Genomic DNA, 144,179 nt, shown 5'->3' on the forward strand with positions numbered 1-144,179 from the left:
GTTAATAGAAAATTATACATTTTTTAAATTAGTTTCTAATCAGAAGTTAACAATATCTTATTAAACACCGTTTGTTCCTTATAAAATCAATACAGTTTAAGATCTTTATCATATCTATCTTGCATTTATAAATGTGTGGAATATGATAGATTGATACCCTGACTTTAAACATTTAACATTTAAACATTTCTTGTTTAGATTTTAAATTCCCTTCAGAGTTTAGAATATCTCTGTATGTCCAGATTTTTTTCAAAGGTCACTAAATTTGGGTGTACAAATGCTTCCGTTATTGACAACCACCCTGGAATTTTAAATTTATATTTTACATTTTATTTTTCCCATGTTGTTAATAATGCACTTCTTATATAATGATTTTGGAAATATTTATGGACTTTTATTTTTCCTGTACCATAAAAAAGTGTGCCACCCCAATTGTAAATCATGCCCCTCCAGATGCAGTAAGAACATTCTTTGTTGTGCCTTTTTAATGATGGTTCTAATGTTAGATGTCCATTTCAGGCCCTGGGAGATTATAGAACCCAGAAACCTGAAGATCTCTACTGTTGATATTGTGTTGTCTAATATTGTAAAAAGAGTAGAATAGGAGGGTTTCTCCTAAAATCAACTACAGTTTTAAGAGTGTTCAGCTTGACTGTTCCAGCTGCACCAAAAGGCAGGTTGTTCTACATCCCTCTGTATGCAGACTCATCATCACCTCAGATGAGACCAATAACTGTTGTGTCATCTACAAACTTCAGTACCTTAACAGAGGAATCCTTTGAAATTGAGTCATCAGTACAGAGAGAAAAGAATAATGGAGAGAGTATACAGCCCTGGGAGGGGGCTCTCATGCTAATTGAACAGATATTCAACATGATTCTACCTAGCTTCACCTGGTGCTTCCTATATGCCAGAAAGTTTATAATTCATCTGCAAGTGTGTTCAGGCACAGCTAGTTGACTCAGTTTGGAGAGAAGGATTTCTGGAATGACAGTGTTGAACACCGAGCTGAAGTTTTCAAAAAGGACCCTTGCATAGGTCTTTGGGGATTCAAGATGTTGTAAGATGTAGTGCAGTGCCATTTTGACAGCATCATCTGCTGATCTATTTGCACAGTAGGGAAATTGCAAGGGGTCTAGCAGCAGATCTGTGATGGCTTTCAGGTGGGCCAGCACTAACCTTTAGAAGGCTTTCATAACTATGGATGTCAGAGCAATCGGTCTATAGTCATTCATCTCTGTGATGGAAGTCTTGGTAGAGCATTTGAAGCAAGAAGTGACAAAACACATCTCCAGTGATTTATTAAAGATATGGGGAAGATGGGGGTCAATTGATCAGCACAGATTTTCAAGCAAGAAGGATTTACTCTATGTGGGCCTGGTGCTTTTCCAGACTTTGTCTGTGAAATAGACCTTGAACGTATTTTATGTGATCACCAGAGGTGGGGGATCAGAGATGGAATCAGGTGTAGGAGACTTGGCTGTTGTTGGTGTATCTGAGATGAAGAGGGTAATGATAGTTTCCTCTCAAACCTACAGTAGAAGACATTCAGGTCATCTGCCAATTGCCGATTCCCTTCAGTAAGGGAGGGAGGTTTGCTCAAGCCAGTGATATTTTTCAGCCTTTTCCATACATTTGCTGAGTTCATTTGTTGACCTCTGATTCCTCAGCTTTTCAGAGTAGCTTCTCTTTGCTGCCATTATCTCCCTTGGCCTGATTGTATAGCATTTTATATCCTTTCCTGTGGACTTCCTCTTTGACACGACGTAGTTCTTTAAGCTTAGCTGTGAACCAGGGTTTATTATTACTGTAGATGAATAAGGTTTTGATTGGCACACATACATCTTCATGACAGCTAACATATCATGTCACAGTGTCAGTGAGTTCATCCAAGCCCGATGAGGCAACTTCAAAAATGCTCCAGTCTGTGCAGTCGAGGCAAGCCTGGAGCTTTAACTTTGCCTTTTCAGTCCAAGACTCACTGTCTTAACTATTGGTTTTATGATTTTGAGCCTTTGTGTATAAACAGGTACCAGGTGAATCATACAGTGATCAGAGTGTCCCATAGCTGCTCTTGGTAGAGAGCAATAGGCATCTATTAGTGTTCGGTAGCAGTGGTCTAAAATATTCTTGTCTCTAGTGAGACAGCTGACATGCTGAGTGCATCTTGGCAGCTCTTGGCTTAGGTTAAAGGTAAAGGTAAAGGTTCCCCCGCACATGCGTGCTAGTCATTTCCGACTCTAGGGGCCGGTGCTCATCTCCGTTTCAAAGCCGAAGAGCCAGTGCTTGTCCGAGGACGTCTCCGTGGTCATGTGGCCAGCATGACTGGACGCCAAAGGTGCACGGAACGCTGTTACCTTCCCACCGTAGTGGTCCCTATTTTTCTACTTGCATTTTTACGTGCTTTCGAACTGCTAGGTTGGCAGAAGCTGGGACCAGTAACAGGCGCTCACTCTGCTATGCGGCATGCGGGATTCGACCCGCCAAACTGCCGACCTCCTGATCAACAAGCTCAGCGTCCTAACCCACTGAGCCACCGCGTCCCTTGGCTTAGGTTAGTACTGTTAAAATCTTCTAGTACAATGAGTAGGGAGTCTGGATATCTCTGTTCAGCTCACAGGATTTGGTCAGCTAAGGTTTGCAATACCTTGTTTATGCAAGGTTGAGGTGGAATATATACTGCAGCTAATATGAATGATGAGAACCCTCATGGGGAGTAAAAGTAAAAATTAATGAATAATGCCCCTAAGTTCCCATCACAAAATTTATTTAGTGTAGTGACATTTTTACACCATTAGTTGTTAATATAAATACAAATACCCCCTCCCATCTTTTTACTTGATATTTCTGCAATTCTGCCTGCCCTTTTAATCTGAATAAATGAACAGAACTCACAGGGGGAATAGAAGGTTATGTAATTAATGCATAGCATCTCTAAGTCCACATCACAGAATTTCTTTAGTATAGTGGCCTTTTTACACCTTCAATTGTTAATATAAAAGCAGATACCTCCTCCCTTCTTTTTACTTGACATTTCTGAAATGAGCTTATTTTTGATTAATTAATTTATTTATTTAAAATATTCATGAGCTGATATATCCAATATCTGATAGAATTATGGGACTTGGAGGATACGGGTATTCTGTAAGTTGAACTTTGTGCACCTCAGAGTTGCCAAGGTTGAGGAACAGCCTCTTGGCTACTAGATTGCAAAAATACACATAGAGTAGCTCTGTAAGGAATGGTGAAATGGTCACATGCATTCTTCTTGGCCATAGATATTCAGTTGTAATATTTACACAATTTCATTGCTTTTTGTTGGAATTTCATAATTGGGATCATAACTAAGATATACATGCTGAAGGTTATCATGAGTTTATCTAAGAACTGAATTCTGTGTGTTCTTTAATAGGTGTATAACTGTTGTTTGATGAGTAATTATATTTTTTCATTTCCCCCTTTGAACATATAGTTTTCTTGATTATGATTTATGACTTACCAAATGTTTAATGTTCCTAAAGATTTACTCAGTATTTACTAATAGAAGCTGACAAACACAAGCCTTTCACATTCCCCTATGCTAATAGAATGGTGAAACTGAAAAGTGCCTATAAATACCTGCAATGTCAACATTCTCTTATCTTTTTTTGATAAGGCTGCAGTGATATACTTATATACTGTATATAAATACCCAGCTAGAGCTTAAATAGGACCTGTGTCTGTGATAGCTAGAAGCTATTTCAGTGGAAGAACTCTGGTGTGACTGATCCTCTCCTACCAAGATGAAGGTGGCTTTTTGCCTGTTCTTCACCCTGGCACTCTTCTTTTTGCACTCAGGTAAGACAAGCACCAGCTTGCAAAAGATCCTTTTCAGCTAGATGGCATTTTGAGACTTAGATCCACACTATCAAGTCATTCTCATAAAAGTGGGCATTTTAAAGGCTCCTTCACATGAATGTCATGTTTATGCAGGATTTCCAAGCCCAAATTACAACTGGTATTATATAGAAATAATATAAATCTTTAGAAAATAAAACCTCAGTGCTGCAGAGTCCTGACACTAACAAATATCAAAGTTTAAAGACTATGTAACTTTCAAATGTTAAAGCCACAGAAAGCATTTCTGATGTGAATCAAAACCTGGAAGCCTGACTTCAATCAACTACTAAACCCTACTTACCCATTATTCTTAACCCAAGATTATAGTCCAACGAAAGGATTATAAATTTAGATCCACAAAGTTGTTTTTGCTTGCTTACGTTTGTTTTTATGTTGTCAGCCGTTTAAAGAAAATGATATTTAATTTGATCATATTTAGTCCAACTGTTATTCAGTGATAGTTGCATTAAGTTGAATATATTTACATTTGGAACAGAAAGAAATGTGTAAGATCAAATACTCTTTTTTTCAGTAAAGAATTACTTAGTTGGCCCTTATTCAAGCTATGGATTTTCTTCATATTGTTTATGGATTTGATCACTTATTTTTAGTTGCACTTTATAATGGTTGTTCTCTGTCATTTTTTGTATATAACTCTTTCAATCACCTCAGGTCGTATAACCTATGCGCAAGAAAGCAAGTGAATACCTTATTTGTTATCCGGCTGGAGGCTAACTGTTTGCCAGGCAGATAAGGAAGTTGTTATTGAAATTTGATGCAGAAGGTCTATATTTCTATAGCTAAATATTAATCTGAAAAAGTTTTATCATCACAGTATTTGCATATACCGGTACATTCCCTACATAAAGCACAGACATAGAAGAGTTATTAGATCCCTACTCTGGTGGTGGAATCTGTGAATTAGAAAGTGCTAGTAGGAACCTAAGAAAGATAAAACAAGGCAATCATGAAGACAGCAGAGGTTCTGCTCCTCACCCTGATGCTATTCTTTTATACGGGTGAGTCCCACATCATAATTGCTAAAATCCCTTTCCAAAGAAGCCTTGCTCTTAGAAACAGGTATATCCATCATGTATTCCTCAGAAAGAGAGACATTCTCCTGCAAGCTTTCTAAACGTTTCTGCAACCAGAAATGATCCTTTAAGTTAAGGATACATTGGAAGGGCTGTAATGGATTCCAAAGTCTACCATGTGGAATTGATCCTCTTACATGAAGAAATCACACAATGCTAGTTGGTGAGACAGGAAAATCCCCATGTAACGAGGTAAAATCTATAGGTAAAAAGCTTCCATATCACAGTAAGTGCTTATGATGTACACTTTATTCATGGCTGACATTAAGATGCAGAAATTTCACAAAGTTTCAAAACTTGCATCCAGTTTCAGATATCTATGGAAGGAAACTTGAGGATCATAAGATAATTGGTTCATTTATTGTATATTTATTTTATTTATGTTGTCAATAATGTCCACATATTGGTATATAGATATAGATTTCTTTTGAGATAATAAAGGAGAATGTGTAATAAAACACATTCATGTTTACATAATCCAAGAAATGTTCTGTAGTCAACCATTTTTCAATATCAGCATTTATATTACTGTTGTTTGGTTCTAGATTTTGTTACCGAAGCAAATGAAGAACCAGTAAGTGCAATTCTGTCTTTTAATACATTATTACTTCCATATCATTATAGTTGAAAATTAAGATCAGTACTTTTTACGGAGCAAAGAAAAATCAAAATCAAATCTAAGCATGAAAATAAATTGCAATGTTCTTTTTGACAGATTTACATGGTGCAGATGTAAACTCTAATTCTAATTGTGTTCAGTTTCTAAACTAAGAAGTGGGTTGGCTACTAAAATAATGCACGGTTAAAAAAACATGGTTCAATATCTAAATTATTATTATTCTGTCAGAGGCATGTAGAAAAGATAATCACTACTGCTGAGAATAGTCACCTACATTCTTCAATTTGTTTATAATTAATTTGTTCCATGAGAGATCAAAATTCACCTAAGATAACAAACTGATGAGAATAATAGAATTGAAAAGGGATTGCAAAAAACCTCAAGATCTTTCCAAAGTGAGTGAATTGGTGTCAAAATGGCAAACACGGTTCAGTGTAAGCAAAGACAGATAAATGTACACATACACACAGTGGCGGGATTCAAATATGTGAACAACTGGTTCTCTGTGTAGATGCCTTTTCTGGAAGTCCGTTCTGGGCCTGGGAAACAAAAAATTAGCTACTGGTTCTGTTAAACTGGTGCAAACCAGCTGAATCCCACCACTGCACACACACACACATATACATTAGTACAAAACCCTAATCTTCACAGATGTATTTATGGAATCTGAATTGGTGTTGCCCTTCATGGCATGGGTCCGGATTACCTATGGCAACACCTGCGACCGGCGTCAACTTCCCTCCGTCCAGTGCGCTCCCACAGAGAGGGCCTCCTCAGGGTGCCGCCGATCAAAGAATGCCGATTGGTGACCCCCAGGGGGAGAGCGTTCTCTGTGGGCGCGCCAGACCTCTGGAACCGCTTACCGGTTGAGCTCCGGACGGCCCCCGACCTTCGCTCCTTCCGGTGCGATCTTAAAACATTCTTTTTCGAACAAGCTGGCCTGGTCTGACGGGATGGGGTTGGGTTTTTAAAATTTAGTTTTTAACTTAATATGTATTGATTTTATGGGCATGATGTTTAATGGTTTTTTAATTTTTGTATTTGATCTTTATTGTGTATTGCCCTGTTCACCGCCCTGAGTCCTTCGGGAGAAGGGCGGTATAGAAATCAAATTATTAAATTAAATTAAATTAAATTAGTTAAGAAGAGAATCAGCCCAATCTGCAGTTTCCATGCTTGAAGCATTAGAAAGGGAATGAAAATAAATCAGCCAAAAAGCAACATGTTTATATGAACCTATGGCTTCAGGTGGCTGCATTATCTCCACTTTTAACACACACATACACTTGCACACCCCCAACTCCAACTTCAGTATTTTTAGGCCTTTACCATGTGTTTGCTTCGAATGTTCCGAGATCAGGATTTCAGTGTTTCCAATCTGAAAAGGCTTTCATGATTAGTGAAAGGTGATAGCTGCAATAATAAAACTGTATAAATCTAGCTAATATAGACTAAAGATCTACATAAAGTTCTTTAATCTGTTACAGCTTCATTGGAGCAGATAAATATGGTTCCATTTACTCTAGTTTTGTGCCAGCTTCACTGGAATAAATTAATGGATTGAGGCAATCAGAAACCTTGTCTTGTCTCAGATGAATCTAAGACATGATTATAGAATCATAATCTGGCTATGTCTTAAATCCTGCTCTATGTTCTTCCTGTGGAAACTGTCTATACAAGGACAGGAACTTAAAGTCTTCTTAATCAGTGCCCCCCAATCTTTTGGGCAGCAAGGACTGGTTCCATGGAGAAATGTTTTGCACCAGAATAGAGGGGGTGTGGTTTTGTGTGCTGCTCGCATCCCACGGATGGGGCTTCGCTTATTTGCGTGAGCCGATTTCTGGCATGCCGCGGACTGATACCAGTCCATGGGCTGGGTGTTGTGAACTACTGTTTCAAATGATCCATTTAATGATATTCCATAGGAGAATTTTCTCCCCCCCCAAATTATTAAGATTTAAGCAGAAAATAAGGCCACTGTTATTACTATACGTTTTGAGATAACATTGGTTGCCCAAGAATGGGTATCTAGTTTGGGCTACCTTGCCTTGTCTTAAATATGGCTTGGATCCAGTTCAACTTAAGTTTTTTTTGCAGTTGGTAAAACAAGGCATTAATGGCTGACCTAGGTTTTGTTAGGCTTAAAGTAAGATTAATTTTGGATTCAGTTTTATATACTATTTATGTCAACAGTAATGAGTCTGAGACCTTCCAGTATTATGTTACTGGATGGACTACAATTACCAGCCATCCCAGCCAGCATAGCCTGTGGGTGAAAGAAGATGGGAGTTGTAGGTTTCTGAATTCCATCTCTGATCTAGAGTAAAACCAGCTATCTTCTAATTAGCTTCTACCTAGCCATTTATGAGGGATCATTCTTGTTTGAAAGAAGGACAGCATATACAATATTCAGCCACCTAACTATTAATGAAATTCAGCTTAATAAGATACAGCCTTACCCAAGATGTCTCAAAGGTGCTTTTTCCAAAAATCCACTGGACTTTCTAGGTTTTTTCCCTTTGGAAACATTTTGCTTCTTGCCCAAGAAACCTTTTCAGGTCTTGGATGAGAGGTGAATTTTTCTCAAAGAAAAAAATCAAAATATTCCAGTTGCCTTTTGGAAAAAGAATCTTTGTGGGAATCATGACCTGGACGATTGAACATCTCCAATCTCCCTAAGATGTTACAGACCACCTTGGCAAAATGATACAGACCTTTTATCCTTATGAGGAAGTGACACACATGTCCCTCAAAAAAGGAACACTGATGGAACATGTAGGCTTAAAGTAAGATTAATTCTGGATTCAGTTTTATATACTATTTATGTCAACAGTAATGAGTCTGAGGCCTTCAAGTGTTATGTTACTGGAAGGACTACAATTACCAGCCATCCCAGCCAGCATAGCCCATGGGTGAAGGAATATGAGAGTTGTAGGTTTCTGATTTCCATCTCTGATCTAGCTATCTTCTAATTAGCTTCTATCTAGCCATTTTTGAGGGACCATTCTTGTTTGGAAGAAGGAAACCATATACAATATTCAGCCACCTAACTTAACTATTAATGAAATTCAGCTTAATAAGATACAGCCTCACCCAAGATGTCCCAAAGGTCCTTTTTCCAAAAAGCCACTGGACTTTCTAGGGTTTTTTTCCCTTTGGAAACATTTTGCTTCTTGCCCAAGAAACCTCTTCAGGTCTTGGATGAGAGGTGAATTTTTTTCAAACAAAAAAATATATCAAAATATTCCAGTTGCCTTTTGGAAAAAGCATCTTTGGGGGAATCATGACCTGGACGATTGAACATCTCCAATCTCCCTAAGATGTTACAGACCGCCTTGGCAAAATGATACAGGCCTTTTATCCTTATGAGGAAGTGACACACATGTCCCTCAAAAAAGGAACACTGATGGAACATGTAAATCCAACCACCATGTTTTTATGTGACTAATTTTATAACAAAGGTTTATTTATTATCTCAGTCCTAAGATCTGAAAAATGTATTGTTGCTTTCTGCAGATTCAGTGTGGTGACCAAGTACAAGACTTCTGTACTTTGGAGTTTATGCCACACTGTGGTTCTGATGGGGAAACCTATGCCAACCAGTGTCTGTTCTGCAATGCTGTTGTGTAAGTATAACTTTCACGTTTGGAGAATGGAAAAAAGTGATGCTCAGAGCTATTTTGTCTCATCCTGCTTCCTAAGGATTTTCTAACATAAATGAACATTAGAACTTGGAGAAAGGGTCTGTTTTGTCAAGTGAAGTGGCCATCAGAAGATGCGGAGTTCATCACCAATTTCAACAGACCTTACATTGGGAGTCAACACTTCTTGTGTTTTTTATCTTTGTATTCATTTCATAATGAGTAATTTTACATCTTCTGAATTTTCACACCCCACTTTGCTTTTCTCTTACCAGAAAGAGTCGTGGAGCACTTAAATTAAAACACCGTGGATCATGTGAGGAAATCAACTAGTAGAGATCCACTTTGCTAAAAAAAAATCAACTACCATGGGTCTCTTGCTCATCCTATCATCATAATGAATGCCATAATAAATCAATTAACAGAATGAGAGAGATAAACTATTTCACATTTGTTGATCTTTAAATGGCTTGTGCAACCGTTGGATCGAAGGATGGCTCTCTTTCAGAACATCCTGAAGTTTACAAAATTTACAAAAAATAAATGGCACAATATACAAAATTACTACTGCATTCTTAATACATATTTCTAAGCTCAAAGAACAAACCTTCACCCTCATATATTTCTAAACCTCGGAAGATTTTTTTCTCATGGAATCACTCATATTTGGCTGCAGAATTTTACAAACAATATCATTTTCCATATAATGCCAATTTTCTCACATTTCCTAATCTTCTTGTTCCCACATCCAAGGAAATCTATTAAAAATAGTTCATAATACCATTAAATGCAGAATGTATTTCATGAAGTATTATGGAAAAATGAAGATAAGCTGTATTGTTTGGAAGGGAAGAGTCAGTTCCTTTTAAAAAAATAATTCTTGCCAAACAAAAGAAAATTGTAGGTTTAGATCTCACTCTTTTACTGTACGCCAGTCTATATAAAACTGAGTGTCATTCACTGCTAAGAAGCTGGCTAGGAAATTCTGGGAGCTGAAGTCCACATGTTACCAAGTTAAGAAACACTTTTCTAAAGTAAATACGCCTTTACAACGCACTGTGTAACATATGTAGGGCTATAAACTATGTCTTGAGCACTCCTTCTGTCAGCTTTGAAGCTTACTAATTAATGGAAAACTGTTCATAACTTTATACCTGAAAAAGGACATTTGCTCTTGGCTGCACCATAACAGATAAAGTGATTGGAATCCATCCATACAGGACCAACCAGAAAACGTAACATAGAAGGACTCGTTGCAAATCAGATTTCACTTTTTATAAAGTTTAAAGGCAGAAAATTAACATTTGTGGAAATAAACAAATGGGATCCAGGGGAAGGGCCTTCTCTGTCATGGCTCAAACCCTTTGGAACATTTTACCCCGAGGTGAGATTTGGCTCCCACCTCTTCAGTCCTTCCACAGGAGCTTGAAGACCTGGCTCTGCCAAATGGCAGGGGGCCATAACATCACATTGGAGGTGTGATGTTGTCAATTTCCATCCTGCTCTCCTCCCCCCCCTTGCAACCTGTTCTTTTCCTCCCCATCCTTTAACTATATTTTATCTTGATTGGGATTTTTATTTTTATTTGTTTAAAGATATTTGTTAGGATTTTAATGTTTTAATGCTGGAAGCTGCCCACAGTCATTTGCTAGAAGATGGGCAGCAAATAAATTCAATCAATAAAAAACAAACAATCCAATTTTCTCTGTCAGAAGAATCTGCTTTCAAATAGCAGAACTGCAAGAGATATCTAGGCAACTGATCAAACCAATATATCCAGCGCAACTGCTACCATTCTAGGATATTCTGCAAATAAACAAAGAAAGTACACTACGATTTCGTATTAATAGAGAAAGCTTGTTTGGATAGATCAAGCCCATCCATTAATTTCATTCATAGTTCAGATTACAGAAAGGATCATGTGTCTATTTTCTATGGTTATATACCTAAAAAAATTAAGCCTCTTTGGGATTGAGCATGCTAATTACCCACAGTATTGTTTACCACAGCTATGGAAAGTCCTGTGCATTTTGATATGGGGGTATAGGTACTGTAAATTCTTTGAATTCCTACATTATGGTTTCACAATTAACTGGTTTTTTTTTAAAAAAAAAACCTTTGCTGATGTTTGATAAATACCAAGTCGTACTTTCCATTGGCTGTATTAAATGATGCATGTGCTTGCTCTCATCTGGATATAGAACTTGACTGAAAATGTAGCGGGGGCAAACTATATTGGAAATTACTACACTAATTCAATTCTTTAGATAAAATTGACGGCAAACCAACACAGGCTTCAGAGGAGAAAATAACACTTATAGGTCTCTACAAACTTCCCAAAATCTGCTCCTTCTAGTTGAATTAGACTCTAACCCACTGGCTGATAATACTACAAGTTGTAATCCTAGGAAGCCAAATATCTAATATTGCATTACAGCAGTTTGAGTGACTAAGTGTTGGGACAGCTTGTTTTTACAGCTGAATAATTGTTTAGTCGCTCCAATGCTGCATGATTCATAATAATAATAATAATAATAATAATAATAATAATAATAATAATAATAATAATAATAATAATGTTGGAAGGGACCTTGGAGGTCATCTAGTCCAACCCCCTGCTCAGGCAGGAAACCTTATACCATTTCAGGCAAATATCTAAGACAATAGCTTATGGCCCCACTTTCAATTTGCTGATTGGCAAAAATTCATGGCAAACAAGTTGAATAAAATTTGAAAAGCAGAAAACTAATTAGAACTAGTGTTTTCAAAAATACAGGTTGTTTTACAATACATAATTTTGAAGAAAAGTAAAAAATAGTGTTTTTAATGTACATGGGAAATGTGGCATTTGTTACCTAGGAAAAGCAAACCAAGCCACTCTCTAAAGTATCTTTTCAAGGACTTGATAAACCATAAAACCTGTTCCGCACACCAATAACAGTTGGAAGGCTAAAGAACATTGATAACGCTGGAAGATACTAGAAGCAAGCAAAGGCTCTGGTAACCAAAGTCAATGTGAAATAAAATTTATGAGTTTAAGCTCATAAAAGTAACCAACCTTGTAAATATTGTCTTTGTTTTCTCAATGTATCATTGTTTTCATACTTCTAATCACCTTACTTCATTGAATCCACCCTCTCATGATCAATCAAATATATTCTAATTTACCTAACACTATATACATGGTTTGCATCCCTACCCTAGAGGTTTTACTTCTCCTGATTGCAAGAAACAATCCATGTTTCAATGGAATTGTTAGCTAAATTTCACTTCTGATTTTCTGGCCAAACAGCTCAGTGGCAAGACAATCCACCACAACACATATCTTGGCATTTGAGTCTCTGAACGATTGTTGTATATTGGTTTCATATCTCCAAGTGTTTCTTAGATTCAAGCAAGAACATCTCACAAAAACTGAACTACTAATGACCATTAAAATCAAACATTACCTACATCCTTAAAGCTGAGTGTCTGTTACAAAATTAAAAATGACAGGATGCCAATTTTAAGAAATGCATTTATTATCATTTTTCATATTAGCATGCCTGTTCTACATTTCAGAACTATTTTGTTATCTTAATTTGAAACAGGCAACCTGCTTTTGAGCATAAGAACAGCACAGTGAGGGACTATCGGTCGATGTTTATCATACTTCCACAGTGTGGGCCAAAGCAGAACAAATTATGTGATGCTTTAGAACAATTGTTGCTGAATGTTGTCAGTGACAGCACTTGTATCCTGAAGAAGATTGATTTAGAACAGAACAGCAAGTGCTCATTTTTTAAGAAGTTATTCTTGGTTCTGTTCAGGTTTAAATCCTTTCTCTTATTCAAAACATTTTGTATAAAGAATCTTGTCATTCAGATCTGCGCATGAAGGTATATTTCCCTCTTGATCGTGCTTTCCTGCATAAAAGGAACACTTAACAAACCATTACATAATCAGACAATTTATAATTCATAAACTTAAATATCATAACATGAAATGTACTTGTTTCTCAAATTGAGAATACAAAAAAACTGGCTCCATGGTCAAGATCAGAATTTGGAATTTGATTTACAGTACAGATAGACTGAATAATTATTTTCCATCCCCCACCCCTTGAAAAACAATACAATCTTCAAACTTTTGGCAATACTACAATAGCAGTAACAAGGAGATTGTTCTACATAGCCTCAGAGATAAGGTTATCTCCGAGTTTTCTTTTCCTTTATTTTGTCAGCACTGATCTTCACGAAAGAGACCAGAACAAACCAAAAGGCCAGGTATAAGAGTCACTCAGGTGGATGAAGTCAGTGTCCAGCACTACTTTATTCTAGCTTATACAAGATCAAAAGATCTCTATCTTCTGTTTGGTTTCAGCATCACAAAATTAAAATTACTGTCCTTGTTTCTTTGAGAGGTACCTGAAAGAAATCAAAACATTTTGTATGTATAACACGAAATATAATTCCCCATGAACACGATATACATAGAGACACTGGGCATTTCAAACTGATACAACCGCTATGAGCTGATTGATGTTCCGGAAACATATATATATTGTATGTATTCATTTCAGATTGGGTACCATGTAGCCTTCACAACCATAATGGGAAGGAGAATAGCACACCACTTGTGGATAATGTTCCTTTGCAATTTCAATAAAAAGCTTGGTGTGGCTTTTCACTTGCGTCAACTACACTTCAATCTCATGTATTGCCAAGCCATAAACATAATTTTGAGAGATTCCATTTCCTCGATCCAGACCAGAAGAGATACCAGATTCCAGCAAGGTCACTGAAGACATCCTGGTGATCAGCAGATTGGCAATGGCAACTTATTTCAACCCTCCAATTATGATATTGGCCCTATTTAGACACTCAAAAGAGTATCTGTAGAGAGCTTGCAAGGTAGTGTGTGGTGAATGCATTTTTTCCCAACCTCTTGGTGCGAAGAAGGAAGGTCTGAAAAGATGTAAATATGTCTATTTCTAGGAAAGACTGAAAACTAAGTTCAACTCAGCATACCTACAACTTCCCTTCAAATTGTTCCATTCAACCAGGGAAAGAAAAGATGTGGATCTAGTTCCGGAACACGCGACTGCCTTTTTTCATTTCCCTAAACATTTGAATGTGAATTCTAAAAATCAAACATAAGTGCACTGTACATCATGGCCAAGGATGTAGCTCAGGGGTGTCAAACTCAATTTCATTGGGGGCCGCATCAGCATTGCGGTTGCCCTCAGGGGGCCAGGTGGGTGTGGCCAGGGTGGGTGTGGCCTACTGGCTGGGCATGGGTAGAGTGCGTATGGTCTAGTGGGTGGGCGTGGCCAGCTCTACATCGTTCACATCAAAGGTGCCTATGGGGACCCAGGCAGGAGTGGGACAGATCTGAGGGTCTCTGGCAGGAGGAGGGTCTCTGGGCCAGGGCCAAGGCAGTGGGGGCCGTTCCCTCACTGTTTCCAGGATGGCTTCGCGGGCCGCATAAAACCACTTCGCGGGCCGGATCTGGCCCCCGGGCCTTGTGTTTGACATGTCTGATGTAGCTACTCTAACAATTTTAAGACAACACACATCTCATGACCAATCCTAATTCACTTATATATCAAATTATATAATCTTTACCTTTCCCAGTGTTTGTGGTTCAACTCCAAAAAGTCATCTAATTTTGCTATTTCCTTGAGATACTGAGTAAGTTTTAAAAGCTCTTTATCTTTATCTCTGTTTAAATGTGCCTTCATGAAGGGTTTTATCTGTTGACCAAAAAATAAAATGGGAGTTAATTACATAAAGAGTATACTAACATGGTGGATGGTCTGTTTGCAGCCTGATCTCCTAGATCAGCATTAGCTGATCACTGACACAGTTCAGCCAATCTCCAACCTCCCACCTCAGATCATAATGATCTCTTACTCTCTCACTACGATCAACGTCCCAAGCATGCTGTGCAAAGGACCTTGGATATGCTCCTGTGTACTAGTCATATCCATGCAGCAACTCAAAGATCCAGGCACATTTTTTTCTAATACCCACACTTTAATTAGCCATGAGGCAGCAACTTGAGAGCAAGAATAATTTCCTTGTGCATGGGACTTTGGGTGAATCTTCCTAACAAAAATTGTATTTGCTGAAAAAAGGCCACTAGGCTTGGCATGTGAGGGTACAGAAGCCTGGTATTCTACGTTTGAGAGCTTACGTCAGCTACCTCCTTTGAACAACTCCCATAATATTCAAACCAGCTAAACTAGTGTAAACAATGGTCTCTATGTATTGGACAAAAAATACAATTGCATGCCAGATAAAGGAATACAAAAACAATGCTGCAGTAATCACTTACTGCAAGCTCATTCCAGAAATAAATTTATTTTTTTAACTTTACCAGCTTTCCATTCTGCATCATTCTCACAGAGAACATTGGTTACTCTGACTTGTTGCTAGAGACTGCCCTCCAGTGTACAGTCATTACATTATAGCAGAGCTACAATACATTATTTTCCTTCCAATCATAAATATATCCAAGTGCCCGTGAGAGAATGAAGAAACTGTGCAGTCTTTGGTGCTCTCTGAGCTTGGTTGTTTGTTTCAGATGTTTCATTACCTGATTAGCTGACTTCACCCATGCTAGTGAGCATGGGGGTTCCACCTTCTGAATGAAGCTCAGAGAGCACCAAAGACTCCACAGTTCAACTCTGAGCTATGTATATTCTCTTCCATTATAATGAAGAAAATAACCTCATGTCAACTTGTCTGAATTTAAATGTTATTATGATGGGAGTCATATAAACCTTTGCAGAGAAGGGGTGTTCTGTTATTTCAGAAGGCAGGCATCATAACAGAGAAGACGACACAAGATGATGCCATTTAATTGATGAGATCAAGAGCACACCCGTTCTACTTGGAACGTATTGAATAGGCACCAACAATTGGAGATTGGAAATCACTCAGCTAACCTGGCCCTGTGTTATAAGAGCACCGAAGTACCTTGAATTCACCTGGAAGCTGACTGGTATAGCTTGCAAAGCAGTGGGGTCAACATGAGCATAATGTGAGAATCCCGCCTATGCTGCCACATTCTGGAGTAGCCGTAGCTTCTGGATAATCCTCAGGGGCAGCTTGATATGGTACAGAATTGTATATTCAAAGTACTTGCTCTACCAGATTATATAAGGTTTTGGTTTCTCCATGAATCTGAGAGTCTATGACAGGGGTGTTAAACTGCCGGCCCGCGGGCCGGACGCATCATCCTAAAACCGCACCCACCCCATTGCTGGCAATGGAGAAAAAGCTTAGATACGTTGCGCGATGTTACGTGACGTCGTGAGTTTGACATGTCTGGTCTATGACTTAGGAGGGGGAAAAAAGTACACCATGCATGTTTAATTACAAAGAAGAAAAAGTAATTGGAATAGCAACTATTATTACCTTTGTTACAATAGCATCTACCAGGTTCCATGTCCTTCTAAAGAAGGTTATAAAACTTATCCCAAGCACTATTTGTCATGCTTAAGCCTTGGTGACAACAAATTAATGCTCTATGCTAATTAAAATTTGCTGCATCTAGTAAAACATCTGGTCTTGATTCTTCCAACAGAAACATTCCCATAAGCAGTCACCCACAATTTGTCTTGCTGTCAATAAAATCTGAACACTGCTTGTTTTTTTTCCCCCGGGAAGGAAACACTGATATTGTTCTGTCAGTGTTGCGCTCTGTCAAGTTTCCCTCCATATGATCAACAGATTTTAAAGCTATCTGCATTCTTTAACCATATTTTCCCAAAACTGGAGAGATTTAGGAAGGCAATACTACCTTGCATGACAGCCAAGAAAAACATCTTCCTAAAATCTTGTCAAATTTGAGGATGGGAAGAAACAGATCTGCACGTTTACCAATAATTTCAGAACAGGTATGCAAGCACATTTTTGTTCCTCTCAGAACAAATTTCTCCCAATTAAATAACTCTGACAGAAATACTTTAACACCAGCAGGAAGAAACTTTTACCAGTTATTAGCAAAAGTACCAAAATACTGCTACTGAATTATTCAGTGATATCAAACAATTGATATAATAGATATTTTACTTAAATCAGAGAATACTGTACAGCAGCTAAAGCTGCAATCCTGTATACTATACTATTTATTTACATGTTTCAACTCCTTATTTCCTGTCAACTAACAAAAAGTGTTATGTAAGCCTTTCACCTACCCATTTTTTAAATGTGCACATAATATACTAAATTAATATTCAGGATTGATTTGTACAATGATTTGAAATGCTTTATCCACTCTGAATCAGGAAAAGGCAACCCAGTCACCAAAAATTAGCAGCAAAACATGGGACAAAGTTTGATTTTTCTTGTTATTTGTATTAAATAGGTTTTAACATACCTAACATACTGTTTTGTTAAAATCCCCAAGCCTTCCTCCAAACTAGCTACTGCCCTCCAGGGGTATCTGCCATAATTTCCTTAGCTGGGAAAAAAGGCCACTTTAAAAAATTGCATCAGTGCTAGGACCAAAAGGGTTTTACCACGTTCTATACCCAAAAGTTAGTAGTAAAGTAAAAACATGGACTTACTCAGAAGTAGTTGCACAAGTTTTAAAAGAGCTGGTGAAATTATCGTTAAGTAGAAAGACAATGTGATGTCAGTGGGTGAGGTGCTAGATTAGGATTGCAGAAATCCTAGTTCACTCAAGCTTTTCTTTCCAATATTAGACTGGATATACTTAGCTGCTAAGGCTCAGAAGAGAACCAATGTCCCCATGCTGTTGTGTTAACATCATAACAGAGGGATTTGTATAGAATAGATAGTGGCATGAAAAAAATGGAAGCAGCTCTCCAAGTAGCCACTATGCTGACAGGCTCAAAGACTGGCTCCAATGAAAGCATCAAAACTGTTCACATGTAAATCTACCCAAGTTTACCTTTTTTTAAGCCAGCTGACATTTTTTTCTAAGTAAAAAAAAAATTACCTTCAGGCCATTCTGTGGGTTCATCAGAAAATTTCGACCAATGTCATCAAACATAATAGTATTTTTCTTGCTGTAAAACTCTGAAAATTTGCCCCATATAACTCCTAGAGGTTTCACCTGTAGAAGCAAAGTTAGAAGAAAATCAAGTAAAATTGCTGAGTTAAACAATTTTAGAAATCTAAGCCTGCAATCTAAGCCTACTCACTAACTTGGAATGTGTATCACTGAATTTAACAGAATTTATTCCAAAGCAATCCTTAAAATGAAATATGCGATAAGGTCTCCAATTCAGTATTTCATCACAGCATTAATCTGGGAAATTTGAGAATTAGCTGCAGCTTGTCTCACTTTTCTAAGCTGTTTGAGCATCTCCCTCCCTTTCTGCAAGAAATATCCTGCTTTCAGATGTCTCAAACACACAAAACAAATTGCAGAGTTCTTACAGTGTACATTTGTACTGAATACTTCAATTATCTAAAACAATCATTCCTTAGATTATTTTACTGTGGAGTTCCACTAGTAACTAAACTATATACTCTAACCCAGGGGTCTTCAAACTTGGTCCTTTTACGATTTGTGGACTTCAACTCCCAGAATTCTTCAGCCAGGGTGAAGAATCATCTTCAGACATACTGCTGATGGAAAAGGTTTCATTGGGAGTCACTGGGTCCTTAATCCACATTTTACAAAATAAATAAATAAATAGACTACACAAATAAATAGACTTCTAAAAATTGAGAAAACATCCCCTTTATAGAAAAGTAATTGCTCATACATCAATTAAGCCTCGCCTTGGAGTGTGCACAGTTATCATGGCGGCACTATCCAACATGAAGGTTATCTTGTAGTTTGCGTTAGTGCTTACTCCCAGCTCCTGCAATGCAAAAAGAACAATGAAATTTCGTGCACTAGCTACCTCTCTGCTGTAATTTACAAAGCAGAAACAACTTGCCCAAATAAAAGAGATAAAAAAAACACTACCTAAAACTTGTCAAAATAAATGCCTACTCCTCTCTCCAAGGAGACTCTGAAGGGTGAGGGTTTGGAATGCAGGCCTTGTTTGTTTGTTTATAAAGTTTATAGACTGCCCATCTTACCTCAAGGTAACACTGGGTGGAGTCGTACCTACAAATTGTGGCACTGCAGTCAACGAAAGCGACAGCATTGGCTGCTTTACTAATTTATCACAGTCAATAGAAGGCATTCCTCATTTTATTTTTATTTATCAGGTTATTTAATGCTGCGGACACATTTTAAAATGTTCAGAAATGTAAAAAGATTACTCTACAAAAAGGCATTTTAATGTTCAAAGAAGCAGGCGCTTTTAACAGGCCAATTAGCTAATTTCTTTTTTTAAAATCAACGTGTTTAAGCACTTGGCATCTTTTTTGTGTGACAAACTATTTCCAAGAGACAATGCAACTCTCCCTATACAAACACGGCAGCTTTATTTTTGTATCTGGTTGGAATGACTACTATTGTTTCAAATCGCGGCCTGGGTTTTGATGGGAAATGCTGGAAAATGTGCTTAGCTTCAGGAACGGGAGGCCAAAAAACACCTAGCAGTCCTTTGGGCCTGGTTATACACTGTATATATATAAAAGTGCCATGCATGCATACATAGAAGACTAAACTGTGGCCCGTGCACTCAAAAGCTAAGAATGCTCAACTATATCATGCAAAAGCACAAATCCTATGAACAAGTTTACTAACCGAGTATTACACAATGGTTTTAAATAATGGATTTAAAGTAAGATAAACTGCTTAATGGTAGCTTTTGATTCTTCTGTGACTACTATTATCACCTAAACTAATTGTCATATTTAAGAATTGCCCATCTCTTTCACAGAGAGATTCTACAGTAGTGGACTGATCTAACTTAAGTAAAGTGCCTTCTAATGTTCCTGATTATACATTCACAAACTGAAATAGTTAAGATTAAAAATAGGACACATTTTCCATCACGGCTATACGCGGCTATCCCGGTACCATTTGCGAAAGTGACTAAGATATTTCAAATCTCCCATTTCTGTTGGTAGTGTGTAAAGCTGGCCAGACATCCTATCTGCAGAACTTCCAATCCACCAACCCAGAGCCATACGCTGTGGTCTGCACACACAGCTGCATTATTCCTGTAGTTCCAAACAGGCTGCAAGAATAGAAATAGGATTATGCTTTTTTACATATAGTCTGTGAGGAGCTGGGTAAGAGACAAACTGGGGGGTGATTTAGCATAGCTTTCCTATGCTTAGGAACTCTTGAAAAAATTATGTGGTGGATTACATGAAGTCCTGCCAAATACATGATCTAACATAATGAGTGAGAAGACAGCTAAGCTGAAAAAAGGGCACAGCAAAGAAAAGGACATTCTTGTTCTTATTTTTTTCCATTCTTCAGATGTATATATGGGAATGTGCCTCTGGGGACTATGTCTACAGGTTAGACTTGAGGGATCTACTAGAAATTATCTGGTCCAGAGGAAAAAATATGGGATGATTTCAGGATCTGGTGGTGGGCAGTTATTAGATTCCTACAGATTTAACTCAAGACTCTGCTGCTATTTTGGCACTTGACCATAGGCCAAGATAGGAGAGTACATCTGCTGCTAATGTCTACAAGGGAACAAATGAGACATCACAATCCCGTGAACTCTCCTAAGAAAAGTTCCCCAATGACCTGGATTCAGATTTAACTCTTCAGAAAGAAGAAGTTCCTTTTTATTCAGGAAAATAATCTGATTGAACTGTGGCTCTTGGGGTTAAAAAGAGGGTTGGTTTTAGTCAATTCTTTGCTCCTCAACAGCTCACAGGACCATCTTCCAAACAGTTCCAACAACAAGGATATTTCTAAGGCATAAAAGGAGAATTGGTGGAAAAGGAACTCCTTGTCCATTTATTTGCAGGAGCTTCCTGTGGGCAGAATTAAAACACTTCATTCGTGAAAACACAACGATCCAAGCCAGTGGAATCCTGTATTCTAATTTAAAGTGGATTTATAATTTTGCGAATAGATCATTTTAAAAAACCCAAATTCTAAACAATCTAAACAGATCGTTAGAAACAGAAAGATACATAGAAAACTTACTTTCATTTTAGCTTCAATCCATTTCATATTAGTTGCAGCTGAAGTAGAAAAACAGATTATAAAATGAAAAGTTGTTCTGTTTTTAAGATAAGGGTAATCATTTTGATATTTTTAGTTTAGCTTTCACTCCCTTATTTATAATTAAGAAATCATCCTACCTATTCAAGTCCAATGGACCTGCCCATCAGCTCCTTATTAAGAAGGAGCTATAAAGGTAAAGGTAAAGGTTCCCCCGCACATGCATGCTAGTCGTTTCCAACTCTAGGGGCCGGTGCTCATCTCCGTTTCAAAGCCAAAGAGCCAGCGATTGTCCGAGGACATCTCCATGGTCATGTGGCCGGCATGACTAGATGCCAAAGGTGCACAGAACGCTGTTACCTTCCCACCGTAGTGGTCCCTATTTTTCTACTTGCATTTTTACGTGCTTTAGAACTGCTAGGTTGGCAGAAGCTGGAATGAGTAACAGGCGCTCACTCTCTTACACGGCACTCAGGATTCGACCCGCCAAACTGCTGACCTTCTGATCGACAAGCTCAGCGTCCTAACCCACTGAGCCACCGCGTCCCTAAGAAGGAGCTATACGTTCTACTTATTTAATGATTCTAGATACTTCGAAGAAAGCTTTCCCCAACCTGGTACTACTCAGATGTATTGGAAGAAGTATCAGAACTCCTAGCTGGAAGACATGTGATTGTAGTTAGAGATATAAACCACATAATGCTACCATATATGAATAAATAAAGGCAGAAACAATTCAAGGGTATATGTGAAGTATAGACTTATTCTATCCTGCATTCACTTTAACGGGAACCTATAAGAGCAGGAGGAATCATTAAGATATCATTTTATAAAATATGAACATCGAAAGAATAATAGACAAATGACTCAATAACTAGTGCTAAGAGTGTTTGATACCTCATGATATAGATTCATAGAACCATTTAAAAACTGCACAACTTTAGAAAAAAATTGGAGTCATATTGCCACTTTTTTCTTCCTCTTTGACCTGGGCAATTGTGCTCCTTGGAGATCAGGAAAAGCTGTCAAATCAGCTTGCAATAAGAAATGATAAGGCACAGGGAACATGCCACTTAATGTATCATTCCCAAATTGTTGGGCAAAGTGCAATAGTTACTTTTCAAAACGATTTCTAATCTATTTTTGCCCAAGAAAAGCTGTATTTTTCATCAACATAGTTTGCACAACTGTCCAAAGTTAAAGAGGATTAAATGTAACAGAAAGACTGAACACCAAAATATATGCTTCAATATCTATCATCAGATTCATGCATTGCAAATAAAAATGGCAAGTAATCAGATCATTTGTTTGTAAAGTAAATGACTTACACCAAATTACAATATCATAATCTTCATAAGCAGATGTCAGAAACTCATGAAGGTAGGGCCTCATCAGCTCAATTCCTGTTTCTGCGCATGACCTGTGATCTAAGAAGAAAGGCATCTGATTCATTTGATTCAGTTCAAATTTCCTTTGAACATCATCCCCATGGAGTAACACTCTGACCTCAACTAGTTGCAAACAGTCCAGTGCTGTTGACCTGTGGTTTTTGTTTTTTTGTTTTTAAAAAGCCTAAAATACTACAAATCAGAACTTTCCAGAGAAGGGAAAGCAGGAAAAAATCCACTCTCTCATCTCCATACCAGCTGATAGGTACAGTGAGGGAAAACGAATTGTATGTTTACCCACTGACAAAGAAATCATCAGTCTATAATTTTAATGGTAGGTTTATTTTAGTTTAATAGTGAGAAACAGAATAACAACCAAAAAAAAAATCCAGAAAAACGCATTTTAAAAAAGTTATAAATTGATTTGTATTTTAATGAGTGAGATAAGTATTAGATCCCCTATCAATCAGCAAGATTTCTGGCTCCCAGGTGTCTTTTATACAGGTAACGAGCTGAGATTAGGAGGAGTCTCTTAAAAATCTCAGCTTGTTATACGTATAAAAGACACCTGTCCACAGAAGCAGTCAACCAATCAGATCCCAAACTCTCCAGCATGGCCAAGACCAAAGAGCTGTCCAAGGATGTCAGGGACAAGATTGTAGACCTACACAAGGATGAAATGGGCTACAAGACTATCACCAAGCGGCTTATTGAGAAGGTGACAACAGTTGGTGCGATTATTACAAAATAACTGTCAATCTCCCTTAATAGCCTTAGAATAAGCAGAGTCTTCTCCTGCAGTACTAGCCTAAAGTAGTTTAAGGCAAAACACCACCTCCTCACTTTAACTTCAATTTAGAGTGAAACTAAATTGCTCTATACAAGCCTAATAATGATTTGTTTTTATATATGATAACTGCAGTGAGACTACTATAAGCTTAAAAGTGGAAAAGTTCAATACCTACAATGGAGGAACGGTTGATGAAGATATTGGAACTGGTCTGGCAATTAATGCATCAGACTACAATGCAGACCAGGGTTAGAGTGCGAATTCTAGCCCTAACCAAGGCTGAAAGCCAGCTGGGTGATTTTGGACCAGTCACACACACTTGGCCTAACTCGCCTCTCAGGGTTGTAGTAGTAAGGATAATAGAAGGAAGGAAGGAAGGAATATTAGGTATCTTCACCAACTTTGTGTCATTTATAAAAATAATAAAGGCAGAACAAAAAATCTAAAAAATAACCCTTACAGAGATGGCTAAATTAACTTCACAGCTTAGAGAGAAAACATATTTAGGACTAAGTGGAATCCCTTAGAGATTTGCTGCATAAAATGGAAAAAAAATGAACTTGTGGTTTGCCTGAGTAGAAAAAAATTGGAGAATGGAAAAGAATGAGCTTTTTGTGTACAGTAAGAGATTATTTGATAGTTTTACTTATATTTGCTGCAAAGGAACCTGGAAGATTTTTCTTTCTATTTTGTTTTCATTCTTCCTACATTTTTTCTTTCTCTGTTTAATGTTCTTTGTAAAAAATTTAATTAAAAAATAAGATGATTCCACAATATACAATTCAACAAATACAATCGTCACCTTGAAGACATGACACTACCAAATTGCTAAATCAGATTTCAATAACCTGGGGATCAACATTAGGCCTACCTAAGTGATAAGTTGTTTTTCAGCTTGCTTTTTTTTTACATATACTACCATCAGCACAGATTCTTCTTAGCTTAAGTTCTATTTGTTACATCTAAAACAGGGAATTAAACTTTACCTGAAACCACAATCTGTATACATTGTTCCAACCGACCTACTGATTTCACATTTTTGTTTACATCTGAATTTAAATATAACTTAATCAAAGCTATCTCATAGAGAATTATAATGCTTACCGTGCTATGTTTTATGTTAAATTACTGTTATGTGTTTTTCCCGTAAGTTATAAAGAGTAAGCGTACATTGAAAAACATGACTGCAACTGATTGACTGCCTGCTTGTTTTCATGTTCAACATTTTATCTTTAAAGCCTTGACCCATAAATTTACCAAAGAACTGACCATACAATTAGCCTTAGAGAACATATTTTACAGCTGGGGATTAAGAGTCTTTGGATTAGCAGGTAACAGAAAATGAAATATTTTCATAATCAACTTGACGTATTGAACTTGTTTCACTTAAATATGTTTACATTCCCCTCACTGGTGGTTTTTCAAAAGATGCTGAAAATGTTTTGTCTCATGTTGCTTACTGTCTTATGGTTTTACACTGTCATCATGATCTGCCTGCTACTATTCAAACTATTATTATTTGAGATATAATTATTGTTGTAAAGCATGCCTTAAGAGCTATAAAGAATATAATAAAAGTAATAGAGAGTCAGGATATACAATATTAAACAGCGAGGAACAGTTTCAACCTAAGGTTAATGACTTACCAAACAATGTGTAATCAACATCGAGAACCAACAATTTCTTCCCTTCTCTTGGAGGATTCAGTATTTCTATTTTGTAGTCCTTAACTCTGCGGGAGATTTTCAGCAGATTCTCCTCCCTAAACACAAACAATATAAGCATCATGTAGTTGTAGTTTCTTTAGCTAGTCATTCACTTATTACTCTACACAGTGACTCACCGATTTTCTACTTCAACAACTTCCTCTTCAATATCAAAATCATTCACTACATCTTCATTATCAGGAGGTGGCCCAAGGACATCTTCCTATAATGAAGGTAATTTTTTAAACAAATTAGCACAGAGATAGTCACATGTTTGCCTAATTTGGTGGATTAGCCAAAGCCCAGAACAATGACTGCTAGATAGCTATTCATACTATAGAAATGAACAGAGAGTAAATATGGTTGGAAAAGGGACGCGATGGCTCAGTGGGTTAGGACGCTGAGCTTGTCAATCAGATGGTCGGCAGTTTGGCGGGTCAAATCCCGAGTGCCGCGTAGCGGAGTGAGCGCCTGTTACTCGTCCCAGCTTCTGCCACCTAGCAGTTCGAAAGCACGTAAAAATGCAAGTAGAAAAATAGGGACCACTACGGTGGGAAGGTAACAGCGTTCCGTGCGCCTTTGGCATCTAGTCATGCCGGCCACATGACCACGGAGACGTCCTCGGACAAGCGCTGGCTCTTTGGCTTTGAAACAGAGATGAGCACCAGCCCTTAGAGTTGGAAACGACTAGCACGCATGTGCGGGGGAACCTTTACCTTTTAAATATGGTTGAATGAATTGATAGACACTATGCTCACAGGACATCGGCAGCTGCCATTTAATTAAAGGCTACTGCCAACAACAATAGAACATGGAAATAAAATGGAAAGCAAATGGAACTGTATTCCATAAGTTCACATGATACATACGAATCCTGCATTTGAAATAATACATTTGGTCCATTAATATGTATTGTGCAAAAGCAAATACTTGCACAAAGGGCCACCCGGAAAGTTTTCACAAAAGCAGGCTCCTTACATCATTTTAACATGATTTTCGATGATTACATTTTAGTGAGTTTTATAGCCATTAGAAATTGGTTTCTGTGTTTTAACAGAGCAATAAGATATTTTACCAAACTTTCCTCACGAGTCCCCATCATCATGATTTTCGTATTTGGTTTCAATTTCAATGATCCAAGCTTCACATCATTTTCTGCTGGCTTGCCTGCAATATAAACAGATTAGACTTCCTAAGTAACATTGTGCAATTTCCTCGTTTATTCTGCATGACATTTTTGAATCACTGAAACATTAAGCTCAATGAAGGATAATAATAATAATAATAATAATAATAATAATAATAATAATAATAATAATACCACCACCGGTAATAATAATAATAATAATAATAATAATAATAATGTTGGAAGGGACCTTGAGGTCATCTAGTCCAACCCCCTGCTCAGGCAGGAAACCCTACACCATTTCAGGCAAATGGCTGTCCAGTCTCTTCTTAAAAACTTCCAGTGTTGGAGCATTCACAGCTTCTGGAGGCAGGTTGTTCTACTGGTTAATTGTTCTAACTGTCAGGAAGTTTCTCCTTAGTTCTAGGTTGCTTCTCTCCTTGAATAGTTTCCATCCACTGCTTCTTGTCCTGCCTTTGGGCGCTTTGGAGAATAGCTTGACTCCCTCTTCTTTGTGGAGCCCCTGAGATATCCCTTTAACCATATAAAACAAATCAGTGTTGACCAAATTCTCACTATATAACTTTTTCTATGACTGAAAGATGCCCAGAGTTACCCTGAGGAAAGATTAGTAGCTTATCTCTATCTATCTATCTATCTATCTATCTATCTATCTATCTATCTATCTATCTACTTTTCTGCTATGCAAGCTGGAAAGGCTTCAATAAATCAGCAAGAATTCTCTTAGCTGCTTCAGCTTGGTATTTATTTTATTTCATTCAGACAAGAAACATTTCTTTTTCTTTTCAAATAAGAACAACATGTCTAAAGAACTGCTAGGGCTTACACCCTGAGCAGTTTCCACTTGTTTTTCCTAGGTAGCTGAAATCCCTGTTAGCTTATACTTTAGTCCTTTGTGTAATGATATTAAAACTATTGCAGTCACAACTAATACAAACATTGTAGAAAATTAAGAACTGTACAATAAAATACAATATATTTTTCAGTTTTTTTCTACTAATGCAGGTAACTAATTGTGTGTTTGTGGTTTTGAACTCCAATCCCGACCATTACAGCTAAACTGCAATGGTGGTTGTTTTACACATTTTGGTTTCTTTGAATGCTGAAAGCAATTTATTCATTAACTGGAATGACTCCCCAACTCACAAGCATGACCATGGAGTGGAGGCAAAGTAGCTAAGATGAATACTCATGTCCCAACACTGGCTTAGCATTTTTCACTTATGACCATTGCAGCATTCCCATGGTTGTGTGATTCACATTAGGATGCTTGACAACTGGTTCATATTTATGACATTTGCATTGTCCCAAGTTCATGTGATAACCTTTTGTGACCTTCTGACAAAGTCAATGGGAAAGCCATATTCACTTATCAACCATGTTTCTAACTCAACTTCAGTGATTCACTTAACAAATGTGGCAAGAAAAGTCATAAAATGGGACAAAACTCACTTAACAAATTTCTCACTAAGCAACATAAATTTTGGGCTCAATTGTGGTCGTTAGTCGAGGACTACCTGTACATCACATGACATACAAACAGAGCACATACATAAAATTAGTTGAATATTCAACATCTATGCATTAATACATCACTAGAATGTTCTGTTAAAGAGGATGGACAATTGTTGACTGCACAAGCCTGATATCAGTCTGCTTCTTGTACAGGGTGCTAGGGATAAACCTTAGACACTAGGGTCTATGTTGTATTTTTTAAGAAGTGCTTTCACATTTAGTCATTTAAACAACCAGCACTATCACAACTACTTCACTTAAGAAAGAGACAAAGAGAAGATTACCTTTTACTTTAAGTCCCAGAAGTTTTTGGCGTTCTGGTAGCACTCCTGTAAGTCCTTTGAGTGATTGCTTGAGATCCAACACTGTGTCCTCTTCTGATAAGGTGGTTATTAAAAATTCTTGCCCACCCCATTTTATAATGAGAGACACGGCCATGTTTGTAACATATATTTAAAACAATCCTGTAAAAAAGCAAAAGAAATATAGAAAAAAAAAGATCAGACAATTCCAGATATCTAAACTTTTTTAGATATAATAGGAAAAACAACCTAAATATTTAAACTTGAGTGTCATCCTCAACACACTTAATGGGACTCGCTTCTCAATACATGCCGTATATATCTGATGGCACTGTAACAAATCTAGGACAATATTTTTTCAATACCTTACAAACTTCTATATTCTTTTTTACACAATACTTTTCTAATAACTTTAATAAAATAGACTCCTAGGAAAGTATGCATAATAGGTATTTAGAAATTGAAGGGGGAAAAGTGTTAAGAGAAAACAGCACAACCACACTGCTTGTATACAGATCAACAGATCAGCAAAGCATGCAATGCATTCAAATCTCTAGAAGAGAGCTTTATATATACCTATAAAATCAGCACCATACGGAAAAAATTACTCTCAATTTAATTGTTGGGGGCAATTAAGCTGACTTTGTAATAATGCCGCTTGGGGTGTGTGTGAGAGCCCTAATAAGCAGGCATATACATAGAATGAAGGCTACTGCTAAGCTTGTAAGCCGCCCTGAGTCTTCGGAGAAGGGCGGGATATAAATGGAATTAAAATAAAATAAAATAAAATAAATAAGAATAATATATTTCACAGACAGACCAGCCCACCCCTTGCCTAAATAACTACTGGAATCTGATTCAAGCAAACGAAGGCTCAACAATTTACGAGAGAGAAAAAAGCATCTGCTTTTATCTATTTTCATACTTCTCTCTGTTTAATCCTACTGCCAACTTGAACAAATTATCAACGGGGTGGTTTTTATAGAAAGATGCTTCCCGTATCAGTCTGCTTATGCACGGAATAACAGCGTCAAGAGCCGGTAGCCCTTAAGCCTATCCCGCGCTAGATTTGTCCCTTTTCTCGGCAAGCGGAAAGCGCACCCCGCGGCGTAGAAGTTTACAAGACAGATCCCCATCAGCCGAGTCAGGGCGCGTTAACTCAGCCAGACACCAGAACTGCAGCGAGCCTAATTTCCGAAGACTACCTGGCAGCTTCAGACGCCCCTCGGGATCTGCGCGGAGGAAGCAAATCCACCTGCAGATCGGGAGCATGCAGGATGCAGAGCGCTCCCTGCCCGCAAAGGTTACCCTTCCTGCCCTTTCCTGAATGCGGGGTGGGGTGGGGTGGGCGGTTCTTGCCCTTCAGGAATGGCTGATTACCGGAGGCAGCTCCATCGGGCACCCGCGCAAGCAAAGAAAGGACCAGAACCGGCGGCTACCCTACCTCGCTTCTAAGCGACCGCCCCGACAACCAGACCCCGGCAGCCAGGGCCCTCACGAACCGGAAGTACTTGCAGAAGCAGGAGGCTGGAAACGCAGAGACAGGAAAAGAAGAGGGAGCCCTCGGAGACTTGGACGTGGGACTTCCGAGTTTCAGTTTAGGGACCCTCTTTTCCTTCGAAGAAGCGACCGCGGCTCAGAGAAGTTAGGAGAGAAATTTGTTGGTGAAGAAAAAGAGTGGAGCTCTCAGTTGATTTTCATTATGTGTGAAGCATTTTATTTTTTTATTATATGGATATGTTTATTTTAACGTGCGTTTATTATACTGGAGCTCTCTCTCTCCCACAGAGAGAGAGAGAGAGAGAGAGAGGGGGGGGGGGACGAAGGTGTAAATGTAATTATAAACAAAAGGGTATGTTGGTATGAATTTTAAATTGTTGAAGGGGGTATGAAGGTAGGTAGAGATGATTTGCATAAAGGCGTGATAGAAGAATTGGAGCCGCTTTGCAGAAGAAGGCATCAACATGGTGAATGAATGAGATCCAGAAGTAAAATCTTGTTTAGATGAAGAAAGTGGCCATGTCCTGATATGAAAAGGTCAGGAATACTTAGTGTTTTCCTGAGTTTCTTGGGGAGGAAATGTGGTTTGATTTTCTTTGAGACTTGAGATTACACTAAGCCTATTTTAGATCTGCAGAACAATGGTTCCCATCTACAATGGCCGGGAAATCATGATATAAAACAGATTTTTCTTCAGGTTATTAATATTTAGTGCTTTCCCAAATAAGTATGAAAGCCAGGTTTGCCCCACAAGAACAGATATGAAATTGCTTTTTGGTCAGTATTGGTGAGATTAACTGGACAGGCAATGATTTCTAAATAATCTTCAAAAGCAACTTTATGGTTCTTGACAGTAGTAAGGGATGAAAGATTGTTACCTTAGAGAATATTCAGCTGGTATACCATACCTAGTTGGAAAATACAATGAACAGTTTGTTCATCTACAGCAAGATCAACAGATTTTTCAGCTTGTCTTTTTTGTTTGTACTGGACTTTTGCACCAAGAAAGAGAATCCTGGTTCTCTGAAATTCCAAAATTCAAAAGTATAACTTTCAATCTATACCAACTTATACAACAATGCATAAACTTAAACCTAGCACTGAAGGTTTGAGGAAACAAAAGGTTTCGCCTTTGGCTCCTTGTATGCAGTCACCTTGAAAGAATTTCAGCATGAATGGGAGATCTTAAAACATTTTATGAACTAAAAACTGTATACAAGACATACATTCTGTGTAGGAATAATTGTGAATTCAGTCTTGTGCATGAATATGCCAGTAGTGAAAGGTGCAGAGGCATTGGCATGATCAAAGACTCATCAAAATGGGAACAGCAGGGTTGTGCCTTCATGACATCTTTTGTATGTGCACCACAGTGCTTTTGTTACTTCCCACCTCCAATTATTTTTCAAAGTAAATACAAGCGAATATGGGCCTTTTCAATGAATGAAATATTAATTTTTAGAGTAGCAAGTGTTTTTTTTTTCTTTGCTTGGCAATGAATGAGACAATATTGAAGATTTCAAGTACTTTTTTTTGAAATGTTAATCAAGGATGTCATGAATAAGTAAACTAGCAAATAGATTACTGGGATTCCTATGTATATTATGCTAACAAATTGGTTGATACTTTTTCGTATGGTTGTTTCATTTCTAACAAAATTAAAGGCTGTCTTAATTGGTCAAATAGCTCGTTATAGTATGATGTTTGTAGCAAGTTGAAAGCATGCATTCTGAGATTAGCTTTGCTGAGTTTGAGATGACGAAACAATCAGTTGCAAATTTATTTGCAATATTGGTGTATTCGTCTGAATTTGCTTCCCATATTCTATGCTGAAGTTCTGAAACCTATTAGGGTGGGGTTGTTTTTTTAAAAATAAATAGTAGAAATGTTATATTCCTTCAGGCTGGACTTACTCTGTAAGTGGTTGGCACCAAAAGGATGTGACTTGGCTAAAATTAGCCAGCTGGCTTTTCTGGTTAAGGTAAGTAGAATTCAGGTTTTACTACTAGTAGTTCAGCTCCTTCACCACTAGGCCACACTGACTTTCGTAAATACTATAAAAATCTTATATAAGTACATATTTGTTTTGTGGATATGATTATGGTATCTCCTTGGGGACACAGGGGTACAGGCAATTTTTGGGGGGAATTCCTGTACAAAAGTGCCATAGAAACATAGAAAACTGATGGCAGAAAAAGACTAGTGGTCCTTGAATCTGCACTTTTGAGATTTTTTTGTTTTTTAAAATTTATATATTTTTATTTTTTATTTATTTTATCTTTGATTTTTTATGGATGGACATGTTTAAACTGGAAGTTGGTTCCAAGCTTCCATTATTCTTTCTGTGAAGTAATACTTTCTAATATTACTTTTGAACTTCCCTCCTGTCAGTTTGACATTATGTCTCCATGTTCTTGATTTTTGCTTACTATTTTGCTGGAATTGGGTATGTGTAGTTTAACGAAGAGAAGGGTGAAGGGTGACATGATAGCAGTGTTCCAATATCTCAGGGGCTGCCACAAAGAAGAGGGAGTCAAGCTATTCTCCAAAGCGCCTGAAGGCAGGACAAGAAGCAATGGATGGAAACTAGTCAAGGAGAGAAGCAAACTAGAACTAAGGAGAAACTTCCTGACAGTTAGAACAACTAACCAGTGGAACAACCTGCCTCCAGAAGCTGTGAATGCTCCAACACTGGAAGTTTTCAAGAAGAGACTGGACAGCCATTTGCCTGAAATGGTATAGGGTTTCCTGCCTGAGCAGGGGGTTGGACTAGATGACCTCCAAGGTCCCTTCCAACTTATTATTAATACTATCTTTTGAACCTTATTTACACCTTTAATATATTTAAAGGATTCAGTCATGTTACTCTTTTCCCTTGTGTTCTGCAGGCTAAACATATTCAGTTCCTCCTGATACATTCTGTCCCTCAGACCTTGCACCATTTTTGCCCATCTCTGGACTTGCTCAAACTTATCAATATCTTTTTTTAAAGTAGGGTCTCCATAATTGGACACAGTATTCCAAATGGGGTCTGACTAAATCCTATATAAGCAGAACTTGGACCTCCTTTTCTCTGTTGGTGATCCCTCTAATGATGCATCCCAGAATTTTGTTTGTCATCTGTAGGAGTTCCACATACCACAAACCCCTATTATGTTCAATTAAGTTTACTGGTTTGCTACCCGAAACAAGGTTTCTTTCTAAATTTGAACATTGGAAGTTTAGTGCAAAGAAACTCACATTTTTCAAAATTTTCTCTGCTAGAATTTTTCTCAAAAAAGCGAGTGAAGCAGAAGGGATGCTTTTGTTCTGAGATTTTAACTGCAGCATCCGAAATGTGCAATTAGTGAAACTGAAAGGTTCCCATGGAGATCATGACTTTATAGCCATTGAATTGGCCCAGTCAGTGGAATAATTTAAATTAATCCTTCAGACTGTAGATTCTGTGACTAAATGAACATTTAATGCCATTTTGAAGACCTCAAGGCAGAATGTTCGTTTGACTATCGCCCCCCCCTTTACTGTATCCTATACTGAATTTTTTTTCATTGCCAGTGACCATGGAAGTAGGAATCTGAGAGAAGATTAATGCTATTAAATTAAATTTAAATCCATCAGATCATTTTAAATGCTGACATGACATTTCAGATGGGGTTACTTCACAGTAGAATGCATAGAAATAAATCCCATTTCCGTATATCTGATAAGTCAGATTTAGTTCTTAATGACTATGTATCCATGCATTAGCCACAATGCAGGAATTCTGACTCCTCGGAATTGTTTTAAAGCCTTTGGATCACTTGGTAATCTACCCTCCAAATACTAACCAAATCTGATCCTACTAAGAGTTGTGGGATCACAGAAGATTCTGCTACTTATTCACATACACATCCTTAAAAATGATGTGTCAATTATGTCTAGGCAATTGATTCCATGAAGCACTGTATAATTTGCAACAATTTCTAATTCTTCTTGGAATAACTGCTTTTCCCTCAGAAACAAAAGCTCTCAAATTTTTCAAATTTACTTGGAATGTTGAAAAGTACGTTTTCTATACAGTAAAGCTTTTTAAATTATAATTACAGATTTTGGACCATCAAATGACCCTTTGAAATGCTTGGCATGTTTTTTTAAAAAACATCTGCCTGGTTGTCCCATTGAAAGATTTATGTATTTCTGAGTCATAATGCTTTCCAGAAAGAAATTCTATCCAAATTATCTGTTTTGGGGAAAATATGAACTATCCTTGCAAAAAAAAATTTTTTTTATAATAAAGCTGTACAAATGCTATGTCAAGAAAACAGAGGTCATGGGAAATTAAACCCACAAAATTCTCTTTCCCCCATATTCAGGTACTATATATCCATATCCAAAGACAGTTTAGTTAGTGGTTAGGGTATTGGACCAGAAATGGGGAAACCATCTAGTTTTAGTTCTCCCTTAGGTATGGAAGTCATCTGGGTGACTGCGCCAGGCACACTCAGCCCTAGGAAAAAGTAGGCAATAGCAAAGAATTTCCAAAAATGTTTCTTAGAAAAGTACATGACTTGTCCCTTGTAACTGTCAGGAGAAAAGACTGTCTTAAAAGCACTAAATGGATATAGTGATTAATGTATGTATGTATATATATATATATATATATATATATATATATATATATATATATATGGGGGGGGCTAGGTAAGTGCATGGGTAAATACATACTTTCTTTTGACAGGAGGCAATAGAATTTCATTTTTAATGTGGGCCAGTGTGCTCATAGTAAAAAATGACAATAAAGGTCATCTTATCTTAAAATCCCTCTCTCTTCAGGTAATTAGAATTGTGTGTGGCTAAAACTATTAAGGTTCATCTGGCAAGATAATACTTACTGAGTGTTAAGTGGATTCATTAATTCCACAGGTAAGTGCTCATCCTGGAACAAAGTGCTTGATATCAACAACTTTATTAGAAACATCCTACAACACTGCCAGATTACTAATAATGATTAATCTTAAACAGAGCAATAGCATTTACACTTATTTATTTATTTATTTATTTATTTATTAGTTTTTATAAACTAATAAATACAAAATCCAACTGCAAGGAAATACAAAATCCAACTGCCTTTTGAAAAAGCACTTTTGGTACAACCATGACCTGGATTAACTGAGTATCTCCATAGACATTTAGGCTTGTATCCCACCCAATAGCACTTTATAGCACTATCTGGGAACCATGACCTGGATTAACTGAGTATCTCCATAGACATTTAGGCTTGTATCCCACCCAATAGCACTTTATAGCACTATCTGGGTGGTTTACAATGTAAGCATTATTTGCATATTGCCAACAATTTGGCTCCTCATTTTACCAATCTGGGAAAGATGGAAGGCTGAGTCAACCTTAAGCCCCATCAGGATCGAACCCCAGGCTGTGGGCAGAGTAAAATATAATATTTCAGATACTCAAAAATGAATCACAATAACAGCTGTGATTTGTACCTAAGGCAAAGAAAGAGAACAGTTAAAAATAAACTCCAAAATCATATTCTCAAATAGAGATTAAAAAAAACTGAGATCTGAAAGTGATTTTTTTCTGAGACAACCAAAAGATTATCTTTACAATTCTTACCCTTCTGAAATTGCAATGTTTAACATACTTTCTTGGAAGTAAGGTTCACTGAACTCACTAGATTTTCATTCTGAGTAGCCTTTATAGGACTGCATTGCCAAATTAAGTTATCTTGGAAAATTTGCTAAGTACAGGCCATATAGATTTATAGATGGAAAGGACTGAAATCAATGGGTCAATAAATCTCTAATGATAATCCAAATTTTCATCTGTGTTGTCGGATGTGCTTCTTGAAATCTGAAAGCATTCACATATGAGATAACTTAAATCAGAGCAAATTATGTGGAACCATACATACTTTAATGTGAAGTTCTGGGCACATATCATACAGCACAGTTACCATAGAAAGACTGGATTACATTAAAACAGAAATCACAGATTTGTAATATAGCACTGTAATTTGTATCATACTGAATGTCCTGGAAGATAATTATGTCTGCTAGAATGGGACATATATGCTTTGTCAGCAAATATACCCATGTCTATGAAGACACCCAATTTTACTCCAGGGCATCTACCCTTTCCAGATTATGGTTAGGCATGAGGGAAGATTCCTTTCTCCTCAGGCACAGAGTATTTTACTCCCACTTATGTTTACTTCCAAATAAACATTAACACTACTGAGGCTTTTGAACTTTGGTGCTGAAGAAAACTCCTGAGGATACCATGGGTAGCTGAGAAGGGAAACAAACGAATCAAGGAGCAAATCAATCCAGAGTTGTCACTTGAGGACAGATGACCAGACTCAGTTTTTCATACTTTGGACACGGGAGGCAAAGACCTAATGTCTGGAACAGACTTTAAGGTGCTGGGGAAAGTGGTAGGAAAGATAAGAGGACAAGCAGCGGCAAGGTGGATGGCCCCGATTAGAGCAGCGATGGGGTGCACCGTCGGAAGACCAGGTCCTGGATAGATCCTCCTGGAGAAAATCTACGAGTCATACCATCTACGCCACATATTCCACCCAAACTCATTACATTCAGAGTCACATAAATGGAGCAAGCTTTCGTAAAGCCACCCGGGCTTGGTTCCGAGCTCTGCCGTTCCGAGTTTGCTTCTTCCACACACAGTTACACCATCCACCCTTACTCGAGCGAGGGCACCATTAAATAGCGTGCTTACTTCTTAGTAAAGGGAGGCTGGAATGAAGCGCTTGGAAACCCCGGCGCGGATCAAAGAGTTATGCCTGCCCTCGTAAAGATAAGGTGACCGGATTTGCAGCTCCGAAAAAGCTTTCCCGGGAACATGGCTGCCTCAGGCAGCGCTGGGGACTGGAAGGAGAGCCGCAAATGCCGCGCTCCCCAGGAGAGGGCGGCCCTCTTACACTCGCCTCCCGCCACCGAGCAGCCAGCCACTTTGTCTCGGTGCCCCCGGAGCGCATGCGCTCTTCGCCGTTAGGGTAGGGGGCGGTGGAGGCTGCCTGATCTTGACGGTTGTTGGCTGAGCTGGAAGCGTGCAACGCAGGAGCTCGCGGGGGCCCCGGGCGCCCGTTAATGGAGAAGGAGAGCTTTTTTTCGGGTCGGCTTTGTGGCCCTTAGCGGGTAGACGGCGGCGGCGGCAGCGGCAATGCTGCCCTGGAGGCGCGATCCGTTGCAGCCACGCCAGCGCAGGCCAGGCATGGTGCCGTAGCGGCTGTTGGAGGAACTGCGCCGAGGAGGAGGAGGAGGAGGAAGAAGAAGGAAGACGGGAGCGGACGGGCAAAGCAACCGGGACCCCACTTCTCCAGCCCCGGCTGGGGTGAAGATCAATCGCACGGCCAGGTGAGAGATCCGCACGAACCAGCCGGGTCCGGATCCTCTCTCGCGGGAGATTTCTTTCTTAGGGCCCCCGTTGCTTCCGTTTTCTACCCTTCCATCTCCATCTCGGCGTTATCCTTCTTAGACCCTCGTCTTTCTCCGACCCCCCCGTCGTCGGGCTGCCTGTCAAGTTGGCTGACTTTCCCCGCTCCCGGGGCCCGCAGATCGCAAGCCTTCGGCAGCCTGGGCCTTCTCCGCCCCTTCCCCCCGCCAAACTCCCTGCTCGGCCAGTAAAAATCGGTGGTCTCTCAAAGGCCCAGGAAAATCCTTTTGCAATGTTGCAGCCTAACCCCCAATTCCACCCCTTCCCCCCTTTTAACGAGGGGAGGGAAACCTCGTAACGTCGTCTCCCACCTACCCCCCACCCCACTCACCCCGAAGGAACGCCGATTGCTATCGGGAATCCCCGTCGCTCCTTTCCTGCTGGGCAGGCGGCGTGGCCCGCCTTCAATTGGCAGCTAGCTGTGCTGGGGTTACTAGAGTTCAAACGCGATAGAGCTTTCCCCGGGACCCGAGACGAGGGGGGGCGTTCTGCAACCCATTGACAAACGTTAGGACTTTTGGCGTTGCATTCAGAGTCCGAGGCAAAGAACGGGGAAATTCCTCGATTCTGCACGGAAGTGGGGCGGCGGCGGCGGGGAAGAGACCGCGTGGGCTGGGAAGACTTCGGTTTCTAAGGAAGAGATTGGACTCGCGCGATGAGAGCCATCAATTAGGTTGATTTGAGGGCGTGGGGAGGTGTGTCTTTGACCCTGGTTGTGATTTTTTATTATGCATCGCTTGTGGTGTTCTGTTTCCTTAAATGATAAAACCACTAGTTTCTGAAATCGGAAAGTTGGTGAAGGAAAGAAATAAAAGCCATATCCAAGTCAACCAAGCTTTCCAGATCATGGGACTACCAGGACAAAAGCCTTCCATTTGTTGATGACTGGCCATAGTTGGGAGTTTTACCATCAGTAATTTCCCTTCCTTTTAAAAAACGTTCCTATTACGTGCAGAAAGTCTACAAGGAAGTGGAGAAGTTCAATTATTTTAGAAAGTGAATGCTTATGGGGAAAAATGCTTTGTTGGAGGGCCTCTGCCTGCTGCTCTTGATAGATCAATTCTGTTAAGCACTTTTTCTTCTCCAAAATTGAAACCTCTAATTGTCTTTTTTTTAAAAAAAAAATCCACTTGAGGCCATTTAGTTCAGTTCGCTGAGTTTATGTGGTGAGGCAGATAGTCACGGAAAGCTTTCCTCAAATTAGGTAGTATCTTTTTTTCCTGGCAAGAACCGAAGAATCATGTGCTAATGAGTGAGTTGAACTGGTTTAAAGGAAAATGTGATGTTCTAGTAATTCCATGAACTGTATTAGAAAACACAAAGAAGGGGTAACCAGTAGTTCAAATTTGTTTTAATTGAAGTAGACTTCAGAACAGAATTTAAAATAGTGACCCAGATATAGTTGGGCTTTTGTTTTTACTGATTATACTGTTAACATTTTCCCCATTTTCTCTTATAAATATACAACAGTTAATACGTGGTAAGTTCCCCCCTTTTAACTTTAGATATGCAAAACTGCAATCTTAGATTTACTATCTTGGAAACAACAGGATGCACTACAAAAATTTGAGCTGTAGATGATATCTTCAACTTATTTGGAAGTAACTGCTGCTGCGCAAATTTACAGAATGTGCGCAAAAGTGCAATAAGGCAAATTATCATTGAACCTTTTGCCATTTTTGTTCATTGCATTTATGTTATGGCTTTTTCTGAACTCTCTAGGCCAAAGAATGAAGGTCTTATCTAAATTTATTTCATATTAGCTACCCTGTAAAGTAGGCTGAGCTAAGAAAGAGAAAATGACTAGCCTAAAATCATTTGGTGAGCCCAGTCAGTAGTGGAGTAGAGATCTGAATCTTGGTTTCCCCTTCTCAAGGGTAATATTCTTTAACCAATTAAAACACAAATTTTATGTTTGTAACTGTGTTTGGGGGTATGACCTCTAGTTTGCTTGAGTCTCAAAAGCAAGCATCTCTGATAGTTTTACTATAGTTGTTGATTTTCTTATGGGAATGGTCGCTTGCAAAGGTCCTGTGTTATAATGAGCAGAAATTTTTTCAGCTGCAGTTCTACCTAAAATAGTGGGGAAGCTCCTTGTTTGCTACAATTCTACTTCTTTAATAGCTGTTTGGGGCACAACAGCCTTGCTGGAGAAAAGTAATATAAGGGGGAAATAGAATAAAACAACAAATATATAAAAACAGTAATTATAAAAATATAAAAAGCAGTATTAAAAATTAGAATATTAAAAGTTTGAAATGTACAAACCATACACAGAGAGTGAATATATCAACTACACTGGAGCAGTCTAAGAACATCTCTGGTTCCCTGGGACCCTGAGGTCTAGTGACATAACCAGGTCTTGGGGCAGTGCTTTTTTTGTCATAGAGTGCACCGGAACAGAGTTCCGGCACCTTTTTTTCATTGGATTTTCCATGTTTTAAAAGTAACTTTTGAAAATTTGATGTTTGGTCCATGTGGACTTGAATCTCCCTGTTGAGCGTAGCAGGTCAGCTACGGTGCTTGTGTGTTGAGTCCGATGCTTGCATACTTTGTGTTGGTTGTGATGGCGTTCGGCTTGTGGCACTGCCCGGCTTGTGATTGGTCATGTGGTCAAGCGCTGAGTGCTTACTGCAGGCAGTGACCGTTATGTTTTGTTACACAACTGACGTGTGTGTGTGTGTGTGTACAGTGATTGACTACATGCAAAAGGTAAATAATTTATTTTAAAAAATCATTGGTGAATTGAAAATCTTTTTAATTTTTAGTGTAAAATTTATGAACATTAGCCTTAAATACAATAAATTAAATTTATGTTAAGAACCGAATATATAATTTTTTAAATAAAAGATTAACAAGATGAGTTCTGACACCTTTCGTCTTATAAAAAAAAGCACTGTCTTGGGGGATGTCCAGAATGTTAACAAAGATGATTTTGGGTAGGTGCTACAAGCAGAAAAACTCACATCCAAATGTAAGCTCTAACATACTAAAATTATGTAGTAACCAACATAAGAAGGTGGTTAATTCCCCAGACCAGGCAAAAAACCCCTTTGGATAGCACCTTTCTCATGTTCATTTTCCCTCTCCTTGTACATTGACATTTTACAAATCTAACATGGGGGTTGAAATGTCCTAACCAGCTTTCTGTCACTGGACAGAGGCTGCCTAACAAATCCCTGGGGATCCAAACTGCTTCAGTTTTTTAACCAGCAAGGTGAAATGCTGCTGTAGCTTTGGAATTATCAGAATAATCTGATAAGTGATAGCATATTTTGTGGATTTCTGGTTAGGGGGTAAATTTCCCAAGTCAATTTATTTACTTAGGGTTGTTTACAAGTAGAATCCAGCATGTGGCAAAAAGGTTGGACAGAGTTAGTTGGAGCTTAAACATCAAACACCCTGTCACAATGGAGGCCCAATCACACACACACACACCCTTATATTTGCTGAAATAATTCATTTCATTCTTCTAGATCTGAACATGGTAGGGTGTGCCTTCTTTTGGAAGCACTGTAAGCAGTAGTCTAGCAAAAGAGCCTTGGTGGAGCAGTGGGCTAATGCCTCCTTAAGTAACACCAGCTGCCTGCAATTAGTGCAGGTTCGCATCCCACCAGGCTCAAGGTTGACTCAGCCTTCCATCCTTCCAAGGTAGGTAAAACGAGGACCCAGATTGTTGGGGGTAATTAAGCTGACTTTGTAATAATGCCGCTTGGGTGTGTGTGTGTGAAAGCCCTAATAAGCAGGCATATACATAGAATGAAGGCTACTGCTAAGCTTGTAAGCCGCCCTGAGTCTTCGGAGAAGGGCGGGATATAAATGGAATTTTAAAAAAAGAGTCTTGGCAAACAGTAATCCATTTTAGTTTTATTAGAAAATGATTCCTTACTGTTAAAGTATTGTGCTAAATAGCTGCCTATAAATGCTTTTTGATTATCTGTCAAGAAGTTGTACATTATTCTGTGAACTATGCAATGAGTTTGGTTTGTTTAATAATGTTTCTTTAGTAGCTAAACATTGTATTATTATATCTTCTTTCTTTTTATGTTTTGTACTGAATTCTCTTAAGCTGCCCAGAACAACCTTACTCTATTACATGTTTCTATTTTATTTCAGTCAGTTCAGTGAACCATAGTAGCTACACCTGGCAAAAGGTAGTAAATGGGGCAGAATCTTGCAGGTTTTTGAACTGTTTCAACAGGCATCTTCTTATTTGCTTTTTTGCACTGCAGAAGTTCTCCAGAATTAGCTTTTGAGTTCTATTTGTCCTGTTGAGAGAAAAAAACCTGCTCTGAAATATGTTGTGAGCCAGTTTAGTAGCACTATTATTTATGATGTTTAAAACAATTTGCACATGTCAGCCAAATAGTGCTGCGTAGTTTGGTTTTCTCAAATGGTTCCAGGTAAGAATACAAAAATCTTGTCTTGGATGCTAGAATAGCTGGCAATAAATATTAACAAACATACATTATATTTGAAGAGAATGAAGATTTATTGAAGACAGAGAAAGAAGAGAGTGAAAAGTTCCCTTTTTCTCTTAAACGTGAAGATAATTTAACAAACAATGGGCCAGGGGAGAGATGGATACAGGAACAGTGTGTTAAGTGGTCCAACACTGGAAGTTTTTAAGAAGAGACTGGACAGCCATTTGTCTGAAATGGTATAGGGTTTCCTGCCTGAGCAGGGGGTTGGACTAGATGACCTCCAAGGTCCCTTCCAACTTCAACTACTACTTCTTCTTCTCCTTCTCCCTCTTCTCTTATTATTATTATTATTATTATTATTATTATTATTATTATTATTATTATTATTATTATTATTATTCTCAACGTGATGTCCCGTTGCCTGGAAGCGGTCCGGGTTTGGATGGGGAGAAACAGGCTTTGTCTCAATCCTGCCAAGACTGAGTGGCTGTACATACCGGCATCTCGGATAAACCAGGTTGTTCCACCACTAATGATGGGGGGTGAGGTGTTACCCCCCGTCGATAGGGCTCGCAACTTGGGCGTCCTCTTGGATTCACGGCTCAATTTTGAAGACCATATAGGAGCCGTGACCAAGGGGGCTTTTGCCCAGCTTTGTCTGGTGCGCCAGTTGCGGCCCTATCTGGACCGAGATGCCCTACGCACAGTCATCCATGCGCTCGTGACCTCCCGGCTAGACTACTGCAACGCTCTCTACATGGGGCTGCCCTTGAGGACCACTCGGAGGCTTCAACTGGTGCAGAATGCAGCTGCGCGAGTTGTTATGGGAGTTTCCCGATACTCCTGTGTAACACCTCTTCTCCATGAGCTGCATTGGCTTCCGGTTGCCCTCCGGGTGAAATTCAAGGTGCTGGTAATGATCTATAAAGCTCTCAATGGCTTGGGTCCGGATTATCTAAGGGAACACCTGCTGCCAGCATATCGTCCTGTGCACTTCCACAGGGAGGGCCTTCTTAGGGTACCGCTGGTCAAGGAATGCCGGCGGGTTATCCCCAGGGGAAGGGTGTTCTCTGTGGGCGCGCCGGCCCTTTGGAACCATCTTCCCATGGAGCTTAGGACTGCCCCCGACCTTCGCTCATTTCGCAGGGATTTGAAAACTTGGCTTTTTGAGCTGTCTGGCCCAGACTGAGGGGTTTTAATTATTTATTAATGGGGTTTTAGTTTAAATTCAGGGACTTAATTTAATTTTAGTTTTAATCAATTTTAACTTTGTATTTGTGTATTTTTAATTTTTCCCTGTAAACCGCCCTGAGTCCTACGGGAATAGGGCGGTATACAAGTTTAAATAAATTATTGTTGTTGTTGTTGTTGTTATTATTATTATTATTATTATTATTATTATTATTATTATTATTATTACTATTATTATATATGGGTTTCTTGACCTAATTTCAAAAGCTTTTTGCAAACAATTCAAACTTTTGGCCAAAGTAATTCAATCCTTTCCCAACTGTGTGCTGGATGGGAGGGTGGGAGCGCTATGGAGGTGATGTCACCAAAAGGAGAAATACCTTTAAAACTACAGAGAACGTAGTGCCCACGGCTTACTTCAACGTTGGAACCACTTCTCTTGAGTGTTCCACAGAATAAAAATTAAATAAAAACCTTGGGGACTTTTTTTAGTGCTCCAACTAATGAATCAGTGAAAGGCTTTTTGCTCAGTCATTTTCTATGAGCTTAGAAGATTCCAGAATATGGGCAGCTGCCCTGTGAATTAGGGTAGATTTAAATCAGATTGGTATAAATAATGGTTTAAATCTCTAGTTTCATTTTACAGTTTAAGCACCAATTTTTCTCAAGCCAGGAAGACTCAATAAAAAGGCATTTTTGTTTGATGTAACCCAAATTTATATTCAGGATTCAGCAGTACTTGCAGATTTTGGTTTTTAGAAGGAAAATAATATAGACCAATAAATCATATTTTTTTCCAGATAAATTTAATGGACAATGTTTCTTACCCCTAATTATAACTATTCATGAAAATATGCCCCAAATAGGATCTGTTTTATGGCATGTTGTTGTGCTTAGAATTGATTGATATACCAGAAGCTTATCCCTCAAATCTTCAGGATCAGGTTGTAGGAATTCACTTTGTATTTTGTTTTCAATGTCTTTGTCCTGGCTGTGAATATACAGTATATGTTCAAAAGCCATAGTCCTTCCCAAAGTTTCCTCCATTATTCCAAAATCCCTGTATTCATTGACCTTCTTTATCATTGAACTTTTAGAAAGAGATCTGTTATCAAGCAGAATGTAAGATCTCTCCCATCCTCCCCAAGAATAGACAGAAATAGCAATATAACAGAGACAAAAATCCTGCTGAATATTCAACTTCTCCTGTTTGTGTTCCTAGAGTTCTCAGCTCTGGCTGAAACTAATTTTGGAGACTTTTCTTGGCTGAATAAATGAGCACATTTATACTCTTGTATATGCATATATCTGCAGATATATATGCCTGTTAAAAGCCACATGCTTAATAAAGATGGAGTCAGGGCAAAAGAATCAGTGTTAATTGAAGTAATAACTTGGTTAAAATTAAATGCCTGTAAACTAAGGTACCTTGTATATACATATATGAGTAATTGGTTCATATCTGTAAGTGCCAGCCATTTTATGTCACACAGAAAATGCTGAAAACTGGCAAAAAATGGCACAGATTGTGGTCATGTGACTTCAGGACGGTGCCTTCTTCCTCCCATTTTACAGTGATTTTTTTTAAAAAATTTCCATTTCAGAAAGTATTACAGAATATTTATTAAATGTTATGTTCCTGATTACATTCATTTATATGATACACAAAAGTTTTAAAATCTTATTTAAATAGAACCCCCCTTTTTAAAGATAATTGATTTTTATTCACCCCATTGTTGATATCATCACCTAGCTTCATTGTATGTACAATTGAGCAGCCTTTTACATTATAAAATAAATACATTGGGTGTTTTTTATGGCTGGTCCAAGTTATATGACATAAGTTAGCTTTGCTTCATAAGGCATGTCCTTTTGTAAGGAGGCTTCCATGTGAACTATTGCTTTTTATAGTGGAACTATTTGAAATTCGTCTTACCTGTGAATTATATTAAATTCTATTCTGCGCATGCCCAAGATGGCGGATGTGCTCGGCCAAGCTCCGCGAGGAGTTCCAGCTATTTTGGCGACCCTGGGAGTCCTACGGAGGTGTTTTTGCCTCTGTGTTGGGACCAGGACGGATGGCTGTCGACACCGCTTTTTTGTAGTGGTATAGTCCTCCATACCTGGAATGGGCCCTGTGAGTTTTGGCGACCTTCAGAAGGGCCTCGGTTGAACCTGGAAGAGCCCGGAAGAGCCGCGGCTTGCAAGGCTCCGACCAGCTGATTCTCGGAGCCTATGGAGCAGTGGCTTAGAACGGCGCTTGGAATGGCGGAAGAATGGCAGCAACGTCTGGAGCAGCTGGCGGGGAGGTGAGCTGGAGTGCCGCGGCCGTTCCGACGTGGGGACCCACGGCCTGGAGTTGGAGTGCTGGCGGTTCGTGTTGCTGACCGTCGGGCGGCACAGGTCACCTTTGTGTCGCCCGCACTCCGTGAGGCTAGCTAGACCAAGTTCGTGGCCTAGCGGAAGATTCGTGGGGATTTTAGTTTTTTCCCCCACTTGCCCTAATGTAACCATGGATGCATGGTTTGTCGGGCTGAGTGTTGGCCTGCTTAGGCTAACATTGGCCTGCCAACTGCATCTTGGAGCTATGGTTCTATGGCTCCTTTGATATGGCGGGGTGTGCTGGATTCGAGTCTGTTGGTATTCCGCCGGCCGGTGTTGGACCCACTTGTTGCCTGACCTTTTCCTGATACAGAGAAGAACTTTTGCAGCCGGGACATCTTTCTATTATGTTATTCAGCAGGCCTTTATGCCTTTGGTCAATAGCTGCCTAATTTCTCTGTCTTCCATGACGCCAAAGGACTCAGAAGGACCCGGGTGTTGAGTCACTGTGAGAGTGTGGCTCAGATGTGCCATCTGCTACCCCCCTAGAGGTGAGAGATCTATGGGGGGTATGCCTTACCCTGGATGTGTATTCCAGGCTGCTTCCCTGATCAGACCTGTGACCGTCGTGAGAGGGCGGTGGCCGACCTGTTTCAGAGGTTACTCAGCTAGAGTGGCAGTGGAGCTGGTTAGGCGGACTGGAGATCTATCTACCTTCTAGCTTTAGATCCTCCTTATCGATCATGGGACTGCCTTTGCTGGACTTGCATGGACAATTTTGGCTCGCCTATATTACACCAGCACGGACTTATTCGCTCTCAGGGGTGCCCCCCCTTCCTGGGTGTGACCCGCCTTTTTCTCTACTTCTCCTCTTGATGATGGGCCCAATTGTTGGGACCCTGAGAGATAGTTGGGCAGGGATAGGAGCCTCTGGTATAAATCTAATAAGAGGCTCCTGGTTTGCTTTTTATCAAAATATTTTAAAAGGTTAGGGAGGGGGGAGGGATTGCGGGTTTGGTTGGATTTTGGGGGGTGTCCACCAACCGCTGTTCAGTCCAGGCTCGGGACAGATCGTGGTGGGATGGGGCCTGGGTTGGGCGTCTCTGGGGCCCCGGAGTGGGGTGTGGGATTTTCTATCTCCACGACGTCTGGGAATGGCAGCAGGCGATTGTACACAGGGCTGTATCGACATCCGGGAGTGCGTCCCCATTGTCCCCAAGTGGTGATGAGCTCCAACTCTCTGGTTTCGACCCGTGGTTCTGGGAACGAGGGTGAGCAGCCACCTGAGCTTAGGCTTGTGTATTGTAACGCCAGGTCCGTAGTTAATAAGGCTCCTCTCATCCGAGATTTGGTTGAGGAGGTGTCCCTCTGACTGAACTCTGGCCTCCAGGCTTCCGGGTGCTCCACCAGCCTCGGGCACAGGGTAAGGGCAGGGGTGTGGCAGTGGTTGTGAGGGAGACCTTATGTCCGTGGGAGGCCACCGTTGTCCAGATATCCGGGTGTGAGTCACTCCTGAGATGTGGCCCTAGGGCTCAGTTGGGCTTGCTGCTGGTGTACCTTTCGCCCAGTCGCGTAGCAGCAGCCCTGCCTGAACTTCTTGATATCCTCTCGGGTTTGGTGATTGAGTTCCCTAAACTTATGATTTTGGGGGACTTTAATCTGCCATCCCTGGGGGGATCATCAGAGTTGGCTCGGGAGTTCATGGCTTCCATGACGGCCATGGACCTGATGCAAGTAATTCAGGGCCTGACTCATGGGGGGGGGTCACACGCTCGATTTTGTTTTTCTATCTGGTTAGATGATCTAGGTAGGGGTTTTCCAATTATTATGCCCCTGTCATGGACTGATCATCTTTTGCAGCTGGCCTTCCTTTTCACCACCACCCCATTGCTGGGCCACGGAACCGAAAAGATGGTTCTGCCCCAGGCGCCTAATGGACCCTGAGCAGTTTCAGGTGGTGCTTGGGGCCCCGCCTGCCGCCTTCGCTCACAGCCCAGCCGATGCCTTGGTGGAAGCCTAGGAAAGGGCAGCCACGGAGGCACTCAACCGCGTTGTACCCATGCGGCCCCTGACCTGGCACAAATCCCAGTGGGCTCCATGGTTTTCCGTTGAGCTCCGGGAGATGAAGCATCGGAGACGGGGCCTAGAGAGCTGTTGGAGATCCAGCCGGTCTGAATCTGACCGATTGCGACTAAGGTCCTCTACGAGGTCTTATCTCGTGGTGATGAGGGCGGCAAAGTCTAATTACTTTGCTGCCCTCATCGTGTCCGCAGATAACCGCCCGGCCGCCCTGTTCAGGGTGACCCGCTCCCTCCTTAATCAGGAGGTGAGGGAGGAGCCCTTGCAGGGTCGTGCCAAGGAGTTTAGCCAACATCTGGTGGACAAAATCGCTCGTATTCGGGCCGGTTTGGGCAGAGTCTGACGGAGGTGACACGAGCGTTCTTGGTGATGTTATCTGGGATGAGTTCGACCCTGTGACTCCGGAGGATGTGGACAGGATCATGGGGAAGCTGAGCTCCAACACGTGTTTATTGGACCCGTGCTGCTCCTGGCTGGTTTATGCGGCTCAGGAGGGGACATAAGGCTGGCTCCAGGCAGTGATAACTGCTTCTTTGAGTGAGGGTAGCTTTCCTGCCGCCTTGAAGGAGGCAGTGGTGAGGCCCCTCCTCAAGAAGCCTGCCCTGGACCTGGCTATTTTGAATAACTATCGTCCGGACTCCAACCTTCGCTTTCTTGCGAAGGTTGTTGAGAGCGTGGTGGCGCATCAGCTCCCTGTGTTCCTGGAGGAAGCGGATTATCTGGACCCGTACCAATCGGGCTTTAGGCCCGGGTACAGCACGGAGACGGCATTGGTCACGCTGGTGAATGATCTCTGGCGGGCTCGGGACAGGGGATGTTCCTCTGTCCTAGTCCTATTACACCTCTCAGCGGCTTTCAATACCATCGACCATGATATCTTACTGCAGCGTCTCAGGGGGTTGGGAGTGTGGGGCACTGTTCTTCAGTGGTTCTCCTCCTACCTCCTGAGACGTTAGCAGTCGGTGCTGACAGGAGGGCAGAGGTCAGCCTGGAGGCCTCTCATTTGTGGAGTTCCTCAGGGGTCGGTCCTCTCGCCTCTCCTGTTCAACATCTATATGAAGCCGCTGGGGGAGATCATTCGAGGTTTTGGAGTGGGATATCATCAGTACGCCGATGATATCCAGCTTTTCATCTCTACCCCAAACCACCCCAGTGATGCCCTCGATGTGATGTCCTGTTGCCTAGAGGTGGTTTGGGTCTGGATGGGGAGGAACAGGCTTCGGCTCAATCCCAACAAGACTGAGTGGTTGTACGTTCCGGCATCTCAGGAAATTCAGTTCATTCCATCTTTAACCATGGGGGGTGAGGTGTTACCCTCGTAGATAGGGCTCGCAACTTGGGTGTCCTCCTGGATTCACAGCTCAGTTTGGAAGACCATGTAGGAGCTGTGACCAGGGGGGCTTTTGCCCAGGTTCACCTGGTGCGCCAGGTGCGACCCTATCTGGACCGGGATGCCCTGCGTACAGTCACTCATGCGCTCGTGACCTCTCCTATAGACTACTGCAATGCTCTGTACATGGGGCTGCCCTTGAGGACCACTCGGAGGCTTCAGCTGGTGCAGAATGAGGCCGCGCGAGTTGTGATGGGGGTCTCCCGATACTCCCATGTAACGCCTCTTCTCCGCGAGCTGCATTGGCTTCCAGTTGCCCTCCGGGTGAGATTCAAGGTGCTGGTGATTACCTATAAAGCCCTAAATGGCATGGGTCCGGATTACTTACAGGAGCACCTGCTGCCGGCGTCATCTTCCTTTCGTCCTGTGTGCTCCCACAGAGAGGGCCTCCTCAGGGTGCCGTTGGTCAGAGAGTGTCGGCTTGCGGCCCCCAGGGGGATAGCATTCTTTGTGGGCACGCCAGCCCTTTGGAATCAATTAGTGGTTGAGCTCCGGATGGCTCCTGACCTTCGCTCTTTCCGCTGTGATCTGAAAACCTATTTATTTGAACAGGCCGGCCTGGTTTAAGGGGTTGGGGTATTTTTTAATTATTTATTGTTAGGGGTTAATTAATTTAATTTTATTTTAACTTTTGTATGTAATGCTTTTATTGCCCTGTACACTGCCCTGAGTCCTTCGGGAGAAGGGCGGTATAGAAAATAAAAAATAAATAAATAAATAAATAAATAAATAAATAAATAAATAAATAAATAAATAAATAAATAAATAAAAAAATAAATTCCTGGGCTCAACAAACTGCAATATGTAGATAAACATGCTAGCATTGGACTCAACTCACACTATTTGGTTTCCCTTAAATTTGCCTAACTGAAGACCCTGATGTCATGGAGCTCCTGTATTTTCTTTATTCCAGTGCCCCTCCTCCAGAAATCAATCTGAATGTGGCAGTTACAGATTAGATAAGGGAAGCAACTCTAAGCAGTGCAGAACATCATTAGCAAATTATTGGAACAGAAACTTGTGCCTTAACTAAAACAAAATGCATTTTTTAATGATTGTTAGAATGAAGACAAGGTTTAATGAGGATGCCCACAACATTCAAAGAGTTTTCAAGTGAGCTTAAGCTGTATCATGTGATAAAGACTATGATCTGCAAGCTTGCTTTTTTAATCTAAAAGATAATCATTTAATTCTTTTCATATCTTGAGGGAAACGCAGTAGTGATGAGAGGCAGTTGAATGCTTCCATTTTGTTATTTTAGTGATGTTTTTATTCTGACTATTTTCAGGGGTGCAAAGATAACTTAAAGCACACACGTCAAACTCGCGCCGTCACGTGACATCGCGTGACGTATCAGAGCTTTTTCTCCATTGCCGACGATGGGGTGGGTGCGGTTTCTTGATGATGCGTCTGGCCCGTAGGCCGGAAGTTTGACACCCATGACTTAGAATATATCTCCATCCATACTTACGGTTTTACTACAGTAGTTTTTTGTCTTCCACCGTGCTGTGACTTTACCTACTATTCATTCAAGCTGTGCTCTATTAAAATAGAAGCTCAGCTTTTCTGCTTCCTTTTGAAGACTAGCTTGACAAATTCTAGGGTTATGTGAGAATGTTCATTGGAGGTACCCAGAATTTTGAATGAATTCAAACCTGAGAATGGTGTGGAGAATATTTGGTGGTGCTTGTCAGTGACCTATGGCAAGCTCATGGTGAAGGTGGTGCATCTCTTCTGGCTCTCCTTGATATGTCAGCAGCTTTTGGTACCACTGACCATGGTAAACTTCTGGTTGTGGTGAGGGCCACTGTAATGGTTCTCCTACTAGGTTAGTGAAATGGGAGCTGTTGACTCCTAGGCCCATGTTCCTCAGGAATCTGCCTTATCTTCCTCCTTTTTAATATCTATGTAAAGCCACTGGGGGAGATCATAAATTGGTTCAGGATTCGGTGCTGATGATACCTTGCTGTATGTCTTTGTCCCCAGCTGTCCCAAGTAAAAGTGCTGAGTCCTTTCTCAGTGTCTGGAAGCTGGGAGCATCTGGATAGGGAAGAAGAGGTTGTTGTTCAACTCTGTTAAGAATGAGTGGCTATGGGTTTGGGGTTTTCTGAACTTGGAAGTTGCAGAGTTTCTAGGGTTCTGGATAGGATGACACTATCCTATTCAAACTTGGTGAACAATCTGTACTCAACTCCTACTCAAAGAGCAGATGGCAGCAGTGACCATGTGATCCTTTGCACAATTGGATCTTGTGCACCAGTGACACTCATTCCTGAACTTGGAGGCCCTGCTCATGGTCATTCACACTTTGGTCACTTCCCAATTAGACTATTAAAGCATTATAGGTAGTTATGGGATCAGCTTGTTATACCACAAAATATTGCAATCCTGTGAGCTGCACTGGCTCCTAGTCGGATTCTGGGTATGATTCAAGATACTAGTAACACTGGGCATAGGATTGGCTTACTTGAGAGATCTCCCAAGAACATTAGCGAGACTCACATGTCCCCCTGAGGGTTTTAGCATCTTATGGTATCTAGAAAGCTTCTCTGTGGTTGCCCTTGCTCTCTGAAATGATTTCCCCCCAATATATAGTTGTCCCCAACTCTCCTTGCTTGTTGGAAAGTCCTTAAGACTTGGCCCTCTCCCCAATTATTAGGGGTCGATTGAGTGGGAGCACCCCCTGCCGCAGGTTGTTTTGTTGTGTGCTTGGTTACTGTTTTACATTTTGTATTTATAAATTTGTTGCTAGATAGTTATTGTTGGTACATTGCCCAGAGTCACACAGCAAATTGGGTAGCCTGATAAATCTTAAAATAAATAGATACAGTGCTCATCAGTATTACATCTATGGCAACTGTTAAACTTACTTGCTGCTTTGGATTCTTTACAGTCAGTCCCACATCACGACCAAGAAACAGCATGGCTGCAAAGGAGAAATTGGAAGCAATGTTGAATGTGGCCTTACGGGTGCCAAGCATCATGCTTTTGGATGTCTTATACCGATGGGATGTCAGTTCCTTCTTCCAGCAGATCCAAAGAAGTAGCCTAAACAACAATCCCCTCTTCCAATACAAGTATTTGGCCTTTAATATGCATTATGTGGGTGAGTATATATCTATGTGGTCTGTGGAGAGATTATTGTTACAGACTAGTGTTTCTCAACTAGGGAACATGCTAATTGGGGAATTCTGGGAGTTGAAGTTGCTTGGATAGACAAGAAAATTGCATTCAAATAAATCAGTACCTTGTTAGAAAAAGTGTTCAGTTCATCTTGCCATGTTCCTTCATAGTGGTAACAAAAGGAAAATTGAGGCATTTGCTTTCAATTTCAGTGAACAATAATTTGTCATTAACAGATCTGCTAGGGTAAATGTGTTTATTTTTAATTATAGCTTATTGGAAGAAACCAGATTGAATCAGTCGTTTTTATTGTCTTGATTCTCCCAGGAAAGGCAATGTCAAAACTGATTCATGCAGTGGGCAGTGCATAAAAACAATATGGGGGTAGTGGGAAACAAATACAATAGTATATAATCTCGTTTTTCATGCTGGCTGTACCATGTTGTCCTAGGCTCTGTCATAGCACTAAATTATGGCTTATTGTTCATCCCTCCATGAAACTCTTCAAAGCAAAACAATTTCCTTCAGGAAGAAAAGCAATTGGAACAAGAATTAATTGCACTTCTTGTGGAAGAAGCTGTTGGTTTAAGTAGTTTCATGCTTTAAACAATACACTTGGGCCCCAAAAGTGTAAAGTTTAGGTCAAGACTATCAAGTAGAAACCCAGAGTCTATCTAAGCGCCTCTTGAATTTCACAATGCAGTCTACCCTATTCCAACCACATTAATGAGATTTATTTATTTATTGATTGATTGATGGGATTTATATCCCGCCCTATCTCCCGAAGAACTCAGGGCGGCTAACAACAAACATAATAAGTACAGAAATTAAGATAAAAATAAAATTAAAATCATCTGTGCAATAAATTAAAATTAAAAACTAAAAATAAATTAAAAATTGTAAATATAATTAATTAAAATGCCTGTCAGTCCAGGTCAGCCTGGTGGAAAAGGAGTGTTTTGAGGCCGCGGCGAAAGGATTGGAGATTTTGGGCCATCCGAAGCTCAGGGGGGAGCTGATTCCATAGGACTGGCGCTCCCACAGAGAAGGCCCTCCCCCTGGGGGTCGCCAGCCGACATTGCTTAGCTGACGGTACCCTGAGGAGGCCTTCTCTGTGTGAGCGTACTGGGCGATGGGAATAGTCCTTTAGAGATAGTCCTTTAATTCTGAAACAATTTTTAATTAAAATATTTGCAACCTGCTGTATACCTTTATAAATGGATTTCAGAGCAGAAAGAAATCAATAAAAGAGATCAATATACAATAACAGGAATGTTAAAATACCCATAAGACTTACATACTGCATATTTGTCATTGGTTTTCAATCTCTATATTATTAGCATATTTATCAGGGTGTACAAAGACTTGGCACTATTATTTGCAAACATCTGAGACTTGGAAGAATATGGTTGGGTTTATGAAAGCTTTGTGCATTGGAAACAATTTACATCACAGCTCTTACTAAGTCATAATGAAGTTGAATAGTTTGGAGATTGGTGTAATATGTGAACTTATCTTACATATAAACTGGGTTTTTGTGTCGTATTAAACCATTTTTAAATTCTGGTTTCGCAATATGTGTGATATAATATGGAAGTTTATAATAACAAGATAGCTCTTATTTGTTTTGATTTAGACATGGATTTGGGAAGATGAGCAATAGCCTATGGGAACGTCCCAAGTTGTCGACTGTGCCATAATGAACTCTTATAAAAGAAGGCTGGGGTTCCTGTCACAGTTCTCTAGATCCTGTATCATATCCATAATTTTGCTTTTTAACTCCTTATTGAAGTCGGTATGATTTTTGATTCCTTGGTCTTATACTGTAGTATGAGGCTTGAGAAGCCCTCTTTTTCTGACTGTATTCAGAGGTTTTCAGCTAATGAAAACTATTTCTGATATTCATCTGGATTAACTTTTCATTAGCGCACTTTACAGGGAGTGCAGAATTATTAGGCAAGTTGTATTTTTGAGGATTAATTTTATTATTGAACAACAACCATGTTCTCAATGAACCCAAAAAACTCATTAATATCAAAGCTGAATATTTTTGGAAGTAGTTTTTAGTTTGTTTTTAGTTATAGCTATTTTAGGGGGATATCTGTGTGTGCAGGTGACTATTACTGTGCATAATTATTAGGCAACTTAACAAAAAACAAATATATACCCATTTCAATTATTTATTTTTACCAGTGAAACCAATATAACATCTCAACATTCACAAATATACATTTCTGACATTCAAAAACATAACAAAAACAAATCAGTGACCAATATAGCCACCTTTCTTTGCAAGGACACTCAAAAGCCTGCCATCCATGGATTCTGTCAGTGTTTTGATCTGTTCACCATCAACATTGCGTGCAGCAGCAACCACAGCCTCCCAGACACTGTTCAGAGAGGTGTACTGTTTTCCCTCCTTGTAAATCTCACATTTGATGATTGACCACAGGTTCTCAATGGGGTTCAGATCAGGTGAACAAGGAGGCCATGTCATTAGATTTCCTGCTTTTATACCCTTTCTTGCCAGCCACGCTGTGGAGTACTTGGACGCGTGTGATGGAGCATTGTCCTGCATGAAAATCATGTTTTTCTTGAAGGATGCAGACTTCTTCCTGTACCACTGCTTGAAGAAGGTGTCTTCCAGAAACTGGCAGTAGGACTGGGAGTTGAGCTTGACTCCATCCTCAACCCGAAAAGGCCCCACAAGCTCATCTTTGATGATACCAGCCCAAACCAGTACTCCACCTCCACCTTGCTGGCGTCTGAGTCGGACTGGAGCTCTCTGCCCTTTACCAATCCAGCCACGGGCCCATCCATCTGGCCCATCAAGACTCACTCTCATTTCATCAGTCCATAAAACCTTAGAAAAATCAGTCTTGAGATATTTCTTGGCCCAGTCTTGACGTTTCAGCTTGTGTGTCTTGTTCAGTGGTGGTCGTCTTTCAGCCTTTCTTACCTTGGCCATGTCTCTGAGTATTGCACACCTTGTGCTTTTGGGCACTCCAGTGATGTTGCAGCTCTGAAATATGGCCAAACTGGTGGCAAGTGGCATCTTGGCAGCTGCACGCTTGACTTTTCTCACTTCATGGGCAGTTATTTTGCGCCTTGGTTTCTCCACACGCTTCTTGCGACCCTGTTGACTATTTTGAATGAAACGCTTGATTGTTCGATGATCACGCTTCAGAAGCTTTGCAATTTTAAGAGTGCTGCATCCCTCTGCAAGATATCTCACTATTTTTGACTTTTCTGAGCCTGTCAAGTCCTTCTTTTGACCCATTTTGCCAAAGGAAAGGAAGTTGCCTAATAATTATGCACACCTGATACAGGGTGTTGATGTCATTAGACCACACCCCTTCTCATTACAGAGATGCACATCACCTAATATGCTTAATTGGTAGTAGGCTTTCGAGCCTATACAGCTTGGAGTAAGACAACATGCATAAAGAGGATGATGTGGTCAAAATACTCATTTGCCTAATAATTCTGCACTCCCTGTAGCTTTAAAGCATGGTGCAAACGTGTGATGTTCTAGATCCCTCACCATTAAAATGAGTGGAACTGGTGGTAGTTATGGTTTGCTACTATCTGGAGGATTACAGTCTGTCTACCTGTGCTTTGAAGAGTCCTCTTTGGAAGGCTTTTCGATATTTCCACACAGGAATATCTGAAGAGACTCAAGTGCTCAAAACAGTAGAGCAATCTTTCTATTTCCCCAAACACTGGGATCTTCCACTTCAAAGAGTTTTCTCTCATTTTGAGATGGGCATATTATATTATGTTTAAGAAGTTAACATACCTTCAAACCCATCCCCCTCCCAATCCCTGCAAAATAATGCTAAGTGCTGCTCTTGGTCTCCGAAATGTTGATCTAAGTGATACCGTTTTTGCTTGGCGTGGTTCATTAGCTCAGTTTTAATCCTGTTACTGTAGGTGTAGGATTAGTATCTGCTTGCCTGTCTATTGCCTGCAGCATCTTGCTTTTCTTTGGAGATTACATGTTATATATTGTTCACCACCACAGTTAATTTATGCCTTGCAGAGATACTAGAGCTATCTGCTTATTCAGAAGAACCTAGTTTTTTTCTTCTCCTCCTCTCAAATATCTAGATGGTTCTGCTTTAATTGAGAATATCTCGTTAATGATTGGCTCAGAGAATGGAAAATCTCATGTTCAATATACTGTAGAAGGAGTCAGATTCATAAGCCAATTGCACGTTGCAGTTACAGACATATAGTGCAGTTGCAGTGTTAAAATAAGAGTTATGTATCTTATGAATAACTTTGGGCAGTCAGTAGTCAAACCACTGGCTATGTGCATGAATGAATGGTCAAACCAGAAAGTGAAGTCCTTGGTGCTCTCTGAATCTGGTGCCATGCTCAGAGAGCACCAGTGACTTCACATTTCAACCCTGAGCTACATACATTCTCTTCTATTGAAACCAGAAATCTTCTCTGTGTTAACAGTTTCCCAGTTTTCCTGAGTCAGGGAACTATGACTAAATGTCTCCGGAACAAGGCAGTATTTGTTTCTGTACTTTGAACTTGGTTAATATCCCTATTCAGATAAAGTCCACGTTTGGAAGATTTCCTGGTTTACTGATTTATTCATATATAGAAGGATCATCTGAGCAACCAAAAGTTATGCTAATATCTTGGCTTACTATCTTAAGATGTATTCATTAGCAATCTTTCCCCCCCCCCCAGCTTAATCTATATCACTGAATTCTTTGGAGGAGAATACTTGGAACAGGGTGGGAGATGAAGGGTATATGACATCCCAAACTTTGGAAGGAAAGAAGGGTTTAAATCTAAAGAAATAAAAGGCATATTATGGGATATCGGGTACAGCATCGTAGAACAAAATAGGAGGTGCAACTGGAAGATGACATTTATTTATTTATTATTTATTTATTATATTTTTATACCGCCCTTCTCCCGAAGGACTCAGGGCGGTGTACAGGGCAATAAATATAAAAACAGAATACAAGTTAAAAAACGATTAAATATAATGCCCAATTTAAAACAATAATTAAAAACATATTTTTTTATTGAAAAGTTTTACAGTACATTTTATTTTTAACACAACAAAACAAAACCCCTCCCATCCCCCTCCCCTCTTCCCAACCCTCCCCAACACCTCCCTCCCTCCCCCTCTCCGACTTCCCAGAGCTAAATACAAGGTATAAAAGTACAAACAATCATAGTCTACCATATGCAAACTACAATAAACTATTAAATCTATCGCACTTTAACTCTTATAAAATAACTACAAGCAATATAGATATCACATCAATACTTATTCAAATGCTAAGTGAAACTTTTTAGTCCCATATTTATTCTGGATATTTGATGCTTCAGCTCTAGAAAAAAGTTTTGAAACATTATTAGAAGCATTATTGTGGCGTGAAATAATGAGTTATAGCGCAATGACGAGGGAAGGGGAGAAGAATGTTAGCATAGCGTTTCCCTGTCAGCTAAAGAGAGTAAAAGGTGGTTTGTACCAGGCTAGGTTTTTTTTTTTTTGTATTTGTAAGGCTTTCTGTCAAGACCTTTCATGAAGAAGGGATGGGGCAACCAATTCTACCTTGACTGTCCTGCTACATTCCACGATAGTCATAGAAGAAAAAATTACCATCCTCCAGAATTAGCAGGGAAGCGAAGCAAGGTGGCAGGGGAACAGGGAGGCATTTTTCTTTTTTCCCCAGCTAGTGTTGTACTATTGTGCTGGACATAAGACAGATTTCCAAGTGAAGTCAGATTGAAGATAAAGTCAGTGTCATTTTTTTTGGCTTCCTGACTCTGCTTGGCTTCGTGGTGCCAGGATGAATGATGTAGCAGGATTCAGTGGGAGTTGTGCTGGATGTGGGTGGAAAGCATACCTGCAATTTGCATTATTGCTGACTTTTCTCCACCTTCTTTACCAACACAGCTCTCCTGCATAAATGCACTGTTCAACCTATTAGGGTAAGCTCACATCTCAATTAGAGTATGGCTCTGTTTTTAAAAAAATACTGTTCAGTGTTTGTTTTCATCAACTTCCATGCCAGTTTTTCTTAAGAATCCCTGTGTAGAAATGTATTTCCAATTGTATTATTTTTCTAGACTACATATTCTGTCCATTATTTTTTTTCTACAATTCCCCACAAATATATGTATTTTTTCAGATGGTAAACTCCAGCTGTGAATGTGGAAAAGTGGAGATTTTGAAGTCACTGCATTCTAGTTTGCACATGGGCTTAAGAAGTGTTCGCTGGAAAAATGTGCAAATGAATTTCATCCCCATCACACTCTAAACAGACCAATTCCTGTCTGAATTTGCAGTCCCTCTTTGTGCTTGTAGCCTATTGATTCTACACTGTAATGTTTGGGAAGGTCAGCAGTATTTCCCCGTTCTTGCAAAGCAACAGAATGAAGTCTGGTCCTGCTGATTGGCAGGTTAGCTCTAGCAAGTCATGAACCTATGGCTTACTTACAGTTTGCACTTCTTCATTTTGCATTCCATCATAAGCTGCCATTAATTTCCTCTGTCTCACCTCTTCGAGTGGAATAACTAACTAGTTACATATCCTTTGCTTCTTGTTGCCATCTGAATGGCTACCTGTTTCAATCCTTGACAGGGGCTTCAAGGAATGTTTCTCATTTATTCTCACTGTAGTATCGGAAACAGCAGAAGCGTTCAGCCTCGACGTTGTGTTTGCAGAAGCAAATGAGATTCAGTCTTGGAAGTTGGGGAGGTATTCCAGGCAAAGGTTAGCAGCTCAGTATTTAAAATCAGAGGAATCTTGGTATAAATGAAGTTTGCAGAGTTAAATATTCCAATTTTCTAAAATCCAGTGGTCACTAAGTGAAACTGTGATTGTGCTTATAGCTTACTGTTTTCTTGGCTTTACTGAGCATTCTTATAGAACTAAAAACACATTTTAAAAAATATATTAAACTACAAAAAGAACCATGTCAAGAATCTAAAAGACAGTGAATAGTGTCTTTCTTTGTCCAGTTATCTGCCGTTGTTAGTTGGAATACTTAAATTGTGTCATTCTCAGAGGATGCAAACGTATAGGCCTCTCTTTGCTCTCAGTGAAATAAAAATCAAACAGCAAGAAGCTTAAACATTAAAACAGCAGGTGCCTGGGAAAATACTGTGATACTGGATGCAAACTGTTTATGAACAGATGTACTACAGGTACACCTTATTTAACAACCATTTATTTAGCACTGTTCAAAAGTATAACGGTGCCGAACTAATGACAGTTATGGCTGGTCCTCAAAGTTCCAGCAATTGTAGTGTGATTCAAGGTGCTGGTAATAACCTTTAAAGCCCTACATGGCTTAGGCCCGGGGTACTTGTGAGACCACCTGCTGCCATTATCAACCTCCCATCGCCCGGTTTGCTCCCACAGAGTCGGCCTCCTCAGGGTGCTGTCGGCTAGGCAATGCCGTCTGGCGACCCCTAGGGGGAGAGCCTTCTCTGTGGGCGTGCCGACCCTCTGGAATGAACTACCTCCGGAGCTGCAGACGGCTCCTGACATTCGGTCTTTCCGCCGTGACCTGAAGATTTGGTTATTCCAACAAGCGGGTCTGGACTGACTATGTTTTTTAAATTTGGCTTTTATTGAGTTAAATTGTCATGTATCACATTTATTGTTTAATTCTTTTTTAAATTTTGTATTCCATGTTTCTTAAATTTTTTGTTGTGAGCCGCCCTGAGTCCTTGGGGAGAAGGGCGGAATATAAATTCAATAAATCTAATCTAATCTAATCTAGTGGCCCCATGCCACTTGGTCAAAGTTTGGGCACCAGCATTTACGACTGCAGTGTCTACTTCAACTCCCTCTATCTGCCTACCTCTTCCTCCCCTCCCCATCATTTCTGCCCTTCTGGCCACCCTGCAATTTGCTGTCACCAACCCTTGCTGCCACCAGGAGCCTCTCCATGGCTTTGCAAAGGGCCAAAGCAGTACACCTCACCAACAACAAGAGAAAGAAGAGGGTGAAAGTTGAGGGCAACAGGTAGGTGGTGACAGAATCCAAGGCAGCAGAGATGAGGTGGGGGAGTTGTAGCCAGGCAAGCCTGGCAGGGCAAAGCTGTGAGGACTTTGCCTAATGACAGTGTGGTCCTTGCCTAAAAACTGCAACTGGGACTACTAGAACTGCCATCACTAAGTGGTATGGTCACGTAATGTTTCACCTAAAACCACTTCATTTGTAATTTCTAGTTCTAATTAGGGTCATTAGGTGATGATTACCTGTAGACGTTTAACTTTTGTAGCACCCTTAAAGTTGGCATCCAGTTTACTTTCCAGGAGAGCTTCATTAAAACATTCAAAATATTCTGCTTTTTTAATCAAGGCTTTAATAACGCATCTCAAAAGTTTAAATCTTGTGGCAAATGCATGTCTTTTCTATTAGGTAAAGTACTTTATTCACGTGTATCTGTTTTGATAGTGTAGAAATCCATTACTCAATCAAAATGAGAATGCATACTTTTCAGTTCTTTCAGATTCCTGATTAGGGAAGATATTATCAAACTAAGCAGACACACACAGACACCGTCCTAAGATAGGGAAGAAAAATTCAGAGAATATGAAAGAGCTTCACACTCTCTCCAGTTTTTTTCCCTTCACATGGATCACCATGCTTTTGATTACTTTTTAGTAAACCTTTGCTTGTCATGCTAAACATACTCAGACAATTTTAGTTATAGAATTCCATGAAGATACACACGATTTTACAGCAGGAGCTTTAAAAAGGCCTCATTAATAAATGCATGTAAATATTTTTATATCTGAGGGATTTGCGAGCGTGTATGGATTTGCTCAGTGTTTTCCTCTTGTTGTCTGTAATTAATCACCAGCAGTGCTTTATGTTTAAATATTTACTGCTCTGATTGTTGTGTGTTGCACTGCACATATTCTGGATACTCACCCCCTTCTGAATTTGTGAAGAGCAATGTCGGGAAAATATTTTGACAGTCATGTAAGGATCCTCCTGCGTGAGGAGACAGAAGGACATGTGGGTATTTCAAGAAGACCGAGTGACCTATTCTTTTCAAAACTGCAGAAATTGATTCCACTAGTTTGATGATTACCATTAATATTCTTAAAATTAAATCAAGTAAAGCATCCATATCAATTCCCTTTTTCAAGTATTTTGGTTTAAAGGGAGCCCAGAGCAAAATGCTTCCATTATTATAGGGATATATGTTTAAATGCAGCCTTTTTCAGGATTGGGGAACATAAAGCCAAATTCAGATGGGTAGCTATAAAATTGAATGTATGAATGAATTATCAAAGCCAAATTCAGTTGGTCCTCACTAGAAAGTATTCTTGGTTTCATCACTACGAAGTTATGGTCCCTGTTATTATAGTTGCAACCTGGATGTCTGTTGGATTATCTTTATATATTTGTTCAGCAATTAAGTTGAAGTGGGGATGCCATCTTATTTGTTTATTTTAAAAGATTATTAGGCCACCCATCTTATGACACACAACTTTGGGTGGCTAACAACCCAAAAAGTTACCATTACTGTACATTTACTCTGCAACTAGTCAGGGGTCTTAGTGATGCAAATGCCCCCAGTATTGTGATTCCCTTCTTGTTTATTTATGGCTGCTACCAAATTTTTGTAGTGTTAACTTTTCATATGAGCTAAAGACCATCTTGTTTGTCCAAGTGTTTGGCTAAATCTGTGTTCCTATGTCATTAATGTGTTTCCATCATTGTAACGATCTTGTTTTGTGGTTTTAAGTGTTGATATCTGTTAATCTTTTTTTTTGCTGTTTGGTTAGTTGGGGTGGGATCACTTTCAGATTACTTTTGCTTAAACTAAAACCTAAAATTGGTATAATTAAACATGTTTTAAATATCAGGGACCTTTTGACCAAAATTCTATAATATCCTTCTATCTGCCTTCCTAACGTGGACTATAATTACATGGGTAATAGCAGTGCAGAGTTTTTGAAGCCCTTGAATGTCCTTGTCTAGGCAGATTCAGCCCTGGTTGAATGAATGAGAGACTATCAGTGAATTCCAGGGCTGTAGGCTAGACCGGGAAATTAGAAAAACATCCTGGAAGAAGGCAGTGGCAAGGAACTTCCATGCTGTTGCCAAGAAAACAGTATGCTTGTGCCTGTCTATTTAGCAAGAGCTGAGCTTGATTCAAGTATCTGCGGATGTCTTCTCATTTCAGGGGTGATTAAGATAGGGGAGCAACTTCCTTACACAAAAAAGATTATTACATTTCAGTCGAAAGAACTCAGTCCTGGCTTATCACAACTCATCCAATTTCCAATTTTCTCACACCCTCTTCCCCAGCTTTTGTCTGCCTGCTGCAAGATACCCTTTGCCATCCTTCATGCCCATGGGACTCCTCTGCACATTTGTAGAGGATTAAAAAAGATGTAATATAACGTGCAGTAATAAAGATATATAGAGGTAGGAGTGGGTGAAAGCATCGCTATTTTCTAGAAATTGAACTTCCCCATATCAGGATTAATGGAATATTCTTTGCAAGTGATAAATTTGTTGTTTAGGGTCTAAGTTGAATCTTGATATAGATGGTCATTTCACCTCTTCTGTTATTGCCTCCTTCTAAATGAATAGAACAGAAAGGATAAATATATTATGACACTGGTTGCCAATATTCAAAGATGTGGTAATATTCCCTCAAATAGGCATATGTTTGCACATACCTACCTCTCTCATATATGAAAAATCACGGAAGCAAATGTTCTATGCCTGTGCATGAAATGCTCAGATTGTAGCCTTGATTAATGACACCTCCAAGTGAGCTTCATGCTTAAGCAGACATTAGGCTGAGTGACAGATCTAATTTTTGAATTTTTCATTTTAGGGTACAGCTATTTTTAAGAGAACACACAATCTTGTGATATGGACTTGTATCTCTTTTCTGACGACATGGAGGAATGAACTCCTCTGGAGTATGATGATCAATCTCCATCTTGAGTTCCTTTTAAAAAATTAGTTATTTAACACAATGAGAAGGCACATGAGATCTAATGCATTTCTCTTGGGCTCAGAACTCACTGTACAATCTATTTCTGTTCCCTTTCCATCGTTACTGGTTGTTAAAATGCAGGCATTGCTGTTTCAAGCACAGAAGGTGAGCCCATAATGGGAAATATTTACTGAACAGTTCCCACACAGTTAGTGACTATGATGGGCTTGCTACCTTTTAGTGCTTTAAAAAAAGGGAAATTCAGATTTCTCAACTGACATTGGGTCCAAAATGAAGTTGTTGAACGTAGGAAACTGCAAAAAAAAGTTAATATTGGAAAGGCTACACAACCCCAGATTTACAGTTTCTTTTTTTGTCTCAGCCATCAAACAGTGTAATGGAGAGTGTAATCAAGGTTGTCAAGGTTTAATTATGCTTTTAAAAATGAATGGGCTTTCCTTTTTCCCTGTGAATAGATCAGATTCAGTACTCCACCCTTTAGCTAAACCAGAAGGAGGGCTAAAATATCTGGCCTAAATACAGGCAGTTTTGATGATTGTGCACTGATATAAATCTGAACATTGGGTTTTTAATCTACTGACTTGAAACTCTGATCCTGATTGTGACTCATATTGTATATGCATAATATAGCATAATGTCATTGGCATTGCCTTTTGCTGACACCCATTCAGGAACTTTGTTTACTATCTGAAGTCACTACTCAGTTTTACTATTGGTATGCTTCAGATCTTGATTTTTAAAATAAACTTTTGGCAAAAGCAAATGTACTTTTTATGATCCATTTCAGGCAGTCACAGCCTGCTGGCTGCTCCCACCATTGTAGGTGACTGGAAGAATCAGTTTGTAGAAAGAAAAGATTCCTATGATTGTGATAATTCTTGCAAAATTAACTCTGTTCATTGTCTTCTTTGTTGAAAGACACAAGATCATATTTTAAGGCTTTTTATATCTGGCTTAGTGGTTGACATGGGAAGGAGAAAATAATTTGCAGTTTTGTTTCCCATCAGCAATCATTACAGGAACTAGGCAGGAAACAAATTTCCTATTCGGAAAATTGGGTCCTGGTATACTTATTTTTCTAGAACATAGACTATTTTTCAAAGTAGATAATATCTTTTATTGAAAAGAAAAATGAGCCCTCTGAAACAATGGATTTGTGATGGCTACTTTTTAACAGTTTGCACAGCAGGGGAAAACTGTTATCCCTCAAATACAGTTTGTTGGTATCTTAGACTGACATTGAAATTAAGCATTAAACCAAGTAGCCTAAGTTTTTGTGGCTAAGAGTTCACTTATTTGTAGTAAAGATAGGAGACAGGGTGGAGGAACTGTTAGGAATGTCCACCCTAAACATTGGATCTCACCAATGTTTTGGGGGGACATTCATAACTGTTCCTCTACCCTGTCTTCTGTCTTTACTACAAATAAGTGAACTCTTAGCCACAAAATATATTGGACTGTGCTGAAATAGACAGATTTACACTGAGGATCACAGGGAAAGAAGATACAGAATATTTTCAAACATGGAATTTATGTTATCAGTAGTTAGAAAAAAGGGGGAAAGACTAAGAATGTAAACTTGTATTATTAAGTAAACTAACCCAGACAACACAACGTTTATTAAGCACTAATCAAATGTAATAATAGAAAATTAATTTAAAAAATGGGGGGAAAAACATTGGATCTCAGCAGTCTCAAGTGGGGCACTCTGTTTCTTATGATCCTGGGAGAATTTTTAAGATAAAATGTCACAAAAGATGACTAGAGCAGTGGTGAAGGAAGTCAAGTAAAGAAGATGGATTTTTTTCATTTTGAACAGAAGTGAGTCCATGTCTGGGCTTATAAAGTGATGATGAGACTGACCAAATACCAGTACAATTCTGCCATCCCTTGGCTTTGTTTCAAAGGTACATGCAATAAACTACCAATAAACTAGTTTTTGTTAAAACGTTTGTTAAATATTTTACCAATAAATTGTATCCTACATTTTGTATGCCACCAAATCATTCGTGTTCACTATGCTTGGAATATATATGGGCATTCTCCAAGGAGATGATTGGAGAAACATCTTTTATGATGCCCGGGATTCATTTGAACTTGTGGATTTTGAGGCAGTGAATAAAAGGCCCTGCAACATAAACTCTGTCACCTGTGCTTATATTTTTTGCTGTTCTAGACACTTTAAGGGCAACCAAAGGTTTGCCAGTGGTTGGATTTAGGACGTAGTTAATGATTCTTTGAGGAATGGATTTGTCTGAGCTGTCTTGAAGGAGGCAATGGTTTGATGGCTTCTAAAAAAGCCATATCTGGGTTCAGTCATACTGGATGAGTTCTGCCCAATATCCAACCTTCTTTTATTAGGTAAGGTCTTAGAGAAAGCAGTGGGGCACAAGTTGCAGAATTTTCAAGGTCTGAGTGCAAAATGCATGATCTGGACCCCTTTCAGTCACGGTTCAAACATAGGCATGAGACTGAAACTTCATTGGTCAACCTGGTGAATGATATGCAGTAGTGACTACAGTACAGTACTTCTGAGCAGCATTTGAGACACACATTCGTGGTATCTTCTGGATTGCTACCAAGATTTGGGAAGGATAGCACTGCATGCAAATATTGAGAGGGGATGATTCTACTCCTTTGTGAAAGGCAGTTCCAACCAATAATGCTGGAGATGGACAGGTGAAATTGGTGACATTTGGGGTTCTTTTTAACATCCATATAAAACTACTGGGAGAGGTCAATCCTTTGAGTCTAATTAAAGATATAGTTGAGGCCTCAATTCAACGTCTGGAGGTTGTGAGTGACTGGATAGGAACAAAAAGGCTGAAGCTTAATTCCAGGAAGATGAAGATGCTGTTCATCCAAAAGCTTGGGTGATGCTCGGGTCTTCATGCGTAGAGGCGAAGTATCAATAATGAGACAGGGAAAGCATGGAGGTCCATAGGAGACATCACAACGTCCTCACACCAATGACTGAAAATCATTTAGTAAGTATTTTGATAGTTAACACTGTATTATCTCAATTTCTTATTTAGGTTATATCTTCAGTGTTGTGCTCCTAACCTTGCCTAGACAACACCTGGTTCAACTCTACCTGTATTTTCTAACTGGACTGCTGCTGTATGCTGGGCATCAGATCTCCAGGTAAGAATAACATAATTGATTTACTTACCTGCCAGTGTAATTACCTTGATGTAGCCTTCTCATTCACTAACAAATTATAAGTGAAGGTGATCTTATTGTAAACTGATTTGTGCCAGTAATTGTTGATACGTATCAGTCAGCCATATGTGTGATTGTTTTAGAGACTTCAAAGTCTGCTGTTAAAAAAGTTTAGTATTATACAGTTGAGGCTAAAGAATCAAAGAAAATAACTGCTCTGGATCTCATACTCTGTAGCAACTGAACCTGCCTATTCATTCTGTGCAGCAGAGCCTGCCCACACTTCATAAAACAAGACACAGAACATCAAGAGAATCTGAACTTACTGGATGGGCAGAAACCATCAGAAATAGGCATTCCTTTGTGACACCTAAGCTGTATGCTAGGAAGGGCTTGTTAGGTAGTAACTAGCACCTTTATTTATTTATTTATTTATTTATTTATTTATTTATTTATTTATTTATTTATTTATTTATTTATTATTGGGACTTATATAAGTTAAAAAGAAATTAAATTAATAGCCCCAGTAGAATAAATTAAAATTAAGTTAAAAATTAAAAACATAATTAAAATCCCTGTCAGTCCAGGTCAGCCTTGAATTGCAACCAGAAAACCTTGAATTGCAACCAGAAAACCCAGTACAGCTAATAGAGCAATACTGACGCATGGGCCTGCCAAGGCACTGCCTGCATGACTGCAGCTTCTGAGTAGTCATCAAGTGCAGCTCATGTACAGTGCATAGCAGTAGGTCAATGACAGGTGCTCAGAGGTTTTTTTCCAGGTAAGGTTATAAGATGGTGATGGAATAGCATATCTTATTGTATAAATAAAATATCAAACATCAGTGTAGTGGTCAGTATCAATCCCCACGTTTTAGTGGGACTCTTGTTATCTGTAGTGCTATTAGTTAAAGTAGTATTTGTTAAATTATTTTAACAAATTGTTAATTAACAATCTGAAACTTCAGGAAGGGATCAGTGAACTGAAGAGTTTGGGGATCCCTGGCCTAGCTACTGATAAAGTTGAGTTTTGGCTAACATAACCTTTGATATGAAGCGATGCTCCTAGACTCCTGATTCTGGCGTAAAGTGGTTCAGTTGAGTGCCATCATTCTCATACCCTCTGGGAAATGAATGAAGATGTGTAGCATAACACTCTCCTAGCTATGCATCCTTTATTTGATTGGAGTATCCTCAAATTGGTGTTGATTCTGAGCGACCACACAGGTAGATTCTCTCCAGAATGTGGTCTCAAGTGGTGAATATATCTTGGGGTGACATCTTCCTTCTGCTTAGAAGATCATGCATCCTTAGGTATAAACAAAAGGCATGACTATGTCTAATGAATTTGAAATTCATTTCTGGATGTGCTTATCTTTATCTAAATCACTTTGTTTTTGTTTACAAAATGGTACATTCCAGTCTTGAGGTTAGTAACATATTGGATACATAACTGGATTATGCTGATGAAATAGGTGCATATCTTTGTCCAAGTATTTCTTAACAAAAATCCATTTAGGTCTATTACTTGGCTAATTATTAATTATGTTTTAGCTTCTACTCTACTGAAAACTCATGCATATTACTGTTGAAATGGTTATTTGAAAATGAATTACTTTTTTAAAAAACATTCTGAGTATTCCACTTTGGAGCTATATATCCTTTTGACCACAATGAGTACAATGCATCTTTAACTTGCAGAGATTTTTCCTGCATTAGCAAAAAGATGCATAGTTGAAGTTTCTAAATGCTTCTAAAATTACTCTTTGTTTAGATATAGTTACTCATGTATGCACTCATTGCTTTGTTCTGCATTATTAAATATCCAAATCATTCAGTTTTGTTACTCCCTGGTTGGCTGTTACACCATAGCGAATAAAGTGTTGGTTAAAACAAATAAAGTTCAGTATTATAAATGAGATAAAACACTAAGATTACATATTAGATCAAAGCAGTGTAAAAATAAAATAAGTAAAATAAATAAAAGTGGAAATAAGACCAGTGAGCATTGTGTAAGAATCAACAAGAATTTATTGATTTGTTGAATCTGTTGATGCTTTCTTTCCCAGTCTCACTTCCTCATCTGGTTGTGGGCAGTGGGGGGCTGTAGTCCTCTAAACATTGAAGATCTGCCACTGAAAGTTTGGAAAATGACAGAGGATGACCTCTTTGCTGGGGTGGATTTAAGAGGGGCCTCTTCCTTAATTTAAGGAGGCAGAGGCATTCAGCTGCAGATGTGTAAAGATTACCTTGGTATCTGGGAGATAGTATCTGAAGTTCCACATAACATGGCCTTTAAAAGTAAGCAATATCTATTTAACTTGTATTCAGAAGTGGATTAGAAGTTAGCTGTATCAGAATAGGCATGGAAGGTTTCCATTGACTGATTGTGATTGGTAATTTAATGACTATCTTCTAATTTTGATCAGCTAAGCAAAAGATTCGATTACAGAAGATTAGTATACAGGGAGTGCAGAATTATTAGGCAAATGAGTATTTTGACCACATCATCCTCTTTATGCATGTTGTCTTACTCCAAGCTGTATAGGCTCGAAAGCCTACTACCAATTAAGCATATTAGGTGATGTGCATCTCTGTAATGAGAAGGGGTGTGGTCTAATGACATCAACACCCTGTATCAGGTGTGCATAATTATTAGGCAACTTCCTTTCCTTTGGCAAAATGGGTCAAAAGAAGGACTTGACAGGCTCAGAAAAGTCAAAAATAGTGAGATATCTTGCAGAGGGATGCAGCACTCTTAAAATTGCAAAGCTTCTGAAGCGTGATCATCGAACAATCAAGCGTTTCATTCAAAATAGTCAACAGGGTCGCAAGAAGCGTGTGGAGAAACCAAGGCGCAAAATAACTGCCCATGAACTGAGAAAAGTCAAGCGTGCAGCTGCCAAGATGCCACTTGCCACCAGTTTGGCCATATTTCAGAGCTGCAACATCACTGGAGTGCCCAAAAGCACAAGGTGTGCAATACTCAGAGACATGGCCAAGGTAAGAAAGGCTGAAAGACGACCACCACTGAACAAGACACACAAGCTGAAACGTCAAGACTGGGCCAAGAAATATCTCAAGACTGATTTTTCTAAGGTTTTATGGACTGATGAAATGAGAGTGAGTCTTGATGGGCCAGATGGATGGGCCCGTGGCTGGATTGGTAAAGGGCAGAGAGCTCCAGTCCGACTCAGACGCCAGCAAGGTGGAGGTGGAGTACTGGTTTGGGCTGGTATCATCAAAGATGAGCTTGTGGGGCCTTTTCGGGTTGAGGATGGAGTCAAGCTCAACTCCCAGTCCTACTGCCAGTTTCTGGAAGACACCTTCTTCAAGCAGTGGTACAGGAAGAAGTCTGCATCCTTCAAGAAAAACATGATTTTCATGCAGGACAATGCTCCATCACACGCGTCCAAGTACTCCACAGCGTGGCTGGCAAGAAAGGGTATAAAAGAAGGAAATCTAATGACATGGCCTCCTTGTTCACCTGATCTGAACCCCATTGAGAACCTGTGGTCCATCATCAAATGTGAGATTTACAAGGAGGGAAAACAGTACACCTCTCTGAACAGTGTCTGGGAGGCTGTGGTTGCTGCTGCACGCAATGTTGATGGTGAACAGATCAAAACACTGACAGAATCCATGGATGGCAGGCTTTTGAGTGTCCTTGCAAAGAAAGGTGGCTATATTGGTCACTGATTTGTTTTTGTTATGTTTTTGAATGTCAGAAATGTATATTTGTGAATGTTGAGATGTTATATTGGTTTCACTGGTAAAAATAAATAATTGAAATGGGTATATATTTGTTTTTTGTTAAGTTGCCTAATAATTATGCACAGTAATAGTCACCTGCACACACAGATATCCCCCTAAAATAGCTATAACTAAAAACAAACTAAAAACTACTTCCAAAAATATTCAGCTTTGATATTAATGAGTTTTTTGGGTTCATTGAGAACATGGTTGTTGTTCAATAATAAAATTAATCCTCAAAAATACAACTTGCCTAATAATTCTGCACTCCCTGTACATTAAGTTTAAGTAAAGTTTTCTTAAAGCAAAGGCAGTTCTAGGCAATGCCAGAATATCATCAGCTTGTCTTTTCATACTGTAGTTCTCTCTAGCCAAAGGAGGAAAATACTTCTTTTAAAAGAAGGAAGTGGTAGAATAGCCCATTTTAAAGCAAATTATAAGAACACCTATACATTTCTAGAACACAGATTTCTTCCTGGGAGGTGGAAGAAAAAACTTCCATCAAACAAAGAATAGAATTGAAAAAAACCAAATGTGTATAAGAATTAAACTTCTAGATTAACTCAGGCATTTCAGCTTTAGATAGTAGCCCAGAAAAAGCTACTACAGCATAACTTGCACATTTTTGTAACAGTGAAATATTTGTAATGAATAACTGAGCTTGTGATTGGTATAAACCTGGGGTTCCCAACCCTTGGTCTGCAGCCCAGTGCTGGACCACGGCTCATTAAAAATTGGGCCATGCAAGCAGCAGGCAAGTGCATGAGTGTGCAAAGCTGCATTTGTGCAAGTTGCACATGGACACATGAAACCATCCCCTCTTCCCCACCCCCTCCCACCACTCCTGCCACTGTCAGTCTGCAGAGCTGGAAAGATTGTGGACTGCTAGTATAAAGAATAGTTCTTTAAAATATTTTTTTTGGAGAATGTTTCTTTTTGGGAAAAAAATGACATGGAGAATAAATTGTATGTAAAGAGCAATTAGGAAAAATATTTTCTGGCACAATATTTGTATCCCCCCCCCCTAATTTTTATTGGCCAGTCTCTCACTTCAGCTTTATGAATGACTGTTACCTCGCTTGTTTGCATTAGCAGTTACAGTCCTTCCATGCCAGGATTATGATCTTCACTTTCTGTCGCTAGGAAAGAGAGCTGAATCACACTGTTCATTTTTTTCTTTATTTTTGCTCAAGGAAAAAGGAGTTTTCAGAAAGTTGTAATAATAAACAGGATAGGGATATACGGCGTAATAGGGGAAATGTTGGAATTAAAAGTTGGAATTAAGATTGCCAGCAGAAATATCAACAACCTAAGATATGCAGATGATACCACTCTAATGGCAGAAAGTGAAGAGGAACTAAAGAGCCTCTTGTTGCAGGTGAAGAAGGAGAGTGCAAAAGTTGGGTTGAAACTAAATATTAAGAAAACCACGATCATGGCATCTGGCCCTCTCAATTCCTGGCAAACAGATGAGGAAGAAATGGAGGTAGTGACAGATTTTATTTTCCTGGGCTCCAAGATCACCGCAGATGGGGACTGCAGCCAAGAAATTAAAAGATGTTTGCTCCTGGGGAGGAAAGCCATGGCAAATCTAGACAGCACACTAAAAAGCAGAGACATCACCCTGCCAACAAAAGTGCGTATAGTCAAGGCTATGGTCTTCCCAGTTGCATTGTATGGCTGTGAAAGTTGGACCATAAGAAAGGCTGAGTGCTAAAGAATTGAGGCCTTTGAACTATTGGTGCTGGAGACGACTCCTACGAGCCCCGTGGACTGCAAGGCGATCGAATCGGTCAGTCCTACAGGAGATCAACCAAAACCATGAAGTTGAAACTCAAATACTTTGGCCACCTAGTGAGACGGAAGGACTCACTGGAGAAGAGCCTAATGCTGGGAAAGGTTGAGGGCAAGAGAAGAAGGGGATGACAGAGAATGAGGTGGCTAGATGGAGTCACTGAAGCAGTAGGCGTGAGCTTAAAGGGACTCCAGAAGATGGTAGAGGACAGCAAGGCCTGGAGGAACGTTGTCCACAAGGGGAAATGTATACAGCGCTTTCCTTACCAGTCTAATGATACAACTTCCTGGAGCTGATAGAAGGAAAAGGACGGGGAAGTGGTATGGAAAAGGTTAAGCCACTTCATCAGCAGGAGAGGGGAAGTTTTGAGAGTTATCCATTGTGCTAGCTGTGAGAACTGGAAGATGAATTTTCCCCTTTTTGTCTTAATTTCATTTTTATTTTCTGTTGCCAGCTAATTCGCAATGATAGTGTAGTAGAATCTGTTATACTTTAGGGTAAGATAAGATGCAATTATATTGTTACTTTTTTCTTTGAGTTATATCTGCTGCACCTTTCAATATATCTCGCTTCTAGAAACAACCATTTTGTTCTTCCACTTATAAAAATGGATAAAGCACAACCATCAGTTTATATAGTAAAAAACAGCTCTGTTAAACATACTTACTAAGAAAAGAGTCTCACAACCCATAATTTGAGAAATACTTTTATAGAATATTTTCTGGTTTCTGGAATTCATCTCTGGAAAAACCTATTTATTCTTGCAATAGGTTTTTGAGAAGTGAAACTGAGCAGACAGATATTGGCAACTTTTGTAATAAAGGCAGCAAATCAGCTGGATTTTGCAAATACTGGTGTAGGTCCTCAACTTGCAACAATTCATTTAGTGACCATTCAAAATTACAACGGCACTGAAAAAAATGACTTATGACCAGTTTTTTCAGTCTTAACAACCATTGCAACATCTCCATGGTCATGTGTTCAAAAGTTGGATGCTTGACTACTGGTATCTATGACATTAAGACAATTTATGACATTGTCCTGGAATCACGTGATCCCCTTTTGCCACCTGGGGAAGCCAGATTCAATTAGCAACTGGGTTACTAACTTAAACACCTGCAGTGGATCACTTAACAACTGCAGCAAGAAAGCTAGTAAAACGGGCCACAAATCACTTAAAAACTGTCTTGCTTAGCTGATATTTTGGTCTCAATTGTGAGCCCAAAGAGCTGTGGTGGCATAGTGGTTAGAATGCAGTATTGCAGGATAACTCTGCCCACTGCCAGGGGTTCAATCCTGACCGACTTAAGGTTGATTCAGCCTTCCATCCTTGTGAGATCACTAAAATGAGGAGCCAGTTTGTTGGGGGCAATATGCTGACTCTGTAAACTGGTTAAAGAGGGCTGTAAAGTCTAAGTGACTGTCCTGGATTAACAACAGTAATTGGACTAGAATATATGTTGCTAAGCAATGCAATTGCAAAGTGTGATATCACATGACTGCATTGCTTAGTGATGGCAATCCTAGGAGTCCCTGTTGCCATTATTAAGTGAAAATTGTGGATTGTTAGGCGAGGACCACACATGACTGCAACTTGCAAACTCCTGCTGCTGGCTTCCCACAAACAAAGTCAATAGGATAAACTGGATGGAAGTTGCAAGGACAGCTTGCAACCAGGCTGGAAGGCAGAAGAATACTATAGAACAAGACAGAGGGTTGCTGCTATGCCACACAAGTGTGTGCCTGCTAGGGAGGGAATGGTGCAGGACATGTAGGCTATGGACTACAAGGTCTCTGCAATGTCGTACTCCATAGTGGGGCATCTCTGGAGAAAAAGTAGTGGAAGCAATTAGCAATGTTTCCTGCTGGCTTTGCCATTGACCTGGCTTTTGAGAAGCCAGCAAGGAAGATTGCAAATAGTGATCACATGACTGTGAGGTGCTGCAATTGTAGGTGTATCCAGTTGCCAGATGCCTGAATTACGACCATGTGACTCAGGCGGTGGTACGATGCCTGGAACTTCAAGGACCAATTATAAATACCACTTGTTCAGTACCCTTGCTATTTTGAGTGGTTGCTGAAGTGGTTATTAATTGAGGACTACCTGTACTGTATTACGTTTTATTGTTTTAGATTGAATGAATAGGTTCTATTTTTTAATGAACAGAACTTATTGTGTTTTTTTTTAAAATAAGCACTGTTTATCAGCTGATAGTTTAAGAAAATATAGTTGTGCAAGTTAACATAATCAAGTTGAAGGAGTTAGGTATACAACAGCTTAGGTTTTGTTGTATTTACAGCTAGTCATCTTCTAGTAACTGCCTTGCTTAGCAACTGTTCAGTTAGGACGGTGGTGAAAAAATAAATTTGTGAGCAATCCTTGCAGTTATGACATTTGCTGGTCTGTGAAGCAAAGAAAAGCTGAAGTAAGATTGTAAGCAGAGTCATAGTTTCATTCAGTGACCACTTTGCTTAACAATTAAGTTGCCAGTTCCGATTGGTAAAGAAAAACTACCTACCGTATATCTTTTCATGCCTTTAAGGTATTATAGGGAAATTGTGATTTAATAAGGGAAGGAGCAGAAGGAAAGATAGGTGCAAGCAAAGAAGAAATAAGTAACTACGTAATTTGGGATGGGCAGGAGGTCAGTTATGTGGCTAGTCTGTACAGCATTTCTCTGTATCTATCTAAATTGAGTGAATCAATATAGACATAGAAAGAAATTGCAATTGATGCAACTAGTTAAGAGATTATCTTTCAAAATCAAAACAGTATGGGCCTATTTCAGTGATAGAGCTACTATGAACCTTGACAATTGATGACTCTCAGATAAGCTGGAATGCTTATTTTTCTATACCTTTGGCAAAATATTGGTCCTTTTATCTCTCAGATACAGGCAAGGTCATCTATCTAGCAGAGATTTTGAAATATGCCCAGATTTTGGCCTTTGGTCAATTGCTTGCACACAAAAGAAGGTTTCACAAAGCAAATATGTTATTAGGGAGGTTTGGTAACTTTAGGAATGAAATTCAAGTGAATTAATGAATTCTTGGAATAATTCAGTCATGTCTGTTTAATAATAAGGCTGAGTTACCAGGGAGGAGAAGATGAGATCATGATCTTTTGGGGAAGTATATATTAGTGGGGGAAGAGATTGATAGCTAAATTTGTCATAGACCTTTTTTGTCACCTAATAAAAATCAATAAATTTACATCATCAAGATTTCTCACTAGTGAGAACCATATGGAATAGACATCTGTTTTTATTAAATAATGTTTAAACATTGATGGTGGTATAAACCATGGTTAAAACACCATGACTTTGCATCTTGCATTATTCTGGTCTTAAATTTCCCCATTTTGCAAATATCTCATGTTAAAAGTCCTTTAATACAGCTCTTTTTGTTTTTTAGGGATTATGTGAGAAGTGAGCTAGAATCCGGTTACGAAGGGCCAATGTACTTAGAGCCTCTTTCCATGAATCGTTTTGTGACAGCTTTAATCGGTGAGTACATCAAACAACATAACCTTCTATAGAATAGCAAGGTTTTGCTCAGCATTGCAATTAATAAAATAGATCTTATGCCACCAGTAACATCCTCTGAGTAATCCAGTAACATTTTATGTCATGTTGTTGCATGCCCTGTGCCTCCATGCAATCCTTTATAATAGTAGAAAACAATATTAATAGCAACAATTCCTATTCTCATATACCAGGCTGGAATAGGAAAATAGATTTCAATTAGCATTGTGTCACTTCAGCAACAATATACTTCTCTTTTTAATTCTTTGACTTAAACTGGAAAGGAGGGAGGAGATAAATGAGCCAGGTGCCATTATATTCTTAATCAGGAAATAAATAACTTCTGTTGTGAGTTTTTTGTGTATATATCATTGTACAAGTAGCCCTCAATTTATGACCGCAATTGAGCCCAAAATTTATGTTGTTAAATGAGAAATTTATTAAGTGAATTTTGCTCCATTTTATGACTTTTCTCGCCACATTTGTCAAGTGAATCACTGCCGTTCTTAAGTTAGTAACATGGTTGTTATGTGAATCTGGCTTCCCCATTTACTTTGCTTGTCAGAAGGTCATAAAAGGGGATCACACGACTCAAGAGCACTGCAACCATCATAAATGTGAGTCAGTTGTCAAGCATCGGAATGTAAATCATGTAACCATGAGGATACTGCAACGGTCATAAGTGTGAAAAATGGTCCCATGTCACTATTTTCAGTGCCATTGTCACTTCAAACAAGTCACTAAATGAACTGTTGTGCAATTCAGAATAGTGTTCTATTGTGATGGCACCAAGATCCAGTTAAGACATATTGAGAAACTATGATTTCCCACTGTGTAAAAAGTACCTGCACAAATAGGTTGTCATATTTTTCGTCTTTCACGACCACACATAAGAATTCTGCTAAATAGATAGTTCAGTAAATAAGTTCAACTCATGCTTTGATTTGCTGTTCTTTTTAAAGAAACCACAGTTCCTTCTATTCAAATTCAACATCATGGAGCTATAGCTTCTTTAAACCTAAACCTAATATATGTGAAAAGACATCAGGAAGCGTATGAGCTGAATCTAGTTTACCTTGCATCAAATGGTGTTTAACCTATTTGATTCTAGAGCTTCATAATTGTAGTGCAAGCTGTCATGGATTCTTTCACAGAGCTCTCAGATTACTTCTTTCTGGGATACCAGATGTCCAGACTGTGGAATCCCAACATCTAAACAACTGTTCTCTCATGACAGCTATCCAGTCTTCTTTGATCAACACAGAGGATGGAAGCAGAGCTTCCCAACTATCAACAAAGAAAATGAGTCAACCAATTTATTGAATTGAACTTGATACTGTATTCAGGCTTGAAGATGGGTGGGCTTTTGGTTTTCATGATGGCTTTGTGATTTTGGCTGTGTGTTTTTTTAAGATTTACAGTAAAAGATTGGCACATTCTTTCAAAGTGAAAAACATTCCAGCTTTGTAGCTCAAAAGATTTATCATCCATGGAAAGATTACAGCTGGTCTGACAGGAAATCAGTTTTCCATTTTAATAATAAAATCTAAACAGCTTTCTTATGGAAACTGTGATGTGTGATCTGGTCTTGGTTTTTCATTCATTTTGTGTTGAGGGATGGATAACGGTTTTGGAAAAAGTTTGCTCTATGGACAACTTTTCTATCTTCCCTTTGGGGCTAATTTTCTGCCATTCATTTATAAGCATGATTATTTGTTCAAAGAGAAGAAGTTGTTTATTGCAACTTTAAAATATTGTGGTCTCTTCTGTCTTTCATATACCCTGCCAGTTAATATTTTACAGTTGTTAATTCTTTTGAGAGTATTCCCATATTTAATTTTTTTTATTGAAAAGTTTTATAAAAAGTTACAATATTATCCCCTTCCCAACCCCCCCTAACCCCCCCTCCCCCACTTCCCAAAGCTGATTACAGGGTTACAAATATATAGTAATCATAATCTAACATTAATCAACTATATAAAAAACCAAATACATAATACACTTTAACCCGCCTTTAACATAATTACCAACACTCTAAAATACCCAAGTTCTAAAAAAAAATTAAATTATAACAATAACAATCTAAAATTTACTCATATGCTAAATGGATCATATTTAATTTTGATGAAAACATTTACATGTGGTTTTTTTTTAAAAAAAATCCGATTATTCTTTTAATCCCTTTGATAACTAAACTAATTCCCAGGGTTTATTATGTAGATCACCGAGATAAGAGTCTCTCTGATTGGAAGAAACACTAGAAAAAAGAACCAGATGGAGAAGGCACAGGGAAAGTAGGAATGAGATCACAGCATAATGGTATTGTGCAACTTCCCCTCCCAATTTAAGATCAGTAGGAACTGTAGCTGTGTGGATATGAGGAAAGATTCATCCTAATCTTACTACAGAAGTTCATTTAGGGGATCCAACTTGTTACATTTATTGTAAAACATCAATAATACTCAGAAGGTAAAATCTATAGTGTTTTGTTACATTTCTTTGGTTCCCAAGTAATACATTTTGAAAAGGAAGTAGGAGAAATCCCATCAGGCTTCTAACAGGAGACCAAAATGGAAGACGTTACAACACAAAAGTAGATGCTTAACATCTGGGCACAATCACACTGTTCATTCTTAACATCTGGGCACAATCACACTGTTCATTCCCATCCTGATTTGTTAAGCTATATTCTTTCTTTAAGGTCTATTGATTTTTAACCTTTTTAGCCTTATGAGCCTCAGCACACCTCATGATTGTTAAATTAATCATCACTTGTACAAGTAATATGGGAGAAGAACAGAGAATTTAAAAGTGCATTTTAATCATTACGTATCTCACAGCAAAATGGGGGTTGGATACTTGGAAGTTATCCAAAATCCAGAGAGATTAATAAACTAACTGGGAGACTTGTCAGGACGGAGGCAGCCAGCAGAGAAGCTGACTTCTAACTCAGCAACTGATACAACATTTTAATAAGATGATATGTTTATGAGCAAGCCAGTGTTGCAATCATTCCAATCCATGCAGCTACTTTTAATGATCTTTTAATTTCCAACTGTTTTGAATATATAATGGGATCGTGCATGGCTCAGAAATGTTTTGAAATAAGTACTTTGGACCTATGCATGAGCACAATATTCTCTTGTTTTTTTACTAAAGCAGCCCTCTTTTTCAGACTTTGATACAGTTGCTTTAAGCATAGTTGGCTTCAACAATTCAGTGCCTCAAAGGAACTGTAGCTTTGTTCATGCTTAATAGAAAGGTACTGTGCTCATATTAGAGCTAAAACATTTATTTAGATCATTTCCAAAGCAATTGCAGCAATAGAATGGAATGGAATAGAACGGAACCGAACAGAGCAGAGCTGGAAGGGACTTTGGAGGTCCTAGTCCAGCCCCCTGCTTGAGTAGGAGAACCTATACCATTTCAGACAAGTGGCTGTCTAGTCTCTTCTTAAAAACATCCAGTGATGGAGCGCCCACAATTTCTGAAGGCAAGCTGTTCCACTGGTTAATTGTCCTCACTGTCAGGAAGTTTCTCCTTAATTCCAGGTTGCTTCTCTCTTTGGTCAGTTTCCAACCATTGATTCTTGTCTTGCCCTCTGGTGCTTTGGAGAATAGTTTGATGCCCTCTTCTTTGTGGACTGCTATCATGTCGCCCCCTATTTCTTCTTTTCATTAGACTAGCCAAACCCAAGTCCTGCAGCCATTCTTCATATGTTTTAGTTTCCAGTCTTTTGATCATTTTAATTGCTCTTCTCTGAACTTTGTCCAAGGTCTCAACATCTTTTTTGTAGTAGGGTGACCAAAATTGGTTGCAGTATTCCAGGTGTGGTCTTACTAGGGTTTTATAAAGCAGTACTAATAGTTCATGTGATCTTTTTTTTTATTGAAAAGTTTTTCAATACATTTTATCTTTAACAAAACAAAACCCCTCCCAACCCACCCACCCCTTCCCAACCCGACCCAACCCTCCCTCCCTCCCCTTCCCCCCCGACTTCCCAGAGCTAAATACAAGGTATAAAAGTAGAAACAATCATAATCTACCATATGCTAACAACAATGAGTTATTAAGTCTATCACACTTTAACTCTTATAAAATGACTACAAGCAATATAAATATCACATCAATACTTATTCAAATGCTAAATGAAACTTTTTAGTCCCATATTTATTCTGGATGTAATCAATCCATTTTTTCCACTCCACAATATATCTCTGTTGCGAATGGTCCTTCAAATACGCCGAAATCTTTGCCATTTCCGCCAGGTTGGAAACTTTTAGAGTCCATTCTTCTATAGTTGGCAGTTCTTCCTTCTTCCAATATTGCCCTACTAAAAGTCTTGTTGCCGTAATTAAATTCAACATCAACTTAGTGTCCACAACAGTAGTGTCAGTAATAGTGTGTTTTTTTTTAAAATAGTTCATGTGATCTTGATTCTATGCCTCTGTTTATACAACCCAGAACTGTATTACCTTTTTTGGCTGCTCCTGCACACTGCTGGTTCATAGTCAAGTGATTGTCCACTAGGACTCCACGTTCCCTCTCACAGTTACTGTTTTTAAGCCAGGTCTTGCCCAATCTGTACTTGTACCTTTGATTTTTTTTTCCTGCCGTTTACAGTTAGGCAGAAATTCATTGGGTTGGATAGGGCCCATTGTTCAAGTTCGTCAAGATCTTTTTGAATCCTGAGTTTGTCTTCTGGAGTGTTGGCTATTCCTGCCAGTTTAGTGTCATCTGCAAATTCGATGAGTTCCCCTTCTATTCCCTCATCTAAGTCATTAATGAAGATATTGAAGAGCACTGGGCCTAAGACGGAACCTTGTGGTACCCCACTGCTTATTTCTCTCCATGTGGATGTAGTGCCATTGTTTTAGATTCAAAACCAAATACATTTTCTCTTTCAGGCATATGATTTGAATTTGGGCTTTCCCAGATCTAATCTTATCTAGGACTAGCTGTAACCTGAGTACAGTTTGTCAGCCAGCTACAGATCCATCTGATGGTGTTGTGGTCTACTAAATGCCTTACTGAAATCTAAGTATACTATGTTCACAGCATTTCGCTGGTCTACTGATTTTGTCACTTTATCAAAGAATGAAATAAGATTGGTTTGGCATGATCTGTTTTTGACAAACCCCTGCTGGCTACTGGTTATAACTTTGTTTGCTGCTAGTTGTTCGCAGATCTGGTTTTTTTATTATCTTTTCCAGGATCTTCCCAGGTATTAATGTTAGACTGATTGTCTGTATTGTACCAGTTTATAACACATAGCAAAGTGCTACATGTTCTCCATTTATAAAAACAAACATTTTGTAGAAAAGATACACAAATTCTCCATTTACATATAGTTATACATAGTTTTTTCTCAGAGTACTTAAAGCTTGAGCAAAGATTGAACAAGAGAGTCACTGTGGTATAGCAGTCAAGGTTAACAGCTAGTCCTAGATAAGATTAGATCTGGGAAAGCCCAAATTCAAATCAATTATACATATGCCTGAAAGAGAAAATGTGTTTTGTTTTGAATCTAAAACAAAGAAGTTGTTAAATTTGTTAAACTCCAAAGGTTTTGCCAATCTGTTCTGAGTTATTTTATGGGGCAAGGCTTCAGTGTCTTAACCTCTCACTTCTACTTAGCCCATTGGGTCATGAAATCTCTAGTGAGCCACTCACCCACTTGATCTTCCCAGATCTTCCCCCAACTGCTGCCAATCTCAGTAATCTTCCTGGTCTCCTCCTCCTCTGCACTTCTCTTTGGTAACAACCTCATTTTAATCTGTGTCCAGAACAAAGCAGTCTCGTTACATTCCATACTCAGACCTTCGTTCAGTTCAGGCAGGAACCATTTAAAATCAGCTGTTCTGTACATGAACCAGTTTGTACATCCCTTAAATTTAGTCTCAGGCCTGGAAACACACCCACCCACTCACTAAAAGTGACTTTTAGTGCACACACACTTTGTCCAAGTTACCCAAAAGGAAAGTTGCTGGGATACATTGGTGGTGAATTCACTGAATACATTGCCTTGAGCTCCTGGAAAGAAAGCAGAATGTAGATTTAACAGTGATATAAAAGAATGGTATAAATAAGATAATTTACCAAATACAGTGTAAGGTAAAAACTGCAGTAATGGAGGTGATAACATCATCATCAGACTTGTTTGTGGATGAAAATATCAAATAAAGGCTTGGTTCTGATGTTTGGCTTTTGTATTACTGTATCTACAGAATTTCAACTCTTTATCTACAGCCTGATCTTGTTTGTTTGTTTATATCCCAGCTTTCTTTTTATAAACAATTCAAAGCAGCGAGCATATCTAACAGTACTTCCTCCTATTCTCATTACAACAACTTTGTGATGTGGGTTGAGGTGAGAGAGAACGACCGGTCCAAGGTCATCCAAATGGCTTTTATGACTAAGGTGGGACTTGAATTCAGAGTCTCCCAGTTTCTAGCCTCGTGCCTGAACCACTTTACAAGGTCAATTCTTGCATTAGATATCAGGAGCATGAAATACACATTTGCTTACTCATTAGGAAAGTCTATTGATCAATATTCAAAATTGATTTTCTTTAAATTTAAGATTGTACATGAAAATTACAGTTGCAAGCAACCTGATTTTTGCACTGGTGAAGGCAGAATTGTCTTTGTTTTAATGAAACAGTGTTTACTGAGTCAATAGGGTTAAGTTTGAACCTGTCTTAGGAAGGGTGTGTTTCTGTTAATTATCCTCACTGCATTTTTTGCAAACATGTCATTGCTTCTCTAAACACTGGAAATATGAAGTCAGGCAGAATCAATTAAATAGTTTCTTTGATGGTCAAAACTTGGTGAAGAGTTAATATGTAGCCAGTGACTTGTAAGGAAATATAAACATTTTAAAAGGGGAAAAAACAATGGTTGTTTTATACTGTATTAGGCAATTTGGATCTCAAGTGTGCTTTTATTACTCCTAAGTATCACATCTTAGAGCAAGAGTTACTAGTGCAGTTTAAGGGTGCTCAGCATTTATGGATTGTAGTAAGAAATTTATCAAGAATGCAGTGTACTTGCGACCTCATCATGCACTTTTCAAGATAATGTTCACACACTCTTCCGTGGTATACCCATGATCTTGGAAGTTATTGAAGATGTTATTTGAAGTACTCTATATTCATAGATGTATGAGTAATAAATACATTGTTCCCGTCTGGTCTTTTTTTATAACACTGTTGCAATATTCATGATTATAAGTTGATTTTGTTTATATAAAATTACCCTTCAAGGAAATTTTTCCACAAGTTGTTTAAAAATGATGCTCTAAGCCAAGTGTATGAGGAACTAATTTTTTTCAAATTTTGGGACCGCTTTAATTCAGAAAGAATGGAGCTTAAATATTAATATTTTTTTTAAAAAAGAGGCACATATAGGATTATGTTTCATTGCCAAGAGTTAACATTCAGTTGTTTTTTATATTTATATGCATATTTTGGAAGTGACTATTGTTCATAAATGCAGTTTGCAGATTTCTGAGAATGGGCTACTGGAATTGGGCAGTGAAGATCCAACTAACAGCTGCATGCTTTCCCATGATTATTTTACAAAATAAAAACTCATGCGATTTTTAAAAATCTGTATGAGACCTTTATTTCAGTGGCATAAAAAGTAGTCTCCTTTGAGTCAAACTTGACTTCTGGTGATTTCACAGAAGGGTCATGTGATTTTCACAGCAAGAGTAAGGAGGTAGTTTGCCATTGCCTTCTTCAAGGATATATAAATGATATTCCTCTTTTAAAAAAATAAATGGCCAAACTCATAAATACTCATATAAGTTACGGGTCATTGTTAAATGAGAGGGACAATCAAAGATGTGATACTATTGGTTGGATTTTCAGGGATAGAGAGGAAAAGGAGTTATAATGACAAACTTTTTTTTTGGTAAAGTGATAGGATTTAACTGTTTGGTGTTCTTAATCCTTGGCAGGTCAGCTGGTGGTCTGCACCCTTTGTTCTTGTGTCATGAAAACCAAGCAGATCTGGCTCTTCTCTGCTCACATGCTCCCTCTGCTGGCCCGGCTTTGCTTAGTTCCTCTGGAAACTATTGTCATCATCAACAAATTTGCAATGGTGTTCACTGGCTTGGAAGTCCTCTATTTCCTGACGTCGAACCTTTTGGTGCCAATTAATTTAGCAAAGTCTGCCTATAGAGAACTTGTCCAGGTAAGAGCTATTTTGTAAACAGTACTGATGGTATATATTTTTTTTAAAAACCAAAAACTGGCCACTGCAAATTATTCTGTTTTTTTTTCTGTGGGTACAAGATAAATATAGGTAGTCCTCAAATTAGGAGCACAGTTGGGATCAGAATTTTCATTGCTAAGCAAGCCGCAGAAAGTCAACACACGTGAAAGGCTGCAGGTCCTGATAATACCCCTGGACGAGTACTTAAGGAGTGTCCGTAAGGATGTCTTACAGACATCTTCAATCTTTTGTTGTATCAGGCTGTGTGTTCCATTGTGTTTAAAGACTGCAATCATTGTACCAGTGCCCCCCCCCCAAAAATCTATAATTACATGCCTTAATGATTACCGTCTAGTTGCACTCACTTCCATTATGATGATGCGTTTTGAGACAGAACAACAATAACAATAATAATAAAAGTTAGAGGGAACCTTGGAGGTCATCTAGTCCAACCTCCTGCTCAGGCAGGAAACCCTATCCTATACCATTTCAGAGAAATGGCTGTCCAGTCTCTTGGTAAAGGACTGTATTGTTTCATGCTTTCCCTCTACATTTGACTCATTACAGTTTGCCTATCGGAAGAACCGCTCTATGATGCACTTTCCTGTGTGCTTCATCTTAGCTTGGCGCACCTAGAGGAGAAGAATACTCATGTGCAAATGCTCTGTTGATTTTAGTTCAGTGTTCAACACAATCATCCCTCAGCATCTGGTGAACAAGCTGGGCCTATTAGATTTTAATACTCCTTTATGCAACTGGATACTTGATTTCCTTATTGATAGGCCCCAGTTTGTGCGAGTTGAGAGAAAAACCTCCAGTTCCATCTCCTTGAGTATGGGTTCCCCATACTATCTTGAGACCGTAACTGTTCACCTTGCTGACCCATGACTGCTGTGCCAGGTGTGGCTACGAATCATATTGTGAAGTATGAAGGTCACACAGCAGTGGTGCAGTAAAAATAACCTGGTTCTGAATGTTAATAAAACAAGATCGTTGTTGATTTTAGAAAGAGCTCGCATAGTCATGTTCCACTTTGTATCAAGGCTGCAGCTGTGGAAGTGGTCAACATTATTAAGTGTCTGAGGGTGCAGATAACTAACAATCTGCCTTGGTTTCTTCATACATCATCTTTAGTGAAGCTTGCAAACCAGCATCTGCATTTCCTGCAGGTGAGGAGAGCACCTCTTTATCCTTCTGTCCTGGCCCCTTTTTAAAAATATATATTTTATTACTTCTTTACAATAATAATATTTAGTGCTTAGTAAACAATGTGTTGTCTGGGCTCATATATTTAACAACAATCAATGATAGTTAATTTCTATGATTCTATAATCAACATACTAGCCAATGATACATTTCCTAGATCTTCTCTTCTTCCAATAGTATTTTCCTTTTGCTAACATTCAGTGAATACAATTCTTAGTACTTTCAATACATACAAAGTTGAATGCAAACATTTTTCTAGTGTCTATACAAGTAACAACATTAGTGTATAACATCTTTTCTGATCAGTTTATGTTTTGGTTGTATTTGCTAAAAATAATTTTATTAAATCACTATAGGTCCTGTTTTTGAAGTTCTTATTTAAGCTTAATTTCCCTTCAATATTGAAAACATTCTTGCCAATTATGTTTTTTTCCCCAAAATTAATTACATTTAAATGTCTAGATGTTTTGCTCACATAAGCCATCCCAGTATTTTTACATTTCTCATATCATAAAAAGTACTATACTATTTATAGATCATATCCCTCTTACTATAGAACCCATTTATATCCAGAATTTATCTGTTTTTTAGCCATATTCAAACAAGTGTTTGGTGAAATAGTACTCCATCTCATAAGTCAAGTCATCTGATCTCTTAAATCTAACTCTAGCCTTCTTCTTTTGCCAGATAATTTTCTGAGTCAGTATGTTCATCTTGCTAGGGAATTCTTCCAGTATTTTTATGAATGTTATTAAGAATGGGGAAGACAGATTAGGCGGGGTACTTTTGAGGGGGAGTTTTGTCCATTTATATTCGTTAAAGAGCTTCCACTTTCCTTTCCCCTCAATTTCTCTTTTCATTTTTTGTCTTCCAAACTCTAGTGGTTCTCCTGGCATCTCTATAATCCATTTTATCAGTTCTTCTTTCTTATCCTCTAGTTTATTTTTATGTCCTGAAAGATAAAATACCTTTTCCATTTCCAATATTACAACAGAATCTTGCAGATTTTTCTTTGCCTCTGCTGAGCTATAATTCCCTTCATTTGTAGCCTCCATCTTTGGGTCACTTTCCTCTAATTTGTGTTCTATTGTCTTGATTTATTTGTTCATTCTTGGTGGTCATTTTCTGAGAGTTTTTCTAGTTGTGAGTTTAGGTTAATTTATGTCATCTAAATTATTTTTACTCTCCAGCATGACAGATGGAGAATCCACGAATGGGTTAACTCTGTCTTCCTGCCCAGTTAGACTAAGTGTGTCAAATTTGCCACGCTTCTCCTGGGCCAGGATATCTCCCAGTCACGACTTAGTCTGTGCCCAGAATAGACGTGATAATTTTGGCTCCCAGTTTGCAGACTGAATTCATTGAGCAGGTTTTTATGGTTCTTTACTTTCCATTTGTGAATTCTCCATTTGGGATCAGCGCAGCTCCTAACTGCTCAGCAGATTTTCCTCTCCCTTTGGAGCTTCAAACTCAGGAAGCATTTGGCTTCCCAGCCACTGCAGAAGGCCCTCTTCACAGGCCTCGGCCTACATTTCTTCTTCATCTCTCTAGCTGCGCTGGGATCAGCGCAGCTCCTAACTACTCGGCGGATTTTCCTCTCCCTTTGGAGCATCAAACTCCAGGAAGCATTTGGCTTCCCAGCCACTGCAGAAGGCCCTCTCCACAGGCCTCAGCCTACATTCCTTCTTCATCTCTCTAGCTGCGCTGGGATCAGCGCAGTGCCATACTGGGTAAAGGTGCCCTTCTTACTCTGCAGTCTCCAGGAAGCCCCAGGCCTCCATCCCTTATCGCAGCGCGCTTGTTGCGGGTGCCATTTTGGAAGCCGCATGGGGAGGTTTTCTCTGGAAATCCTCTGCTGCCTTTCAAGCGTGCCTGTAACAGCTTTCCTTACCAGCTCTCCCTATCATCAGCCTAACCCTCCTGAGAGTTTTCCTCAGTAGCGGCCACCATTTTAGGCGCCGCCATCGCTCCAGGTGCGGCCTGTCTCTGCCAGCTGCAGGGGCGTGGAGTGCACACTTCTTTGAGCTAGAGGAATTAGAGCATATTGCCACTCACTGCTTGACTTCATAGGTAAAGCAGGCGCAGGGGTTCTTTTATACTTCTTTTCTTCCAACCACTGCAGAAGGCTCTGGGACCAGAGCTCTTCTTTTGACCATGGCATCAAGGCCATAGAGTATTAATATCACAGGCCACACATTTGAGTTTACAGTGGTCATCAGTTCTGGCTGTTCCTACAACATCAGGTCCAATCACCTTTACCTCGCCTCCCTACTTACATTCTCTGGACAAGCCTCTCAGAAATGGATGGTCAATTACAAGAGGCAACAGTTATAGCCCTAGGGCCCAGCCTAGGTGTTTCCTCATCCACTCCAACAGACGATGTGTGGTGACCGTGCCACCACCAACTAGGACTAGTGAGCTGGCCGTTATCACTGAGGTGATCTTGCCGCCACTAAGTGAGCTACGTGTGAGCTGGCTGTTATCACTGAGGTGATCTTGCCGCCACAGTAGACCTGTCTAGTGCACCAAAGGTGCTTTCAACTGGTATTACGGCCATCAGGAGCATTGCAGGTGTGCCAGTGTCCATTAAGTTGGTCCTGTAGCCACCTTTGCCCTAGAGTACTTGTTGATCCCGTGAGGTGGCATATAGCCACAGGTCAGTACTCTGCTCTTCTTCTTGAGATCCCTCTCAGCATACCACTGAGATATCTCCCATTGTGATGGCAGACAACACAGCACCTCAGTTTTCACATGGTGCCCCCAACACTTCTGGTCAGCCAAAGCACAAGTCCTCCAAGCTGGAGGCCACTGGGAAACTCAAACATTTCTGGCAAAAGGCCCTCCAAAGCAGCAGAGAAAGAGGCCAGCAGGAGACACCAGGTCTTAGAGAAACAGTTTTCCAAAGCCCAGAAACAAGGCATGATGGGCTCTGACCATGTTTCCTCTCCTCTCGGAGAGGACTCAGGATTTGGCCCACATCTCATTCCTCCCACCTTGTCTGCCCAAAGGGCCTGGTCTCCGGATGGGGACGCTGGCCAATCCTACTTTCCCATGGCTGAACAGGAGGAGATGATTCCCTTCACCCAGGGACCCAACCTTTGACTGGCTCCTCCTATCCACAGAGTGACACAGTCAAGACCTGAGGCCACCTTTACCCCCGCAGCAGCTGGTCTTCGACCCTCAGAAGCGCAGGGAGCGTGGTTACCAGAGCAATTACAGGCCCTGATCTCCCAGATGGTCGCCTAGGGGTTGGCCTCGACACGCCAACAAAGGTCTGGACCTGATTTGGTGGCCTCAATGACCCCGTCTTATCTCTCCCAGTCAGGAGCTCCAGACTTTCCCGATCTTATTTCTCTCACCCGGTCTCCTCGCAGCTGAGTATCGTTCTCTGAGGAGTATGACCCAATGGACCTGCCACTCTCGGAGGATGAGTATCTTGCTCCAGACCCTCCTCCCTTTGTGGGCCTATTCAATCCAGCACTCTTCAAATCATTGCTCCATAAGGCCAGCACTATTGCTAAGATTGATCCTGATCAGGTTGCCCAACCTGATCCATCCACCAGCCCCAGGACTTAGGCAAGTTAGTGGTTGCTTCAGAGTACATGGCAGATGTGTCACTACACGCTGCCAGATTCTCGTCTCGAGCCATAGCCTCCAATGTCACTCCTCGCAGGCTCAAACACTGGCGAGCGGATGTTAAATCCAAGTCGCACTTGGCTGCCCCATACTGTGGTGGTCAGCTGCTTGGAAAGGCCTTGACACCTTATTTGGTGGAAAACAAGGACAAATGTAAGGTGATGTCTCACCTCCTTAGACAGGCAGATAGACGGCCTACCCCATATGCCCGTAGACAGTCTTTCCAATCAGGGTCAGGATCAGAGTTTGCTCCGCCCTCCCGTTCCTTCCCTCCCAGGTCAGACCGTCAAGTTGACCGATCTGGGACCAGAGACAGACCCAGGCTGCAATTTCAGGCCAAACGGCCCTTTCGAGGCACGGGGGGGCGTTCCTTCAGAAGATCCAAATAACTTCAGGGAGCCCCCACCATTGGTGGCAGATTGACTCTCTTTGCTCAGAAATGGGAGACCACCACCATGGACTCCTGGGTCCTCGACACAGTCAGGTGCATCCTGTCTCTAGAATTTATATCCAACCCCCCAGAGCGCTTCATTTCTTGTCCAATGTCAAAAAATCCAGTCAGGAGGGGTCTCATGACAGAGGCTATTCGGCACCTCTTGGAAATAAGGGCCATAAAACCAATATTGGCTGGACAGCTAGGAAGGGGATTCTATTCCATCCTCTTCATTGTTCCGAAGGCCTTGGGAGGATGGAGGGCAATTCTCAACCTAAAGGGGCTGAACTCTTATCTTGCATACAAGAAATTCAAGATGCAAACACTACAGTCCATCTTGCCCAGCATCAGGAGGGGAGACTTCCTGACGTCTATCAACCTCACAGAAGCATACCTCCACATCCCCATCCTCCCTGACCACCGGAAGTTCCTCAGGTTCTGTTACACAAACCACCATCAATACAGAGCCTTACTGTTCGGCCTCTCGTCAGCTCCAAGAGTATTTACAAAGATTTTGGCGGCACTGGCTGCGCATTTGAGGTACGCATTCAGTGCTACCTGGACGACATCCTCATCCAGTCCCCTTCTGTTCAGATGGCTCAATTGGACCTGGCCTTGTCTATCAAGACCCTCCAAGACCACGGGTTCTCAGTGAACTTTCAAAAGAACCAGATAGTTTCCTCAACCCGCCTTCTTTGCCTCTCCTTTGTTCCCAGCTGTTCTCTGTTTAGCTGAGAGTCACTGAGGATCAAAGGGACAGGTTATCTGTTTTTGGGCGTCTTGCCAATTTCTAAGTCAAAGCAGCTATAATTTTATACTCTAATCCACTACTAGGTGTCAGTGTCTGTTCATTTTCCAACTTTTAAAACAGAAAATTATTTTCTTGTAGATTCATCAATAATCTTTCAAAGGGAAGATCTTAACAATTACCACAATTTACAGGTTTATCCAGACTATAGCTTTATATTAAGTTCCATTTCAATATGTTTCTGTTCCCCATAAAAATTAGAGCCACTTCCGTCTATGGAAGGGTAGGACTACGATCCCCTTCTCACTTTTGGAGGATTTTGTGCTTCTTGGGGATCTTTTCCAGGAAATCAGTTGCAAGATAGAAGAGAAAATATCAATATTCTCACCAAGTTTCAACACGCTGTTCATAGTCTGTTCTAGTTAGTGCTTTTGGACTTTGGCTGCCAGTAGCTTGGGCTAGTCACTGAGGTACAACTAGCCTTTCTCCCTCCAGTTTGAAGGGCTTCCCCCAGATCAAACAAATCGACCACCATCTTTCCGTGATCAGTGGGGGGGGCTCCTTCATCGCCTTTTTGGGATGACTTTAGACCTATTTAGGGTCCCCTGGCAGGACAAAATCAGTCGTGGGGTGCAGAGCTATGCAATCCCTTGGCCGTATCCCTACGACGCAAAACTGGAAGTACTGTCCTGGCCACTTTTTACAGAGGCACAATTGAAAGCATTTTAACAAGCTGCATCACTGTTTGGTTTGGTGGTAGCAGAAGCTGAGATTGAAGGTCCAAACAGAGAGTGGTAAGGACAGCTGAGAAGATTATAGAAAGCCCGTTTCCCGTTATTCAGGATACTGCTACTCAAGGCCTTGTTAGAGACCCCACACACCCACTTCATGGTCTGTTTCTGCTTCTCCCCCTGGGAGGAGGTTTCGAAGTATGTTTAGTAGGACTACTAGATTCTGCAACAGCTCCTTATGCCATCCTTATTGTAAATTTGCAGGATTCTTTTTTCTCGCCATGTATATGTGTACACCCGAACTAGACAATGTTGTTTGTCTGTATTATATATGTGTGTGTATGTGATCATATGCATACACTTTTGTCATATTTATGTAGTGTATATTGGAGGTGGTTACCCTTTGAGAGCTGAATGCAATGAAATTTCATTTTAATATATGCTGATTAGTGTACTTTTAAAATGACAGAGTTTATTTTATTCTATTCTATTCTGGTTGTAAAGTGACTCATGCCCTTCTTTGTGACTGTTGTTAAGTGAATCACTACAGTTGTTAAGTAAGTCATGTGGTCGTTAAGCAAATCCAACTTCCCACATTGACTGCTTGTGGGATACTGGCTGGGGAAGTTGCAAATGGTGGTCACATGACCCCATATTGCTGCAATGGTCGTAAATGCAAGCTGGTTGCCAAGTACCCAAATTTTGATCGTATGACTGGGAATGCTGTGACGGTCGTAAGTTGAGGACCAGTTGTAAATCACTTTTTTCAGTGCCAATTGTAACTTCAAATGGTTGCTAAATGAATGGTTGTAAGATGAGGATTACCTTATTTCATATGACTTTCTAGGTAATGAGTAAAAAACCTGGTAATAATGTTTGGTGTGTAATTGGGAATTTTAAGGAAAAACATATTAGAAAATATTGTCTTGGCCATGAGCAGTAGAAGACATTTTAAAGTGGGAATTTTTATTTACTGCTGCCATTTAAATGTATTTTGAATATCAGTTGATAAAGCTCTTGATTTTTCATGAGACAAACAGTATTGATGCAGAAGAATGGAAATATTTTGGAATAAAATAAATCTTTTGTATATTTGCTTTTGTTTTTTTAAGTGCTGGAATACAAGTGAGACAGGTCTAAAAGAGCTAACCTTCGTTTGGAAAATGCATTGAAGCTACATCCTATATCAAGCTTTATTGATTGGTGTAATTAGTTATTAAATTATGAGCAAAGCGTCATGGACTTTAGGCTGGACTGTTGTGATGTAATGACCTCAGTGCCTGCAACTCTTCTTTAAATATTTTTTATTCCATCCTTATTATTTTTTATAAATAACTCAAAGTGGCAAACATATGTAATACTCCTTCCTCTATTTTCCCTACAACTCAGTGAATTAAGAGAGTGACTGGCTCACAGTCCTCCAGCCAGCATTAATGCTTAAATTGGGACTAGAACTTAGTTTCCTTGTTTCTAGCTTTGTCCCCTAACCACTAGATCAAAATTTTCTGCCCTCCTGACTTTTGTTGATTTATTTATCCTGTACAATTTCATCTACAAACAGTACATTCTAAATCATGATTTTCTTTCTCTTTTCTAAATGTTGCTTCTTATGTGTTTGTAATAAATCCTTTGGATTCACAAATACTATGACTCCTTAAGTTGTGAAGTTAATGAATCATTGAAATAACTAATTATGCTGTTGCAATCTCAAATGCAGCTGTAGAATTGAAGACATATAAATAACCATCAGCTTGTTAATTAACAAGATGGTCTGCTCTTTTTCAAAATAGCAATCTTGTAATTCCATTTTCTTCCTGTGTAGCTGAGGGCAGGGGTCCTCAACCCCCGGTCCGTGGACCAGCACCGGGCTGTGGCATGCCAGAAACTGGGCCTCCCAAACAAGCAAAGCCCCATCAGCAGGATGCAGGCAGTACATGAAATTATGCCCCCTCCTGTGTGCAGAAAAACCTCTCTCCACGTAACAGGTCCCTGGTGCTCAAAAGGTTGGGGACCTCTGGCTTAGGGAGAATTCAATGGGCAATAGTTATAAAAGCTGTTTCAACTAGCTAGTTTATTCCATGAAGAACATGTTTCTGTCTGAAATATTTCAAGTAGCCCATCCCAACCAGGTACCCCTAGAATCTTTGCAGCTAAAATTTCTATCATCTCTAGGGGAAAAAGACTGACCTGAAGGGTGATTAATATCAATTAATGGGACGCTAAACATGTAACTAATTCTACATTGGGAACCAATAACACTTAAGGATTGAAGAATGGGAGTGTTTTATTTTGCGTTTTTAACATTTTTTGCAGAAAGTAGTATGAAGCTACAGCGTATTTCCTTTTTCTGAAGCTCAAATTGGCATGTTTGGTTGTCCATCTTTTATTCTCATTAGAAATATTCTAAGTTAGGTTTGGCCACAATTTGGCAACTAGTCCCAAATAATTTGCTGAATGGAGATGTGAACCTGGGTCTACAGTTCACAACATTTTGACCAAAACAATTAGTCTATGTTGCTTGAAGCTAAGGAAACTGCATAAACATATTGGAAGATGAGTTCTCGGTTTGCCTGTGTATCCATTTTCTCTCTCTGAAGACATAAAAGTTGGAAAGTCTCCATTACAGATCTTAACCGTAGCTAGATCTGCTATCAGCACCATGAGGATGTGTATAAATTACGGTACCTAAATCCTAACCATGCTGTATAAGGATTAGATGCCACTTAATTGGAGCACTGACACATGCTTTCATGCTGTGGGCAACTTTTTCCTACTTCTGTGCATGCAGACTGGGCTGCCAATAGGACAGAATCCTTAATAAGCAGCAGCTTCCCTGGAATTCTTCCAAATAGCCTAAGAGAAGAAACAATATCCAACTATTTTCTGTGTACAGATTTCTTGTCTTCCTTTTCTGTGTATGTCATTTCCTCATTAGGTTTGTTCCTTAAGTTTCATCCTTTGAACTGTGAATGCTCCAACACTGGAAGTTTTTAAGAAGAGACTGGACAGCCATTTGTCTGAAATGGTATAGGGTTTCCTGCCTGAGAAGGGGGTTGGACTAGATGACCTCCAAGGTCCCTTCCAACTTTACTATTATGATTTAGAAGTTACCTGATTATGTCCTCATTGTCGCATGCACAATGGCCAGGACACAAAGGCAGCTTACGTTGGCATTTTACAAAACAGCTATTGCATCTGTAGAATTGGATCTATTTCGTTTTTTCCCTTTCCTATGAAGATCTGAAGGTAGAGTATGTGGCATACTTCTTCCATCCCATTCCCCCAAAATAGCTGATTTTCAGAACCCCCAAAAAGTTAAGAGTACCCTAGGGAGGGAACTTTGCAACCATTGAGAAATGCCAACTCTTTTACACTTGAGGATCAGTGCTCATACTATCATTTTACCAACTTTCTTTGTAAATTATGTTATTACGCAGAATATTTAAGCTATTTAGAAGATACCCATGTCATGCAATTTTTGCAGGGGAGGTGCTAATAAAAAATAAACAGTGTTTGAGAACAACAGTGTACAGTATAGAACAGAACAAAAGAAGAGTATTATATAAAGTAACATAATTGCCACAGAGTTAATTGTCCCCCAATTGCATTTCAAGCAATTGGTACGCAATCTAATGTAATTATAGCTCAGTGATTTTCTGTTAAGATTCTAATCTTGCATAATCACTAGTTAGGAATAGCAACTTTTGTTAATAGCTCATTGTAATCACAATCTTATTTCTCCTAAAAAAAGAAAGTGCATGCTCTGTGATTCTTAAAAAAAAATCTAAAAGTTCCTACTGAAATTGAAGGTTTTTATTACACAAAGCCAGGCTGACAATTGACTCATCTTACACAAAGTTGATCCAGTTTATACTGAGCTTGAAAGGGCTATCGGGAGATGAAGACGTGCAGGAGAGTCAATTTTGTTTTGCAGGTACCTCTCCAGGGGATTTCAGTTCTAAAACCACATTTCTTGGAGGGGAAAAAGTAAAGGCAGAACTAGTTGCAAAGTTTAGCCCATTTCTGGGTGCAAATTACATTCCTTGCAGTTCTCTTTGATGAGCTTCCATGGATTTCTTAACCTGTCCCTTTGTCAAGGAGTCTTGGGAAAGGACACTGCAAATGTCTTCCGCACTATTTAAGAGAAATGGCTGGAGCAGGCTTGGCCCAGAGCATTGGTAGAATTCTGTGAATTTTGGAAATAAAACTTTCCATTTTAAATTCCCTCCTCAAAAATCCTTTCCCCAAACTGAAGTCAAATAGCAATAGCAACTGAATGCTTTTTAGACGTTTTTGGATGTTAGATGTTCAGTGCTGCAGCCACAATGCCTGCCCCCAGAGGCTTTTCTAGGAGCCAAGTAGACTTGTATGCTCAGCACTGCTGTAATTAAACTGGAAGCCACACAGATTTTAGGGGAAAGTGTCTCCTCCCCAGCTCAATTAGTCATTGGGATCACACTTCATTTTCCCCGTGTTTGCTTTTCTATCCCACATTAATCCCCTGCAGCGATTCTTCCTTTGAGAAAATCAATCCCCAGTGCATCTGTCTGGACATGCTGTCCTTTAGGAAAACTTCATTTTCATTTCATTCATTCAATTTGCTGTCCGAAAATGCAGAAAGGAAAACAAAAATATTTTTTTTATCTATTCTTTAAAAGCTAACAAGGGAAAAAGCAAGCAGGCAGAATGTTTCTCTTGCTAGATCAGAATTTGGTTCCTGATATTAGAAGCAGGAAAGCAAAATTTAGCTACTGACAGTATTGCTCTGTCAAAAATTCTATATCCTGGGCAATCTGCAAAAAGGGGTGCAATGTTCCTGATTCTACTATCTATAGAAGAGACAGTATAGTCTCTGCTGCAGCTAGGTGAGAGTTGCACTTTATTTAGGGCTGTGAGGTGCCAAGTCATCACATGGGTCTTAATAATAAACAGAATCGTCATGCACACATCAGTGTCTGCACCATGAACTGTTAATTAAATAGCAATAACAGCAATATAACATAAAGAGTGGGAGGATGTAGTGATTCATATTTATGTCACCAACTTCTTTTAAGCTTGAGTTCATGATTTGTCAGCAGAAATGTAGCAAACAATAGTATGTGAGTTATGTCTGTGTGCATACTTTAGCTTCTAAGGCAGCATTTTTTAAAATTTATTTTTATTCTGCCTTTATTATTTTTATAAATAGTCCAAAGTGGTGAACATATGCAATGCATCTTCCTCCTCCTATTTTCCCCATAACAACAACCTTGTGAGGTGGATTAAGTTGAGAGAGAGTGACTGGCCCAAAATCATCCAGCCAGCTTTCATGCCTAAAGCCGGATTAGAATTCATAGTCTCCTGATCTCTAGCCTGGTGCCTTAACCACTAGACCAGGGGTCTTCAAACTTGGCCCTTTTATGACTTATGGACTTCAACTACCAGAATTCCTCAGCCAGGCATGCTAGCTGAGGAATTCTGGGAATTGAAGTCCACAAGTCATAAAAATTTGAAGATCCCTGCACTAGACCAAACTCACTCTCACTATGCATGTAGTGAGATGAAGCCGATTTTCTGGAACCATTTCAGTTGTGATTTAGTCTACATGGTGCTAAGACTCTAAGATTTCTTTAGTACAGGGCTTTGGTACGGGTATCACCTGTGGTACATTGGCACCTGGAAGGTGGTACACGACCATCCTACAAAAGTGGTAGCGGGGGAAGGGAACGAGCTGAACCGGTGGCAGCACTGCACAAGCCTGAGCGAGAGATGGCTGGAGCTGCAGGGCTGTCAGGGCTCAGCAGAAGCGCCAGGATCAGCACTTCTTCGGGGCTGTCAGGGCTCAGTGGAAGTGCCAGGATCAGCGCCAGGATCCAGCTGGAGCTTGGCGCTGATCCTGGCACTTTTGCTGAGCCCAGAAGAAGCGCCGATCAGCTAGAATGTTGCAGCATCTCTAGGGACTTGTGGTTTACAGTTAGATGCTCGGCAACTGATTCATATTTATGACGGTCACAGTGTCCCAGAGTCATGTGAAATGACCAAAACCTGCTGCAACCACCCAGCAGAGGGGGGGGAATAAAAACCAAACACCCCACCCCTGCTGCCAATCCTCAACAGAAATGCTCACAACATTGAAAACCTCAGACAGGAGGAAGAGCGCCGCCGGGCGGGCAGGCAGGTGTCTTGCTCGGCTGTGGCTTGGAGGGCACTTTTTCAGTGCCATTGTAATTTTGAACAGTCACTAAGCAAACTGTTGTAAGTCGAGGACTACCTGTACTTCATCACTTTTTTCCTTTTTTTTTTTTTGGTCATCAAGTTTTTGACACCTTGCTAGGTGACTGGTGGTACTCGGATGTTGCCATATCCTAAAAGTGGTACAATGGGTGAAAAGGTTGAAAAGCCCTGCCTTAGTAGATAACCATCACAGGAGATTGGTAGGCTGTGCAACCTTACTGATTCCCTTGGATTTCTTGCCAGCTTGTGATACCATATCCTTCTAGGTCATCTAGTAAGGTTAGGCCTTGGATGTACTGCTGTGGTCCTTCATGTCAGTACTTGTCAACAAAATAGTGCTGGGAGCCTTTGAAGGCCATTGACCTATAATGTCCCTCAGAGGTTGGTGTTGACTTTTATAGTGCTGAAAATGGCAACAGAGGTCATTCAGAGGGGAATGCATCAGCTATACTAATGACAACAAGCTCTTCAGTTTCCTGTCTTTTAACTGCAGTGAAGTATCAGTACACGAAATGTTTCCTAATCTCCTAAGATCTTTTCAACAGCTAAACTTGAAAAGAATCCAGAATTTTCTGCTATTTTTAACTACTTAAAGGCTATATAAATTTGACAAATAAATAACTAAAATTTTAGTTGATACATAACTCAGCAGTAGCCAGGTTGCTGACTGGTGCAAGATATATTAATCGTGTGGTGCTGGCCCTGAAAGATCTGCAGTGGCTACTAGTTGTCAACTGGACAAAATTTAGGGTGGTTGTGTTCCAGGGCAATGATGAGTGGACCTTCTGAAGATGCTTCCATCAAATATATAACAGAATAACAGAGTTGGAAGGGATCTTGGAGGTCTTGTAATCCAACCCCTACTCAAGCAGGAAACTTTATCCCATTTCAGACAAATGGTTGTCCAATCTCTTCTTAAAAACTTCCAGTATTGGAGCATTCATAACTTCTGGAGGCAAGTTGTTCCACTGATTAAGTGTTCTAACTGTCAGCAAATTTCTCCTTAGTTATAGTTTGGTTCCCTCCTTGGTTAATTTCATGGCTGCCAAGCTATGGAATATACTCCCTAAATTGAACTATTTGCTTTCAATTCTTGCAGTGTTAGGGAATTCTCTTTTGCCAAGCATCTAGTTATTAATATCTGCCCTCAGCGTGGAAGGGATTGCCGCTCTCGAATTGGCCTTTTTAGCCACACCAGATGCTGCTTTAGGACCTCTTTCCAGAGCATGATATCATAGTCTCTTGAGACTGAAGGATGCCAATTATTGAGTTATTAATTATTTTTAATGACTAGATTAGTTTTGTTCTGGTTTTAACTTTGTTAATTTTGTGTTGATTTGTACTTTGTAATGGTAAACTCTCTTGAATGCTGAAATAAACAGGAAGGCAGGGCATAAATTCAATGAATACATACAAAATCCAACATAATACCTTGTAGGTGTATTATATACCAATTATCTAACTCAATACTACTCAATAATACTCATGTACCATTCATTATATATATTCATGTAACATTCAGATAACACTCAATAATTCTTGTACTATATACCACTCATGATCTAAAGCCTGATGGCAAATGATTGTAGATGTGGGCCAATGTACATGGAAAATAATGGGTAGGGAAAACTATCTCATTGCAAAAGCTCATTCATTTGAGATAAGCATTGCTTGAAAGCAGCTACCATTGTCCCAGTCCCCAAGAAAACTGCAGTTGAATGCCTGAATGACTACAGACCTATTGCATTAACGTCTGTAGTCATGAAATGCTTCGAAAGATTGGTTCTCCAACATCTTGGGACATGCCTCCCACTGGACTTTGATAAACATCAATTTGCCTACAAGGGAAATAGGTTGACAGACGATGCCATAGCTACTGCTTTACACTCTGTAGCAAGTCATCTCGAGAGACCTGGAAGTTATGTTAGGATGCTTTTTGTTGACTACAGCTCGGCTTTCAATACCATTTTGCCGAGCATTCTCATCGAGAAGCTGACTGAGTTGAAATTCTCCCCCGCCATCTGCGATTGGATTCAAGATTTTCTTAGGGATCGGTTACAAACAGTGAGGGTCGGGTCTGCTTTGTCCACCCCCCTGAAGCTTTGCACCGGCATGCCACAGGGCTGTGTGCTTAGTCCCTACCTGTACTCTTTATACACTTATGATTGTGTATCATCTGACCCATCCACTGCAATAATCAAGTTCACAGATGATACAACTGTGGTGGGTCTTATTACAGGTGGGGATGAGACAGCATATAGGGCGGAGGTACAAAAACTATCCATATGGTGTAGTAACAACAACTTGCACCTAAACATTGGCAAGACGAAAGAGATGGTGTTAGATTTCCGGAGAAAAAAGGAGGAACCTGCCCCACTTTACATCGGGGAGGACTGTGTGGAGAGAGTTTCGTCCTTTAAATTTCTGGGAGTCTACCTCTGTGAAGATCTGACCTGGAAAGTTAACACAACCCAGGTGGCTAGAAAGGCCCAACAGAGGCTTCACTTTCTTAGGGTCTTGCGGAAGAACAGGGTAGAACAACGGCTAATGACCCTCTTTTACCGTTCTACTATAGAGAGCGTCCTCTCGTATGGTATTGTGGTTTGGTATGCTGGTCTGACAGCCGCGGACAGGAATATTACAGAGGGTAGTGAGCACAGCACAAAACATTGTGGGCTGTTCCCTGACACTGGATGACATCGCCAGGGCTCGCTGCCTTGGAAGAGTGAGGAAAATTCTCAGGGATGACTCACACCCTGACGGTATCTGTTTACTCTCCTACCATACGGTAGGAGATATAGGAATATAGCCAGCCGTACCAACAGGCTGAAAAATAGCTTTTATCCCTGGGCTGTTAGGCTTTTAAATGGGATATAATCTCTGTGAACCTATGCAGAATTGACTTGGGAGGCCGGTGTGTGGTGTAGTTGGTTCACATGGTGTGGTAGGATGGAGGGTTTGTTGTCACTGTGTGTTGGGGGGAGAGAGCACGGGGGGAGGCTCAGCTAATCTCAATGTACACATGTTGTACTTTGACAATAAAGGTTTATTATTATTATTATTTATTATTCATGAGGTATTTATTTGGATTGATGTTTCAGAATTTAGCAAGAAACCCATATCTTCTCTTCCAGATAGTAGAAGTTTATGGCTTGCTGGCCCTGGGGATGACTCTATGGAACCAGCTGGTGGTCCCTGTTCTCTTCATGGTCTTCTGGCTTCTACTGTTTGCTCTTCAGATCTACTCCTATTTCAGCACTCGGGATCAGCCAGCCTCTAGGGAGAGGCTTCTCTTTCTGTTCCTAACAAGGTAATTAGCAATTGTCCACTCTTGGCCTTAGTTAATCTATCTGGAAGGGCTGAAAGCTCTGTTCTACCAATGACATGAATCAGTTACAGATAATCACATTCACCTCACAAGCATCTGTTTCCCTCTCTCTGGCTCCTTGCATTGTTTCTAGAACAAAGAATTCTGAAGGTCTTTTGTAATATTTTATTTCCTCATAAAATCAAATGTTTATCAGAGAACAGTGTTGGGAGAAGTGGGGGGGGGGGGTTAGTAACCAAAATGACCAGAAATGGGTGGCTTTGGTATTTTTTTCAACCTAGAAACTGCTCAATTTAGGTGTAATCTTTCCTAATGGAAGAGCTTCTTTTGCACTCTGATTTATTTGATCTCAACATTACAGTCCCTTAGGACCATGCATTATACAATTTTGTGTGTTCTGAGCTCTCTCTAGAAAATGTGTTAAATAAACCAATCTTCATGATTCGAGGATTTGAAAAATTGCTCTTTTTAAAGACTGTCCTCAAAACTCTTAGTGTAATTGAATAAAGTGTTAGTGAGCAACATAATAATGAAATACTGGAAAAGAACTAGGAACACATGAATTTCATCCACTGAAGAAACTCAAGTTTGCTTTTATTATAATAAGCCAGATGAAATAGTTTGAATACCAGAAATAAGTGGAATTTATTCTACTTATGATGATTCTGATTATGGGAGTCACCATCAAAAAGAGATTTAGATTTATGTGACAATTTAATTTCTTCCATTATAGTCACATTTAGTTTACGGAAGGTGATTCGTGGCCCCACAAAATCCTGTAAGTGTATAGAGAAAATATCTATGGAATAGTTCCAGAAAATATATCCATTATAACAGGGGTCCCCAATCTGTGGGCCATGGCCCACTACTGGGCCACATCTGCTTGGCCATCAGGCTGCATGAAAGGATGGCCAGTGCACGTGCACACTCACATGCACTCACTCCCCCCTCGTGCTAGTGCCGCCCGAAGCATCCCACCGGTGCTAGCACCACTCTGTCCCGAGCATCCCACCAGCACTAGTGCCACCCTGAGCATCCTCCTGGCGCTACTGCTGCCCCGTCCCCAAGCATCCCACCAGGACTAGTGCCTCCCTAAGCATCCCGCCAGCGGTATTTCCGCCCCACCCCTGAGTGTCTCATCTGCACTAGCGCCACCCTGAGCATCCCGCCGGTGCTAGCGCCACCCCACCCCAGAGCATCCCAGCAATATCTCTGCATTATATAGTTTGCCGGCCCTAACCACTATTAACTACTTGTTTCAAATGCTTGGCTAAACGGGAAACGATGCTACAAATTCCATCTGTTGAATTTTGCATCTTTAGGGACAGTTCTGAATTGAAGTATCATTGAACAAAACTGAATGTGTTTTGGAGCCACCAGGCAATGATTTTTCATTAAACTCGTCTCTGGCACATGGTCTTCTCTTTGAATACTGTTTATCCAACAGTGTCTCCTTTGGAAAAAAATTGCAGAACAGCATACGGTATACCTGGCTCTCCTCTGTGTTAAGAACTTTATGGATTCTAATTTTGCTGCATGCTCTTTTCCCTAGTATTGCAGAATGCTGCAGCACTCCTTACTCCCTGCTGGGATTGGTGTTCACTGTCTCTTTTGTGGCACTTGGCGTTTTAACACTCTGCAAGTTTTACCTGCAAGGCTACCGGGCATTCATGAATGATCCAGCTATGAATCGGTAAGTGTCCAGATAAGAGTGCCTCTAACCCTTTAAGGGCCTATCCCAAGTTTATTATCCCAAAGCAAATTGGACATATTGCATAGTGTAATCTCTTCAAAACAAACACCCCCAAATGCCTTCAGGTACTATGTAAATACAATATATGTTTTCTAAGAAGCTTACTATTTTTTTAATAGGACTACAATTCTCCTTTTGTCCCATCCATATACTTAACATTGCTGGATTGGGGAAGGCTTCTTTAAATCCTCTGGAATCTCTGGACTCAGGCAGACAATAAGGGTCACTGAATCTCTTCTTACGACCTTAACTTTCTAAAGTATAGCATCTTTGCTACCTCAGGTGGAATTGGCATTTGCTTGCCATCTTGATATATAATATTCTTTGCATTGTTCCTCCAATTTCTTAGCTCCACAATGTGTATTCAAAATTATCAGAATCCAAAGCAATGTTTCTCAACTTTAGCAACTTTAAGGTATATGGACTTCAAGTCCCAGAATGCCCTCGTCAGCATGCTGACGAGGGCATTCTGGGACTTGAAGTCCATATACCTTAAAGTTGCTAAAGTTGAGAAACACTGACTTGTAAACTTCTTTCTATCACCATTTATCTTTATTTCAACCTAAAAACTTGCTTTCAGTTGTATTCAGCAACAGATGAAGCTTTTTTCTTTCAGCAGAAAAAAATAGTATTGAAAACATTAGTCGGATGTTCTCTAGAAAAAGCTTATTAATCTATAGAGCGTTAGGACTTGAAAAAGAGTCAAAGATGGAAGAAATCAAAAGTGATTTGGGACCATTTCAGGTGGAAATCACATGAACAAAACCATCCTGGTTCAAATCATTGTCATTATAATTACTGAAATACTTAGATATTTGACATGTTTAAATTATGTGGGCAATGTACAGAAATGTGCAGCAAATATGAAATGTATTCAAACAATACAACATAAAATATATTTATAGTGCACATGGCCGTACAAATGCAGTATAGATCACTGATTTGTAGATTACAGAGCTGTGCTTTAGGGAGCCAATGACAGGCAACATTTGTTCATTTGAGTTACTGATGAATGGCTAACATTAAAGGATGGTGTTTTGCCTGTCCATCCAGCAAATTCACAAATAGCTTAAAGTCAAGATAAAATCTCCCTCTGAGAGTTGTTGAGCAAAAATCCTTTGGCTGGGATCATCTGATAAGGCTGATATTTGGCCACATCAGAAGGCTTAGGAAGATAGTTTGTATGGTAGTCATGTGCTTTTAAAACTGCCTCAGATCACTTGAGAACTACAGTTTTGTTCTTGATCTTTTTTTCATTGCCTTTAAAAATGTATCTACAAAGGGGGATGACAGAAGGAGTCACACTTTTGATCCTGGCTGTGCAGACTGGACTCATTGAATTACAAGTGGTGCATCGGGCCTTCCTGCTCAGTATTATTCTCTTCATTGTGGTGGCATCCATCCTGCAGTCCATGCTGGAGATCGCAGACCCCATTGTCTTAGCTCTGGGAGCTTCAAGAGACAAGTAAGTCAACAGCCTTCAGTACAGGCAGCCATCATTCAATTGTTCTTTGTTCTGCAGGTAAATATTCTGTGTCTTGATTCTGGGCTGATAATTTAGCACAACAAAGGCCAGACTTCAGGAATTCTGAGGCTCATGTACTTTTTCTTCATGCGTTGTTTTGGGACAATTCAAATGACAAGCTACATTGTTTTTTTTTCCTGCTATAGTTTACAGGGCAAGCACAAACCATAGCTTATTGTGACATGGACTAAACAGACAGCAGTTTGTCTGAAACTAAGGAATTGCTGCCTGATAGGGGGAGCACATTTTGATAGAGGATAATAAGGCAATATGGATAATATGGTTTAACATGTGGTGTGGATCCAGCCGTTGTGTTCCACAAGGCATGGTTCATGTGTCAGGTTCATGTAGGTCAAGGCCAGTATGACTTCAAAATAAATCCAGTTTAAGACAAGCCGTGGCTTGCTATATGCTATGGTGAAGGGAGAAGGAAGCAGCTGAGCCTAAGAGCCCTTGAAAGCTCAGCCACTACCTGGATGATTTCTGTTCTTTGCATCTGCAGAGATGAGATACCATGGTGTGCAGATAAGTTGGGCAGTCTCTCTTCTGGCTGGCCTTATGATGTCTGTTGTACGGAAAGACTTCTCAGACTCCACAGTGAAGGTGGAACAAACTGATCCAGTAGCAAGAAGAATACATGGGATGCATATAAAATCCAGGGAAGGATGGCGAGTGTCTGGAGAGAGTAAAAGAAATATGCTTTTGTCAGAAATTGGTTCTAAAATTGGGTTAGTGCTACTTTCCATCTTTTACTTTCTACTTCACTTTTTCCTCTCCAGGATAGCCAGAAAGGACTGTATATAAGAGGAGGTTTATTTTTATCCACTGGGCCTGTTATGCTGGAGGTCACCTGTTACTGGCATCTTTTGCTTGCACCATGTTGTCATTAATTTTTTTTAGCAAAGGGAAACAAGGACAGCAGAACTACAGGAGAGCAGCTAGCTTAATTCTGCATGTTGATCTTGGCACATGGAAATTCTGATCAGCCAGTTTCAAACCAGAGAGTGGGAAGAAGATCTAGAAAAAAAATATATATAGTGGAGTAGTGTTCTTAAATATTCAGTTCTGAATCTTACATCTTGAAGTTACCATGAATGATTGATACAGTATTCAGGCCCTCACCATACACAGATGAGATTTGCAGAAGCATGTAATTAGCTTAGTTCAATTGAAATAGGTCATGAGCAAGAAGCAATGTGATTCTCCTGTTGCATAATAATGATTGATCCTATGAAATGAAAGGCTGACCACATTCAGATTGTATCACAAAGTGTTTGGCGTTTCATTTGTTTATGCTCACCCATTGATAAAGAAGCTAAGCTGTTGGCGTTAATTTTGTGGTCTGTTTTTGCATTCCCTACCACCTACTCTTTGAGGCAACTGGTCTTACTCTGTTATTTTGGGACTTGATTTCCTTCATCCACATGCATGCCGAAGCCAGATGATTGTATAACTTTGACCATCCCAAGTGTAATATGATAATGCAGTTAGAATCACAATGCAGTTTCCATTCCAAAAATACCATTCCAATAGAAGAGAGTTATATGCAAAGACCGCACAAATATGCATGCTGTTCCTATGTATTTGCACAAACTTTCCTCAGCAGTTTTTTCTTCTATTAATTCCACATTCATTTGTACAGACAGCAATAATGTGCTATCTGAACCTTACTCTCCCCAGAAAAAAGTGGGTGGAAACCTCACATTCTGAAAAACTAGAAAGCAGTCAGCCAGGTTGGACATCCTTCTCTGTGCATAGTGAGGCTCAACCAAGGCAGAGTAGGCCACATATCAGTCAAGAGAAATAGCTGGATGGCTTCTGAATTGTGTTCAGTTACCAGAGTTTAACCTGGGGCAATCTCAGTGGCAGGCTTTTGTTATTTTTGTTGTCCTGTCGCATTTTTTACCTGCGCTGCTGACGATGCTGAGCATTAGTTTTTAATTTTTTCAGAACTCAAGACTGAGTCAGAAATTCCAAAAAATCTATTTGAGGCAATGCCCGTTACATGAGCAGTTTAAGATTACAAAATAGCATGCAAGTATTTGGTTTCAAGAAATTTGTATCAGGCAAATTGGATGTTGTGGTGGTTGTCAGTTAAAAAAGGAGGTCAAGAGTAACTGTCCATGATGTTAAAGCCATGTCTTTTGAGTAGATCTGAAAGGTTTTGTGGAAAAAGCATACATTTGTTTTCATCTGTATGAATACATATAGATTGGACCCTGGACAAATACAAATCTGGACATTCTGGGGGAAAAAAGTTAATAGTAGCCAAATCAGGAAGTATTGAGGGTTGAATGGGCATATCCCCTCAGAAAATTCTATTCAGTTCAATTGAGTGGTGATTTAATTTAAAGCAACAGGGTTGTATGAAATTGTATTCTGCAAATTAACTGACAATTGCAGCATGTCAGCATAAACCCAAGGCTTTTGTTGTAATATAATATTCTCTTAAGGCAGGGGTAGGCAACCTTGGCTCTTTTGTGACTCGTGGACTTCAACTCTCAGAATTCCTGAGCCAGCCATGCTGAGGGAAAAGGGGGAGGTTTCGCAGCTGAGCCGTGCTGGCTCAGGAATTCTGGGAGTTGAAGTCCACGAGTCATAAAAGAGCCAAGGTTGCCTACCCCTGCCTTAAGGCAAGTGTATCAAAGGCCCATGGTTGAAATGCTAGGGTCAGGTGTCTCCCAGATTCCTCCAAATTTAGTCACCAAATTATTAAGCGGTATCCAAAGGGAACTATGAGGCACAAATGGATTCTACTTACATACTTTCAGGATAAAGGCAGAAATGGAAATTATGATAGGAAAGGGACTATGTTTGAAAGTGGGACACCGTGAGTTTGAGTCCCACTTTAGCCATGAAAGCAAGCTGGATGACTTTGGGCCATTCATGCACTCTCAGCCCAACCCACCTCACAAGGTTCTTATTGCAGGGAAATAGAAGGAAGAAGGTATGTTGGATATGTTTGCCAGTTTGAGTTATTTGTAAAAAATAATTAAGGCGGGTTACAAATAAATAAAACCATAACACAGGCTCCCATGCCATCTGTGATTGCGCTGAAGTCTATGCCCAGTTCTAAAGGGAAATTTCTTTTTCTAGGAGCCTTTGGAAGCATTTTCGTGCCGTGAGCCTGTGTTTGTTCTTGCTGGTTTTCCCAGCTTACATGGCCTACATGATCTGTCAGTTTTTCCACATGGACTTTTGGCTGTTGATCATCATTTCGAGCAGCATTCTCACTTCTCTCCAGGTAAGTTACATAAGGGCCTCTTTATTCCTGTGATCAACAAGAACAAGCGGTTGGAAAAAGCAGAACGGAAATAAGTAAAGGGGCATTTTCCATCTGTTCTCCTAAAGGAGATGTGCAAAATATGCAGCCCAAGGATTGCCTATGCCAGGGGTCGGCAACCTCGGCTCTTTTATGACTCGTGGACTTCAACTCCCAGAATTCCTGAGCCAGCTATGCTGGCTCAGGAATTCTGGGAGTTGAAGTCCACGAGTCATAAAAGAGCCGAGGTTGCCGACCCCTGGCCTATGCCAATTGATTATGTGATATTTCTGACTCCTAGCAGACAGAGAGAGAGAGATGATAGAGAAATATGGATATACCAGAATAGTTTTCCTTTTGAATGAATAAGGCCAATAAACATTTATTTATTTATTTTTTGTATTGGAGGGATCTTTGTAGATTTTGGATGGGCAAAATGGGTCTCATACGCTCTGTGGTTCTTAAGACATCCCTTTTGCCCTTAGAACTCTTTTAAGATTTCTCTTTGGCTTGTGCCCAAGTCTTGCCCATTTTTGGAGTATGGCCCTTGACATTCTAGACAAATCCTGTTATAGCCTTTGAGCTAATGAAAGGCGCACCTCCCTGTTTACAGCTCTTTCTGCTCCTGGCCAAGGACAACATATTGGCTTATTTTGTAGAGATTACTAAACTATGTCGTAATAAATTTATATCCATGTATAAAATATCCATGGCCACGGAAATATAAATATAAAATTTTGGTCTCAAAACATGGAATAGAACCCAGCACTTGCATTTTAACTGCAGTGTTTGTTTGTTTGTTGTTTATTAAATTTAAATACCCCCCCCCCCCACTCGCTATCTCAGGCCTGGAATCAGAGCACATGTTGAGCTTGTGATCAGAACTCTGTTTTATCCAGGGGTGAAGGAGCTCTCAATTCCGGTACACCGTCTTTCTCTCACTCTTTCTTTTTCTCACAGGCATACTTGCAAGCCCTGGATCTGAAATTTGTTAGACAAGATTTAATTTAGCATATGGCATTAATAGCAGTTGATTTATAAAATGAGTAATTTACAAAAAAAAAAAACATACTGGGTAATATTAGAAAGCTACAGAACTTCGTGACTTGCCTGTGTTAATCAGAAGCTGCGGGTTTTTTTCCCCCTCCTTCAGGTCCTGGGGACGCTTTTCATTTATGTCTTATTTATGGTGGAAGAGTTCAGAAAAGAGCCGGTAGAAAACATGGATGATGTTATTTACTACGTGAATGGCACTTATCGGCTGCTGGAGTTTCTCGTCGCTCTTTGCGTTGTGGCCTACGGCGTATCGGAGACGATCTTTGGAGAATGGACCGTGATGGGCTCCATGATCATTTTCATTCATTCATACTATAATGTGTGGCTTCGGGCTCAGTTGGGATGGAAAAGCTTTCTTCTCCGCAGAGATGCGGTCAATAAGATCAAATCACTGCCCACGGCCACCAAAGAACAGTTGGAGCAACATAATGACATCTGTGCCATATGCTACCAGGTAAATGCTGCCATTGAGCTGAACTTCAGCAGCTCTGGCTCCTCCTTGTGGTATTTTATAAAAAGACTGAAGCTTCGGGTTTGATCAAACTCTAAATGAGACAACCAGAAATTGGAAGGGACAGAGAAGGGAGCAGAAGCAGGTTGCGGGCCAGAATATAGGATCAGCTTCTCCAGTTGCTGAATCAGTAAAGGAGAGGAAAAAGTGGAAGATTATATAAACGGGGACCCTACATTTCCAAAATGTCTACATGCCACATGACCATCACTTACCTTGTTAACCTGCAAAGTTTAAGGAGCAGAGAAGTGCGTCAGCTTTGCTAGCAAACTACTGCTCAGCTGCCCCATCACGGGCTAACTGAAGTGGTAATGAAAGGCCGGCTGCTGAGGTAGTATCCACATCTTTCATTTTGCAGAGAAATAGTTAAAAGAACCACATTGATTTAAAGGCGAGTGTTGTGTAATGGACTAAAATGCTCACATTCATTTTGAGTCCATCACTGTTTCTCACAGCTGAAGCAGAGTGGTTGTAGAGGGAGAAATGAGAAGAGCCACTGTAATATATACTATCTTAAGCTCCCAGGAAAGGCGGAAGGTAAAAGTGGGATGTAAACTTAACAATATAATATGATATAAAAAAATAATAACTTGGTATTAAGGGCTTCACTTTGATGGTGGCAACTGAAATGAGTTAAAGGATACTTACCTAGAAATAAGATGTTGATAGGTGAGTCCAAGCAACTTTTTTCGATAGCATTCTATAATTGAAGTCTGTCATTTATGGTGGATTATTTCTTTATTTATATGTTTGCTCTCTAGTCTTAACTGGTTTCTACCTCTCTTGCCAATGACAGTTGCAGAATCCATCCAATCAGTCAGGCCTATTTCTGCCCTCTTGAGAGAACAAGTTGACCAGAAATTAAAAGGCCAATTATCTCAATTAGATTGTGCCATTTAAGCAGTCTGTGCAATGAAACTAAAGTAAGCACAGAGGTAGCACTTCTGTAGCAGGCTTTAAATTCCTCACATGTTTTGGTTGTCACTTAGTTTTTCCTTTTAAAACTTCTTCTTTATAGCTTTGGATTGTTTTTGAATACTGACATCCTGGTGTCTATGTGGTTCTTCAGAAGCAAAATGTGTTGTATTTTCATACCTGAATCTTAAAAAAAACAAATCCAAGTCACAAGTGAATAGCAATAGTTTTTAGGAATCCAGGGTTCACGGTGTTTCCAAAGAAAAGCATTTTAGGCAATATACCATATATCCTGGCTAAATTAAAAGTTCAGGGGTCAGGATATCCTCCACAAGGGATAGAAAGTCTGAGTCATGACTATTGCTGCAGCTTTGTGAGATCAAGGTTTTGGAGGAAGATTCATATTGCACTTCTGCACCAGCAAGTTTGGGTTGCAAATGCAACCCTGAGCAGCAATTTGATGTGTAGTTGAAGGATAAATAAGGATGATCTTACAGTGTTCTGAAGATTCTTGAAATGGCCTTAGAAGCTCAGTACTTTAGAGTAGTGATCTCTATGTCTCCTCCAGCTCTCTAGATGACAGTAGTGTTTCTTCTCACAATACGTGTAGAAAAATGCTGGAACACCCAGCAAGGCACATGTAACTGTGGACCCTACTTTTGTGTAATAGAATGAGAATGTGGAGAATTGAAATCAGCTTGATAGAGCACAGATTAGACTCAACATAAGATTCTTCTTTCCATCTTTATTTGTGAAGGGATCTAGAAGTAGGATGAACCATGTTTTACTTTTGACTGAGGGTAAATTTAAGAAGCCAAATAAGATATACTTACAATTGCAGCATGCTGATAATTTTGCCAGTGTAGACTGCAGTTGTTAACCTTTTAATCTAAACAGTGCCTCCCAGAATGAAATGTTAAGCCTCATGTTTTTTGATATTACACTTTACACAGGCAGAGAATATAAAGTAATCAGTCTCAGCATGGTGTGCCCCAAATGTACCCATTGGTGACTGAAAATAATGGGAGTTAAAATGCAATATATACAGGTAGCACCAAATTAAGAAGTCAGCCTATGTGTGAATAATGACAAATAAAAGTGTCAACAGAGGCTGGATGGTTGACTGTAATGATGAATATTAAACATGGGGAATATATTTGTGGTTCATTAGTATTTCGTAATAATGGTGCCTGCTCCTTTCAGGACATGAAATCGGCTATCATCACACCCTGCGGTCATTTTTTCCATGCGGGCTGCCTTAAGAAATGGCTGTATGTGCAAGAAACCTGTCCCTTGTGCCATTGCCAACTTAAAAACACCACTCAGCCCCCTGGGCTTGGACTGGAGCCAGTGCCACAAGTAAATCTTGGAGCAGAGCAACGTACTGTTCAGCAGGAAGCTACTGGAGCCCCCAATATTCAACACCAGGAAGGGAATGGAGTTGAGCCTGTGGACGATGGACAAACTGTCATAGAGCAGGACTCTGTTGATGTCAAGGAAGATTACAACACTTTGGACAGTGCATCTTCCAGTGAAGCCAGCCAGGTAGCAACTGGCCCAGAAGGACTGGCTGAAAAACAGGAAGAGATGATAACACAAGATCTACGAGGAGGCATCCAGAATTGAACTAGCAAAGTCTGGTGCAAAAATACCTACTACAGGGCTCAGCAGATGGAGTCTTCTCCTTTTTCTTGTTGTGAGCAAGTTTAATCCTCAGAATGCTGGCCAAAATGTATTTATAATATCCCATGCTGATTTCTGTGAGCTGCTTGGTTTATGAGGCTGCCAGTGCATTAGACTGGAAACTGCTTTTAGAATCTGCCTCTGTGTTACAAAAGGGCAGAATCTGGGAACCTGAGTGGAGTGTCTGGGGCTGCGAATCTCAAGGGAAGGAAAACAAGAAGAGGGTGAAGAGAGAGAGAGAGACAGACAGACAGACTAGTGAAATAAAAGTCAGTATTGCTCATATTGAAGTGAGAAAGTTAAACAGAAGGACAAAAGTAGTATGTATGTCTCTTTGGCCTCATCATTCTGCAGCAAATGGAAATCGGTTAAGAATACTGACCAAAATCATGTAGAGGCCTGGAGTTCAACCAATGCCAATATGGATGACTGTGTTGTGCTAGAGCAGTGCTCCAGTATGTGTGTGGGGGTAATGCTTTGGGCATGTCAGATAGGGCATTTACATTAATGTAATCTATAGCAATCTTGATTTTTTTTTTATGCTGGAGTATTCAATACTTAAATGTTTGGTCTTTTTTTCATTAAAAAAAGACATTTTGGATAGTACAGGCGGTATGAAGTAAATTAAAGCTCCAGTGACCTCTCTCTCATCTCCACCAGTGAGTTCAGGAGAGTGATGGGAGGAGTTTTAAGCTGCGGACTGAAGCCTCCTCAGTGCTGTTCAGTTACACACACACACACACACACACACACACACACACACAATTTCTTGCAGTTGAATTAAAGCAGTATTAATCTCCTGGCAATATTTGCACCTTTGGGAATGAGTACATAAATTGTATGATCAAATGCCGCAAATGCCAGTCCCTAAGGCTCTTAATAGGTTCTTCACCTATTTTTCCCTTTGCCCCTTCTTCCTTGACAAGATTGTGCGTGTATTTAAATTTTTACATTCATCATGGCTTTTTAGGTAGAACTGGGGGTGGGATGGGAACTGGTAATTTTTTTATGTGAATTTTGATATGAAAAGGAACGAGTCACTTATTTATACATTAGGCTTGGCACTCAAAAAGTGTGGATCTTTTGGTTTCTGTTTTGTGAACCGTAGACATTTTATTTTTAGTAGCAAACTGATGTGTAGACTGACAGACATAACTGTATGTCTTAATAAACGTTTGAAGTTTTTTTTACATTTGATTGTTTTTTCTTCATAGAGAAATTTTTCTTAATCTCAAAGCTCTTTTTGATAGTTTCCTGTCCTATCATCCTATCTCTATGGCATGTTAGATTTGTTCTGCCAGGTTAGGCATTTTCATGACTTGTTCAGATAAGTGGCAGATGTCCACTTTCCCATAGCTTCATTGCAGAAAGTCACACCTAAACTGGAGTGCCTGTTCCAGGAGAATCTTGAGAAGTGCACTTTAGTTCCACATCCTTAATGTTTCCCTCCCCCCCCCAAAAAAAGCAACAGCCATAGGCAGGTAGACCAAAATAATGTCATTTTTGTGTGTTTTGACTTCTCGTTTTATGTTATTCTTATGGAGAAAACAAACTTCTGTATTGGCTGTCCCATTTCAGATTACAGCTGGAGTTACCTGCAATTTATTGTGCTTTTGTATGAAATTAACATATTTAACAGAAAACGGCTTATCTAGGTTCCTTTGTCCCTGCCACATAGTTTTCTGTGCCCTCAAAGGACAGAAAGTGAATGTCTGATACTTTATGTACATAGTCCTAAATTATTTCATTCTTTTGATAACTTACACTTATATGAAAATCAGGCAAGGTCAGTCATTTGAAGTCCAACTGAGAACATTTATTTAAGAGAATTATGAGTTTAAAAGAGTAGTTTTATTTTTGAACTCAGCTCAGCCTTGATTTATGGACCAATTACTTTAATCTTAGCTTTACTAGTTTTTCTTTTGGAGAATAGATACTCTCACATTGCAAGCCATTTTGTGAAGGTGCTCACAGAATATTTCAAATATGCCTCTGAGTTGCTAGCCAAACTACTTTAGGAAGAAACCTGTTTGTAGTGAGGAGCCCTGAAGCATCAGAGAAGGGACTAGGACTTGGAAAGCATTATGAGATTAAGAAAATCAAGATGCATCTAGCAAGCTGAATATAAAAAAATACCTGAAGTGTATGATTAAATTTATTCTAATTTTCAGCAATATATATATATATATATATTTCCCCAGTTTTAAATATCAGAGTTGCCTCACTACCATAAAACTCCAGAGTTATCTGCAACTTTAATAATTGTGGCTTACTGTTTGCTGTCCTAAGCAGAATTAATTTAAAAGAAATCAATAGAACTTGCTCAGTATATCTAATTACCATCTGATTGTTTTCTATACAATGTGTATGGTAATTGTTTATCTTCTCAACCCTGAGAAGGAGGTCAATATATTTCCCATTTTATAGATGAGGAAATGTGACTAAAAATTGCAATCCTAAGCAGTTTATCAAATATAAGCACTCGGAAAACAGATTATCTCTCTGTGTGGCCAGAACAACACCAGGTTCTGCACAGAAAGGAGGTAGATGCACATTTAGAAGTACAAGAAGGCTGAAGAACTTTTGGGGTGACTTTTCAAAACTGTGGGGAAAAAAGCATGTTAGTTGGCACAGAAGTCTGAGTGTTGTGGACTGGGAGAATTACACAGAAAACAGCAGGCAAAGATAGAAAACAATCAAAACCCTAAACAGCAGCAATTGGATGGAACATGATTTGGCTTCATGCCTCCCAATATTGCACTGAATATGCTTCATTAAAGGTGACTGTATAAAAGTCCAGCCTATAGTAGAACAGGGACTGTGGGCAGAAACTCATAAAATGTCTTTATTGTCCATTAAGTTCCCCATCCTCCGAACCCCTTGGAATCTCCAGAATTCTCCAAAACATATTCTCTGGATTTCAGGGTGTTCCGGAGACTCTGGTTGCAGGAAGCCCTCAGGTTAGGAACTTCTTATGAGAGTGAAGTGTCTTTGAACAATTCCCCATTTCACTGGGTTTTTTCTTATTAGGGTGGGGTGGCAGCTGGGTGGTTGCTTTATCAAGCTTTTTTTAAAAAAAAATGACATACAAAACAATTTACCAATGCATAGTACCTTGCTTTGACAATTGACAATTCACTAATTAGTTCTGCTGGGTCGGTCCTACTACTGGGCCAATGGTTAAACGTGGCATAATTCTAATTTGCAGCAAAAATGGCAGCTGATCAGATAGAAGCTGACTAGGTTGTTTGGGCTATCCCTGATACAGCCTAGTCTCTGGGGGCAATGCATTCAGAGGATATAATTCAGCAGTAAGTAGGATACACTCACTGACTTCAGGAAATGAAAGGGCAAAAATATGTCCAAAGGATCTGCAAGGATCTAATTTCTGATGATTATAAGGTAGAGATCATGATACAAATAGGGGAAAGAGGTGTGGATGGTTGGTGGGATTAATGAAAAAACAATTGAAAATGATCATATTTTATAGAAACATCAATTTCTATAATAAGATAACGCGCTATACAGAGTTGAGCAATGGTTATATACTCTACTTGAAATGGCAGGATATAAATCAAAGAAGCAAAATGTACAAGGTTTAAAGGAGGCGCAATAAAAATCAGCAAGCAAATCTCAAAACTGGCTCGGAATCTAGAATTTTTTTTAAAAAAACATTTTTATTGATTTTCTAGTTTTGTTGTTGTTAGCTGCGAAGTCGTGTCCGACCCATCACGACCCTATGGAAAATGTTCCTCCAGGCCTTCCTGTCCTCTACCATCTTCTGGAGTCCATTTAAGCTCACGCCTACTGCTTCAGTGACTCCATCCAGCCACTTCATTCTCTGTCATCCCCTTCTTCTCTTGCCCTCAATCTTTCCCAGCATTAGGCTCTTCTCCAGTGAGTCCTTCCTTCTCATTAGGTGGCCAAAGTATTTGAGTTTTAGCTTCAGAATCTGACCTTCTAAAGAGCACTCAGGGTTGATCTCCTCTTCATAGTCAATGAAGCAGAAGTAGATGTTTTTCTGGAACTCCCTAGCTTTCTCCATGATCCAATGTATGTTGGCAATTTGATCTCTAGTTCCTCTGCCTCTTTGAAATCCTGCCTGTACTTCTGGTAGTTCTCGGTCCACATACTGCTGGAGTCTAGCTTGTAGGATTTTAAGCATAACTTTACTAGCATGAGAAATGAGTGCAATGGTGCGGTAGTTTGAACATTCTTTTGCACTGCCTTTCTTTGGAATTGGAATGTAAACTGATCTTTTCCAATCCTGTGGCCACTGTTGAGTTTTCCAAATTTGCTGGCAAATTGAGTGTAGCACTTTTACTGCATTGTCTTTTAAGATTTTGAATAGCTCAGCTGGAATACTGTCACCTCCACTAGCTTTGTTGTTGCTCAGCTTTTCTAAGGCCCACTTCACTTCACATTCTAGGATGTCTGGCTCGAGGTCAGTGACCACCTCATTGTGATTATCAGGGACATTAAGGTCATTCTTGTATAGTTCTTCTGTGTAATTTTGCCACTCTTCTTAATCTCTTCTGCCTCTGTTAGGTCCCTGCCGTTTTGGTCCTTTATCATGCCCATTTTTGCATGAAACGTTCCCTTCATCTCTCCAATTTTCTTGAAAAGATCTCTGGTCCCCCCTATTCTATTGTTTTCTTCTATTTCTTTGCACTGTTCATTTAAGAAGGCATTCTTATCTCTTCTAGCTATTCTCTGGAATTCTGCATTCAATTGGGCATATCTTTCTTTTTCTCCCTTGCCTTTCGCTTCCCTCCTTTCCTCAGCTATTTGCAAAGCTTCCTCAGACAGCCATTTTGCTTTCTTGCATTTCTTTTTCTTTGGGATGGTTTTGGTTGCTACCTGTTGCAAACCTCTGTCCATAGTTCTTGAGGCACTCTGTCTATCAGATCTAATTCCTTAATTCTATTTGTCACCTCTACTGTATATTCAACAGGGATACGATTTAATTCATACCTGAGCGGCCTAGTGCTTTTTCCTACTTTCTTCAGTTTAAGCCTAAACTTTGCAATGAGAAGCTCATGGTCTGAGCCACAGTCAGCTCCTGGTCTTGTTTTTACTGACTGTATAGAGCTTCTCCATCTTTGGCTGCAGAGCATATAGTCAATCTGATTTCTGTGTTGACCGTCTGGTGATGTCCATGTGTAGAGCCGTCTCTTGGGTTGTTGGAAAAGAGTGTTTGCTATGACCATTGTATTCTCTTGACAAAATTCTATCAGCCTGTGCCCTGCTTCATTTTGTACTCCAAGGCCAAACTTGCCTGTTATTCTGGTTATCTTTTGGCTTCCTACTTTAGCATTCCAATCCCCCATGATGATAAGGACATCATTTTTTGTTGTTAGTTCTATAAGGTGCTGTAGGGCTTCATAGAACTGGTCAATTTCATCCTCTTCAGCACTGGTGGTTGGGGCATAGACTTGGACTACTGTGATATTGAATGGTTTGCCTTGGATTTGAACTGAGATCATTCTGTCATTTTGAGGATTGTATCCCAGTATTGCTTTTCCTACTCTTTTATTGACTATGAAGGCTACTCCATTTCTTCTGAGGGATTCTTGCCCGCAGTAGTATACCTGATGGTCATCTGAATTAAATTCACCCATTCCTGTCCATTTTAGTTCGCTGATACCTAAGATGTCAATGTTTAGTCTTGTCATCTCTTGTTTGACCACATCCAGCTTGCCTTGATTCATGGATCTTACATTCCAGGTTCCTATGGAGAAAAAAATCTTTACAGCATCGGACTTTCCTTTCACCACCAGACACATCCACAGCTGAGTGTCCTTTCAGCTTTGGCCCAGTCGCTTCATTCTTTCTGGGGCTACTAGTACTAGCCCTCTGCTCTTCCCCAGTAGCATATTGGACGCCTTCCGACCTGAGGGGCTCATCTTCCAGTGTCATATCGTTTTGTCTTTTGGTACTGTCCATAGGGTTTTCATGGCAAAGATACTAGAGTGGGTTGCCATTTCCTTCTCCAGTGGATCATGTTTTGTCAGAACTCTCTAATATGACCTTTCCGTTTTTGGTGGCCCTGCACGGCATAGCTCATAGCTTCATTGAATTACGCAAGCCCCTTCGCCACGACAAGGCAGTAATCCATGAAGGGGAGTTTTTACCTTATACATATCCTAATTGCTTTAACATTCAGTCTTTATAGACAATCAATATCCTGTAATTAAATTTTTAGTCTCCCATCAATATTTAAATTTAACATTTAATATTTATAATTTTAGGTAACCAAAGTTTTCTTTACTACAATTCATCACACAATCTAATGTTCAAGATATATGTCCTATCTATTTGAATATATTCTATTTCTCACCATCTTACATCATCTAATTGATAATACAGTAGAACATTCTTATTTTCCACTAATTTCCAAATATCTTAAATTTCATGATCAAAATTTCCTTTATTTCAACATCAAATACTTCCTCTCTTTTTCTCTTAATATCTACTATCTCATATTTAAACTAATACAGATCTTATTTTATCAACTACGTAGGCATGTTTATTACATTTATCTAAAAAATTAGCTTTTATATATCTTAATTAATTTTACATTCAATCTTTATAATCAATATTCTACAGGGAGTGCAGAATTATTAGGCACGTTGTATTTTTGAGGATTAATTTTATTATTGAACAACAACCATGTTCTCAATGAACCCAAAAAACTCATTAATATCAAAGCTGAATATTTTTGGAAGTAGTTTTTAGTTTGTTTTTAGTTATAGCTATTTTAGGGGGATATCTGTGTGTGCAGGTGACTATTACTGTGCATAATTATTAGGCAACTTAACAAAAAACAAATATATACCCATTTCAATTATTTATTTTTATCAGTGAAACCAATATAACATCTCAACATTCACAAATATACATTTCTGTCATTCAAAAACATAACAAAAACAAATCAGTGACCAATATAGCCACCTTTCTTTGCAAGGACACTCAAAAGCCTGCCATCCATGGATTCTGTCAGTGTTTTGATCTGTTCACCATCAACATTGCGTGCAGCAGCAACCACAGCCTCCCAGACACTGTTCAGAGAGGTGTACTGTTTTCCCTCCTTGTAAATCTCACATTTGATGATGGACCACAGGTTCTCAATGGGGTTCAGATCAGGTGAACAAGGAGGCCATGTCATTAGATTTCCTTCTTTTATACCCTTTCTTGCCAGCCACGCTGTGGAGTACTTGGACACGTGTGATGGAGCATTGTCCTGCATGAAAATCATGTTTTTCTTGAAGGATGCAGACTTCTTCCTGTACCACTGCTTGAAGAAGGTGTCTTCCAGAAACTGGCAGTAGGACTGGGAGTTGAGCTTGACTCCATCCTCAACCCGAAAAGGCCCCACAAGCTCATCTTTGATGATACCAGCCCAAACCAGTACTCCACCTCCACCTTGCTGGCGTCTGAGTCGGACTGGAGCTCTCTGCCCTTTACCAATCCAGCCACGGGCCCATCCATCTGGCCCATCAAGACTCACTCTCATTTCATCAGTCCATAAAACCTTAGAAAAATCAGTCTTGAGATATTTCTTGGCCCAGTCTTGACGTTTCAGCTTGTGTGTCTTGTTCAGTGGTGGTCGTCTTTCAGCCTTTCTTACCTTGGCCATGTCTCTGAGTATTGCACACCTTGTGCTTTTGGGCACTCCAGTGATGTTGCAGCTCTGAAATATGGCCAAACTGGTGGCAAGTGGCATCTTGGCAGCTGCACGCTTGACTTTTCTCAGTTCATGGGCAGTTATTTTGCGCCTTGGTTTCTCCACACGCTTCTTGCGACCCTGTTGACTATTTTGAATGAAACGCTTGATTGTTCGATGATCACGCTTCAGAAGCTTTGCAATTTTAAGAGTGCTGCATCCCTCTGCAAGATATCTCACTATTTTTGACTTTTCTGAGCCTGTCAAGTCCTTCTTTTGACCCATTTTGCCAAAGGAAAGGAAGTTGCCTAATAATTATGCACACCTGATACAGGGTGTTGATGTCATTAGACCACACCCCTTCTCATTACAGAGATGCACATCACCTAATATGCTTACTTGGTAGTAGGCTTTCGAGCCTATACAGCTTGGAGTAAGACAACATGCATAAAGAGGATGATGTGGTCAAAATACTCATTTGCCTAATAATTCTGCACTCCCTGTATTTACTTGTTTTCCCCAATTTTTAATTTCCCATCAATATTCAAATTTTAACTTTTTTTATTAGAGTTTTACAAAAAAAAAATTTACAATACATATCCCCAAAACCCACCCACCCCAAACCACCCCCTTTCCCCCCCACTTCCCAGAGCTAAATACAGCGTTATAGATATAATAATCATATTCTAACTAAAAATTATCCATAATATAAAATTAACCAAATTCATAATGTGCTTTAACTCCCCTTTAACATAGATACATACAAAGTACTAACACTAAAATTAATAACAATATCCCTCTAAAATCTACTCATAAGCTAAATGGAACTTTTTAGTCCCATATTTATTCTGAATATAATCTATCCATCTCCTCCAAACTGAAATATATCTTTCTTGTGAATGATCCTTCAAATAAGCAGAAATCTTAGACATTTCTGCAAGATTCGATACTTTAAACACCCATTCTTCTATAGTAGGCAAACTATCCTTCTTCCAGTATTGTCCCACCAGTAACTGTGCTGCTGTTATCAAATTCAACATCAAATTGGTTTCTTTAACATCACAATCTACAACAATGCCCAATAAAACAATTGCAGAGAGAACTTTATCTTTCTCTTCAAAATCTTTTGAATCTTCCACCAAATTTTAACCCAAAAAGCTTTTATATTTCTGCAAGCCCACCACATATGAAAATAGGTGGCTTCTGAACAACCACATCTCTAGCATTTAGACTGTAAGTTAGGATACATGTTAGACAACTTTTTGGGATCCAGATGCCATCTATAAAACATTTTATAAAAATTTTCTCTTAAATTTTGAGCCTGAGTAAATTTAACATTTCTAACCCAAATTACCTCCCAAGTATCCAACAGAATTGGTTCCTGGATATTTTGTGCCCACTTTATCATACAATCTTTAACTAATTCCGTTTCCGAATCCAATTCAATTAAAACATTATATATCCTCTTTATATGTGCACAATTTAAATCTCTAATTTGTTTTACTAAATTTTCATCTGTAATTGTGATGCCAACCTTCTGATCCAACTTCCACCTAGCTTTCAATTGGGTATATTGAAACCAAGAGTAAGTTATGTTTCCTTGTCTTAACTCATCTAATGATTTAAGTTGCCAATCATTCCCTTCCAATCTAAGTAATCCCTTATAGGAAAACATATCCAAACTCACTCCCATAGATACACCTTCTATCGCGTGTCCAGGAATTCCCCAAATCGGTATTTTATAATTTAACTTATAATAATACTTTTTCCAGACACGCAACAAGGCACTTCTAAGAATATGAGATTTAAAAGCCCTATCCACCTTTTTATCATAAAGCAAATATGCATGCCATCCATATACCAAATCCCAACCCTCAAGGTGAAGTATTCTCTTATTAGTTAAATTAAGCCAATCGCTAACCCATGTCAAGACCACCGCATCATAATACAGTTTCAAATTCGGCGCCTTGAGTCCCCCTCTTTCCCTAGCATCTTGTAAAATCTTGAATTTAACTCTTGGTTTTTTCCCCGCCCAGATAAATTTATTAAGACCCTTCTGCCATTCATCAAGGTTGGCATCCTTCTTCAATATAGGTATCATTTGAAACAAAAAGAGAAACTTCGGCAGAACATTCATTTTAACAACTGCGATTCTTCCCAGTAAAGATAATTGTAATTTTTTCCAATTATTTAAATCCCTTTGTATCTTCAACCATAATGTTTCATAGTTATTCTTATATAATTTTACATTTGAAGCTGCAATATACACTCCCAAATACTTAGCCTTTTTTACTATTTCAAAACCTGTTAATTTAATTAACATTTCCCTTTCACTCATAGATATATTCTTAGATAATATCTTAGTCTTATTACTATTCACCTTAAACCCAGAAACCTTACCATACTGAGTTATAATTTCCATCAAATCTATAACCGATTGTATCGGTTGAGATACTGTCACAACCAAGTCATCAGCAAAAGCTCTCAATCTGTAATCATTCTGTTTTATTTTAATTCCCTTTATCATAGAGGACTCTCAAATTTTAATTAATAAAATCTCTAACGTTAAAACAAACAATAATGGTGATAGGGGGCATCCCTGTCTTGTACCTTTTTCAATTTTAAACGTCTCTGTTAGCCCCCCATTAATTATAATTTGTGCAGTTTGTTGTTGATATATAGCTTTAATAGAATGTAGGAATCCTTCTCCAAAATTCATTTCCTCAACAACTCTCAATAAGAATTGCCAATTCAATTGATCAAAAGCTTTCTCTGCATCCAAAAATATCAATGCTGCAGGGACTTGGTTGTTCTTATCCAAATATTCAAGCAAATTTACAATTTGTCTTACATTATATTTCATATACCTTCCAGATATAAATCCCGATTGATCACTATGAATCATTTGTTTTAAAACTTGCATTAATCTATTAGCCAATACTTTAGCAAAAATCTTATAATCTGTATTCAAAAGCGATATAGGTCTATAATTTTTAGGTTGAGTAAGGTCTTGATCCTCCTTTGGAATCAATGATACAAAAGCTGTCCTCCAAGATGGAGGAACTGCTCCTCCAGTCTGAATTTTATTAAACAAGATCTTTAAAGGTTCAATCATTTCAAGCAACAACATTTTATAATAAATTGCTGTTAATCCATCTGTTCCGGGGGCCTTGCCCACTTTCAACTGTTTAATAGCTAAAGAGATCAAATTTTAACTTTTGATATTTATACTTCCAAGTTTTAAATGACCAAAGTTTTCTTTATCTCAATTTATAGCATAATCTAGTATTCAAATTACACATCTTGTCTGTTTGAGTATATTCTATTTTAATTAATAACTTAACATCCTTACTAATAAATCCCAATCCCAATTTTCTTCAGCCTTATTCTAGCTTTCTTTCTTTGCCAACTCACCTTCCATGTGCGTGCTTTTAAATCATCAAATAGATCTCCCTCTGTTATTGTATATATTATTTGAAATAAAAGAGACCAGCCAGTTGCCATTCTTTTGGAAGGACTAACAAATTGTCTCTCTATTATTCCATCTCCCCATAGTTGTCCTGGAATGTTTATTTTCCCTTTGGTCTGTTCTTCTTGCTCCTCAGATTTCTTCTGGTTTATGTAGAAAGTCTTTTCCATTTTCAGTGTTATCGGTCCCTTTTGTGGGTTTTCCATTAACTGTATTTGTTGGTCCATTAAATCCTCTATCATACTGTTTGATTGTTCCACTTCTTCTATTGTGTTCTGTGTAGTTGATTCTTTAATTGTAGTCAAAATTAGGGTTTGAATATCTAAGCTGACATCTTGTTCTTTTCTATAGTGTTTTATTTCATCAGAAGCTGTAAGAATAGTTTCATGAATTGCTTTCAACATAGAAAGAATCTGTTCCTGATCTTCATCCATATTCTCTTATGGTGTATTAAATTAAAAGCTTTACAATCAGGATGAAAATAATTTTACCACTGGGTATAGAACACAGCTGAGCTTCTCACAGCTGATATATGCCAAGGTTGAAGGAGTCTTATCTGTAGTCTGGGCTTCAAGCCAAGTATCTTTTAAACAATAACAGGTTGTAGTATTAGATTTAGCCACAAGATGTCACCCATGCCGTTTAAGGTTTTTTTAAGTCCAAAATTTTTATAATCCTTTTTCCAATTTTACATCTTTTTTGTAAGTAAAAACCCAAATCTTCAATAAGAAATCTTTTGGTCCCCAAATTTTAGAAACATATAACTCCAGTTAAAATAAGGTTATTCTTTCAATGTTTTTATCCCTTGGATAGTCAGTCGCTGCTGCTCTTAGAGGGTGGGATAGGATTTCCCTTCCCTCTCTCCACAGGGGGAAAAATACTTTGGGCAGCTTATACAGGTAGAAAAGATAGTTAGGATTGAAGAGAGGTTCAGATCTCACCGTCTCATCTGCGCTGCTTTAGAAGTGCCTGGTGGTAAATTTGACTTTGGCTGTCTGCAGCCTAGTGATGGGTCACATTTCTATGGCCGGTCTTTTGTCCACCGGTTTGAAGGACTGTCCTGGATCAAGCGGAAGGGCTACCGCCCTCCCACGATCAAGCAGGGATTCCCCCTTGCTTGTCACCCCTACAGGACGACTTTTGACCCTTTCCAGAGTCCCCCAGCGGTGTGAAGTCGAACACGGAAGATGGAGCTCGTCTTCCAGCGGCCGCAATGGCAAACCGGAAGTCTGGAATTTAGAATCTTTCACCATCTATGTCTAATCCATTGACTCAGCTATAGAAAAGAGCCCAATATCAACTGATATTACAAACAAGGATTTAGCAGAGACTCCAGAAACTGGGAATTGAGTGGTGTGATTTAAAAAGACAGAGTTTGACCAAGGGACACTGCCTTCTAGAAATCCATTTAAGAGACCAGATTTCTTGCCATATTCAGTTGTTCATTTAACTTTGGTAGTCAGAGATATTCCCATCCTATTAGGATAGTTTAGGGGAGTTTTATTCCTTTTCAATCCAACTGCTTCTCTCCAATAGCTGTTTTCAGGTAACACTAGCTGTCCAAAGCTGCAGTTTTTATGTAAAAACTCAGACTCTGTGCTATTCAAGAGTTGGGGAGATCTCTGTCAATGCAGTTAGTGTCAGGATCAAGACTTGGAAAGTTGACTCCATCATCAAGATTCTATCACCATCTTTTTCCCTTCAGTGATGGTAAAGTATTAAAGTAATTCTTAAGTGATGATATAATGCAGACCAAGAAAAAAAACAATTTTCCTCCCATACCTCCAGAAATAGGACTTCCAAGCAGAACTCAGCACCTGATTATATAAACAAGTGCCTACCATCTCAATCTATTTCCAATAATAAACCATAGCTCTCTCATAATTTGTTCTGAAATTTCTTTGATCCTGTTAATCCACTTTATCCATCCCCTTCTCCTCCTCCCTTCCTCAGCTTGCCAAGCAGACCTAAGTAGTCAACTTTTCTATTCACCCACCAGCTTCCACCACTTGTCTGCAGCTTCTGTACTACCCGGGAATAAAGTTGTATAGTCTGCATATGTCAAATTGGAAATCTTTCAGTCTCCCATTTGGATACCAGGTTTGTCTTTCAGGTCTGATTCTCAAATTCACTCTATACAAACAGGGAGAATAGGAATTTTGCTTTCATTTTTTCCTATCTACCTATCTTGAAATACAGTCAAGGGAGATTTTCTTGCATTATGTCAGTCCAATGGCCCTTCTAATTCTCCAAAATAATTCTTGACAGTAGATTCTTGTTCATTGTAAAGCTTCTTCCAAAGTTTAGCAGATGGACTGACACATCCATTAATCTTCCTATATTTCTCATTCTGGCCTGATCCTATAGATTAAAAGCTTTGCCAGAATCTGTAAAGCAAAGATAAAGTTCATTCTTAAATTATCTTGCTGTACCCATTATCTATGTTATGTTTATCTGACATCTATCTCCTATCTGTCCCTTCGCCCTTTCTGAAAGTTGCCTCTTTATTTGACATTACTTTCCTCAGTGTGTGGCTTTATTCTTCTTTGTAAGATGTTAAAGAAAGCTTTAGGACAATGCCTAGTAAATTGCATGTTCTTTTGCTTCTCCTTTCTTTGGCTAAATGTACATCGATCTTTTTCCTAACTGTAAGCTATATTAGAAAGCTACTAGCCCTTTAAGGGCCTCTTTTATTGCAGCCTTCAATCCTGGGAAGTTCATCTGCTTGGTGCTTTCCTGTAGAGCACTTTGTCCATCATCTCTCATACCTCATTTTCTGTAGAGATGTTCCTGAATATATCCTCTTTCTGCAAATATTTCTGTAATCTTGTTAGTAAAGAATTAGAATATCTTCCTTCCATCTTTCTTTAACCTTACTCACTATATTCAGTTTTGTCCATGAGTACTCTTTCGGTTTCCTACATTAGCTCTCAATGATGTTATGATTCTCTGATCCCAAAAAAAACATGCTTCATTTTCATTTTCTTATTATTTTTTTCTACTTGTGGACATTGAATTTTTCTTTGCTTGGCATTGGAAACCTTTGCTCAGTAGCTCCACGTCCACTTTCCATCAGACAACTCTGATTGTGCCTAACAGCCTCTCTGCCATATCAGATTTTGATTTCTTCAATAATGTTTTAATTAAGGAAAAATATGAAATCTGGCATCACACAACAAAATACCAGTGTCACGGTTTTGACTGAAGAACACAACCAACTAAACACCTTCAAGACTTTTTGAACTCCTAATGTAAAACTTTATTGAGTACCTCATTTTGGCATGCAGGCAAGCAAACCCAGCTCTGATAAAAACCCCACCCAATCCCATATAGTGAAAGTATAGAATTCCCTCTTCTTGATCAGGTCACGTTGGCCAATTAGGTGGAAAAATATTGTTATGAGAAAGTGTCTCTAGGTCTGGCCAAATGCCTGGTGAACTGTCCTTGGTTCTCATGATCTGCTTTCTTGATCTTTGAAGTCTGCATTCCAATCCCTTTTCCTCCCCCGAAGTTAGTTGGCAAGCTGAGAAGCAATAATTGTCGGACCAGCAAAAACATGCTTTGAACTTGACAACCAGATTTGTGTTAAAATAGCAGGGTTTCCCTTTCTTCAACTACTTACTTACTAAATACTTTCCCAACCTACTTATATGGATTTTGGGTCATTTACAGAATAAATACATCAATGATTAAAATCAGCACATTACCCCCAAAATATATTTCCACACCCAAAAATAAAATAGATCAAAACCAAAATCTTCTCTCTAAAACAAAAACTTGATAGAACATGGCCAGATCAAAATAATCTTTCATTAGGCATGTATCGAGAGATCTACCCTCCCTAGAAAGACATTAAACACTTCTCCAGTCAAGTTCCACTTATCCCTCCTGGATAACTGAAGGAACCTAACATGTTTCCCTGACAATAAGACCTATCCCGAAAATAAGCCCTAGCTTGATTTTGGGGGATGGGCTTAATATAAGCCCTACCCCCAAAATAAGCCCTATTTTTGTGGTGAGGCACACACCTAAAAATCAAGCTAGGGTGGGGATGTGGAGTTGCCCCACATGCACTTACCAGGCCTCCCATGAATTGACACCTGCCTCTTCTTTCCGACCCACCATTTCACTGTCAGACGCCTTTCCAGAAGGCCTTTGTAGCCAAGAATGGAACTTGGATTCAATCCTTTCCAGAAGGCCTCTGTCTGCAAATGAAGTTGCTCCTTTGGCTGCAGAAGAAGTGGGCCAGGCTGAGCTGTCAGTGCCACCATGAGGTGAGTGGAACACCCCCCCCCCCATAAATAAGACTTGGTGCCTCTTTTGGAGGCAAAAAAAGAGACTGGGTCTTATTTTCAGGGGAAACACGGTAGCTGAGTCCACATTGCAAGTGGTGGACCTTGTAGCACAGAACTTCCAGTCTGCTTCCTCCATTCCTTAAGTACAAAAGAAACCTAGATCACATTGCGAGACGTGCCTGAATCTCCTCACTTGTTCAGCTCTGTGCAAATGAGTGGCTCAACCCACAAAAATGTATCAGCAGCCTGTAGATTCCATGCCTCACTCATCCTAAACTAAAAGATGGGTAGAAATCTGCAGGGGCCATATGCGCAGGAAAATACATCTTGCCAATTCCAACATTTCTTACAATGTTTTCACAGATAGGGTCAACAAATATTCTTATCGCATATCCACTTTTGTGGACTTACAGTGGTATATGGAAAAAAGCTTGGAAAGATAGGTCAAGAAACCCTGCTTAGGAAACAATCAGATAAGAGACAGCATAGCCCACAGCCAGATAGTGGCTGGGGCAAGAGGCCCTCCCTAACTTCTCAGCCAAGACAGCAGAAGAATTGTTCTTTCAGACTTGCAAGATGCTATTAATGTAGTTTTACAATAAAGTGGCATTAGCTCATCTGGTCATGTTTCTTGTCTGGTCTTCATGATAAGGCTCACTTGAACCAATTAAGACAGGAGCACGTTTAACACTCCTCCTCGCTGAGGCCCTCCCCAAGTCTTATTTTCTAATGTTTGGAACTGATACAGGGTGCTAAATACCAGAGATCTTTGCAGAAACATATGTGCAGAATAGTTTAAAGGAGGGCCAGCAGTACATTTAAGCCTCATCTGATGCTCCTTAAAGAAAGAAGAGAGACAGAGGGCATAACTTCCTTTGTAGATCAGAGTGAAATGTTTTCTTTTTTGGACCTCTTCTGAGCTTCCCTTAGCTTTGCTTTCAAAAGAAAAGAAAACAAATTCCCAGCTGGGAACCGCAAAGGATTAAGCTTTTATTTATTTCCCCAGCTCTGAGCTTGTATTCTGTACTCAGAAAGGAAATGTCCTTGAAAGACTGGTTCCTCCTCCATAAACTATCCCAGCTTCTGTTTGTTTTTTAAAATGGAAATTATTTTCTCAGAGACCCGCCTGTGCGGAAGTGGGTGTTGATAAAGTAACACAAAAGTAAGAAATTATGGCCTGTAATACTGGGAAGCAAAACATCTTGTTTTAAAATAAATGTGCACATTTAATTGGATTTTCTTTCTCAAATCAGTCTTGGATCATGCCCAAGACTTCGGCTTCTTGGAATGGAAAACAAGACAAGAACTGCTAATGGAATTACATGCTATAGATTTGCCTTTAACTAGTCAAAGTATCACTAAGGCTATTTGACAAGCTCTTACACAAATCTGGAAACCAATATTCAGCGGGACAGTTCTTACTGAAAATCCTCATTTCCTAATGCTCTTGAAACAGGATGGATTACTTCTGTGCTCAGTTTGGACATTTGCTCTCCCAACCATTTGTCTGGTAGCCAAAATCATCTGACTTCACACACGATCTTGCTTTGTAATCAAACAATGTGAGTGGCAGCAAACTGCTTATATGTACACACACTGCCCACTTGTTCCACCAGAAATTCACCAGAGATCTTACAGAGTAATAGAATTTTTCTAAACCTCAGCAGAGAAAATGTAATCTGTCTTCTTTGAGAGATTTAAATTGACAATATGGGATTTATTTTTCATAAATCCAATGCATCCTCAGGCATCCACAGGCTAATCTTATGTAGGGTTATGCCATTTTTCTGCAAGTGTTGGAGGAAGAATTACAGAAATTAAAATCCAATATATATGGATGGTAGAAGAACAGAAAAAGTTAAATTTAGCATCAACACTGTGGATATAAAGTTAGTTACTTTATTTCTCTCATTGTTTAGTGTTCATTTTAAAAAGTTGAATACATTACTGTACCGGTAGTAACCAATCTAAAGACAGGTTAAAAAATTCCTGCTTATACCACCAGATGGCACTATTACTCTGGAAGAAACACATTCTAAGTTACTTCATGAGTTAAACATTTGCATTTAATAAATAATATGTTTCATATTGCATGTGCAGTGGGATACGCCAGTACTCTGATAAATATTAAGCCTGAGTAATGCATTTGCAGGGTTTTGTGGTGTGGGTTTTTTTTCCCTGTTTTTTGCTTTCTTACAAAACTTTCTCATATTTTGTACATGGGAGATCCAAAAACAGAAAATTTATTTATTTTATTTATTTAATTTAATTTGTATACCGCCCTTCTCCCGAAGGACTCAGGGCAGTGAACAGGGCAATAAATACCAAAAATACCAAAATACAAAAATTAAAAACAGATTAAACCATAGTGCCCAAATACAATAAATAAATTACTTAAAAACAATAATTAAAACCCCAAACCCATCAGACCAGGCCGGCTTGTTCAAACAAATAGGTTTTTAGATCACGTCGGAAGGAGCGAAGGTCGGGAGCCATCCGGAGCTCAACCAGTAAACGATTCCAAAGGTCAGGCGCACCCACAGAGAACGCCCTCCCCCTGGGGGCCATCAGTCAGCATTCTCTGACCAGTGGCACCCTGAGGAGGCCCTCTCTGTGGGAGCGCACTGGGCGGAGGGAAGTTGATGCCGGCCGCAGGTGCTCCCTAAGGTACTCCGGACCCATGCCATGTAGGGCTTTATAGGTCATTACCAGCACCTTGAATCTCACCTGGAAGGCAACTGGAAGCCAATGCAGCTCACAGAGCAGAGGTGTAACATGGGAGTATCAGGAGACCCCCAACACAACTCGCACGGCTGCATTCTGCACCAGTTGGAGCCTCCAAGTGGTCCTCAAGGGCAGCCCCATGTAGAGAGCGTTGCAGTAGTCTAACCGAGAGGTCACGAGCGCATGAGTGACTGTACGCAAGGCATCCCGGTCTAGATAGGGCCGCAACTGGCGCACCAGGCGAACCTGGGTGAAGGCCCCCCTAGTCACAGTTACTATATGATCTGCTAAAGAAAGCTGTGAATCTAGGAGGACTCCCAAGTTGCGAGCCCTATCTATGGGGGGGGTAATAACTCACCCCCAATAGTAAGAGATGGAATGATCTGAGTTTCCCGAGATGCCGGAATGTACAGCCACTCAGTCTTGTCAGGGTTGAGCCGAAGCCTGTTCCTCCCCATCCAGACCCGGACCACCTCCAGGCAACGGGACATCACGTCGAGGGCATCACTGGGGTGGTTTGGGGTCGAAATGAAAAGCTGGGTATCATCAGCATACTGATGATACCCAACTCCAAAACCACGAATGATCTCACCCAGAGGCTTCATATAGATGTTGAACAGGAGAGGCGAGAGGACTGACCCCTGAGGAACTCCACAAACGAGAGGCCTCGAGGTCGACCTCTGTCCCCCTGCCAACACCGACTGCGAGCATCCCAGGAGGTAGGAGGAGAACCACTGAAGGACCATGCCTCCCACTCCCAATCCCCTGAGACGCCGCAGCAGGATACCATGGTCGATGGTATCAAAAGCCGCTGAGAGGTCTAATAGGACTAGAACAGAGGAACAACCCCTGTCCCGAGCCCTCCAGAGATCATTCACCAGAGCGACCAATGCCGTCTCCGTGCTGTGCCCGGGCCTGAAACCCAATTGGTACAGGTCCAGATAGTCAGCTTCCCCCAGGACCAAAGGGAGCTGATGCGCCACCATGCTCTCAACAACCTTTGCCAAAAAGCGAAGGTTGGAGACTGGACAAAAGTTGTTTAATACAGCTGGGTCCAAGGCAGGCTTCTTGAGGAGAGGTCTCACCACCGCCTCCTTCAAGGCGGCGGGGAAACTACCCTCACTCAAGGAAGCAGATATCACTGCCTGGAGCCAGCCTCGTGTCCCCTCCTGAGCCGCATAAACCAGCCAGGAAGGCCGCCTTCATGCCAGCCAAAGTCCAGATAAGAAGCCAAGTGGGTGCAATAAAAGTGCTGCTTTGTTGACAGAAGGGCATTTCTATCCCATCCCAAACCTGCAAGAAGCTCTGCAGGCATAGATACAATGTCAGGATTCCTGTATGCAGTAGAAATAGTCTCTGTATGTTTGGAAGGCATCCTTTGTGTACATGTGCTGAAGCATCCTAATTTTCTTGAGATGTTTCTTCCAAAGAATCAAACATATCTCAGTCCTGAAGATGCAGTTCTTAATTTTCCTTTTACTAGGAGTACAAAAAAACCCAGTTGCTGCTTCTCATCTCCCACCTCCCCACATCACAAACACCATCCAGTCCAAACCCATGTCAGGACATCAGAGCTTTGGCAATGACGTTAATCCTTCCTTAGATCCCTACAGACACACATATGTATTTCTTTCAAGGTGGCACTGAAAGTGGTATTTCAATAAATCCATTCTATAGCTGTATTTTCAGAAGGGATAACCCTCCTTTGAGTCAGACTTAGTTCCTGATCTTTTCAAGGGGAGTAGCTTTCTTTGCAACAGCATTGAAGTGATTCCCCACTGCCTTCCCTGGGAATAGTTCTTAACTTTAAAAGACCTCTGCTAAAAATAATCAAGACATCCCTTTGATGTTCATTAGAGCAGGGCTTTTCAACCTTTTCACCCATTGTACCACTTTTAGGAGATGTCAACATCCGAGTACAACCAGTTGCCTAGCAAGGTGTCAAAAACTTGACCCCCCAAAAAAAGGAAAAAGGTGATGAACTACAGGTAGTCCTTGACTTAGAACAGTTTCCTTAGTGACTGTTCGAAGTTACAACGGCACTGAAAATGTGCCCCCCAAAGCCACAGCCGAGGAAGACAGCTCTCTGCCTGCCCAGCGGTGCTCTTCCTCCTGTCCGAGGTTTTCATTGTTGTGAGCATTTCTGTTGAGAATTGGCAGCAGGGTTGGGGGGTGGGTGTTTGGTTTTTATTCCCCCCCCCTCTGCTGGGTGGTTGCAGCAGGTTTTGGTCACTTCACATGACCCTGGGACACTGTGACCATCATAAATATGAATCAGTTGCCAAGCATCTGAATGCAAATCACAAGACCCTGGGGATGCTGCAACATTCCAGCTGATCGGTGCTTCTTCTGGGCTCCACATAAATGCCAGGATCAGTGCCGAGCTCCAGCTGGAGCCTGGCGCTGATCCTGGCATTTCTGCTGAGCCCTGACAGCCCTGAAGAAGCGCTGATCCTGGCACTTCCGCTGAGTCCTGACAGCCCTGCAGCTCCAGCCATCTCTCACTCAGGCTTGTGCGGTGCTGCCACCGGTTCAGCTCATTCCCCTCCCCCGCTATCACTTTTCTAGGATGATCACGTACCACCTGCCAGGTGCCAGTGTGCCACAGGTGGTACCTGTACCTCTAGTTGAAAAGCCCTGCATTAGAAAGTTCATCCCCAGCAACAATGTTCCAGAAACTTTTTAAAGATCTACTCTCAAATGTAGGGAGCCTAGATGACCTAACACTGGGGTGGAGTTCCTTTAGCAAAACCCCAAAGATTCTCATGATACAATACAGCTTGCTCCATGCTAGAAGTTTTCATTGGACGAAATACTGTATGCGAGCAAAGGGAATCCTTACTAAGCAACCCAAATTGAATGAGACCGCCTTGTGAGTTGTCAGGGCTTCCTACACTTGCCTGTGCCTGTAAAAACTGCTTCTCCATTTCCCTTCCTCCATTCAGTACAGAATCCAAATACTGAGAGGGGAGGAAGTAAGAAAAGATCAAGTCCCCTGACCTAATGAATGGCTGACCTTCCAATCAGGAAGAGGGATCCATCCAGCTAGAGTTCTCAATGTTTTCCCAAGAACCTCTTCATAAAGTAGCACCCAGTGTGCCATCACCCACTGTGCTGGATAAGGATTTCTGGGAGTTGAAGTCGACACAAGCTGCCACAGTCCCACACAGTCCTACAGCGTTTTTCTAGGCTGCCACAATCCCAACCCTTTCTCTTAGTATTCTCCAAAGTTTACAGCTGTCTTCCCATCCTCATGAATAGGACCCAGATGAATCAATTTTTACCCAGACAAATCTTTTTCCCCCTCTCTGCACCATGACTGTGTGAAATGTGATGGGATTTCTCCTCCCACAAGTGATTAGAATGCTTACACATGTCATCTAATTCTGTTCCCAAACCACAAAGTGGCAGGCATGTTTCTATATCCAGCCCCAACAACTAGCATCCAAACCTTTGTGCCTTTTTTTCCTAAAATCAGCCAATCCTCATATCCCTGGTATGGAATTTTCCAGTATTCTGTCAGGCTGCAATCCAGACCAATCCACTGAAAAACAAAGCCGCCATTCTATCCATTTCTGCTATCCGATGGAGCCCATACTGAAGGCCAGAGCTTCTCACTTGGTCAGAATCAATACGGGCTTTGTTCCAAAGTGAAAATCGCACTCCAAATGAATCTGTGGCCAGTCTACCTTTCTATTTAATAGTATATTCTTTGATTACAATAGGAGCAGAAGTCCTGGCATTCGTATCCATGTATATAACCTGTGGCCGAGGCCCAACTTTCATACATTGCTGTAATAGATGAACTTGTTGCTAGTCAGTTAACTAAGCTATGTAGGAAGCACATCACAATAGTAATGGGGGACTTTAATTACCCAGACATCAACTGGGAGACAAACTCTGCACCAAGTGGAAGATCAAACAGATTCCTGACAAACCTATCAGACAACTTTGTCTCCCAAAAAGTAGAGAATGGAACTAGGGGATCAGCCATATTGGACTTAATTCCCACTAACAGAGATGAAATGATAGAAGGCGTTGAAAAAACAGGACTCTTGGGGGGGGAATGACCATGCAATATTGGAATTCAACATTATGCAAACAAAAGCAATAGAACACAGTCAAACTAGAGTCTTGGACTTTAAGAGAGCTAATTTCAACAAACTTAGAGAATGCTTGGGAAGAATTCCCTGGGTGAGAATCCTCAAGAGGAAAACAACTCAAGAAGCTTGGGAAATTTTGAATAGTGAGATTATAAAACCCAGTCTAGCACAATACCAATGAAGAAGAAAAATAACAGCTCTCAAAAGGAACCAGCATGGCTGCATAAAGAACTCTTTGATAAATTGAAAGACAAAAAGAACAAGTACAAAAAGTGGAAAGAGGGGCACATAACTAAGGCAGAATATCAGAAAATAGCCCGAGCCTGCAAAGATGAAGTGAGGAAAGCTAAGGCTCAAAATGAACTAAGGCTTGCAACGAAAGTCAAAAATAACCAAAAAAAAAAAAACTTCTTTCAAAATGTAAAAAACAAGAAAAAATTTAAGGAAATGATTAGTCCATTAGTGGGAGAAAGTGGCAAGAAGGTGACAAGCAACAGGGAGAAAGCAGAACTACTCAACTCATTTTTTGCATCTATATTTACACAAAGGGAAAAACAGCCCAACCTATCAAAAACAGCACCATAAAAAACAGATTAGAAACACAAGTTAAGCAAGAAAATGGTAAGTGAACACCTGTCCAGCCTAGACGAGTTCAAATCACCAGGACCAGATGGATTATACCCCAAGGTTCTGAAGGAACTGGGAGATGTGATCTCAGAACCACTGAACTATATTTTTCAAAGATCCTGGAGCACTGGGGAACTACCAGAGGACTGGAAAAGAGCTGAAGTAGTTCCCATCTTCAAAAAAGGAAAAAAAATGGATCCAGGAAATTACAGACCTATCAGCCTGACCTCAATACCTGGGAAGATCTTGGAAAAGAGAATCAAGCAACGAATCAGTGAACACCTAGAGGCAAACAAAGTCATTACCAAAAGCCAACATGGGTTTGTCAAAAACAGATCATGCCAGACAAATCTTATTGCATTCTTTGACCAGGTGACAAAATTAGGAATGCTGTGGATATAATTTACTTGGACTTCAGTAAGGCATTTGATAAAGTACTTCACAACCTACTATTTGATAAGATAGAAAAATGTGGCTTAGAAAGCACTACCACCAGATGGATTCGTAGCTGGCTCACCAGCCATACTCAGCATGTGGTCTTCAATGAAACTGCATCTACATGGAGGGAAGTGGGTAGTGGGGTGCCCCAGAGCTCTGTTCTTGGCCCAGTGCTCTTCAACATCTTCATCAATGATTTGGATGAGGGGATAGATGGGGAACTCATCAAATGAAAGAGGCGGTGGTAAGGCCCCTCCTCAAGAAACCGGCACTGGACCCAGCTGTTTTAAACAACTTCCGTCCTGTCTCCAACCTTCGCTTCCTTGCGAAGGTCGTTGAGAGCGTGGTGGCACGACAACTCCCTTTGAACCTGGAGGAAGCTGAATATCTAGATCCGTACCAATCGGGTTTCAGACCGGGGCACAGCACGGAGACGGCATTGGTCGCACTGGTGAATGATCTCTGGCGGGCCCGAGATAGAGGTTATTCATCTGTCCTGGTCCTATTAGATCTATCAGCGGCTTTTGATACCATCGACCATGGTATCTTACTGCGTCGTCTTGAGGGGCTGGGAGTGGGAGGCACCGTTCTGCGGTGGTTCTCCTCCTACCTCTCGGACCGTTCGCAGACGGTGTTGGCAGGAGGGCAGAGGTCAAGCCCTAGGCCTCTTAATTGTGGAGTGCCTCAGGGTTCGGTGCTCTCGCCCCTCCTGTTCAACATCTATATGAAGCCGCTGGGAGAGATCATCCGTAGCTTCGGGGTGAAATATCATCAATATGCTGATGATACCCAGCTATTCATCTCCACCCCGAACCAACCCAGTGATGCCCTCGATGTGATGTCCCGTTGCCTGGAAGCGGTACAGATTTGGATGGGAGAAAACAGGCTTCGACTCAACCCGGCCAAGACTGAGTGGCTGTACATACCGTCATCTCGTTTAGTCCAAGAGATTCCATCTCTGACTATAGGAGGAGAGATGTTACCTCCCATTGATAGAGCATGCAATCTGGGCGTCCTCCTAGACTCACGACTCAGTTTTGAAGATCATATTGGAGTCATGGCTAGGGGGGCATTTGCACAGATTCGTCTTATATACCAATTGCGCCCCTTTTTGGACCGAGATGCCCTACGTACAGTCACCCACGCACTCGTCACCTCCCGTATTGATTACTGTAATGCTCTCTACATGGGGCTGCCCTTGAAGACCACCCGGAGGCTTCAGCTGGTGCAGAATGCAGCTGCACGGGTTGTGATGGGAGCACCCCAATACTCCCATATTACACCCCTCCTGTGTGAGCTGCATTGGCTACCAGTTGCCCTCCGGGTGAGATTTAAGGTGCTGGTACTTACCTTTAAAGCCCTACATGGCTTAGGTCCAGGATATTTGCAGGACCATCTGCTGCCGGGAACGAATTCCCAATGTCCAGTACGCTCACACAGAGAAGGCCTCCTCAGGGTACCGTCAGCTAGGCAATGTCGGCTGGCGACCCCCAGGGGGAGGGCCTTCTCTGTGGGAGCGCCAGCCCTATGGAATCAGCTCCCCCCTGAGCTTCGGATGGCCCAAAACCTCCAATCCTTTCGCCGCAGCCTCAAAACACTCCTGTTCCACCAGGCTGACCTGGACTGACAGGCATTTTAATTAATTTATATTTAGAATTTTTAATTTATTTTTAATTCTTTAATTTTAATTTATTGCACAGATGATTTCAATTTTATTTTTATCTTGATTTCTGTACTTATTATATGTTTTGTTGTTAGCCGCCCTGAGTCCTTCGGGAGATAGGGCAGGATATAAATCCCATCAATAAATAAATAAATAAATAAATAAATAAATAAATAAATAAATAAATAAATAAATGTGCAGATGACACCAAGCTGGCAGGAATAGCCAATGCCCCAGAAGATAGGCTTAAGATACAGGAGGATCTGGACAGACCTGAACATTGTGTGCTATCTAACAAAATGAAATTCAATGATAAAAAAGTAAGGCTCTACATTTAGGCAAGAAAAAACAAATGCACAGATATAGTATGGGTGAGAGGGATCTAGGAGTCCTAGTGGACAATCACTTAAATATGAACTATGTGCTGCAGCTGCCAAAAAGCCAACACAGTGCTAGGCTGCATTAACAGAGGGACAGAATCAAGATCATGTGAAGTATTAATACCACTTTACAATGCCTTGGTAAGGCCACACTTGGAATACTGCATTCAGTTTTGGTCACCACGATGTAAAAAAGATGTTGAAACTCTAGAAAGAGTACAGAGAAGAGCAACAAAGATGATTAGGGGACTGGAGGCTAAAACATATAAGAAACGGTTGCTGGAATTGGGTATGTCTTGTTTAATGAAGAGAAGGACTAGGGGTGACATGATAGTAGTGTTTCAATATCTCAGGGGCTGCCACAAAGAAGAGGGAGTCAAGCTATTCTCCAAAGCACCTGAAGGCAGGACAAGAAGCAACGGATGGAAACTAATCAAGAAGAGAAGCAACCTAGAACTAAGGAGAAACATCCTGACAGAACAATTAACCAGTGGAACAACCTGCCTCCAGATGCTGTGAATGCTCCAACACTGGAAGTTTTTAAGAAGAGACTGGACAGCCATTTGTCTGAAATGGTATAAGGTTTCCTGCCTGAGCAGCGGGTTGGACTAGATGACCTCCAAGGTCCCTTCCAACTATTATTGTTGTTGTTGTTGTTGTTGTTGTTTTCCATCTATTTTAGATGGCACTCAATGAATATACCACCAACATAAAAGTTGGTACCAATCTCTGAGTATTGCTCAGTATACATGTACCAATATACACGTACCATCTGAAGAAGGCTAGACTCAGCTCAAAAGGCAGCTAATAAATTTATTAATGCATTCTGAGGTCTCTTTTTAAAATGTGCATGTTCAGAATATGCTAGTGAATTTAATGCTGATAATCAACTCCCATAAACATTGGCTGAACATTATGCCATTGCCAGCTCATCTTTGCCTCCTATTTTCCTCTTCGAGAAAGAAAGACATAATTTATCCTTCTATGAAGGTCACTCCAAGTAGGTTTGCCCCGACATCTAGAAACTTACTTTAAAAAGCAAAATCTTTTCCTGCAGGAGTTACTGAATTCTTTACCAGCAGCAAGATTTATGGAACAGAATGTATTCAGAGCCATGCAGTATTTTAATGTTTCAACCACCTATGATAATGCTAATTTCAGAATATTCTTGAATAAGCAGCACATCATTATGTTCTGCTAATGGTTCATGTTTTTAGTTACTGCCAGTAAATTATGAATTAATTTGGAAAGGGGAAAGATGCAATATGAATCTAAACTCTTCTGCTTCAAAGACTTTTGCTCCTGTGAAAGTCAAAGGAATACTGTTCTCAATGGGCAAAGTAATTGTATGTTCATAAGCCAATTTATAACTTAGGTATTTCCTCCAGATAAAGATTTATGAAAATGAAATTATATGACTGCAGCCAGAATTTCTGAACAGCAAATGTTACCAAAAGGTATTCTTTAAAGGACTCTCTTTTTTTTACCAAGTTCCTAGGGACACTCATCAACAAACTATCCAACATCAATTTTATATTCAAAAGATTGATGGTCTCTTTCCCATTTCATTACTCTAAATGTTTAAAAATATGTGTAAAATATATTTTGCAATATATTTTCTAACTTTACCGTTTTCCCAGTTAAAGATATATTTCTGTGTAAAGGAATAGTAAGCCCCTGTTTAGTATACACTGTAAGGTTTATTAAAATCAAAATTATTATACATTTCAGAGGGTTTTGGAGTGCCTCCCATCGCAAATTGCACCGTCTTTCCAATTCATTTCATCAGTAAACTTCACCTGGGATCTCCAAAAGTGCAGGGGATTTTGTTCAGCGTTTCCTCTGACAGTTATTGGCTCATTCAGGCACTTTGGCTTGTTCCAGTAGCTCACTTATCATCAGATTATCCTGGTTCCCCAACATCTGGCATAGTTCTTGTTACACTGAGTGACATCCAAGGCACTATGAGTCTTCTAGTTCACGTAATTCTCATATTTGAACTAGGCAAGTGAAGTGTAGGGAGTTTTTGCTCAAGGATCCGTACTGGTAATGTAGGTACCAGCAAGAATTTGAACCTTGGTTTCCTGCATTAAAGGTGGCACTCTAACTGCTATACCAGGGCTTTTCAACCTTTTCACCCATTGTACCACTTTTAGGATATGGCAACATCCGAGTACCACCATTTGCTTAGCAAGGTCTCAAAAACTTGATGACAAAAAAAAGGAAAAAAGTGATGAAGTACAGATAGTCCTCAACTTACAACAGTTCGCTTAGTGACTGTTCGAAGTTACAATGGCACTGAAAAATGTGCCCCCCAAAGCCACAGCCAAGCAAGACATCTGCCTGCCTGCCTGGTGGCGCTCTTCCTCCTGTCCAAGGTTTTCATTGTTGTGAGCATTTCTGTTGAGGATTGGCAGCAGGGGTGTGGGGGGGTGTTTGGTTTTTATTTTCCCCCCCCCTATGCTGGGTGGTTGCAGCAGGTTTTGGTCACTTCACATGACCCTGGAACACTGTGACCGTCATAAATATGAATCAGTTGCCAAGCATCTGAATGTAAATCACAAGACCCTGGGGATGCTGCAACATTCCAGCTGATTGGTGCTTCTTCTGGACTCAGAAGCGCCAGGATCAGCGCCGAGCTCCAGCTGGAGCCTGGCGCTGATCCTGGCATTTCTGCTGAGCCCTGACAGCCCTGAAGAAGCGCTGATCCTGGTGCTTCCGCTGAGCCCTGACAGCCCTGCAGCTCCAGCCATCTCTCACTCAGGCTTGTGCGGTGCTGTCACCAGTTCAGCTCATTTCCCTCCCCTGCTACCACTTTTCTAGGATGGTTGTGTACCACCTGCCAGGTGTCAATGTACCACAGGTGGTACCTGTACCACAGGTTGAAAAGCCCTGCGCTACACTATCCAAACACTATGGGGAATGTAACAAGGAAGAAGCAACAACCAAGAAGACCCAAGACAGACTTTAATTAAACTTAATGCGACTCTACATTTATTTGGAAGCATAGATAAAGATGACCCGGCTGGCACTTAATGCCTTTTACTTTTAGGAAGCTTTTTCCTATGTCATCCAGTATAGATCTCCTCTTGCCCCCCATGTAATCACTTGATGTACAAATCAAACACCGCCCAATCATACCTATTGTGTGATGTCACAGGTAAGTTTGTAAGGGGTAGACCAGGGGTCTTCAAACCTGACCCTTTTATGACTTGTGGACTTCAACTCCCAGAATTCCTCAGCCAGCAAGGGAAAGCTAAGAGCTCCTTGCCATTGCCTTCCTTATACAGGTAGTCCTTGACTTACAATGATTCATTTAGTGACCTTTTAAAGTTACAACAGCACTGAAAAAACAAGTGGCTTGTGGTTGTTTTTCCACACTTACGACCATTGCAGCATCCCCATGGTCTCATGATCAAAATCCAGAGGCTTGTCAATTGGCAATGTATTTATCATGGCTGCACTGACCAGGGATCATGCGACCTTCTGACAAGGGAAGTCAGTGTGGAAGCCAGATTCACTTAACAATCTTGTTACTAGCTTAATAGCTGCAGTGATTCACTGAAGAAGAAAGGTCGTAAAATGGGGCAAAAATTCACTTAACAAATGTCTCATTTAGCTACAGAGATGTTGGGCTCAATTGGTCGTATGTTGAGGACTACCTGTATTGTGGAAGGCCTTCTGTCACCCTGAACCTTTCCATGCTGCCTGGAGTCCAGCTGCACCACCTAGCTTCACTTTGTCTCCATGCTGAGGTGGAAAACACATGCAAAACTTAGCATGAGTCTGAACTAGATGAACCGCTCCACAAGCAATTCCATCAACAGACACATCGACCTACAACCAGCCTATGAACCCCTCAGAATCCAAATCGACCACACAGCCAACCAGAGGCAGCACCGACCCTCAACCAATCCATGCAAGACCCCCACCTCGCAATGACCTTGATCTGATGTAACCTCCCCATCATAAGACCCAACACAATCCCCTCCCTGATGACTCACATCTGACCCATCACAAGACCCTCACTTGACACACCCACACCTGAAGCCCTTAATAAACAGAAGAACATGGATACTGACATCCCCTAAACTCCACTGAGGAGGTTACCTAGCCTGGCAATGAAATGTTCAGAAACCAGATCACAAGCTTGGAGAACGAGCCTTCACCCTTATAGATGAACCTATTAAAAATAATAATATTTTTTTTTTGTTTCCTGGAAAAAACACTCCAGAAGAGAAGCGCAGTGCTCTCTTTACCCAGATGTGGCCTCTGTGTTTTATGCCACTGATCGCTTGGAGCCACAGCTGTTCCCTAAATCCCTCATGTGTGGCCTTCAATGACAGTCGCATCCCCTTGGGAGGATGATTCTTGGCGTTTGGACACAAAAACCCACATTCAATTGCAGCTGAAGCTTCTTCTCCCTGTATGACTTAAGCCCTATCTTAGTTACATTAGTATAAAACAGAGAACTGCAATCTACCTCTTGATAATCCTCAGGAGTACAATAAGGCCAGGCTATTTAGCTCAGTTTGAAGTGCAGCCTTGCTTCACTATTGATGGAGAGAAATGAAGAACTTCAACTATTCCTCTCCTCAGCTCTGCATAATTCAGAGTTATGGATTCCCCCTAGGAGGACTGAGCCAACACTTCCTAAGGTAAAGGGCAGGAATGTCCCCTTCCAAGTACAGGTGTTGGCTGGACTGATACAGGCATAAGCTCCACCCTCTGGTCTTAGAGCAGCACAATTCAAGCAGCATGGCACACAGAAGCACTGATGTTCTTACCTAGTTTGGGTAGTGAAACATCTGCAAGAAGACAGCCAAGCTCAGAGAGCACCAAGGACCCTTCATTTCAATCCTAAACTGCAAATATTCGCCTCCATCGGTGTATAAAACTCCATTACCCAAAACCTGACCTCTCCTTCCACGCTATCTGTTCAGTGATAGCATTGACTCCTCTACTAAAGTTGCTGGGGGTGGGGTGGGGAAATACAAAAAAAAAGATGGTGCAGGAAGGAGGGAGACAAAAACTGTCTAATCTAAATGGGACTGGGGAAAAAAGTTGCTTTCAAATACTATTAGAGCAGAGTTATTTGAACCTAAGCATTTGTAATGGATTTTTTTTTTTTTTGCATTTTGATCTATGTGCTCATAAGATAGACTGACACCCTTTGGAGGATAACATCAAGGAGTAGCATGGAAAACTATGACTTCTGCTCTGATGATGTAATGGTCCTTTCTGGTGACATTTTTAAGAGTCTTTGGGGAGTGATGACAATAGCATTGTAAGCCTGTGACATGTTCTTTGTAGTAAAAAGGAAACAAATAAATGTCCCCATTAAACTCTGTGAGGTCAGGACCGTTCTCCAGAAGGGTTGATTCATACTTTCACTGACACTTTTCCTGACTTATCTGTGGGAAGGAACATAAAACAGAGGTAATGCTGGCAACCTTTTGCACACAGAAAACGACAAAGAATTTGAAATGCCTCCCACCTCCCCGAGAAGCCTCGCTACTTAATTTTGAACAATTGCCAAAGCAAAGAGATTTTTAAGGCTTGACAGGTAATTCACTTTATAGCTTAATTTGTTTTCCAGTAAAAGGGATCTTTTAAATTCTTCCGGTGATTTGATGGAATATGTTGGAAAACAGAAACTATTGGTAACTTCAGACACTCTATCTCTAAGCAGCAGAAAGCTACAGATGGTCTTTAAAAAGGGACAAGAGAAACAAGTCAATAATGGGAGGTGGCATGCAGAAGAAAGGCAGTGGAAAGGATAAAGATAAAAGTTTATGAAATGAAGAAATGGGAAGACAGGAAAGAGAAGATTTCTTTAATATGCACATCCACCTAAACCAGGGGTAGGCAACCTTGGCTCTTTTATGACTCATGGACTTCAACTCCCAGAATTGAAGCACATCTGGCTCAGGAATTCTGGGAGTTGAAGTCCACAAGTCATAAAAGAGCTAAGGTTGCCTTGTTGTTGTTAGCTGTGAAGTCGTGTCCGACCCATTGCGACCCTATGGACAACGTTCCTCCAGGCCTTCCTGTCCTCTACCATCTTCTGGAGTCCATTTAGGCTCACACTTGCTACTTCAGTGACTCCGTCCATCCACCTCATTCTCTGTCGTCCCCTTCTTCTGTTGCCCTCAACCTTTCCCAGCATTAGGCTCTTCTCCACTGAGTCCTTCCTTCTCATTAGGTGGCCAAAGTATTTGAATTTCAACTTCAGGATCTGGCCTTCTAAAGAGCAGTCAGGGTTGATCTCCTCTAGGACTGACCGGTTTGATCGCCTTGCCTACCCCTGACCTAAAGCCTTAGCCATAAATGACCTTGATTGGAAAGAGGCTCAGAACAGAGAAAAATAATTATTTCTTCAGAAAGGGAAACTTTGAGAATATTTATAAATAGAGTTATAACCTAGTGGGATTGTGCTCAGGATTCTCCAAATATTCACTGAAAGCAGCTTTCCAGAGATTAGGAAGTCTTATTTATTTATTATTAGATATTTATCCCACTTTTATTACTTGTTTAATTATAAGTAACTCAAGGTGGTGAATGTTATGTACTGGGCTCTTAAAGAATACCACGTAGGTTGCTGGAGCAGCTAACGGTTCTCCAGCAACCCAGACTACAAGTCTCCTGTGCTGCAATTGGCTATCTCCAGGCGGCAATGGTTGATTCAAACCTATTGGCTGCCGCCTAGGGGCTAGACTATATATTGCGGCTAGTTGCAGCCTTTTCCCCAGTACAGTTTCTGCACAAAATAAACTATCGCTTACCTTATACTCAGCTTCGCGTCTTCATTCCTGCACCAAAGAACCCGCTATTTAACAGTGAACATAACTAATACTTCTTTCTCCTCCTATTTTCCCCACAATAATAACCCTGTGAAGTGAATTGGGCTGAGAAAGAGTGACTGACCTCAGGTAACCCAGCCAGCGTTCATGCCTAAGGTGGGACTAGAACTCATAGTCTCCTGGTTTCTAGGCCACCACCCTCTTTTTCAATCCTTCCTGAAGATACCAGGGATCACACTTCCATTTCTAAAAGGTAAAGGTAAAGGTTCCCCCGCACATGCATGCTAGTCGTTTCCGACTCTAGGGGCCGGTGCTTATCTCCATTTCAAAGCCGAAGAGCCAGCACTTGTCCAAGGACGTCTCCGTGGTCATGTGGCCGGCATGACTAGACACCAAAGATGCATGGAACGCTGTTACCTTCCCTCCGTAGTGGTCCCTATTTTTCTACATGCATTTTTACGTGCTTTCAAACTGCTAGGTTGGCAGAAGCTGGGACGAGTAACAGGCACTCACTCTGTTACACGGCACTCAGGACTTGACCCGCCAAACTGCTGACCTTCTGATCGACAAGCTCAGCGTCCTAACCCACTGAGCCACCACGTCCCTGTCCTCCATTTCTAAAGCAATGGATAAATAAATCTAGGGCAATCTTCCAATGTGAAAAGTAAAGAAATTACCCATCCAGGTCATTGCTTTTGAGCATCAAATGCAGGAGAATACACCACAATTTAGAAAGTTAATATGAGTGAATGAAGAATGTTCTGTGTCCTCCCATCGCTGCTCAGTTGCACAGGGGCTCACTTCTATCACCCCAAGAGGTCTGCAGGGTGTGGTGAAAAAACCTCAAGATGGCAGCTTTGACAGTGCATTCAAAGCACATCAGAACCAGGCACAGTTTGGATTGCATTGTTGCAGCTTTCATCTTGCCTTTCTTCACCTCACCCTGTGGACAATCCCCATAACATCTGTTAGCTATCATTTTACTAGACTGGGAAGCCTTCATTTTAAAAGAAAGATATGTAAAATTTATCCTGCACATGCCCATATGTCACTGTTATGGCATCATGGGAAAGACAGAGAAGCTAAATACACACAAACAGAAGCATGCAGTACAAGCAAGCATGAAAATAATGAAACATGCATCATAACACAAAACCCGGCTTTCCAATCTGGCATTCTTGAATTGAACTCAAGTCCTTAAGTCATCTATTTGTTCACCTTCTGCAGATACCGAACTTAAATGAGAAAATACACAATTCATTGCATACTGAGATTCATTGCATACTAAGATGATGAAGACTGAGGCGGCTGAGGTTTCACTTGTGCCATATGTGATTTGATAAGGTACCACCCTCATTTTTGGTTCAAACCTGTAATTTGCAGCACAGTGAAAATGCTGAAAAAGTGTGTAAAGAGCTCACAGGGTTGGCTTTATGTGTGTGTGTGTGTGTATGTGTGTTGTGTGTGTGTGAAAGAGACTTATTGGCCGAGCAGTGCAGATAAGGATGGGAAATCTTGCAGATAAACTCCACAAGCCACAAGATGGCAATAGAGTTCCATTGAAACAGGAGATGAAAGTGGCAGCCTGTTTTCCAGCTGGGAAAACCTTATTTAAAAGAATGCTGTTTAGAAGTTACATAGTCTGGAAAAGGGCATATTTACATAGAACGTGGGAAATAAATAAATAAAGCAAATAAACAGCAAGGCAACATTTGCTTGAAGATGTATACTCTTAATTTTTTTTCCAGTATATTACCAGACAAAGCATTTTATGGTTAGAAAAAAGGTTAATTAGAGAACTCTAATTGGAAACAATGTTAATCACATGCAGTCTGGTCATCTGGAAGAATCTGAATTATTTAGATCAGCAAGTCACTGAACCATAGACAGAGCAGGTCGTTCCTTTATGCTACCAAGGTTCTACAAAGGCTATGATTCTGCCTTCTTAAAGAGGCAATATTTA

At 40.1% G+C, this 144,179-nt stretch overlaps 3 protein-coding genes across 14 annotated transcripts; 2 read left to right on the forward strand and 1 right to left on the reverse strand.

The window, feature by feature from the left end:
* Positions 1-3,782: 3,782 nt before the first annotated feature.
* Positions 3,783-9,566, forward strand: LOC310633393 (ovomucoid-like; the record flags this gene model as incomplete). Its single annotated transcript, XM_083351100.1, has 4 exons — positions 3,783-3,837; positions 5,519-5,547; positions 9,109-9,218; positions 9,509-9,566. 4 exons carry the CDS (start codon positions 3,783-3,785, stop codon positions 9,564-9,566), a joined length of 252 nt encoding a protein of 83 aa, XP_083207226.1.
* A 3,170-nt stretch (positions 9,567-12,736) lies between these two features.
* UBLCP1 (ubiquitin like domain containing CTD phosphatase 1) lies at positions 12,737-37,461 on the reverse strand. 9 transcript variants are annotated; one of them, XM_083352275.1, is made up of 11 exons: positions 37,419-37,461; positions 28,118-28,297; positions 26,247-26,338; positions 25,309-25,394; positions 25,112-25,227; positions 22,616-22,714; positions 21,270-21,307; positions 18,961-19,059; positions 18,186-18,302; positions 14,840-14,967; positions 12,737-13,639 (listed from the first exon to the last, which is right to left on the reverse strand). In XM_083352275.1, the coding sequence occupies exons 2-11, from the start codon at positions 28,269-28,271 to the stop codon at positions 13,612-13,614; spliced, it is 957 nt and encodes a 318-aa protein (XP_083208401.1). In that variant the 5' UTR covers positions 28,272-28,297; positions 37,419-37,461; the 3' UTR covers positions 12,737-13,611. The 9 variants fall into 9 exon arrangements, 7 of the variants coding, with proteins under 7 accessions (XP_083208401.1, XP_083208403.1, XP_083208400.1 ...); XM_083352277.1 differs by lacking the exon at positions 37,419-37,461 and adding an exon at positions 29,580-29,627 and having other exon boundaries at positions 25,309-25,390; positions 26,252-26,338; XM_083352274.1 differs by lacking the exon at positions 37,419-37,461 and adding an exon at positions 29,580-29,627.
* Positions 35,334-111,240, forward strand: RNF145 (ring finger protein 145). Of its 4 annotated transcripts, none has more exons than XM_083352262.1 (11): positions 35,334-37,008; positions 51,387-51,599; positions 65,632-65,740; positions 74,720-74,811; positions 82,792-83,027; positions 99,150-99,325; positions 100,896-101,036; positions 102,379-102,561; positions 105,718-105,865; positions 107,037-107,393; positions 109,569-111,240. In XM_083352262.1, the coding sequence occupies exons 2-11, from the start codon at positions 51,416-51,418 to the stop codon at positions 109,989-109,991; spliced, it is 2,049 nt and encodes a 682-aa protein (XP_083208388.1). In that variant the 5' UTR covers positions 35,334-37,008; positions 51,387-51,415; the 3' UTR covers positions 109,992-111,240. The 4 variants fall into 4 exon arrangements, with proteins under 4 accessions (XP_083208388.1, XP_083208389.1, XP_083208391.1 ...); XM_083352263.1 differs by lacking the exon at positions 35,334-37,008 and adding an exon at positions 37,655-37,782; XM_083352265.1 differs by lacking the exon at positions 35,334-37,008 and adding an exon at positions 44,885-45,011.
* The last annotated feature ends 32,939 nt before the right edge of the window (positions 111,241-144,179 follow it).

Source organism: Vipera ursinii (genome assembly GCF_947247035.1).
Source record: "Vipera ursinii genome assembly, chromosome: 2".
Classification (NCBI taxonomy): Eukaryota; Metazoa; Chordata; class Lepidosauria; order Squamata; family Viperidae; genus Vipera; species Vipera ursinii.

What these genes read in the sequence shown, in the direction of transcription:
- UBLCP1 (XM_083352275.1), bottom strand. Translation starts at nt 28,271, where the DNA reads ATGGCCGTGTCTCTCATTATAAAATGGGGTGGGCAAGAATTTTTAATA. An exon ending in GGACTCGTGAGGAAAGTTTG is followed by an intron (nt 25,395 to 26,246) that starts GTAAAATATCTT and finishes CCTTCATTATAG; the next exon opens with GAAGATGTCCTTGGGCCACC. An exon ending in TGTTGATTACACATTGTTTG is followed by an intron (nt 22,715 to 25,111) that starts GTAAGTCATTAA and finishes CTTTCTTCTTAG; the next exon opens with ATCACAGGTCATGCGCAGAA.
- RNF145 (XM_083352262.1), top strand. Translation starts at nt 51,416, where the DNA reads ATGGCTGCAAAGGAGAAATTGGAAGCAATGTTGAATGTGGCCTTACGG. An exon ending in CTTTAATATGCATTATGTGG is followed by an intron (nt 51,600 to 65,631) that starts GTGAGTATATAT and finishes TTTCTTATTTAG; the next exon opens with GTTATATCTTCAGTGTTGTG. An exon ending in TTTTGTGACAGCTTTAATCG is followed by an intron (nt 74,812 to 82,791) that starts GTGAGTACATCA and finishes AATCCTTGGCAG; the next exon opens with GTCAGCTGGTGGTCTGCACC.